Source organism: Chelon labrosus (genome assembly GCF_963514085.1).
Source record: "Chelon labrosus genome assembly, chromosome: 7".
Taxonomy (NCBI): domain Eukaryota; kingdom Metazoa; phylum Chordata; class Actinopteri; order Mugiliformes; family Mugilidae; genus Chelon; species Chelon labrosus.
The window spans coordinates 7,492,488-7,636,666 of NC_140343.1; the positions used below are offsets into that span (position 1 = coordinate 7,492,488).

Consider the following 144,179-nt stretch of genomic DNA (forward strand, 5'->3'; position numbering starts at 1 on the left):
ATCAGAGAATGGACATGGGTCTTCTGAGGGTGTCCTGTGGTGTCTGGCAACAAAATGTTGTCAGTGGGGGGGCTCTGGGTCCTATGGGTTGAGGGGAGGGGCCTCATTGGGGCCTCAAAGCATTGCATTGTCACAAGATGGCCAATGCTATTTCCTTCTCCTGTTTGTGGTTTTAATGTTGTGGCTGTTTTGTGGCTGTTTTCTTTGCTTCTTCTTGTTTTTTATGCATGCTCAGTTTACCAACGCGTCCCAGCCATCTGGGTGGTATATTTAATGTGCCAGAAATTAAAGCATTCGTGCCCCTAGCCTATTTCTGAATAAGTGCTGTCTGTGTAAATGCCAAAAAGAAGACTCTGCTCTCAGGAGAGTGTGTTTTTCCTGAGATGAGTACCAAAGAATGAGCAGCACTGTTTTCTGAATGTGGCAAAGAAATGAAATGGTGGTGGTGTCACTGGAGGTCATAAGCAAGTTTCGTTTAATTCTAAATTATTATACCTTTTCTGTCAGCAATTGTCGGAGCTGATGCTGGAATTCCTACTGCAGAGAACCAGCCTGAATGTTGTCATTCTGATTCTGCATCTAGATACTGGAGAATTAAAAAAAATAGACTTTTTTTTCTTGTATGGTTTTCTCCTTTTTGCTGTTTTTACTAACTGTGTATGTCTTTGCGATACTGCTCATAGTGTGACAAACCATACAAGAATCAAATGTAAAAGTGGATCAGAGATTTAATGTCTTTAATGACAACTAAAGCAGTGTCTTTAAGTGAACAGCAGATGGCGCCAATAACATGAGCATTTCTGGCTGTTGTTTTTGGAGACAAGTAACCCAATTTCTTCCACATCCCTTGCAATTACCAATGCTAGATGACATTTTGGATGTGTCGCTATTAAAATACGTTTAAAAACTTATGATCTAATCAGACATTTAGTATATAATAGACCTTGGTTTTCTCCATATCTTCCAGCAAAGCGCAACTGCTTCAAATGCTTGTTATATTCAAGATTGTAAATTTAAAAGGTGAGAAATGACTAAAGCACGTTCAGTTTGAAAAAGGTGAATGTGTCATTAAAGTTGAAAAATGGAAAATTGTGAAATTCATTGTGGTTTTAGTGGGCAAATGAGGACTGACCTCAGTAAAATGGACTAACACTGCCTTTTTTTCCCGCACCAAGAAAGACTAGAACCATGTATCAGAAGTTGAAGTGAAGATGTCTTTGCATATACAGACTTATTATTTTCAGGATGTTGAAAACTTCAGGATTATTGAAGTACCAAAGTTATTTGTACATGTAATTTATTCTGGAAAATGTAATAATTTGCATGATAAACATGTATATGCAATCTTCTATCAGTGCAGCAGAATTTGTACGCGATAAGGGAAAACAATCCACAGTGTGTATCTGTACTGCAGTTAAGGACATGTTGACCTTCACTGCCAAACGAACCTAAACTCATAGCCCCTTGTGCCACATTACTATTCTCTACAGGTTGTGTGCATGTCGTCATCTGTGCACTGCCGGTGTTGGTATCAGCGCGCACGTTGCTCTGCCTGTTAGTTACTCCTCTCCTCGGATACCCCTCATCCTCGCCTCCTTCCTTCTGTTTTCCAGTGACCCATCTTTGTCCTCGGTTCGCTCTTCTTCCCTCTCATCCTTCGGTCCGTCTGAGGTGAGAGCAGGGGATCCATGGAGAGAGCTGTAAATGGCTGAGGACCTGTGCACCGGCTGGTTTCGTATCGTTGCAGGTACAATAGGTAAAACACCTTTTGTTTTTTTTGGCATCACAGCACCTGGCTTTGTTTAATGTCAGCCATTCACCTTCCCTTTTTATTTTGACCTTACTGTTTTGAGATTGCCATGATACGTGGATGTTTGTGTTTGTACGCTGTGGTTACATGTGCGCTATGCCGTACTGTTTGCCCTTTCATATCATACATCAGCAAACTGTCTGATACTGTCACTGAGTGAGAGAGAGAGGGAGAAAGAAATGCACTAGAAACTGGAAGGACAGGACAGGCTAGTGCACTAACGTTCATGCCGTTCAAGCACACACTCTGCATTTCGCTGAAGCTGCATTCACTGACACATTCACTCTTGCTGTCCTCTACTCTCCATACATAATCTATGTTGTAGTTATACATTTGACTCCGAGCCTCTTAGAGGTCAGAGGAGTATAACCAAAGTGACCAAAGACAATTAAATGGGTCTCGAGCCCACGAAATCACTGTACGTGACTGCTAATCTGCAAGGCTAGCCATACATCATTGTCAGTTTTCTTTAAGTGATGACAAAGACACGTTACTCTGAATTTGTATGTTTTAAGCATCTGCTTCCAGTTCAGGGGATATTATTAATGTCACATGACTTGCATCACATGACATACTGAAAATAACCACTGCAAAAATAGCTTTGGTTTTGGATTATTTTTAGTATTTCAGTGGGGTAAAATGCTACTCATAATTATTTGTTTGTGAGCTTGTGAGTAATGGAAATGGCCTTGCTTTTATATAGCGCTTTTCTACCTATTGGTACTCAAAGCGCTTTACAGTCAGAGACACATCTACCCATTCGCTCACACAAGCACACACACATTCACACACCAGTGCCACGCACTGGGAGCAACTGGGGGTTCAGTGTCTTGCTCAAGGACACTTCGACATGTGGCACATTCCGGGGATCGAACCGCTAACCCTCTGGTTCGTGGACAACCCGCTCTACCTACTGAGCCACAGTCGCCCCCAACTGTCCTGTAAGCAACCAGCCAACTTAAAAACCATTAATAGTAGCAGTACCAGTACAGTGGACAATTATACAGGCATCTTATGAAAGATTTGAAAAGTCTGGATTGGAACATGTAATGTTTGTTTATACTTAACATTCTCTGCAGATGTTTTCTGTGCAGCTGTGAATAAACCGATCAACCACAACATTAAAACCACTGACAGGAGAAGTGAATAACACTGACCATCTTGTGACAATTCAGTATTCTGCTGGGAAACTCTGGCATTCATGTGGATGTTACTTAGACATGTAGCACCCACCTAGACCAAATCAAGCACCGCCACCCGATAGCAGTGACACTCCTTGACGGCAGCAGCCATCCCTAGCAGGAAGAACAACTTAAAAAACATGAAGCCCAAGGTGTTGACCTGGCCTCCAAATTCACTAGATCCCAAACTGATCAAGTATCTGTGTGATGATCCACAGAGGCCCCTCCCCTCAACCCACAGGACCCAAAGCCCCCCACTAACAACATTCTGTTTCTCTGATGAGTCGCAACTGTTTTGGAGGCACAAGGGAGACCTACACAATATTAGGAAGGTGGTCATAATGTTATGCCTGATCGGTGTATATTGTTCTGACCAGGAAAACATCCAAACATGTTTTTTTTTTAAAAGAACATTTCCATTTAGTGATTTTAATCCAAACTATTTGGATGATCGACGCATGTCCTCAAGAAACCCAACAGGTTGCCTTTGTTTCAGCTTTGTTTTTCAATTGTGTATTTTTCTCTGTAGTGAATAACAACGCGTATGTATTTGCTCAGGTTGCTTAAAACCGAGCCCATGGCATAAGGCTTTATTTAGTAACCCCCCTCCCCTCTCTCTTACTCTTCTCTACACTCCGCTAGGTGGCATGATGGCACTCATCAGCTGCATAATCATTCAACACAGCCCTTAATTTTTTAAATAAATGGAGGCATAGCAGGCAAAACATACATGTATACTATATTTATGGTATTGAAGTATGATGAGCAAGGATCTCCAATATTCACACCTCCTCCTGGCACAGTGCTCAATAGCTGTCATTATTTGCAGTGAACACTAGATGGCAGTGCAGGAGAAGAGCTGTTTGTCCCACAGAAAAGACAAATGAGCCTGGGTGAAACAAGAGGAAGACAGAAAATGAATGGAAATAGAAATGTGAAAAAAAACAAAAAAAAAACAGAAGAGGAGTTAGATGTGAATACAAAAGAAGGGGAGGGAGCAGAAATAATCAAAAAGGGGAAACGGCAGGGGTGTCACCAAATGCAGCTGTAGAACAAGTTGGGAGATGAGATGAGGGGGATGTAAATTAAAGCTAGGGGCCTGATTGAAGGGTGGGGACCCGCTCTCTGGGGGCATCTGTTGTTTTTAAAAAACGGAGGAGCTCGGCATGAGCGACAGAAGGATGAAAGGAGGGAGGAGGCAGAATCAGAAGCGTGAAGACAGGCTGATAAAAATAACACAAAAAAGGGGAAATCGGCAAAGAAAAGGAAAGACATTTTGAGAGCTAGAAAGAGATTTGAAGAGGGGGAGACGGTGTCACAGGGTCTTAAGCATGACTTGAGAGGTTACAGGTGCCGGGCTGGCTCTGTTTCTAGCTGGACAAATGGATGGATTGATGGAAAAACAACACGTATCTGTGCCTCTGGAGGAAATCGGTCACTATTGACTATAGGATTTCACACACAATATGTAAAGCACATGTATGTAGTGTCCTCTGTGTCAACCCACAAACAACACAGGTTCTGCCTACTGCTGAGACTGACTATTTGGTCGACAATTTACTAGAATTTTCTTATATTATTTTTCATTTGATTGTCACAGCTGTAAGTGGTTGTTTATCTGAAAATATTTAAGGAATTGCACAAGAAAAGTAAGAGAACCAGAACTAAAGAGTAGCTCTTTTTATGTGTGCATGCAGATTTCTCCCAATTTTGATCAAGTTTATTTTTAAACAAATTTTAAATTTTACCTCTGCTCTTAAACCACTACTACAGCCAACAATAAATAAAGAAAATATATTGTACAACAGACACAAATCGCTTATTATTTTCACTCCCAGATTTTTATATTTCTCAGTTTTTTTTTTTTTTTTTAATTTCTCATTACACTTACTCTCAGTCTCCTAATGCTCTGTAGATTGGCCACATAAACATCCACCCCCCTCCCTCTACCTCCACTCTTTCATAGAAAGTCAATCAGCGCGCCCACATGAGCGCAGGCACACGCCCCTCTCTGGAGACTGCTCTGTCACCGGACCTTCCTGCTCGCCGGTCGCAGCTGTAGCCTGCGTCGCCTTTGACGTCACGCCGATCGATCCCGGGCCCGGTGCGGTGGGAAGGCACAGAGACAGAAAAAGGCAGCTGAGCGAAACAGACTGGCAGAGAGAGGGTGAGGGCAGGGTGGGAGGGAACCGAGCAGGAGGAGGAGAGAAGGAGAGGGCAGAGCGAAAGCATACAGATATTCGGTGGAAGGCGGGACACGGGGGGCAGGCACACACAAGCAGTTACTACAGAAATAGTCACTGAGCAGGACAGAGCAGGGCAAATATTTTTTGGAGAGGTGTGTTGTTATAGCGTTCACGTGTGTGTGTGCGCTTAACATGGCATGTCAACTTGCCTCACACCTACGCATTATTCTCTCTGCGACCAAATAATTCATTTCATTCACCAGTGAGTGGGCTCGGTGTACTGCATTGACATAAGGTAGGATGAAGGGGAGGGGTGTGAGTGTGTGTGTGTGTGTGTGTGTGTGTATTTACCACATTTGTGTGTCTTCTGTATTTACTCTGCGCGTGTCTATTTGATTTTTCAGCGCCTCTATTTGGATATGTAAACATGTATGTGTGTTTAATGTATGCACACTGTTATTTGTCAAGCAAGAGAGGTTTCTAATGGAGCGTTCTCTTGGGCCATAGTGTCAGGAGATTCAGCCTGTGAGCCATGTGACTCCGCAAAGAGCTGCAGGGATTGGCTGAGGCCATCTGTGACTTCAGCATACTGCCTCTGTCCCTCCTCAACAGTACCACCCCCCTCCCAAACACGCATACACGCTCCCTCTCTCTTGGTCTCTCCACCTCCCTTCTCTCTCTCTCTCTCTCTCTCTGTCTCCCTACCCTCTTTTATTTTTTTTCCTCCGGTTAGCTTTTTCCCCACCTCTCAGCATCCTCCGCTGTGTGTAGGTTAGAGCCGCAGTAGGAGCAGGAGCAGGAGCAGGAGCAGGAGCAGTAGCAGCATCCATGGCTTAAGCCCGAGCTCTGATCGACAGCTAGCCTGGCCCCTACCCCTCCTCTATCCTCTCTCTCTCTTTTTCTATCTCTCTCTGTATCTCTCTTTCCCTCCTGGGCTATCTGACAGGCGACGTCTGGGGGTGCTTTAGGCTCACAGTTAGCCAGGGCGTTAGCCACAAGCACACAGCTGCTCTGCTGCCCATTAATTCTACTGTATATCTGTAACCGGGAGCTTCTTCTCTTCTCCCCCCTCCCAACGCCTCCTGTTTTCATTTCAGGCTCCTTGGAGATAGAGGAATGCAAATCTGCAACCATGATGGAAGGTAAGATGATTTTTTTTATTGCAACGCTGTCTCCGTTTTCTTTTGTATTTCAGGGTAATCCTCCTTAATGTCCTTGTCCTGCAGTGCTACATCTGCTGGCAAGCATGTATGTTTGTGTGTGTGCGTCTTTGAAGAGGTTCAAATGTCATAAGCTGCACTGCTATTTTGAGTGCATGCGTTTTGGTGACTGTTATTCTTAGGAAAAGGGCACAGCCACTGAATGTCTACCACAGAGGCACAATGGCGAGGCTAATTGAAGCGTGTGTACCTTTGTGAGTGTGCGTGCATTTGTCTCAGCACCCCCCCCAACCCCCTTTTTCCCGCTTCCCATCGTAAAGGATTATTTGGATTTATTGTGCAGGACGGCTTATGTGCCCAGCTGGGTCACTTGTATAAATTCTCTTTGTATGGTGTGCTCTGATGCACATGCACACGTTCACCGCGCTGTATGACTTTGCTGTGTGCTCACACCACATTGCTGTTTAACCCAGCACCCGCATGTGGATTGCGTGTCTATTTGGGGGAGTGCGTGCGCACGTTTGTACCCAACCATAGTTGAACAGATCCAACTCTGTGGGGTTGAACGTAGTGATTAAAAAATAGGATTGCCAATTGTTTTAGTATCATGTCCCTTTAATTGATGACATCATCAGGGGAAGGCCAGCTCTGCAGCTGGCACACCAAACCCTCCATCCATCTGTTTCATAAGATGGCTTTTATTTCCTATCCTGTATGTTGTCGTTTATGCTCTCAAAAGAACCTGACTATCGTTTGAATCAACCTTGAATTATGTAAGATTTGAGAGGCAATGTTTTGGGGCAGCACATGTAGAAAAATGTGAATCATAGCTGCATATACTGTATAGGTGAAAAAAATAATCATTATATTGTGGAGTGTATCTTGGAGAAGACGATGGCTAAGCCAATTGATTCCAGAGGATTTAGTACTTTACCTCAATGCCAGTGTTTCTGCTGCCAGTGAAGACATTTATTAGCATGTTGTCTGGCTGTGTGTGCTGTCTGTCACTGTTTGGGCATGAGTGGATAGTGTTGCTGTGTAGAAGCACATGTGCAGAATTTCAGGGATATGTTTCCACTAATTTTGACTTAATACTGAGTTGTGTTTCTCAGCTACATGTAATTCCCAATCCTTGACCCCTTTTTTCTGTTTTGGATATACATAGTTTACAGAAGTGGCACCAAATACATTGTGTGTAATGAATGGTAGTGTAGATCTGTTGGACTTACGATCAGATTTACTTTTGCTGAATGTGTGTCGGTTTGATTTTCTTTGATTACCAGAACTCTATGTGCAGTCAGTATACCTTAGATCTAAAACAGACCGGCTGAAACAAAATGTGCTTCACTTGAATGTTTGGTAGTGGTGTATTGCCATCATTAAAGGCCAAGGCTAAACCAGACCTCATAGCATGGAGCAGATTGTAAAGACAGCTATCATCACCAGCATCTCTGATTGCCACAGATGTCATCATACACATGATGAACTGCTCAGTAGGATGTGATTTCAAAGGCTACACCCTTTCTGTCCTGCAAGCATTGGTGCTGAGCTGTGTCACCCTCACATCGTACAATAGAGTCTAATAAGTTCATGCTGTCTGTGCTGTAATATACATTCAGTTGCCAGTTAATTAGGTACAACCTTCATGAACGTGATAGTACATTAAGATCAGCTCAGTCTTCCAAAAATATCTCATGATACCATCTTATGCTCAGTGTTGGACCACAATACAAAATCAAAGCACAGTTGTGAATTTTACATCTAGAAAATAATAAGCTAACTTATTATTCCTCCTCCCCTGCATGTGCAGTGTCCTGTCACCGGCTGCATGTCTCACGAGCCAAGCTGTTGGGTAACAGTTGCAAAAGGGGAAAAAGAAAATGGACCATCTGCAAAGCACTTCCCTCCCATTAGCATGGCTAGCACAGGCTTAACGTGGACTGTGCGAGGGCAGGATTACAGTCAGGTGTTAAAATTGGATGCTAATCCTTGTTAGCTCTGCTTTTTAAAGCCCGATGCCATGGCGAGCTTGATTGACCCTGAGTAACACACTGGGTAGAAAAGGTGGGGTGGTTACTCAATAGTAAATCACAGTGGAAGGAAATTGTTTAATAGCTTGTGCTCATATTAACCATGGGAACCGCCTTCCTTTAGACACAGTAGGATAGAAGGAATGGATGTTGTGGAGCAGCTGTGCAACAATGACAAAATAATGCTACCTCTAGAAAATAATTGTTCTTTTTCAACTTGGGATTCTTAATAATAAAACTGGAGATCGAGGGTATCAGCTGTATGAAGAAAGCTCAAATATCCTCAATGCGATAGTGAAGTTTTATACATTAAAATTCCTTGTAAGAACAGATGCCCGTGGTTTCATCTAGCTGTAAAGTGACATAATACCTTGGAAAGCCAGTTGGATAATTACCAGGAAATTTGCTGTGACTATTCTTGTTCTACGGAGGATCAAATCAAACACTTTTACTGACGGTTTGACCTTTCGTCTAGTGCTAACACAAAGTCAACACTTCCACTTTTTGATATTCAAAGGACATCAGAATTGAATAGCTGACATTTTCCCATGCTCTCTAGAGCCCAAACAGTTTACATTGTGGAAACATAATCCTCCATCGCCCCAGGCTATTTTCTACAATTTGCAAACCATGTATCATACTGGTAGATTGTTATACAAATTGCTGGTTGTGTTAATGACCCCATGGTATTTCCTGTGGCACCATCCTAAGGAAAAAGTAAAGATCGTAGTCACAGCACTGATGAGGCCCTAAGATAAGCAGTAGGTTGTCAGAATGTTTTTGACAGTGATAATGATTTTTGTGGATTGTAATGAACAGTGTAGCCTGTCATGGACACTAGCTGTGGTTCAGACACATAGTCTTTTAATCCTGGTTACTAACAGTAGGAATTAGACTCAAATAGGAGGGGGGCAGTATTTAAAGCTTCCCTGGCTGAAACTTGGATAAACCATTGACTGGAATGTTGCAGAACAGATGGCCATATGCTGGGCTCTGCTTTATTCCTTCAATGGCCTGATATTATCTGATCAAAATCACATCGGTAAGATTATATTGGTTTTGCTATAATACAGTTAAACCAAACTAAGTTTGTGTCAGCTCAAGGCATACAAGCTTGTTGGGTCATAGCCACTGACTTGTCAGAAGGATCTCAGCATAAAACATCACAGTTGAGTTGTAATGAAAGCATCATGACATTGCTGCTGACAGCCTTGGGGATTAAGCAGTGTGTGGGTGTTGTTTTTCCGGGTCTAATGGCTGCACTTGGGCTGCAGCTTAACATTAACCCTCCATTATTATCTACATTCTCACAACAGGCTTCTATTGATAATGAACGTCAGACGTGTTGACAGAGGTTTTTCAGATTGTTAGCTATTCATGTGAGAACAGCATCATACTGACTTCTTGGAGCAGATTACATTTTCTATCACAACTATTTTGAGGCCTAAAGGCATCAACAGAAATATTAAGGATTGAAGCTTCTTAGCCAAGTGGAATTAGGTGTCTGCCACACAAAGTTACTCGAACACAATTGATACAATTACTTTAGTGCAGTGCCTTCGCTGTCACGCTTCGTCACAGCACCTGTTAGTGGGCGAGATACAATAGGCAGTAAGCGAATATTTTGTCCTCAAAGTTGATGTGTTAGAAGCAGGAAAACTGGGCAAGCGTGAGGGTTTGAGCGAGTTTGACAAGGGCCAAAATGTGATGGCTATACGACTGGGTTGTGATTATCTCCAACACTGCAGCTCTTGTGGAGCGTCCCTGGTCTGTAGTGTCAGTATCTATCAAAAGTGGTCCAAGGAAGGAACAGTGGTGAACCGGCGACAAGGTCATGGTTGGCCAAGGCTCTTTGATGCATGTGGGGAGTGAAGGCTGGCCCGTATGGTCCGATCCAACAGACGAGCTCCTGTAGCTCATATTGCTGAAGAAATTAATGCTGACTCTGATTGAAAGTTGTTGAATATGCAGTGCATCACAGTTTGCATAACCGCAGACCAGTCAGGGTGCCCATGCCGACCTCTGTCCTGTCCTGTATATCAGTGGATGGCTGGGTGCGTGTGCGTCACTCACTTGGGGGAACACATGACACCAGGATGAACTATGGGAAGAAGGCAAGCCTGCGGAGGCTGTGTGATACTTAGGGCAATGTTCTGCTGGGAAACCTTGGGTCCTGCCATTCATGTGGATGTTACTTGGACACGTATCACCTACCTAAGCGTTGTTGCAGACCATGTACACGCTTTCATGGAAACAGTATTCCCTGAATGTTGTGGCCTCTTTCAGCAGGATAATGCACCCTGGCACAAAGCAAAAATGGTTCAGGAATGGTTTGAGTAGCACAACAACAAGTTTGAGGTGTTAACTTGGCCTCCGAATTCCTTAGATCGCAATCCATTCGAGCATCTGTGGGACGTGCTGAACAAACAAGTCCATTCTATGGAGGCCCCACCTCGTAACCTACAGGACTTACAGGATATGCTGCTAACATCTTGGTGACAGATACCACTGCACGCCTTTAGGGGTATGAAACCAAGTACCTTACAAACATCAAGAATTCCTTCCTTTCTCTTCGTTCCTTTCCTCTCGATCATTGCAGGTCATTCTCTATCACAGCCATAGTTTCTGTCCATATTTCTCCTGGTATCACTTCAATCTTCCATAGACCAAACCGTGATCACACAGGCTCCTTAAATGGCACATAAAGGCTTCATACATACTTGCATACAGGCGTTGCAAGTTAAGATTATTGCAATTTAAAGAGGAAAAAAAATGGGCCATTGTTCACGGGTGGGGTGTGGGACAATATTTGCAATTCAGGAACTTGTAGTTCCTTCTTGGTGATTAGTAGGACATTTTATATATGCAGGTCCACCAAGATATAAAATACCGGAGACAGAAGCAGATAACGTGATAAGAGCAATCTCGCTAGGCCTGTTGATAACTAAGAAAGTCGTATGTACTGAGTAAACGGCTTTCCTCTGAACACACCTATAAGCACCCATGAGCCCATGTTTATGCAAGACGCTGTGTCACAATTGAAATATGTACAGAGGATGGGGAGGTGACAGGCTACCACTGACGTCAGGTGGTAAGTCTGAGTCACTGGCTTTTCCTAATAATAACACACGTGTGTGCAAGGATGCTAACATGACTGTTACGATAAAACAAATGCTGGCATATGCATGTGCAGTTGTTGTTTTTTGTGTGTGCTTTTTCCCCACAAAGTGTGGCAGACACAGAGGAAAGCTCATCGTTGAAGGTGTCACAGTAGAATAGGTCCATTGTGGCTGTGCTCGACAATAAGTTTGACAGAGACCCAAATGAACTTTCCCACAACAAAGACATGCAGGGGCTGAGATTCGGGAGGAGGAGGAGCTGAAGGGGGAAGCAGTCAAAATGAATCCGCTTGTCCCTGTTCACGCTCCTCATAACACCACATGCATTCATAGGCACATCATCTTCACAACAGCCAGTCCAGAATCTATCATGTTCTCCATGCAGGCACACCCAATCTCTCTCTCTCTCTCTCTCTCTGTCCCTCTCACACACACACACACACTCACACACTCACACACTCAGACAAGCTTATATAATGATGCCCAAGATCCAGAGCCAGATAAACAGACATGTTTGTGTAATCCAGTGGCAGCTGGGGAAGATGAGGTTCTCTTACAGCGTAATCAAAATGTTTCCTTGAATGACGTATCAGATGTAAAAAAAAAAAAAAAAAAAAATGTGTTGATCAGAAATATCATCAGACTAAAACTGCTTTTATTTGTACATTAGGCAAAATCAAGCTTTAGCACTCAAAGATAAAAATTTAGCTGACAGTTTTCCATGAATAAATGATGTTTTCCTTGCAGTAGTTGCTTCTCACCTCCCCGTCAGTGCTGCACTAGTTCATTTAAATCGAGTCGTTGCACATGGCACATTACAAACTAACAGGATGGAGCGCAGACTGTTAACCAACACACTTCTGATGCCGTTTTCAGCCTGACAGGGCCCACACACAGATTAGAGGAACCTGCTGTCAAAACAGTAGGTGATTTGCTTTCATAGGTGTGCGGTCTAATTTAATCAGTGCTTCTATTTTTGTCATAGACACCCGCGTAGCGTTGTATCTGTTGCAGCGCGAATGCCATCTTGTGACGGCGTCGCGGGTGTGTTTGTGTCGTAGTTTTTGACGAGGAAGGGACCTCGAGAAACCGCTGGTGAATCCATCAACAAGCAGAGTTGAGGCAAGAGCTAATAAATGCAGTTCAGTGTCCCCTGATGGTCTTTAGTCAGCTGTGTTGCTGGTGGGACAAAGTTTGCTGAATGGAAGGATATGCTGTTTGTTTTGGTGTTTTGTTATCTGTGCAAAAGGTTGTCGCGCTATAGGGTTTTATCAGATATAAGTCCTTTTGAATCCTTTACTGAATCTCGTTAAGTTTAGCTTTTATCATCCACTAGTGCCTAAGGGAGAGATATAGATATAATCTGCTGGGATCCACTGGTGTTGATCCAGAAATGCTGCAGTTTTTCAACATTACCGCAAAGTTCGTTGATATTGATTTTTCTGAAAAACGGAGACAGCTGACATTACTTTTCCATTTGACTTTTTACAAATGACTCGATACGATTAATAGAGGTCCTGCTTCACTACGATGATGTTAACAAGCTCAAAATATGTATGTGATGCATACAGACTTTACCTCTACAGACTCTGCTTCCATATCATTCATGTCAGTGCTGCTCCATCCACATCATTGCACCTTATCTTTTATCTTTCCTATGTACATAATGTGTTTTTACTAATATTTCTTGTACATTTGTACATATGCAAATCTAAATTTTTTGCTTATACCATTTTATTTTATTTTTTTCACAAGTTCTTTTTATTGTTTTTTAAGCAAAAAAAATAATACACAGATAAATTAAGGAATTAAGAGAAATAAAAACACGCATATTACAAGATCATAGCAAGACAACTGCTATGAGGTACCATAGTTCCATTTTGGCCGCCTGATCTGTGGGCTTTACTAACTGTTGGGATGCCAAGGGCAGCATTGGAACCGTCAAGGGTCAGTTAAAACATTAGGTCTTTGAAAATAGGCAAGCAATGGTCCCCATATCCTATAGAACTTTTGTTCTGACCTACGAATAGAGTAGCGTATTTTCTCTAGCCTTAGGCAAGACATGAGATCCTGCAACCACTGGGAGGGTGTGGGAAGGGAAAACCTAGGGGAAGCGCCAAAAAGGGCTAAGAGTGGATGAGGTTCTATGACAGTGTCTAGGGTCAGTGAGAGGTATTTAATTTATTTGATCTATTTATGTTTTATTTATTTATTTATTTTAACTCTTACACCTATTTTTCTTTTTACTAGTGATTTTCAAAAGGGTTTTTTATGTGCAACTGAGCTACTGTGACCAAGCAGTTTCTCTCAATAAATTCTAGTCTGTATCTAATAAACTCCTTTGTGACCCGAACACCACGGATTACAAGGTCTCCCTGTATCTCCCCCGCAGACCCGAAATGCTGCTTTCATAATAGTGTATATTTTAAAGCAGTTGAACAGGGAGCAATCCACAAGACTCTATTAGGGGAGAGATGCTAACAGAAAGAAGCTGACACAAGCTGAGAGAGAGAGAATGCTGAGATTATGCTTTGACGCAATTTCCAGGAAGGAGCAGGTAAACAAAATGAGGGGTGGTCGAGATGGGGGAGGAGATCAGCTAACACAAATGTCCAAGTAGGACAGAACATGAAAACAGACGAGGTACACAGAGAGCAGTAATCTGTGTCAGAGCCTCGGAGGGGGAGCGGCGGACAAATGGATACAGAGGGAGGGAGGGAGGACGCCAGGCTTGTCATGAAAGACCGTTATTTTGGTTGAGTCACTCACAACATTCACGGCATTCTGCAAATCTGACAAGCTCCCGTGGCGGAACGGAGATTTAGAAATTAAAAGGAAAAGGGATGCCCCGTACATCTTTTACATTTTTTTCATTTAAGCTTTTGTCTATTTAGATCCCAGCCTTGTTTCAAGATGGCAGCTTCACTCGTCTCCTCGTTTCTGTCATCACTCCATCTTCCCACAACTAAGTCACGGTTCATTTTTGGACGCACCATTAAGCCCATGCCAGCTGATACATGTCCTTAATAAACCCTTTCATTGTGATTTAATGCCCCTAATTTAGTGATGACTTTTTTTTTAACTCAAACACATTAGCGCTTTAACAGTGGCAGCCATAACTCTCGTGGCATTTCTCTCTGCATCTGCTCCCTTGAAACATCCTTCACTTCTTTCTTCCCCAGGTGTCTCTCATTGCGCCTCTCGTCGTGCAAATGGTTCTCTAGTGCATTCCTGCATGCTCTTTCATGTTATTGAAGACAGAGGGAATAGGCATGGTGGCAGGGAACCCCTCGGGGAACTTGGATTTATTTGCCGATACAATATTAATGTGCTTCTCTGCGTAATGTATTCATCTCCCAGGCTGACTCTTAGTGCCTGGCTCGATCTCTTAACTTTGCTTAATTAATAAATCAACATGAAATCTTATTGCAGCTGAACTGATTGAATTTGTGAGGCTTTCTCTTCCCCGTTTGTGACATCCGCGCACATTATTTTTACTCGTGCGCTGAAGAGATTTGTTGTTGTGTCTCTCGGAGTACCCACTTACCCTCTGCTTGCGTCACCCACTGCAATTAGTGATTTCCTTAGTTTCCCACAATGCCTTTCAACAAGCCAGAGGGAAGTGACATGCACTTGTTCGGTATTGTGTAGTAACGGGGGCAGATTAAATGAAAGCTGATGTCGTATAAAGCATGATGCAGTGTACTTTTGCTTTATTTATAATTATGCTGATGTTTTTGTTTTTATTTTGCATCTTCAACATTGTTGTTTGCCCAACTACCTGCAGGACTTAAATATATGGGGTAAAAAACTCACCATGAAACACTGCAGACAATAGTTTTTTGATGTTCCTTTGTAGGCTTCAGTTTTCATGTCCCTGCTTCCTCCTTCCATTTTATACATTTCTCCTTTCGGCGCTGGCTTTATTATTAGAAAAAGTGCTGTGAAAAAGTTTTTTTTTTTGTTTTGTTTTCGTCCATCTACGTGTGACAAATCCCATCTATGCCGTAACTGTGGACTTGTCTGGGTCCAGCGCTGCATGTGTGTGGCTACAAGCCAGACCAGTGCAAACAGATGTCAGTTTCAATCAGCTGAGGGTGCACTAGCGCAGTGACGCAGGGACACGGCTACAGGAAGAGATTAGCAGCGTTTAGATTGTTACTACACGGGTGAGGGGTGTTGTGATGAGGGAGCGATTGAAAGGTTGGGGCGGGGATGTAGGGATTGAGGGTAAGAGAAGTATAATTCGCGAGGGGGATAAATGTAGTGTTTGAAGGATGTGATTAAAATGAGGAAAAACTGCGTGTGTAGCAGTGTCTCACCAGCTGTGTATGACATGTTTTCAGGCTTGTTCTGTTTGCTCGGTATGTTTCTGTTTGTGTACCATGACTGTTTCCTCTGTGTACATTAGGCTTTCGGCCTGGTTTACATCCAGGCTTGTGCTAAAGAGAAGGGGGGGAACTGCATAGCCACTTCATTCATTCTTGCAGGCAAGGGTATTTTTACTACAACTTACATACACCAATCAGGCATAACATTATGACCTTCCTAATATTGTGTAGGTCTCCCTTGTGTCTCCAAAACAGTTGTGACTCATCAGGGCATGGGCCTTCTGAAGTGTCCTGTGGCGTCTGGCTCCAGGATGTTGAAGTGGGGGCCTTTGGGTCCTATGGGTTGAGGGGAGAGGCCTCTAAGGGCACACTTGATCAGTTTGAGATCTAGCGAATTTGGAGACCAGGTCAACATCTTGTGCTGTTCTTCATGTTTTCTGAGGGTGTTCTGTGGTGTCTGGCAACAGGATGTTGTTAGTGGGGGTCCTCTGTGGATCATCCCACAGATACTTCATCAGTTTGGGATCTAGTGAATTTTGAGGCCAGGTCAACACCTTGTGTTATTTTGAGTTGTTCCTAAACTGTTTTTGTGTGTGTCTGTGTCAGGCTGCATCCTGCTGGGGATGCTGCCATCAAGGAGTGTCATTGCTATTGCGTGCCTGGTCTGGTCTAGGTGGGTGCTACATGTCTAAGTATCCACATGAATGTCGAGTCCAAAAGTTTCCCAGCAGAACATTGTGTTGTCACCAGATGGTCAATGTTATTTACTTCCCCTGTCAGTGGTTTTAATGTTGTGGCTGATCTGTGTATGTGCACCTCTTTTTGTGATAACTGGTTGATTAAATGTTTATGCAAACCTGAGGCTCATGTTGCCGCCCTATAAAATGAAGGAGTCATTGTTGTTGGCACTTAAGATATCAGTATGCATCCCTTAGTCCTCTGTCTCTATGCTTTTATCTAAGAATACTAAGCAGCTATCCTCAGTGCGCGTAGGAGGGAGGGAGCAGTTGTGAGTGACAAAGTTTGCTGTGCCTGAATCTGCACTGCCTCAGACACAACAAATGCTACTAGTCAGACAGTCGGAGACCTCAGTGTTGCTGATCTGAATCAGTGTCGCTACGTTTTTATTCCCCAGTATTGTATAACATTGTTAAACGATTTCCTGTCAACATATTTGTCTCGGTCTATATCAGACAATGCTAACTTATTGCAGTACATCCGTATTTGAGTAATTCGTGGCTGATAATTCACAGGTAACTTCAGCACATAAACATTAACAATATGTTACCCGGTAGCGTAGACAGTAATGCAACCAGATGCGATCCACCAGAGAATAGAGTGCAGATCATTTTCATGTATAATAGAAGGTAGTAGTCAGAACTGAATTGAGATGGTACCTTTGAAGTTGTGACTGCAAAACTTTGGAGCTCTCTCCCGGTGGACTTGACTCTGTAAACACTGTGTATACCTGTAAAAAGCAGCTCAAGTATTCTTACACTTGCCTTTGAGGATGGTCCTTTTAATCTATTTTTATCCTTTTTTGTTCATTTCACTGTGAAGCATTTTGTGATATCTGATCTAAAAGTACAATATAAATACCTCAATTTAAACATTTATGTGTAAAATCGTTGTATTGCAACAAAAAAAAAAAGGAAATTGCTTGTATTTCTTCAACTATGTGCATCATTTTTGGTGTTATGAAAAGCATAATGGATTTGTATGAGGAACAACAGCACTTACTGAAGATGTCTTGGCGTGCCTTTTAATGAAAAGCTTGGACACTTCAGTATGATTAGTTTGTTGTGGGTTTATGTCTAACAAGATGAAAAACGCCTACCAAATCTACACAGGAGATTACACATTAAAAAAAAATAATAATTAAAAAAAACAGTTGTTACTGTATGTGCACATATTAACGTCTCCATGCTGGTGGCTGGAGGCATTATATCTTTCGCGATGGTCCATCAGTCCACCCTTCCAATTCAATTGGATTGGAGAAATTTATTCAAATATGACACAAAAGTTCACTTGGATTCAAAGATGGACTGATTTTGTAGGTGTGATGCTAAGATCTCGGCATGACCTCCCAAAACACATTTTTGCCCATAACTCATTTGTGATGGTGATTTGGCACAAACGTGCACACAAGAGTAATATTGCTTCAATAATGAGAATGTTTCTTTTCACGACAGGTGCGTTCATACAACAGCCTAGACACTGCTCTCCTGAGAGAATACGCATAAGTCAATTTAATGTAAGTTTCATTATGGACCGGGTCCATTATCACTGAATACTTCTACGAACAACAGACTTTGTGCCCTAAAAGGTGTGCATGTTTGCGTTTGTGTGTGCGCAAAATCATAAATGATGCTGGAGAGATGGTCCTTCTGCCAGTCATTGCCCCAGCTGCTATCAGATGAATGACTCACAGCAGATAGGGTTTCATTAGCAGACATCAGGCCAGTCCACAGAATAGAGGAGCCATTGATTTTTTTACCATATCAGCAGGGAGAGAGACAGAAGGGGAGAGAAAGAGGAGGAAGGGACTCTTGGGATTTAGAGGTACAGGGGGAACTGCAGCTGAGAGAAAACTGCTCATCACAGAAACTAAAGCACACGGCACAAAGCACCTGTCATCTGTAGTCGTCTGTAGTCCCACTGTAACACGCTGGTGAACAGTACTGAAAGAAGCGTTGGCTGTGCGCTGCTCTGGATCTGTGTCTGTAATGAAAGATGGCCGCAGAGGATTTTTGATATTTTGTTTGTCTCTGAGTCACTCAGCCAAATTGTTAAAATCCACCAGCAGAGGCTAGGTCTTATTTACTTTTTCTGAGAGCTATGCATCTAAACACCTATGTTCATTCCAAATGTATTTAACGTAGAGTTTTTTGAATTGTCGTAGTGGTAATTGTGGACTTCCTTCACATTTAGCCCCTTGACCTTTTCTGCAGCCTGATGATGACTTTAATTACTTTATTTTGGTGTGATTTATGAGAATTAGACTTCAGGCAAGGTCATAAACAAAAGAAAGATTGCTGCAGTCAGCCACAGCAAAAAGGCTCTGACCCATTTAGGCATGGACACAGGACCTCATTGGACCTGAGATCATTTTGGTCTTGTTGGTTTCAGAATGGGGCCACTGTGGACTCGGCCTGTTACCACGCGTCCCCTGGCTCTTGAGTCAGATTGGGATCTGGGCGTTTTGGACTCATTGTCGTGTTACTGGAGTTGTTTCTGGGCAGTTTTTGAGGTGTTGCGAAGGCATTGCTGCTGCAGTCATGGAGTGCTGTTGCCATGGAGCGGTGTGCTTGGTGTGTTTGGTCAGCAACCGTGTTTAAGTGAGTGGTTTCGTGTCAACTTAATGTCCACATGAATGTCACAAGAAAAGGTTTCCCAGCACAACGAAGTGGTTCTATTGTTGCGGCTAATCAGTAGGACTGGATATCGCTGCTGATTTCCTGTTAGCAATCAATTCGATGCCAATTTACAAGGTCCCAACTCCATTCGGTGTCAAATAATTTAGAGATATTTCGCTTCTAAGACAATTTTACTTGGTTATGAAAATGATTTTCTCAAAATTGTTGTCATAGGTTTCAGATATTTGTGGTATTTCCACAATATTTTGACAGATCTAGATAAATGTGTGGTCTAGCTGGGTTTGTTTGAAGCTGTTGCATCTGCTGAAGAACAATCATAAGTGAGGAGGTGATCATGCAGTGTGGTTTAGTGACGTCTGCTTGTTTATTTAGTGTGATCTCGGCCTGCAGTTGTATTTTTTTTTTAATTTCACTATAGTAAATGCCGTTTTGGAGTAGTGACAGATTGAACAAATCCTGGAAAGGAATAAAAAGACTGATTGATTTATACGCACTTCAGTTTATACAGCACTGGCCTTGATACCTTGCCTTACTTGCTGAGGCTATAAACATCAAAGCAGCCTGGCCAAACAACACAACACCATCATTTTTTTTCTTTCTTTGACTGATATTCACTGAAGATAAGAGAGGGCAATGAATGGATGCAGAAAGTTTAAAATTCTTAGCAGTGTTTGTCGTTGCAAAAGACTCATCACTCCTCTCAACTTTGAACATTTTCTCTGAGAGATTCAGTGCCTCATTGACCTTATTGTTCGCAGAGTACTGAGTAAGATTCATTCTATAGCATTTAACATCCTTTCAAAAACAAATGGGCCATGCAGACCAACTAGCTGGCCAGAGTCCAATTTGTCTAAATTAAAAGGCAGATTGGAGGAAAAGGAAGTTACTCCCCTGCACTTTCCCCCTAATGATAACTACAATCTTCAGTTTCTGACAGCAACGCAGGGAAAGGAGTCGTTTCCAGTCTTATTCCTTTTAAATCTAGATTAGCCTGTCTAACCAGACCTTCTAAACATCACCACCATGTGGTATTTGTGAAGGTTGTTTGAGGAGCATTAAACACAAATACTGAGTCTTTGACACACTCCTACACCAATGCTAAGGGACTTTCTCCCAGAATCACAAGGTTGTGTTCTGCTCTTCATTTTGTCCTCCTGCTAGTCACGAGGCTCTCCGCAAAGACTTTTTATTCGCTAGCATTTGGGAACGAATGTGGAAATTGTTGTCAGCACCTTTCTGAAGTGTTTTTGTTCACGTCAGGTATTCTCCTAACGTCTTACAGCAGCACCAGCGTCTGTTTGGCGGCCTCTGTCTTTAAGGAACATGGTAATTTTGAAAACCTTTACAAATTTTCTCCCCGGTGTTTTTGCCACTGTTGGTAAATGGGATGTAAGTGAATGAATTCATAGCACAATCGTAGCGTACTGCACTGTAATAAACCAACCAGTCAACATATATCATCTGGGTATGATTGTTGGCCGATGTACTAGCTATGGATATCCTGAAACTGATACATTATTAATATGTAGGCCTGTATGTAGTTGGGTGTGCGTGCATATGTAATGTTATTATTAAGTATGAACAGCCAAATGTACTAATACTTGTTTTGACAAACTGTGGTATTGATGCAGCCCTAATTCTGACAGTATACCATTCCCTGTATGTGTAAACTGAAGTGTGCAACTATGTCTCTCAATGTCTGGGCGTCATTGATCCATCATTGAAGTCCCCCAAACCTTATTTGAGCCAAGGATAAAGGTGGTAGTGGGTTTAATCCAGCTCCAACCATCTCCATTTACACTGGCTCATAGAGAGGATAGAGTTCTACATGGTATATGCTCAGCCTCGTGTATCTGTATGAATGCAACTGCTTGAGGAGTCACACTATTACCATTTTCCATTACTTCTGAGCTGCATTCGTTGAAGGACTCTCCTGCAATGGCCCCTTTAGTTGTTGTAGGATTATCAGCTGGTTGCATAACATGGAGTCACTAGCAACAGCGTCTCTTTATTCGTACCTTTGTGCAGCTTACACAACCCATGTACCCAGCGTGTTGAACAAATACATCGTGATAAAGGACACAGAGACCAAGTCGTTCACAGTTGTTAAAGATTTATGAAAGCGATTGTTTTCTTCAGCCTATTTTCTTTCTTTTTGTTAATTCATATTTTTATAAATGGCAGAAGAAAGATGGAGGGGCAAACACAAACAGTTCATGAGTCATCATCATCTGATGCCTGTGCATGTTTTTTTTTGTTTTTGTGCACAACCAGACTGAGTCAGCAAGATGACCCATGTTCCTAGCTGGTGGTTGTGTTATTTACTGTGTTGAAGATTACATCTCATACACACACTGCATTCAGAGATAGACAGTAGATGCAGCAGTGTGTATGTGTAGCCTTGGTCAACTTGTGGATTGTGTAAGGTTTTCCATAACAGCGGTTTGCTGGGCGTTATGGTGACACTGGAAATGATGGTGTGTTCCCTCAAAGTGGTTCCAGATCTTGCGGTTCATCACGGTTTCTCCCCTCTCTCTTTCTGCCTCTCAGTCTCCTTTATCACCCTCTCTTTCACTCCTCCGCCACTCTTTTTAGATACTGACCGCGCTCTACCTTTTTGTGACCTTTATTTGAGGACTCTGTGTTTTAAAAAGGACCCGTAAGAGGTTTTTTTTTTTTTTTTTTTTTTTTTTTTTTAACTTTTTATTTATCTACATGAACATAGAACATGAGATCATCATGGATGGTACAGTTAAAATCAAAATATTCAATTACACATACATATATACATACATACGCATACATCATAGTCAAATGTCACACTATTCAAGGTGCATATTCAATCCATTTTTCCCAGCGTTCCATACACTTCTCCAACTGAAGCCTTAAAACAAAAGTAAGTCTCTCCATACAGTAAATTTCGTGAATAATCCCGTGCCACTGGATCAATGTTGGAGGATCTAGTTGCAACCACTTTCTGGTTATGGCTTTCCTACAACTGGCCAGAAGAATCTTCAACAAGTACCTGTCCTTATGCAAGACTGTTTTTGGAATTTTACCGAGATATAAAATAACAAAAGAAAAATCTAAATCCACCCCTATTATTTTATTTATCTCGGTTGACACCTCCTTCCAAAATAACTGGATTTTCGGACAGGCCCAAAAAACATGAACATGGTTAGCCATAGGGGTTCCACATTGTCTCCAACAAAAGCCTCGACTCTGTGTGCCTGTTCGTAGTGCTGTTAATTTAGGAGTTATGAAAAATCTCACTACATTCTTCCAGCCGAACTCTCTTAGAGATCTCGAATTTGCAGTGGTCGCTTGTGTCTCACATATTTCTATCCAGGTCTCTTCTGATATTTTTGTTTCTGACTCCCTCTCCCATTTTTGTTTAATGGATAACGTAGAGTGATTCTTAGAAGCTTGTATACTTCCGTATATTCTTGAGACCAACTTTTTATTATCTTTCTTTTTATATGCCTCATGAAATATAGAAATTAAATTGTATTCCTTCTCCTCCTTGATTTGTAATTTTTTATTGTAGTAGTCTCTGACTTGCAGGTATCTATGAAAGTCCTGCTTCTCCAGTCCAAATGTGGCTGAAATTGACTCATAACTCTGAAATTTACTGTTTGAGATGAGGGAACAAAAGGACGTGATCCCTCTCCTAACCCACTGTTTAAAGCCCCCGTCCAATCTAGCAGGTTCAAATTCTGGATCATATGCTATCCAATTCAAGACTCTAACCTGTTTCTCTATTTGTAACTTCCTCAAGACCTTAAACCATAGTTTCAGAGTGAATACAGTCCATTGATTCAAATCGTTATAATATTTTTCTGCTTGGTTTTTGTTTCCTATTATAGACTGTATTGGAATTTTTAACTGTGTAGTTTCCAAGCATTTCCATTTAGATTCATAATTTGGAGAGCACCAGGATACCAAGGGTTTCAACTGTGCAGCATAATAATAATCCTGTAAACATGGTAAAGCTCTCCCTCCCTTCTCTTTTTTTAGCTGCAGAGTCTTGAACTGAACCCTAGGTCTTCTACTGTTCCAAATGAACCTTGAGATCCAGGCATTCCACTCATCAAATTGTTTTTGGGGTACCTCTAGAGGCAGAGACTGGAAGAGATAAAGAAGCCGTGGCAACACGTTCATTTTAATAATTTCTATTCTATTACTCATATCCAATGGGAGGAGGGTCCATCTAGAAATATCAGATTTGATCTCTTTATTAGTGGGGCCGTAGTTATTTTCAAAAAGTTTTGACATATCTTTAGTAAGATTTATTCCTAAATATTTTATTTTGGACGAGTCCCATTTAAAATTGTATTTCCCTTTAATATCTGGGTGGGGAATATAGTTAAATGTAAGGGTTTGGGTTTTTTGGATATTAAGCTTATACCCAGAGTATAAATTATATTTTTTTAGCAGGGACATCAATTTAGGGATGCTTGAGTCTGGACTTGTAATAAAAAGCAGAACATCATCCGCAAACATACAAATCTTATGTTCTTCTCCTCTAATCATAGTCCCCTTTATCCCGGAGTCCTCTCTAATTGCTTGAGCGAGGGGCTCAATAAACAATGCGAATAGGGTCGGACTCAGGGGACAGCCTTGGCGTGTCCCTCTTTCCAAATGAATAGCTTGCGACAGGTGTCCATTCACCCTGATCGTGGCCGCTGGAGAAAAGTATAGCGCTCTAATACATTTAATAAAACCATCTTTGAAGCCAAATCTTGCAAGTACCCTGTATAAATATTCCCACCCCACCGAGTCAAATGCCTTTTCAGCATCTAGGCTGACTAACATTGCACTGATATTTTCTGATGTAATATGACTCACCACCTGTAGTGTTCTCCTTAAATTATCCTGTGTCTGTCTGTTTAATACAAAGCCTGTTTGGTCCAAATCAACCAGCTCAGGGACAATGGACTCCAGTCTCCTAGATAGGATTGAAGCAAATAGTTTATAGTCTACATTTAAGACTGATATTGGTCTGTATGAGCTGCATTCATTTTTATCTTTTCCTTCTTTCAGGATGATAGAGATAACTGCTTCCTTCCATGATTGGGGGGCTTCTCCTGTTCTCAGTGTATGGTTGAAACAATTAAGCAGAACAGGTGTTATCTGTTGTTTAAATGTTTTATACCACTCAGACGGGTAGCCGTCCGAACCTGGAGCCTTATTAGCTTTCAATCTCGAAATGGCTTTGTTCAGTTCTTCTGCTGTTATCTCAGCCATAATTTCTTTATTTTGTTGTTCTCCTATAGATGGTAAATCTAACGAACTTAGGAAAGTATCTATTGTTGTAATATCTACCATGGCCGGTTGGTTATATAGTTCTTTATAATATAGTACGAAAGCATGTTGAATGTCCTCTGATTCACTGCAAACCTTTTGTGTCTTGGGGTTTCTAATCTTATAAATCATATTTTTCCCACGTTGTTTTCGAATCCTCCAGGAAAGTAATTTCATTGCCCTATGCCCTGTCTCATAATACTTTTGTTTGGTAAATTTAAGTTGTTTTTCAATTTCCTCATCATATATGCCATTTATATCCTGTTTAATTTTGTTTATTTTAATTAATATTTGTGGATCTCTTTGTTCCATGTGTCTAGTTTCTAATGACTTCATTTCCGCCTGTAGTTCCACAAGTCTTCTCTGTTTTTCCTTTTTACGAAAAGCTGTGAGGGCAATAATTTTGCCTCGAACAACAGCCTTTGCTGCGTCCCATAAAGTATTTGGAGACACCTCCCCATTATCATTATTTTGTAAATATGTTTCAAATTCCTGTTCAATCTGTTTCTGCACTGTTTTGTCATTTAAAATGCTCGTATTGAGTCTCCAAAGTGTATTTTTCCGTTGCTTAGTTAGGTGCAGGGTTAGATACACCCCTGAGTGATCAGATACATCTCTAATCCCTATTTTACAATCCCTGACTCTGTGCCAGTCTGATTTATACATAAACAAATAATCAATTCGTGAATATACAGAGTGACATGGGGAATAATATGTGAATTGTTTTTCTCCTGGATGAGACTCTCTCCACACGTCAATCAGACCCAGCTCTGTAAGCATCCTCTGGACTAGAATGGCATTAGGACTTTTCTTTTGGCGCTGATTAGATGTATCTAATTTTGGTTGCAGTTGGACATTAAGATCACCACCACAAATTAGAATTCCTTGTGTTTCCAAGACTATCAATTCAAATAATTTTTTGAAAAACATTTTTTTGCTTCCTGGGGGGGCATACACATTAAGTAGAGTTACTTCTTCATTGTCTAATTTACCCTTTACTAAAACAAATCTCCCTTCCTTGTCTTTCACTTCTGAAATAAATTCAAAATTTACTGCATTAGGGATCAGTATAGCCACTCCCCTCCTACGGGCTGATTTATGAGATGAGTAATAGGTATTTTGAAATCCCAGTTTTTTAAATTTTTCATGTTCTAAAGAGGACAGGTGAGTCTCTTGCCAAAAAACTACCTGTAGCTTTTCTCGTTTCATTTTAGCTATAATTTTACTCCTTTTGATCGGGTTATGCAGCCCATTGACATTTAGTGTGACTATCTTATATTCCTGATGATGCATATACTCTTTTCAACCTGTGTACAACTGTGTAACATTACCCATGATATCCCGAACAAGAACAGTGAACCAAAAAACAGAAAAACAAGAACCAAAGACTTCCAAGTCCGAAGTTCAAATGAAACCTCAAATTGAGAGGAAATCCTCGTGTCCGTCGAGGGCCTCTCATCAGTATCAGAAGAGATACTGTGCAACGGTGACATTCTTTCTGAGTCAGTTTCTCCAAAACCGGTATAAAGTTCCATCTTGTCAAGTGCAGTAAATAATAATATGTATTCTCTTTGTAAATCGGCAGAGAGTTGAGAAACACAGGAATTATCTTCTCAGGTAAAAGGATGTAATGAAAACTTTTAGCAAAGAAAAATCTAATTCCTTAGTAGATTGAAAATTAAATTGTAAAAGCATTTTCTTTTGGGTATAAAAATTCAAAATAAGTGAGTTTGGGTGATTTCTTAAGGTCTCCTCATGTAAGTAAACAAAATTTAAAGGCTCAGAAGCCCAAATGTTGTCATCTTAGGTGTACTATAGTTCAAATTTAGGTAGATTTAAGTAGAAACGGCAAAACGTAGTATTTAACTCTTAAATATAAGGTTCAGCTTAAACAAATCTGGGTAATTATAGTATTACCTCACCTGGTAAACTGACTAATGATAAGTCATCCACTTTACACGGGGGCTAATAACACTTTTGTTTTGAAGCCCAGTGTAATTTAAAAGGGGGGTCCAAACGAAGAGGTTGGACCCGGATCATCACAGGATGATATTTCAATTAACAGTCACTGGGCTCAACTTCTGTACAGGCACATGGCTCCAGTCACTCACCCCGCAATGTGTGAATATGTTTACCCTCAGGTGTTTTCACTCGCCAGCAGCAGTTGCTCCAGGAGGAACACGCTGAAAGCTCCGTAGTCTCTCTTTTATCCGACCTTGGTCCACTACCTGTCTGCTGCGATCTGCACCTGCCCTCTCCCACGTCGCCCATCTCCGCTGCTTCAGCGCTGTAGAGTCAGGCTCCTTGACGTTCTCCATAGGGAATCCTCTCCTCTTCAGGTCTTTAGCCGCCTCTGCTGCGCTCACGTAGATCTGTGTGCCGCTGTCGAAAAACACCTTCAACTTGGCTGGATGTGGCGTTTGGAAGCGGATCCCTTTGGCTTTAAGCTCTCTCAGTATCCCCACATATGCCTTTCTTTTCTTCAATATTTCGGGGGGGTAATCTTGATCAAAATAGATCCTTTTCCCCTCGTAACGAACATCTTTCTTTCTCCACGCCGTACGCAGTACCTGTTCTTTCACTCTGAATTCGAGGAAGCAAATCACCAATGATCTCGGCGGTGCGTCTGGGGGAGGCTTTGGGGCGAGCGCCCGGTGGCAGCGCTGTATTCCGAGGTCCATGTCCGCGGCCGGCGGGCCGACTTCTGATTTTATTAGCTTCGTTATAAACTCCGACACATTGGACCCCTCTGATTCCTCCGGTACTCCGTAAATACGGAGATTGTTGCGGCGCGAGCGTGCTTCTAGCTCGGTTAGCTTAGCCTGCAGGGCCTCTTGGTTCTCTAGCGCCTGGGTGAGAGCCTCCTTCGCTGCCATGTCCCAGTCTTCAATGTCGGATATGCGCTGTTCGGCCTCGCCCACTCTTGCTATGGTAGCTTGTAGCTCACCTGTAGCTTCTTCGAGTTTTCGGTTGATTTCTCCTCTAAACTCGTTCAACTCCTTCTTCATGTCGTTACGAAAGGAAAGTCGAAATTCACTCATTTCACTTTTAACATCAGCCCTGAGCGCACGAATCTCGTTGTAGATGGCCTGCATGACGGGGTTAGCTTCTTCCTCGTCAGCGCCGCCATTGTTCTCATAGCTTTCCTCGTCTCCGTAGTATTTTTCTTCGACAGTCTCTCCTCTATCACGTCTTGAGCCCTGTTTACTTTTAGTCTTTTTTTGCTTATCCCCTTCCATGCTAACTTTCTGTGCAATTTTTAAATTCTAATGTTCTTCAAAGGGGATAAATATCCAACCGGTTGGGAGCGGGGTGTTTAGGCTGCCATTCGCTTCAGCGTCACCACCGGAAGTCCTCCCGTAAGAGGTTTTAAATACGCTTCTTGTCTTAATGGACCGTAGACAGGACATTCCTTTACCAACCAAAATCTGGCCAAACCTATAATCTGGGTGTGAACATGGGGAGGGGTGGAGTCAGCTGCCTTAACCAGAATGAACTGAGATTAGATTGTTGGGAGGAAATAAGGCAAATGTAATCCACAGGAATTTGGGCCAGCTTTTTAGGATCCAATCTCAGTGAAAGGGAATAAGAGATAGAAGAGAAGATGGTTTGCTGTTGATCTCCCGTTTTAACATAACCGTAAAGTATACAGGGCCGACACAACTCCTCTATGTTATATTCTTCTTTCTGTCACTCCCTCCCTCCCCCTTTTTGCCCTCATTTTCATAATTGTTTTTTTTTTTCCTGCAAACAAAGTAATTTCCTGTTCTCCCCTCGGAGGCATGTGGAAGGAGGACGTGACCAGACTGCATCTGAGCTGCTGATAAATATCAACTTTCTGTCAAACCTCATCTGTACAAGACCACACACACACAGGGAGTAATTCTGTGTGCAGCCCTGCTAACAGCTCATGTGGAAACGTCATGTTCTGTGCAGACTCTTAATCTGACTGGTGATCTGCTGTAGTTGTCTCTACCTGTGTCCCTCTTGCTCACAGGTCACATACACTGAAATTCACATGTCTTTTCCACGAGAAAATAGGTCAAATGTGCAGACATGTCATATAGCCGGCATTGTAACATAAAGACGCTTGACTGGTTGCTGGTAGAGCAGAAACTAGTCTCCAATGGATAGTGGTTACTCTGTTGAGCCTATACTGTACTTATACTATTTTTCCTGTAAGGCAACTGGAGAACTTGAACTCTAGCTTTCATTTGCTATTCTTGAGACCATTTTGTAAATGCAGGGTTTTTGTTTGTAATTTGTATCATCCAAGGGAAGCACAGCGGTCTAGTGGTTTGCACCGATTCCTCTTGGCGAGAAGTTTCTGGCTTTGAACCGTAGACTGTAGAAAACATGGACGACGTATTCATTGGTCAAGATGATGCTGGGATTTCAGGGATACAGGTGGCGTCGTCTGGCGAGTTTGGAGCCAGAGACTGCGGGTTAGTGTTAGGATTATGGTTGGGGCGTCACTAGACTCACTCACAATTTTGTTTGATTGAAACTGTGTTGTTCTCAACCTCCAGCAGTTACAAAGAAATGTTGGACTGTACGCTGTAATTATTTATCTTTTTCCAACTCACACGGTCCTACGGGAAGCGGTTGTCATGGCAGCCGTTAGTCATCATGATCATATCCTGTTGCTGTAGCGTAACTAAAACAGAAAGATGAAAACTTGATCTTACATCTGCATTATATTAACTACCCAAAATAACAGAAACCATCTTTGCTCTACTTGCATTGGCTTAATTTTTGAGGAGCTGTCATGGCGTCCACTCTATATACACTCTGTGGTTTGAACCCATCAGCTGTCTGGAGCCTTCTTTGCAGAGGTTGCATGTTCTCCAGGTACTTCGGCTTCCTCCCACAGTCCAAAGACATTGGTGATTGGTTATTTTAAATTGACTGTGTGTGTGCATATATGGTTGTTTGTCTCTTTGTGTTAGCCCCGTGATAAACTGGCAACCTGTCCAGGACGTACTCTGCCTATCGGGGTGTCTGGGATGGGCTCCAGCCTCCTCCCCACGACCCTCTCGTGGACAAGTGATTATGGAAAATGAATGAATGTATTATCCAAGGTAAAACCAAGAAAATCCCAGATGGGATTGGTACTGTTACCCGGGTGAATTCGTCAGGCAGAGACTTTTTCCTACAGAGACTTTATCCAACTTGTTTGTTTGTTTACGGGTCAACAGTTGAGTTTGCTTTTAGTGCAATTGGTGGGCAATACAAATGCAGTTGGGGTTCCGTCTACCACAGATTTGTTTAACCAGTTATTTAAACTAATCATTCAATTAGCTATATCTGTTACAACCAAAATACATAAACACATGTCCTCTTTGTTTTTAACCACCATCTAATCAACAAATGAATTCTTCCCCTACAACAAGTCAAACTGTCCGTACACAAAGGGAAGTAAGATAAACAGGAACTGAAGGAGTGCGTCTCTAGAGACTGTGAGAAGTGCCCATACTTAAGTTTCCAGTGTATCTGGTCTTTGCAGAGTATTGAAGAAGCGCTGACCTATGAGGAGCTGACTCTCTCTCTGACGAATGGGCTTATCTTCCTGACAGGCCTTGTGGGAGGAGAGGCAGTTTATAAATTACTCCCTGCCATAATTTTTAGTAGAAGAAAGAGAAAAGAGCATCTTGCCTGATTTAACTGCAGTATTCATTGCTTTTTAGCATTCAGTATACAATGTTTGAATAATCCCTTAACTGAATGACCAGCTGCAGTTTTTGCAACCGTTTAAGGGATGGAATGAAAAGATTGGTTGCTCGAGGCGCTGGCTCACGGAAAAGGGATTTAGCACTGAGAAGAATGCACTTGCACACACTGTATCAAACCTAGATATAAAGATCTGCTGAGGACAATAAAGGTAAACTTCACTGGGTTTAATTGAGAGCGGAACCAGAACGTCTATAGCATGACATGCTGCTTCACTGTTGTAAAATATGTGCTTGATTTTACAAGTGGCAGGTTTTACCGTCAGAGAGATCAAGGTGGGAAAATAACACTCACTACCTTTGCAATATCCTAATTGTCACTTGGACAGTCATCAAAGGACAGAAGCCTAGTGGATCAATAAGACTGCACCCATGCACCTCTGGTTTTCTTCTGTCCAACCACACAGTTTTATCTGTGGCACTGTAGCACGGTGCTGCTGTCAGACAACAGGTTTCATGATGGCAAGGGATGACCACATAATTTGTATGAATCAGAATCGGCTTTATTTGTCCATGTATGCAAACGCATGTAAGGAATTTGACTCACAATGCTCTCAGTGTACTTGAATGGGTTTAATAGGTAAGACAGTGTATATGATGATGGTATGTACACAATCTAGTGACTTTGGAGGCCAGGTCAACACCATGTGCTGTTTTTCATGTTTTTGGGGTTGTTTATTTGTGTGTGTGTGTGTGAGTTAAAAGATGATCAGGACAGAGAAATTGAACTGCTGTAATCTGCCATGGAAGTAAGCGATTTGCTGTTGGAGTGGGGTATGGCAGTTAACTGTTCATCAGAGTGATGGCCTGAGGGAAGAAGCTGTTCCTGTGTCTTGTTGTTTTGGTATATAGTGTTCTGTTGCTCCTACCAGAGGGGAGGAGTTGAAACTGGTTACTCATCTGTATTTAGTTTATCATAGGGAGGAAAAACACTGACATAAAACCTAAAAAAAACTATACTGCACCTACAAACATCCCATATCGGTGACTATAGATCACTCAATCTTGAGGAGTTTGAGCAATAAAAAATTGCCAGTTTCCAGCTTTGGATCTCATTTCCAGTTCAGGTTTAGCTTTGTGGTATTTTGTTCTCTCTGCACAGATTAACAAGGGCTTTGCGTGCTAAACAGGCTAATGGAAATTCTTGATTCTGAAAAAGATGATTCCTGTGTCCCTGTGGCCTTTTTACCCATGCCAGAATTTCTTCCCAAACACGAAACGCATCACCCGCAAAGGCCACTGTCTGTGTCTTTGAGATTTGTTGGTCTTAATCATTAATGGCCAATCTGTTCAGTAAAATTGTAAAACTGATTCATCAGTGACTCATGTCAAATGTGGGCTTGAGTTGGCTGTCTGCGTTGGGGCGTGTGTGTGTGTTTTCTCACCACAGAGCCTCTGTCCTTCGTCCTCATCGGCCTCTCAATACAATGGACAGTCCGAACTCAGCGCAAACACAGATAACGCATTTAAAAAAAATAAAATCCTTCCTTTTATAATGGATTGTACTTCATTTTACATCTGCTGCCTTATGGCTAAACTAAAGATACTGCACTGCAAGCAACTGCTGTAATAATAGTGATAATGATAACCAGTGTTTTGGGGGGTTTTGTTGAGTTTGATGAATAGTAAATGCCTCTAGAGAGAAATTCTTCATATCGCTAACCTTTGCCTACTCACTGGTTTCATATGATAAGCAATGTTTAAGATCAGTTACAGGTAAAGACACAGTTTGCATGTCACCTTCTTGGCATCGCTCTCTACCATGAGTACCTTGTTTTGTTAAGATGCTCAGTCTCCTGTAGCTAATCCTGACAAACGTGTATGGGTTTGAAACATTGATCACAAGTCAATAAACACATAGAGGATGCATGCTGATCAGCGGCAGGATGTAGCTACTGTGTTATGATGCTACTATGATTATTGTACAAATACTCATATCATTGTCATTTGCACTGTTGTTGTAACTTCTTGGTTTACAACATTTAATGTACACTCTTTGTATATTAATTTGGTTGATTTTATTAGGTTTTCTGTTTGCATTCTCCGGTCTGTGTTGTATTTGCCTCATTTTGCAGCTGTGTGCATCTCCTCACAATCCCTTCATTGTAAATGATATTGTTAACTTCACCCCAAAAACTACATTCAGGAGCCTTGATCAATATTTGATTGTAACTGAGCCAGACTGGAGCACTGAGAACTCCTCATCGTGTCTATCTCGAGGCTCAGATAATGAGAGGAGAGATAAAACAAAATAAAAAAAGAGGTCCTCTCTGGGTCGACCTAGAGCAGAGAGGTGCATTTAAATTGAATTTGCTACGTCCTCTAAGGTCAGCAGACATATTGAGAAAAGTTTCTGGCTGCAGCAGGAGGAGCTTGTTTACCTTCCTAATGAACTAATTACTTTTATATAGCCTTGGTTTTTGCATGCGGGTAAACACTGCATCAGTTTTGTCCTACCACATAAACAATTTGCCTCTCAGGCCGGTACTGTAATCATGAAATCACATTTTAGACATTAGCAGTGAGTTTGTCTTAGGTTTATGTATATGTATGTATTTCTTTGATTGCATTTCCTGTTACAGAGTTCCAGTATATTAGTGTAATTGTCAAAAACAGAATCATGACAGTTTATGAGTGTAAAGACAACAAACCAGCTCCCAGTTTGGCTTCGGGGGGACAGATACCCTCTCTACTTTCAAGGTCGGGCTTAAGACTTATAGTTAGACCACAGTTCTGCTGCAATCGGCCTAGGCAGCTGGGGGACGATGCGCTGAGCACATGTCCTCTACTCTCTTCTCTCTCGCACCATGCTCCTATCCTCTAATTTCTTTTCTCTGGCACCGAGCTCCTGTCCTCTAATTTGTTATCTTATTTCTTCTCTATAATTAGTCATACAATTATGTCCTATTACTGTATAGCATGTTAACTGCTGTGCCCGCCCCAACTTCTTGTGAGTGTCTCTGGCCTGGAGTTGTGTGTCTCTGACCTGTGGAGTTCCATACTACATCTGTTGTCGTGGTCTTATCAACTCCTCCTTCTCCCTAAATGACCAACTCTCCGACCTGCCTATCATACCACTTATATTCTCAAACTGTCATGTAACATCATCAGCTACTGTATATCTTGAATCTCTATCGCCATCAGATTCTACATGTATGTATCTATGACAGATGTATGTTTATCTCGTTCCTACTATAGAATATAGAAATATAGAAAGCCTTTATTGTCATTATACACAGTACAATGAGATTGAAAGCAGCTCCTTAAAAGTGCACCCAGCGCATTTTTTCATTTTTTATTTTTTTTTTTTAGACTAGAAATAGACTATCCTCTCTTTTTTTCTGTCTCTACCTGGTTTTAGGCAGATGGGTCCCTCCATATGAGCTGGGTTCTGTTCAAGGTTTCTTCCTGTTAAAGTTTTTCCTTGCCACTGTCGTCTTCAGGCTTGCTCTGGAGGTCTCAGGCTGGACTTCAGACTGGGTTTTGTAAAGCGTCTTGAGACAATTTGTATTGTTATTGACGCTATATAAATAAAATTCAATTGAACTGATTTGAAATCCACTCAACTGTTGAGGTTTATCAAATTTTATTTTTATTGTGTCTATCTAAAAGCTAAAACAACGAAGCCACTTGTAATGGAAAATTCTGTATCACACATTCCTTACGCACGTGGCCTTGAACGCCAGACGATATCAGACTAGTTGCCGTCACATGTGCCATCAATGTCCAACCAAAGGCTTTGAAACGACTCTTAAAGTCATTGCTGTCCAATTATCTTTCAGAGGCTGTTCCTCAGGTTGTTGTCATGCAGCCTTGAGTCTCTCATCTTAGCGGCAACCAGTTGGTACTTGTCGAGCCATTTTAGTACCTTAATTCTTTCAGAAAAGGGGATTTGCGTTAGTGAGTTCAAATGTGTCTCTAAATACACAAAACTATTTATCCCTATCACTCTTTTGCCATTTTATAATACCGTTCTGCGGGGTGTTTTTTTTTTTTTTTTTAATGAAAGCTTGAGAAATGACTAACAGCAGGCCCATTTAGCGAGCACACAGCATGTTGTTGTTGTTGCTGTTAGAGGCCATAGATTTGGTGAAAAGAAATAAATGCGACAGATGGCTTTACATTTTCCCGGCGTCAGTGAAACGTCTGCTGCTGCTCTAGCCGAGCTGATTGTCGAACATCACTCCGCAGCTCCGTGTCCCAGGTAACCGAGGCCACGAAATGCAACATGTGCAGAAAGAGGGGAAAGGAGGATATTTCTCTCTCCTTGCTGTTTTATCCTCCTGCTGGTAATGAGGTTCTGGTAGGCGGCTACACATGACATTTCTGGTACTGTCAGATTAATGTGGATGAAAGAAGAAGTGAGAATATCTACCCCCGAGCCCCCCCGTTGGCAGCTGTGGTGATGTGTTTTGATAGGACGACATGACTGAAATAGCTGGGGACCCGTCTTTACCGGAAGGTCTGAGGCCTAGCGGGGGTTTTGACAACAGTAGTGTGGCTGCAGCCGTACATACAGAAATTTTGTGTGTAGACAGTTGAAAGGGCTTGCATGAGAAATCACTGCCTAGCAACTGCAGGTCACCCCCAAATCGTAGTTATGCAGTTTAGGAGCTTCAGGCTACTTTTCAGTATGCATATGCATTAAGAGAAATCTGCACCGTAAATGTCAAAACAGTGCACTATAAGTGTTTTAAAAATAGCTTACAAGTCACCTTTGTGCTTGCTCTGGGGGTTTCAGGGTGGTTTCTTTAAGGCATCTTGAGACAAGTTGTTATTGACACCATATAAATAAAACTGAATTGATTTGCTACTGTTTTAAAAGATGTTAAACTTTCCCAGCGTGTCTCTTTAGCGGAAGTCTCCAGTCACACATTGACGTTTCATTCATTCACTGAGTGACGTTATCCTGAAGACATGACCGTGCATTTGCTTCCTTTACTGAGAATGTACAGAACCATTTGTCTGTGACACGGGCAGGATGCACCAGCTTTAAGCACCGGCTGGAGGCGGAGAGGGCGCTTGGTTCCCATATCGGCCTCTCTGCTCCGTGAAAGTCTGTGTCGATAAATGGACAGAGCGGTTTAAAATACATCTTCCCCTTGTGTCTTTGTGCCGAAAATCTATGTTAAGAGCTACTTTGTCGGCTCTGCAGCGGGGTCATTTGACACACGGGCCTTGGCGGATGCTATTTGGAGCCTGGGGATGAGAACCATAAGTGCTGCTTGTTTATGTAGATGGAGGGAGTGGACAAAGACTGGTAATAAATAGCCAAAGTCTTCATTAGTGGCAGAATACACTAGACTAGACTACTTTGACTTTTTCCCCCATTAAAAATATCATGCAACTCCATTACTTCTGCAATATTTACGTTAAATTTTGTCATTCTTATCTATACTAGACCAAATTCTGACATCCACCAGCTTCTTGAAACAGTTAACCCTTTGGCCAATCATTTAGCAAGCAAACATACAGAATATTCACATCTTCTTTCCTGATATACAATTATTTACCATCTAATTACAAAAAAAAACTGCAGGATCATTAATGTTGGAAATACTTATGAGTTGATTCTTTCTGTCGTAAACCGTTGCTGACAGATAAATCTGTTAAATAATATGCTAGAGACTGAATGGATACAGAGTGCGTGCACAGATGGATGCATCAGCACCGTCCTCATTCTCAAACATCTTTTGTTCGTCTCTGCACCAACTGCCAGAACGCTGCTACACGGTATCTGGCCCTGACCCACTTTCCTTAAAGGTGGGTGACGTCACTCGGTGAAACATTTCTTTCTGTTTTTTTGTTTTTCTTGCGGGTGCATTCATGCGTTCGAAACAAACGTGCACCACCCAATTCCTAGCGCGTTTGTCTACATGGACTGCAGACGTTACACTTGATAGCTCGCAGAGCAGCCACCTGGACAGTACAGTCGAACGCTAATTTTAGCGTCCACAGGCTCAAACTGAAACTGACACCACCTCTTTGTCTTTTCTCTGCCGCGCTGACACAGGCCCACTCACCCAAACACGCACACATACACACTGGCATGGAAAAATACATGAGGCTGAGGGGATTTGGGTGCCGTGGCAATTTCTGGAGGTTGTCCTATGCCATGTCCCCTTAGTTTGCTATTTGTGATCCCAGGTAATGAGGAAGCAAATCCACGGACAGCCTCTCTCCTCTTAGACTCTTCCTCCATCTTTGTTTTTGAGATTGGAAGGTCAGAAAAGTGGCAGATTCAATCCTGAGATGAGCACAGGAAAAAGTAGGTGGGGGAAGTTGCAGCAAATGATCTGTCCCTTCCTGTGCACGCTATTTTTGCACTGCCTCATTTGCACAAATCTGAAATTAGTTGTTATCACACTACATCAACTCAGCCTTAAGATTTCTTCATATTTAAAGGTGCATCCTTTAAATATGAAGCGTAACCTTTGTTGATAAATATATTTCCAGTCTTTTCTGCTTTGCCCGTTTTCAATATACACCCGAGTGTGGAGACTCCTCAGATTCAGACGTTCAGCTCCAAGCGAGTCTGCAAAAACGGTACATGAAATAAAATGGAGGCTGCATTCACATCGCTCATGGTCACGTGTCTGCTCGTGGTCTCGGAGCACTTTTCTTTCCTTAGAGTACTTGGAGCGCTGTGAGGTCATTGTAGCTTATGCGTCGGTTTCGATCAGCGTCTTTCCTCACCTGTCTGCTCCACCTCCTGCTTCTCAGGGCCAAGAGGATGAGTCACTAAAAAAAAAAAAAAAAAACGAGCCCTTTAAGCCCGTTTGCACTATGCCTATCCACATTTTTGTGTGTCTACTGCATGTCAGTCTTACTGCCTCCCTGTCTCGCTGCATGCTATGCTTCTCACATAGCATGCAGCTGTCTGTTTTTGTTGGGGTTTTTTTTTTTTTTTTTTTTTTGGAGGGGGTGCTTGTTTTCGTCCCGTGCCACTAATTACCTGTCTCCTTGTCTGCTAACCTCGCTGCCTGCCTGCCTGTCAGTCGATCCACATGCTTCTCCTCGTGCGTAGTCGACAGCTTGGCTCAATACACAGCAGCCCAACACACACCGTCTTCACACTGTAATCCTCTCATGCCACCTGAGCATGCTTTGACATGCTTGTCACACTGGCTTAGAAACTCAAACTTATTTTGTTTTTCATCCTTTTTTTTAGCGAGACATATACATAATATAGGTACTTAAACAAACGAAAGCTTAAGGAATTTATTTAATGCCCCGATTGGTAAGTTCCAATTCAAAAGATTTATTTTTTTTACTTCTCAATGGCGTATTATCGTCCTTTCTACTTACTATGCACAGCAGCACAGGTCTCCCATTCAGAGTTTGGAGTGGCCTCGACTGGTCTGCTCTGCTGCAGCTGGCAGCACAAGCTGTGTGTGTGTGTGTGTGTGTGTGTGTGTGTTTGGCTGGCTAGTTGGCTGATAGAGCCTCTCCATCTCTTCCCCCTTTGGAGCAGCTTGTTAAACTGCCTCTGCTCTTCCTGTTCATAAGTAGAGCTATCCTGTGAGAGTAATTCTGTCCGTGTGTGTCCATGTGTGATTTGGATTTTTCTGAATTTGCGTGGGGTTATTTTGTTCCCGGAGCATGGCGTACCTTCCAGTTTATTTCTCTGACTCTGTTGGCTCGTGTAGCTGAGGCTAATGCATCAGACCCCCGCCCCCCTTTTTTTGCAGAAGGAGACAAATAATCCCACAGGAAATCATACAACGGGGCACGTGCAATCACAGCCATCAGTTTAAATCTGCATTTGCTTCAGTTTCTTGTCTCTTTTAGATTAAAAAAGGAAGCTTTAACTCAAGTTTATTAAATCTAAAAACAATATGGATTCTTGAAATTTGCTGTGGGAAGTTGTACTTGATGGAAACTGAGCTCTATTTCTATGCCTCCTTACTGTTGACAGCTGTGGTTGGAGGCATTATGTGTTCAGGTTTTCCGCCACAGTCTTGTGAACGAAATATATCCAGAACTCTAATGTGATGAAATTTTTAAATTTATTGAGACGGTAACATGCAGCTTCCAGGTTTAAATCGTCATGGTGGAAGCTTGTAATTAGCGCTCTCACTGCAGCGTTTCATGACGGCTCAATCTTTTATTGAAGGCTCTATAAGTGACAGCCACTTCCTGTAGGTTGAAGGGTGGATCTCACAGAGCTATAATAATCGCACGCTGTTCTCGGCGAGTTTGTTTTCACTTCTGGAGACTCTTTCTAAAGTTGGCGTCCTGCTTCTCTAAGGTTAGCCTCTCAGCTCAAGATTCTTAACTCCTTCTTTGAGAGATCAGACCAGAAAGTAATTCCCAGTCTAATGCTAGAAGAAGAAATTAAATATCTTTGTGTTACCCAGAACGTCTCAGTGCGCTGTTGCTCTTCAGATGTCACTGAGTTTTTTAGGTTTGGCAGTGTCCTGTTTGGCTTCACGTCCTTTGGCTTTTCCCAGAATCAAATTACTGTGTCTTGAGAAGAACTAATTACGTTAGCACTAGTACTAGCATCCCCCTGAACGGAAGCCATCAAGTCATTAAACAGTGTGTACCGCACGCTCTGTCATTTCCCACTCTGTTAATTAACCCACGCCATATGCATTCATGTACAGTATTTTTTTCACATTTATGTCATCCAATTAGATGCAGGTCCTTCTGTGCTCTAAACATGAGATAGTCATTAAGTTTTGTTTTTTTTGTTGTTTTTAGATATTTGTTGAATTGTGTGAGTATATGCAGCGGGAATTCAGTTTACTGGATGTATGCATGCTGTTTGCCAATGCAAACCTGGTTGTTGTCAGCCTGCCTGTATTTGTTTCTGTTCTTTTAGTCTTAAACTGTTCATTATATTACAAAGGAAACCTATAGAAGGCGGGAAAGTAAATTAAAGTTCACAAAAACATGTGAACTAATCGAAAAAGGAGAATTGGAGTGAAATCCTGCAGATATAAATCTCACGTAGTGCAGTGAGGAGCTGCCATGTGCACACTGACACATCCAGAGGCACACACACACACATAATACTCTCTCATTTGCACAGCTGTAAATCTGTCAGCTCTTGCTCGGGGGCAATGGGGGGTTTACAGCAGAGAGAAACCCTAAAGAAGGAATTACGAGAAGAGGGCCCCAAAAGGGGTGAGAAATGCAGAAAGGTATTTTAAAGACTTAAGCCAGGACATGGCTGGACAGCTATATAGAAGCACTTTTTTTTTTTTATTTTTTTTTTTTTACAGCTGTAGAGAAATCTGATTCACCAAAGACTTCTAGTTGAGACTTCAGGCTCGGCTTGATGTCAGACTGACACATGTTCACAGTCGAGTCGATTCATGAGACAACGTGAGGCTCCGCGGTGCAGAAGAACCAGCTGAGGAGAACTCACCGTCACTCTCTGCGCCTTTGTAGCCCAGCTGTTGAAAGAACAATTAAAGCTCCCCTCGTTACGCTACATGCTGAGCGAGCACACTGCTTCCTCATGTCAAAGCCTCCAGCCAGAGATTGAAAGATAAAATCTCAAGTCTTTATCAAAAATGAAACCTTCAGTGCTGTGGGAAAAGAAGTAACTCTGTCTCAGTTAATGAGAAGAGGCATCTGTTTTTTTGCATTTCTGAGGTACAACAGATAGCAAACAGCACATACAGCACGCACTAACATTCACCCACGCAAACAGTTTGATAGTCGCAAAGGTCACCTTGCAAAAGTAAAACGTTTTAGGTAATTTATTGTTGTAAATGTGAGCATGCTGAAGTGTTAAAATCACCTTCCTGAACTGAAAATATGAAACCTCCTGTCATAACTGGGACATTTTCCTGTCAGTGGAATGTGAATGTGAACACGTCTTCATTCTCCGTGTGTATGCTTAAGCCTTGACAGTGATTATCAATAGGATGCCAGGCTGCATATGTTCAGATCAATTGGAGAGTATTTCTGGGCGTCCAGAAGGTCTTCTTGAATTGATTTTCCGTTGTGGATGCGGACATGCTGATGTAAAAATAGTGCAGTGAAGAAATGTGTAAAAATCAGACTGTAAACACTTCCAAGTACACTTTTCATGTGGTGCACTTAACCGTAGTTTGCTACTGTATTTGCATGTTTTTCTGCTCTTATTAGCTGGTTAAAGTACCGTAGAATATAGTGTGTATTTATAGACGTCAGTAATTTTTATATTAATACGTTAAGGTGATGGCGTTTGTTCTTTAATTCATGATCGGAGTTGGTGGTGTTGAATTTGAGCACCAGACACAGATCAAGGACAGTGACATGATATCTTATCTGTGTGTACGCACGTACGTACGTGTGTGTGTGTGGGCAAGTGGTAGCATCAAGTTCCTGATCTGAGGCTCAGTCTGTGTCTGCATGTGGAATGAGGAAGAGATAGGCTTGTCTTGACGTCGTGTGATGGGTTCACAACCATGCAAAGACGAGGAAGAATGAGAGTAAAGAAATTACCAGAGAAGACATGGAGGGGGACAACTGGGCTTTCATTTTGGGTAAGAAAGAGGAGGGGGCGCTTTGGGATTAGTTGGTCCGACATAATTGTACCAAGGATTTGATTAAATTAAACATTTCAGAACAAGTAGAGAGCTGATTGCGATTGAACTTTCTTTAAGGTAAAAGGTCAAAAGGACAAGTTTATTCTTTTTAAAATGAGGCTTTACAGCAGAAATGGACTATTCCACTTAGTGTGTTTGAAGGATTCCTGGAAAATAAAGCGATGCAGAAAGGAGTTGGTAGATTAAATGATTTACAGCGCTATGAGTTGACTTCTATTAATCATTCAGTCAAAGTACACACTGATGGTGCAGCAGAGCTTGAACTTGTTGTTGAGAAAAGTGAAAAGCAAGAACACACAGAGATAAGAAATTTCAGTTTTTCAGGCCTGAATAAGTTAGACATTTTGCATCATTATGTTTTTGAAAGCTTGCAGCCTGATTACTTCTGTTTGTGTTGCTTTTATTATGCGGCTACTCCTGACTGGATATGCAAACTATCTGCTTTGTTCACACAACCGAATTTAGTGCCTCCCTTTCCAGCGTAATGCATTCATGCACCTGAACAATGCAGTCATCATTTGTCTTGCATTAGAGCAGCAGGCGATCAGTGACGATCTCAACTTTTCCATATTAAAGGAAAAGATTAAAGTGGCAATTGAATGGCTATTGAGTACATTAGAAATCTAACGTGCTCTCCTCGGTGTTCAAGAGACGACCAAACTGTCCTTGTCGAAAAGTTTTTTTGTTTTTTTTTTGCAGATCTAATGACATTTCCTCTCTAAAAAGTTGCCTTGGGTATTGGAAGGTTGTCAGTCCATCTGCAATAACCCTGAACACATTTCTAGTCAGCGCTTGCCTTCACAGTGCTGCATCCAGTCACTCAATAATGCATTTAAGAAAACATTGCCTTTTATCTCCTGGATGATTCATGTCAGAGAGGTGACCCCACCTAGCCTTTAACCCACCCACAGACCCCACCTTTTTAGTCATGCCTTTTGGTGCCTCTTCTTGCAGTAATTCACCCCGTGTCCTCTTCTCTCTTGTCAGGATTGAAAAAACGTACCAGGAAGGCCTTTGGGATACGGAAGAAAGAGAAGGACAATGACTCCACGTGAGTGCTCTTTGTTTTGCGCGATCGGAGCTCCTAGCATATTAGCCGTACCACTGCTGGAACTATTTGCAGTGACGCTGTGCAGCCTGGCTTAAAGCTCAGAAAAAAATGAATTCATAACAGCAGATCATGTCTATGCATTTCAACGGATCAAAATGAAAGGATTACAATAAGTATGAGCAATTACAGGATTAGTATTAAGTGCAGGTCTTGTCAAATGCAGAAAATGCTACACGGCTACTTCCAATAACCGCGTACAGTTCTGTGTCTGTCGGTCAATTAGTAGCCACAGTGGTACAGTCTGTAGTCCAGTGTATTGTGCCAGTATAATTAGTTTATTCCATGTTACGATGGATTTTCAAATGAATGAGATTACTAAAAAATAAACAGTAATATTTAAATTAGCATTTGGTCAACCGCATTAATCTTTGTAAGACTTTGCACTGGACACTTAGTCATACTGTAAAAAGGTTTGTCTGCTGGGATGTCGGTGGGTGTGTGATGTTTGAGTGAATAAGTGTGTGAGCGAAATTACTAAAACGTTTCCCTTGATTAGCCCTCATTTTCAAAATGAAGAGCTTACGTGTTAAATCGTGTTTTCTCCTCTTATTGTTTCTCACAGGGGGTCGCCAGACAGAGACGGGGGTGTAAGTAATGGAAAATGTTTACTACGTACAAGCCGTCCTATTCATTTGTAAATTAGTTTTTCGGTGTAATCACGAGTTACTGGAGGAAATTTAATCTGATGAATGTGAGGTATATTATTTCTTTTCTGTTCTGTTTTTTTTTTTTTTTTTTTACTTGGCAGGAACCCCAAGAGGTTGACTCGGTACTGAAATCAGCTCCTTAGAGTAGACTATCCTCTAGAGTAGTGTAGTGTGTAGATTTTAGACTGTTAACTCTTCTGTTCATCTATGAGCTGCTAGTGTTTTGGCGTTCCAGCTATCTTTTCATTAGCAGGCTCTCTGAAGACACTTTGGTGGGGAAAAAATGGCAACAGGCCACCCTCTGAGACATTTATAGTGGTGTGAAGGAACCAATGCCTTCAGATATTGTGCAGCTCCATTGGAGTGTTTGCAGCGTAATAATCATCATCTCTTTTATGAGATCATCAGCAACCAGGCAGAGATTCATGCTTGTTTGCAAAACGAAATGTTTTGCAAATGTCAGTAGATTTGATCAGCGTAGGAGTCGACATTAACAAAAAGGAAGGAGAACTTTTGCGACCTTTAAATTTAAGATGAATGCTTGTAGGAGAGTATTAGCTACAACATACAGTAGTTGTGCTATGGTTGTTTAGAAGTAGTGCAGTCGTGCATAACATGCTATACCAAGTGTTTGGTGGGATTTTAACCGGTCTATATGCTCTGTCTCAGAAGAAGTCAAACGGGACCGCTAATGGCTTCTATGGAGAAATTGACTGGGACCGATATGTAAGTAAATGTTTGAGTTTAGCTTTTTACTCTACCTCAGAACAGCACTCACCTCGAAAACTTAAAGTGCTGTTGACAAAATTGTGGATGCAGGTGTTTATAGACTGTAAATAAGTCTGGGGTTCATTAAAGTGAGATTTAAAGAATAAAGATTCATTCACTGTGTGTTTCAGAACTCGCCTGAGGTGGACGACGAGGGCTACAGCATCAGACCTGAAGAGGAGTCGGAGGAAGGAGATATCCTCAGCTTCATTTGTCATTATATTTCTCTGCCATGTTACTTTGGCTCACTGAAAATGAATGGCTCCAATTGTTTGTGCAGGTTTTTAAATTAATCCACACTGATAGATTGTTTCATGTGCAAATTAATGAGTAATGGCATGCGACTATAAAACACCACTTGACAAACAGTGCTGATGAAGTGTCAGCAGTTTAACAGTTTAAATCTAATATTTAACAGTGTTAAAGGAGAATGAGTCAGTGATGCACCAGATGTGAACATGAAGTTTATGAGAAAAGTCCCATTAATTTTTTTAATTCTGGACATATCACTCGAATCTCCTAGCCGTCAGCTCCCATTGTCTTGTTTTGTTATTTGACTATTTGCGATTGGTGTTTGGATTTGGTCCCTGGGTCGTGATTAATTTCAAGACAATAGCACTTAAAAATAAAATGGTTTCAACAACAAGGAAGGATCATTTTAATTAGCTGAAGACATAGTTGGCTGATTAGGAAGTGGTGCTTGATCGTATGTTTAAATCACATGATTGCCTTTAAAATATTAAGTCAAAAACAATAATAATATTTGAGGAAAGGACTTTTTTTTGCTTTCCTTGACGTTGTGCTCCCACCTCCCATCAAAAAACCCCACTTCTTCTCTTCGGACGAGTCTGAGGGGGAGGAAGACCACAGGAAAAAATTCAAAATCAAGATCAAGCCGCTACCGGCGGATCGCGTCGTGGCGGTGCCCTCGGTCGACGAGCTGAAAGCCTCCATAGGCAACATAGCTCTGTCCCCATCTCCAATGGTGAGTACCTCTGTCTGACGTCACTGTCCTCTCACTGCTGGCTTGATTTTGATGGACGGCTGTGTTGTTCGTGATGTGCATATGCAGAGTTCTCCTCTTCTTTGCCCTATTTTAACTGGTATCAACTTGCTTTGAGCTGATGTTTTTCTGTGCACTGGTGCAGCTTCACATGTTTTCTTGTGTGTGCTAATACTGAGCTCCACTGCTTCTTTACAACGTATATTATTTCCCAGTTCATTTTAACAGTTAACGGGTTTCTATTCAACAGCAGCACTAGTTTATTCTAATGAGTCAGTTTTCAACAATGTGTAGCGTTCAAAATAATCTCAACTCTATATAGTGAAATTGTGATTCTTGTTTTACTTGTGGTCAGTGGTGTCAGGGACCTCCAGTGTTTAACACAAGGCAGATGTCCCACAACAACTGTGTAGTGCTGCCCCGACAGCAGGGTGTGAAGATCTCGTTTGAAGTGAAGCAGCTCAGTTGTCCAGAGTCCAGATTCAAGCACGCATTCCCTTTAGACCGCCTGTAATTTGAAGTGCGACTCCGAAGAAGGCATCGTCCCTTCCTGTCCCGTTCTAGCTGCGACCCATACATAATCCCTGTGTTTTCCAGCGAGGACACTTAGCTTGGGTGTCCGTATTGAATAATTCAGGTAGGAAAGTGGGCACAATGAGCCCGTGTGTCGGTCTGCCGTACATTGAGATTGCTTGCAGTCATTTGAGCTTCAGGCCTTGGTAATTTAATCCAGGTCCAGTGTGTTCACCCACCGACTATGTTAACCCAATCAGATGTGAAGGCTTTTTCATGCTTGTGTAGAAAGCATAGTGTGCTGCAGATGCATACGGTTGAGATAAAGGAAATGAATCCACATATGATTATTATCTGATTATATGTTTGCTATTTTCAGCTGCTTAAATCTGACGGTTTGTTGCTTTTATTAGTATTTTTGTGAAGATTATCAGTCATGGTATATTTAAAACAGGGCAACTGGACGTGTTGGAGGTTTCGCCACTCACCTATGATGTCTTTTCTGTTCTCGCTGACTGTGAGGTTTTTATTTTAGAACGTCTGTGTGTGGTGCCCACCTGAAACTAACAGGACTAAGGCCCGTTAAGGATCCAATACTCACTTGAGTTAGAGGATGTTATTCAAATGAACCACAGCGGTAGCTTCTTTGCACAGTTAATGGTTCTCTAATGAGCCATCCATGTAAAATTAGATACCCCTTCTTTAAACAGGGAGGTGGACTGAAACAGTTTCTTTCCCTGATAATATTTTACCCCAATTCACACCTGAAGAGTTTCTGAGAACCATTAACTGAAAGCAAAGGCGAGGTCCCCCCCCCATCAGGTTGATATGAATAACCTCTAACTCGGATAAGTATTGGATCTTTAACAGACGTGAGTTTCAGGTGGGCACCGCACACAGATGTAGAAGCCACTTGGATGTGTGATGAAACCTTTTAGCCTCATTTCAGATGCACCTATCGGGCATAACATTATGACCACCTTCCTAATATTGTGTAGGTCTCCCTTGTGCCTCCAAAACAGTTGTGACTCATCAGAGAATGGACATGGGTCTTCTGAGGGTGTCCTGTGGTGTCTGGATACAGATTGTTGTTAGTGGGGGGGCCTTTGGGTCTCATGCTTTGAGGGTAGGGGCCTCTGTGGATCAGACTTGTTCCAGTGCATCCCACAGATACTTGATCAGTTTGGGATCTTGTGGATTTGGAGGCCAGGTCAACACCTTGTGCTGTATTTTTTGAGTTGTTCCTGAACCGTTTTTGTGTGTGTGCCTGTGTCAGGCTGCATCCTGCTGGGGATGACGCCCACACGAATGCCAGGTCCAAAAGTTAACTCAGAATGATCCGATCGTTAACCAGTGCGCTGGGATGTCCTCCTGATTGTTGTGATTGGAAAACTGCCAGCTTCACCTCCACCAGTTGAAATTAACATCACGTTTGCCTGCTCTGAACTTTTCCTTCGCATATAAATTATGCGAGTCACACACGGTCATCCCAGTCCCTGGTAACCATGGCGATGGACTGACAATAAAATGGTTTGCTGAAAAGAGAAAGATGGGGCAAATGTTAACAGGCCTCCAAAAGCAAACACTGAGGAAAAATTTGAGAAAAGCAAAATAAAACAGTCTTATCTAGCTGACGTTTATCTCCTGACTACAATAGTCATGACTATTGTAGAAAACAAGAATCAAACTTGACAACAGCCCATTTAAACATCATTTACATCCCTTAGACTAAATCCTGAGAGTCTAAATTATAAAGCTCTCGACATTTCTGCACCGCATCTGCAAAACCTTGACACGCTGCTTCCCCAGCGTGTGACAAGTGATACTGTGTGTTATGTATTCTGAGCGCATGGGCTTAATTTCCATGGTAATATTTGATATAGTCTGCATGAATTATTCATGTGTACACAAGCTTGGGAGAAGGACACACTGATGCAGGTTAACAGCTTATTTCACATAAAACCTCAGCCGGGATGCGTTGTTCACATCGTGTTAGGAGGAGGTGGACACGCAGGACTGAAGGATTGACTGAATGCAGTCGAGACCCGTCGCCCTACAGCACATTTATTTGTCTTTCACTGTCCACATTGTACACAAATGCTTTGCCTTGCCAGTGGTTGTCCTCTAACAATTCCTCTCCTGTCTTCCTTTTTGTTTTATCTCCCTCTTAACGCTTGTTCTTTTGCTCAATCAAATGATGCTAACCTCTGTAGAGGAGTCCGGTAAGCCTTTGCTTTGTTAATATTTTCTTTGCCTAGTGACTCTTTCGTCTTGTAATATTACTACTTATTCATAAATGCCTTTACTGTGTTTTATGTGTTGCTGAAAATAGACCAACTTATGAAGCAAGAAATTAAGCCAGCGTGTGGTAACTTCAAGCTTTATTACTGGTCCTGTATTTCAGAGGGCAAATAAGTGACTGCATGCTGGTTGATTTGTTTGCTTAGGTACTTAGAGTTGACTAAAGTATATTTAATCTGATTTTAATTAGTTTTAGATTCTTGAATTGCCAGTCCTAAGACCAAACAAGCCAACAAGCTGCAGAGGAGGCGAGGAAAGGGTCTCTTTTAAGTTAAAATGTCAAAAAGCTGTTGTCACTCCACATTTTACGAACAATTTTGACGAATTATGTTTCATATTTCCTAACTCTGCAGTCAGTTCTACATTGATTTACAGCCAGCTAAATATTTGATATGAGCTGCCAATTTTGCAGCACGTTCCTTTATCATTAAGAGCAAAGCTAAATGTGTAAACAAAAAAAATAAAAAATTAATATATGGCACCCTTACATTAAAGATCTGTGTTAGTCCCTCATAGAGGCTATAAAGGTCACAGTCTGAGTCACAACACTTCCTGTAGTTCTTCCTGTTTACACAGAGCAGAGCAACGATTGGCTGTGAGAAACGGCACCAAGCTGCAGCCTTCGCCGGTGCATCCAATTAAATGAACCCACTCCACCAGCGTGTCCCACCCACTGTTGCATCACTTTAATCACTCACGGCTCACTGCACAACTGGAACAAGCGCAAGAGTGAGGGATGCAGGGAGAGAAGCCTGATGCGAGGTGGCCATGACGCAGGCAGATGGGGGAGATTTCGCTGGAAATTATAGAGCCCGAGAGGGCGGATGGCAGGCTGAAAGAGTAAAAAAAATAAACAAACGGAAACTCGAAAGGATTAGGTGGCAAAAATCACAGTTTTTAACAGAATAATGATCAGGAAGTGGATGGAAGCAAATGAGGCGAGGGAGTGCGGGAAGTGATTGAAGCAGTTCTGCGGGATAATTTTGGATTACGTCCAGTCACAGTGGGTTCACTGATCATATTAGAGGTTCAGGCAAATATGAAGGCCTTGAATTTGCTGCGCTTTATTTTTCTTCACCATCAGCTGCAGTCGGTGATGCATAAATACAAACACACAAATCAGTCTGAATAAGTCATCCACAGCTGTCTCCTAAAACCCTCTTGCGTTATTAGACCAGACTTGCTCAGCTATTATTGAGCTATTTATGTACATACACAAAAAAATGAAAACCCAGAAAGCTATTGAAGCTATTTCTCTTATATTGTTTTTATATATATTTTAAGTTTTCATCCACATCCCTTAATCCGACCAGCCAGGTCAAACGTTCTTCTCTTGATGCAAATGATGTCTGTTTTACTGATTTGTCACTTTCTGACCAGGTATCTCTTCTCTCTTCCTTTTTGCCGGTCACAGAGACGTAGCCCGGTAAGTGTCCTTTCCTTCTGTCTCCCCCCGGGGGTTATTCTAAATGTACGTCACATGGCTTCTCGTGCTCCGTCTGCTCCTCACCTCGTCCTTTGGGTCCGTTGAATGACTGAAAATACATCGGTGGGATCAGCGGCTGAAGGGATGGGTCAGAGCTGTTGATTAATTTGTTTCGACGTGAATTTAAAAAAACACAAAAATCAAAGGAATATAAATATATATTCTTCCAGATTCTCAGGCTCCGTCGTGTGCTCGAGTACTTGTTTTTCAACTTGAACAGCTTCATGCTTGGTCTCTCTACAGGGAGGAAATTTGCACTTTTGACAGCTGGACCCTTTGATGTCTTACTTCAGTCGCTCCCCATCGTGTCTTCTCATCTACTCCTGTCTCTTCCCATCCTCTCCTTCTCTCCCTTTATCTGCCCTCTGCCTCCCTTGGCCTCTTGTGTTCTGCATGGTGAATTCATACATGCGCTCGCTAACACTCGGGCGATGAGGTTGAGGATCACAGCTGGAAAGGCAACCGTGTCTGTGCTGCTGCCTCTTCAGTCTGCGTCAAAACTCATGCTCTTTCAAGTTTTTGACACTTCATCTGTCTCACACCTTATCTGTTACCGGGGGGGCTACTCACGACTTCAAAGGCATGTTCTCAAAGCTTATTCAATATATCTTGCTCTAATACCACTAACCACTGCTCGCTCGCTGCAGGCAGTAAGTTTTCTAATATGATACTAACGTTATTGTAGTTGTGCAACAAATAATGAGTTTTGTGGTGAATTCTAATAGCTTTACATTCTTTCATTCAATCAATCAGTGTCTCTAATGATCATCTGAAAAAAAATAATATTTGTGAGACTGTTTCTATATACACCGATCAGTCATAACATTATGACCTAATAGGGTGTCCTGTGGTGTTTGGCAAGAGGATGAATCAGAATCAGAATACTTTATTAATCCTTCAAGGAAATTGTTTTGTTGCTGTTGCTCCCATAAAGTGACAGTTGCTAGTTAACAGAGCAAATACAATAGAATAAAAGTAATACAAAAATATATAAAAAATGTTGTTGGCCTTTAGGTCCTATGGTTTGAGGGGAGGGGCCTCCGTGGATCATCCCACAGATACTTAATCAGTTTGGGATCTAGTGAATTTGGAGGCCAGGTCAACACCTTGTGTTGTTCCTCAAGCGTTTTTGTGTGCGTGCCTGTGTCAGGCTGCATCCTGCTGGGGATGGCTGCTGCCATCAAGGAGTGTCATTGCTATGGGGTGGGGGTGGCCTGGTCTGGTCTAGGTGGGTGCTACATGTCTAAGTAACATCCACACGAATGAATGCCAGGTCCAAAAGTTTCCCAGCAGAACACTGACTTGTCACAAGATGGTCGATGTTATTTACTTCTCCTGTCGGTGGTTTTAATGTTGTGGCTGATTGGTGTATGTTGTGTGTGTATATTAGAAATGCCCACTCTTGTGTAGCTTGTCGTTACACAAGAGTAACTGTAGTCTCATCAGATTAAGTCAACCCAAGGCTGAGTTTCATCCTCTGACCTTCACCGTTGCACAACCCACATCATTGTGCTGTGTAAACCACACAGTGTTTTCAGTTTCACAAACAGGATAATCCAGTTAAGAGCATTGACATTTTACATATTTCAATTGACTTGCAGCTCTTGTACATAGACGTAGTGATGACGGTAATCGTTATTGAGTTTTTATATTTTGCCGTCATTTCTCTTGTTTCAGGGTTTGAAAAGGAACACATCCAGTAAGTATCAGTCCTGTTTCACTTAGTAGTAAATTAGGAGAATATGAAGTCAAGATTCAGAAAGGTTTCATTTGTTCTTCCAGGTGAAGAGATTGCCAGACCGAGACGCGTCGTTCCTACTGTACCCACAGTGGCCCCCACACCAGCTCCAGCTCCAGCTCCAGCTCCACAGCCCCCCAGGTATGTCTCTCATTGTCTCTGTCCAGGCTGAGGGCTAGCCACTGTCCCTGGATATAAGGGTGCTATTTTTGTCCATGAGAAAGAAATAGAAATGTTGCTGCAGAGCTTACAAATGAGGCCTTCTTGCATCTTATAAAGTTCTTCCATCCCATTAAAAAAACATATGTTTTGTCATGGTCCAATAAACTAGGAATTAAATTTTTGTCTGTTATGGAGTTAACTATAATAACTATTTGTCCTTCATTGCATGTAATGTTGCCCTCTTTCTTTGTGTAAAGGAGTTTTGCATGGGTTGTGTCCAAAAAGTTTGTTACAGTAGTTAATCTTTAAAAGGTCTTCACTTCAAGTCTTGATATTACCAAGGCAGAGCATGCTGACCTTTGTCTTCTCAGTAAAATTTAGAAGATATTTTCAAAAAGATATTTTGACACACGAGGCTTCACTGAATCTGCAGAGCTATCACTTCATCTACACTATACTGTCTGCACCTAGAACTTTATCGCTAGTTCTTCATGATTGGATGCTTAAAAGCAGCAGTTGGTAGCTTTAGAAATAATCCATGTTATGTGTTGTCTTGTGTTTTGTTTGACTGCTAGGGTTTTAATTGTCCTCTTGCTTCTGCGTTTGTTACGTTGATGGCATCGGTTTTCTGTCAGTGTAACGGTTATTGTGCAGATGTGCCACAAGACGGGTTTGGATTTTTCTCTCTGCAGCTGAGCGTAAACTTTAGCAGCTGCTTGCACTTAAATCACTTTATCTGCGAATGGCAAAATTAAGGCAAAGTGCAGGTTGTGCAGGTTCTCCTATCGCTCTCTGATGCTACTTAGGCTACATCCAGAGTGCATTAATCTGGACACATTATGCAGTTGCTTTAATTTGCATATCTTAATCAACATTTTAAGATTCGATCTAAAAACTAAAAGACAGAAGGTGTGGCGAGATGGTGCATCTTCTAGCCGCTTCCTTAAACGACTGCACTACCGCTAACATCCTCGTCTCCTTTAATGTGTCCGTCTGTCGCAGCAGTCAACAAGCACCGGTCCCTGAAGACACCACAGCCTTATTTGGGCCTCCTTTGGAAACAGCCTTTGGAGAACAGAAAACTGAAGGTAAACGTCCTCTTTTGCCAGTCTGTGTCTGTTTGCGTCGTTGTCTCTATAGGCTTTTAGAATATTTTTGTGTTTGACAGTTGTTACTAGCGTTGTTTTGTTGTCAAATTATGTTACAGATATAATAGAAAGGCACACACATACGCACACATTGTCTTTTTAAGCTGCCAGCTAAGCCCTTCTTGGCTGTCATAGCAGATACCCTCTCTCTGTCTTTCTCCCTTCGTTCCTCTCACCTATTCTCTGACACACTGTTCTTTACTCAGGCTCATTGTGCAGATGCGCACGCAGTCCATCTGTCTTTGCTGAGGTTAAAGTTGAACTCGGCACACCGAGGTCGTTGCGCCCATGTGCACAGCGAAGCCCGTTAATATGGAGATTCTGCTGTCACTTGCTCTCATCCAGCCCTGTAGGATTTAGTGATGCGGGCTGCGGAGGAGCTCTTGGCTGTTACGCAAGCGCCGTGTCAGGCATAACTAACATCAGCTCGACACAAATTCCCTTTATACATTCATCCAGACAAGTAGAACAGTTCTGCGTCTGACGCTGGCAACTGATGATATTACTTGCTTTCTCTTTCACTGTGGTTTTTATCTTGAGTAATGGGTGTTGGGGTATGTGATATATAGATAAACTCCTGTCCACACCATGGTATATGTAATGCTACTTTCAATTGCCACTATAAACAACCTGGTAAAATGAATGCAGTCAAATAAAATGGATTACACCAAATCTATAAAGATTATAATATTCATTACTTGCTGAAGACTGTCGTTTCCCTCCTCAGTTATATCAGACGGTTTATCAGATGAGTTAAGGCTCTTTTAGAGAGCACTGCAGGACGTAGATGGCGTAATCTACATAGCAAACGCCAGTGCGAGACATTTATACTTGTGTGCTCGTCAGTCTGGCTCGCTCTGTAACAACACCACCCACTGTGGTATCAAATTGACGCAGAAGCATAAACTACGCATAAGTGACATCCACACGAATGCCATGTCCAAAAGTTACAGCGGTACTGAAATTGAGTCTGGAAACCTCTGTTGACAATAATGAATTATGCTGATCTGTGTTTGCTTTCCTTCAATGCGTAAAGAATCCCAAACCCTCTAGTGTTTTGCTATCAATGCCCTTCACACGGCCTCTTCTGTCCCCTCCTGAACTTAGTGGTTCTGTCTGAGTCTGATGTGTGGGGGCCTCCTCTGTCGGAGCCCGAATCCTCTTTGACAAGATCCTTCCCCACCGGCAGTAAGTGTTACAAATTCTCTGCATATTGCGCCGACGTACTCCCGTCTCCCCGGAATGACCGCTCAGTCCCATCAGCTCACCTCATGAACTCCCTCATCATCCAACTAACAGACAGACCTGCAAGCTGACCCCGATCCGACAACCGTGTGGCCACAATGCTACCCCTGTCTTTTATGTAACCCATTTCATTTCACGAGCCGTTTCACAAGCACATGAGTCAGTGTTGCTTGTAGTTTATTAAATGGCCGAGGGTCAATACCTGGCTCTCGATCTGCACTGAACCCTTGCATTTGTCTTGGTGGTGACTGAATGTGATCTGTTGCATGGTGGACAGTTTGGATGATTCATCTTCAAGTTGGTACGGGCGTATACCTTGCACGGTATGCAGCCCACCATGTTTTGCAGTGAAATAGTCACTGTAAATATATCCAGTATTTACCTGTCCTATCTAACAGACTGTTCTTACAATATCATTGCAGCTCCACCTCCACTTCCACCCAAGAATGTCCCAACTTCTCCCCCAGCGACATCCCCTCTGTCTGCAGGGGAAGCTGGTAAGGGGCCTCACAAGAAAACTAGATTTAAATTTGACTTTCTTTCTCTAACTTGACGTCCTCTGTGTGGTGTTTGATTGCTCCTTGGTCATCTCTGTTTCAGAAGCGTCGACAGAAGCCAGGAAGCCCTCAATAGCTGACCTGGACAACATTTTCGGCCCGGAGCAGGACGCCTCAGTTGTCGAGGACACAGGAGACTCGTGGGTGTGCTTCAGTCAAGAGTCTCCCGACCGGCCCGCTCTACCAACGGACGCCTCACGTCCGCTCCCTTCCTCCCCGCCTCCGCCTGAGGAACCAGCACCTCCATTACCGGCCTCTCCTCCTCCACCTGAATCTCCCGCCCCACCCTTGCCTACATCACCACCTCCTTCAGAAGACCCGGCACCACCTCCCCCTAAAGAAGACCCTGCTCCCCCTTTACCAACCTCCCCACCTCCCTCTGAGGAACCCGCTGCTCCTCCAGTCCGTTCAGGCCCTCCCACACCTGTCGAGCAAAATCCTTGCACGCTCGCCACTTCTCCGCCTCCTGCCCCAAAAGAGCTTGCATCACCTCCTGCAACCTCCCCTCCTCCTCCTGATTCGCCAGCCGCTGTCCCACCAGCCCCTGCCCCCAAAGCAGGCACACCTCCGGCGGTGACTCCCCCTGCTGAGGCACCTGCAGCTCCCTCCATCCCACCGCCCCTTGTCCTCGCTCAAGAAGAGCAGCCCAAGAACACAGACTCCTCCCATCCCAAAGAGGACGGAGGTGAAACCGTCACCTCACCCAAAGATGCTAGCCAGGGGAGTCGGAGCACGCCTCCGCCACCTCCTCCTCCAACATATCGTGCAGTGGTTTCATCACCTGGTCCCACATCTGGGACTAACAGCGGTGAGTAGTTTATGATTCTAACAGGAATATGATTCATAGATGTCAAGTTAAATTAAGATAAAATATACTATGTGACCTAAAAAAAAAATACTGAACCACTACTAAAGATGAATAACAATGTCAGTAGCTTCCATACAAACAAAACCAGAAGAGTTTACAAGGGGATTGTTTTGCCTGCAGTGCATCCACTCCAAATTTGCTTTCAGTTGATTGCACCACCTTTGTTATTAAACTGAACAGCGATTGTGCATTTTTTTATTTCCTGGAAAAGTGTTCATGTGCAGCATTGTGCCACAGAATGTTTTATGTTCACAGGGGTTCTTGTTGTTCTTGTTTTCAATCGTGTGCACAGTTGGGTTAATTGCAAAAAAAAAAAGGTTTTGAACACAAGGCATAACACGCAAACTTAAAGGGGAACTACTGTTTTTTTTTTTGTTTTTTTTTTTACAAGCTGGACCTTATTTCTAGCATAGAATACCATCGTTTACTCACCAGTATGACTTTTGTTCCATTTGCACTTGTTCAGGAGATAATTAGATCAGCGTATATCCATATAGCGGGAGTGGTCAGGGCATCGTTACGTGTTATCATCATCCGGGGTCTGTAGATTGACCTACAGACCCTGGATGATGTCTTCTGACCTGGACGATGTCGTCTCTGAGCGGCGCACGCACCCGCTACGGTCAGCTTGTTTACCTGTAATTTGCTACTGCTAATTTTTTGCAACATGGCTGAATATTTTTCCGATTCTGAGGTTGTGGATGAACCATAGCAGTAGCAAATTACAGGTAAACAAGCTGACCGTCGCGAGTCAGAAGACGTCATCCGGGGTCTGTAGGTCAATCTACAGACCCTATATGATAACACGTAACGTCGGACTTAGCGAGGAATAGCACTAGCGTATCATATCAAAATATTGGCGAAATGTTTTGCTGCAGATAATGTGTTATTTAGAGGCTGTGTTTCGATGCCCTGACCACTTCCGCTATATGGATATACGCTGATCTAATTATCTCCTGAACAAGTGCAAATGAAACAAAAGTGATACTGGTGAGTAAACGATGGTATTTTATGCTAGAAATCAGGTCCAGGTTGTAAAAAAACAGTAATTCCCCTTTAAGTGTATGACCTGAAAGTTGAGCGCAAACTTAAACAACGCTTTTTAGAAATCATTTTGTGTGCATTATTTTCAGTGGTTAAAGATACTCAAGGGAGAGGTAGTTAAAGTTGGAGGTTTCAGCTCTTAATCATCTATAAGAGTTTGTGACAGAAACTCATTATGGGCCGTTAAAGTGAAAAATGGATTTCCCCTAACCAGTACACTTAAGTAAGTGCTTACTGTGCTACTGTTTTTTTTTGTTTTTTTTTTTTTATATATATATAAAACAGTAAATTAAGTGTCTTTAAGTAAGACTAAAGATGTTGTCTGTTAATTCTCGCTGCTACGCATTTACACTTTCCAGTAGTTTTATTGATTTCAGTATTTCTGTGTGTTTCTGTTTTCCTCTGCAGGTTCGTCCTCACCGGTACGACCTGGCACTCCTTCGTCGGTCAGCCCCACCCCGCCTCCACCTCCACCTCGCCCGCCTTCGCGACCCAAACTTCCTCCAGGGAAACCCAGTGTTGGAGATGCGGTAAAATCTGCCAGAATAATTGTTTATATTGTAATTTAATTGTTGCCACAGTCATCAGGCCTGATAATCAATTTACACAAACACTGCTGCTTCTTTGCCTTCACTCTCCTCCTTCTCTTCTCTTATCGCTTCAGAATCGCCCATTCAGCCCGCCGATCCACTCAGCTAGCCCCCCTCCCATCGCCCCGTTGGCGCGGGCCGAGAGCACCTCCTCCATCTCCTCCACCAACTCCCTGAGTGCCGCCACCACCCCTACTGTCGGCAAGGAGCTGTCCGTGTCTGTGTCAGGTGTGTGAACCATCATCAGCTGACCGGCCAGCAGTCGGAATTTCACTACTGAAATTAAACGTTTATTTATTTCACGAGCTGGCCCTGTCCTTCCTTGTGCTCAGAGTTTGTGTGCAATGACTCATACATTTATTTATTCATTTTATCATTAATTTCTTTATGGAAATAGAGGCCGTCTCTTAGTGATAACAATCAACTAATACAGTCATTGTTTTGCGGCATCTTATTAGCATGCACGCTCATCCAGGTGCACTATCTCCATAATTTTACAATCATTTTGTTTCTTAATTCCTTAATTGCTTGAGATCTTTTTGACACATCCCCATTAAACTGGACGTAAATATTGTGTCTGGTTTTGGTTGGCACGCGCAGACAAATTCGTTTTCACGCTCGCACACACGCAGCACGCGAGTGGGAGGTGAGAATGTGAAGCGGGGTGTTAATTTTCAGCCGCAAACGCTCTCCGCAGAAATCCTTTAATGAATTAGTGGCACAACAGCAAATTTAACTCGATCTAACTTTAGAGTCGGCGTTGAAGGACCCCACGGTGCAGCGTTATGAGTGCATAATGGAAAATCTCAGCAGACTGTAACATGGCTGAGTCATAGTAGATAATATAAAAATAAATAAATACACACACTCTGGAGGCAGTTATGTAAAAGGAGAATATGGTCCCTGATTGGAGGATACTTTCTCCAGACGGACTGAATAATTGACTTGATCTAGACTGTAACATGAAGAAATGATTGTGTAGAGACTTTACAAAGCCTGTAACTCATTTATTATTCATTCATGGTTTTTGTTTATAGACCAAAAAGCTGTTAGACTTGATTTCAAGCAAAAAGTCACAGAAATGTTCAATCTCCCTCCTTTCCAGGGCCTCTGCTTTCAGTTTTGGACGTTATCATGTTTGAATCTGAGTTGTCTCTCTTCTGTTTATTCTTAGGATTTCATTTTGAGTGCATGTCAGTACGTGTTATCTGCATTTCTCCTTGGTTTGATTTACTTTCTGTTTCTTTTTTTGTTTTGTTTTTTTGCTGTTTGTCTTTTTATTTTTTTCCTTTTGGCTTGTCAGAAGATGATGCTTATGTAGACAAACTGCCCACCTTTGAGAGACACTTTGATTCATTTGCAGGTATGGTAAGCAAGCTCCCCTCTGAGAGAGGACAGGGGACGGGGTTTTTGGGGGAAGGGGGTGAGAGTGCTCTTTTGTGACTCATCTGTTTGATGCTCTTTACCCAGAGTGCTCTTGACATAGAAGGGTAAAGGCCATCGCTGAGTGTTTTTTTTGGAGCCTTTTCAATGGATACAAGTGGAAATGTGTAGGTATTCAAACAGTGAGAACAGCTATGTTCTTTCATATTCTCGGTTTTAAGCCTCTTTTGATAAAAAAACTAAAACAAAACACGTCTCAAATAATGAGATATTTAAAAATGATCTGTATCATTGTTCAAATACCTACTAATTTCTTACATGTCAGATGTAGGGACATACCACACATTCATTTTTTTTTCCTAATGTGGCAGCATTTTCCATTTGTCTTCATTGTTTTGCTCGTGCCAGCTCATACCATCCCACACATTTCCCGGACATTTAATACCGACGGTGGTCTCTTTCTCTCTCTCTCCTATCTGCACATCTCTCTCACTCGTTCCTTCATTTTCTCGCTCGTTCTCTTGAATATCAGGAGTAAAATCTGCCATAAAAAAAAAAAAATGAAAGCTGTGGTGACTCAAAAAGCTGCATCTATTGCATAACATTCTAAAACTGTGTAAGAAAAAAAGAAATAAGTGTTTTCCCGTTCATCCATCTGCCCGTGCTCGTGAGACTTTTTCCTCTCTGTTTTATGACTGTGCACCGGTGACTGTCTCGCCATGTCGCCATGGCAACCTCCCGTCTCTCCTCTCCACGACACACACGCTGTTGGTTGCAGAGTGCGTCGCGGTGCAGTGCAGTCGCTCCCGGATACCTTTACTCTCCGTCTGCACCGCAAGAGTGTATTTGAGTGTTTGTGTGCTCTGCGTTTAATGAGCATGTCTGAAGAGCTCCTTATCTGTGGGCCCTTGAGATCCATATTGTCTGTTTTTCTCTTGCACACACACACATGGTCACGCACACTGTCAGGCGAGAGCTACCGCTGAGAGTCGTTTGAAGTCTGGCATGAGAATTAGGACGAATTAGACAGGCAGCAGCTGTTTGGTATTCATGCCGTCCTCGTCTGTACGACCGGAGTGCACGACGTAGCCTCAGGTTCAACCGGCCCCCACCGGCTTTAAAGCCTCCGTCTACTCCCACACTCGACCCCTGACGCCCACCTTTCACACCTGTCACTCACACATTTTGCAGCCATAGAGACGCGCACCGCCAAGACCTCGCCCTCCCAATCTTTAAACACCTGCCTCTTTTGTTCTCTTCACGAAGCAATGCGCTGCTCTCATCGCTCCATCACCCGGCACTTTATTGGTCTAGTGACTCACTCGACAGCACACCTTTGCTCACGGGACCCTACACCGTAGTATGGACTTAAACAAGCCTTAAAGCAATCAAGAAGAATCACTGCTGTGAGTTAAATCTACACATTTGACTGTAGAAGAGTCATAATGTTGTTGTAGTAGAGGTTATTTTTAGTAGTTTTGCTCAGAGTTAAAGGAAGCACCTAACATGTCAATTGTGATCTCCAGTATCCTACATAATCCACTGGTTCCCAGACTTTTTTTGAGCATGTGTTCCCTCAAAACAAAGCAGCTTCTCAGCCTGGTCCATTATGACATCTTTAATTTTATCATTAAAGATCTCATACATCTTAATTTATATCAAGACCTGATCAGTTCTGCAGTATTGACTCAAATTGCTGTGTTTGAGTAGCTTACAGAGACCTGACATTAAACTGTTTTTCCTGACTTCTCGCCATTATTTAGTGAGAAGTCAGGAAAATAAGGCAAAATATGATATGATGACATATTTTTTTAGCTTCTGCACGTAACAAAGTGGTTGTACTCCAATGAGAAGCAAATGTACAAGGTAGAAGAGAGGGACAGGACCTGCCGTGGCCTAGACTCTGGTGGGTTGATGTGGAGATGGGGAGGAGGAGGAGGAGGAACAGGACTGTACGACAGACGGTCAGAAAAGACAGAGTGACAGAATTGCAATGAACTGAACTGTGACTTGGGACCGAGTGGCTCTGAGAACGCTGGCGAACAGATCCTTGGACACAAGTAGTGATGCTGATATTGAAAACCAAGTGATTCTGTAAGCGATGAAGTGAATGGAGCAGCAGAAATAGGCCAAATTGATCGTGGAGGGGTAGAGACAGAATGTCAGGACGTATCATACTGAACTTTTAGCCAAGCTTCATTTATTCAGGACAGTTTTAGTCTCTGCGTCCTTACAAAACCTCCGTCCCCTGAATGTGGAACTCTGCACCTGTCTGTGTCCCCTCTACTCTTAGTCTCAGGGGTTCCCTCTACTGGCCGTCCACAAACATAGCAGTCATCCTCCATCTTTTTTTTTTTCCTCTTTTTTTTTTTTTTTAAGAATTTCAATTTTTAAAGTGAAAGTCTGGAGGAAAATGTGACGGCACAATAAGAAAAGGAAAGAAAAGCACTTAGAGGACGCATAAAATTTGAACACTAATATTGCCATAATTTCAGACATCAGCTGGTGTTTTTCTAATGTTGCACTCTGGCTGCTTTACCTGAAACTGGCGCCAAAATGTCGCCCTCAGACTCTATCTCCTTGCACATTGAGTTGTACCACTGCCAACATCCAGCAGCAGCACACGCCCGATCCTCTCTCTCCGTCTCTCTCTACCTGAATCCAGCCTCTCCTCACGCAAGCAAGCAAGCAAGCATCCACAAAGAAACATCCCGTGTCACCCATCTTGTGTTCTGTCCCGGCGGTGTCTCTGTTCCTCTTCATCCCCCGGGCTCCACCTTCACTTCACTGTGACGTGTGATAGACCTGCCATGTGAGACTCACGCTACTGTCCTTCTCTCCCCCCTCCTCTACCACTCCCACCCCCACCCCCACCCCCCACCCTTTCATCCCTCTACCTCCTCCTCCGTCCTTCTCTCCTGACCCCCCCCCCCCCCCCCCCCCCCCACCCCCCCTTCGACCCCACACAGAGAATGACCAGCCATCCCTTGTATGGTTTGACAGAGGGAAGTTTTATTTAACCTTTGAAGGTAAGTTTTCTCTGCACCGGGGTAGCGTGCACACACACAGACTCGAGGCTCATTTGTGCAAGCTTCGCCCCTCCTCTGCCCCGCCCCTTCCTCCTTCCCTCCCCTCTCCTCCTCCTTCATCTTTCATCCTCCCTCCATCACCCTAACCTACGCCATGCTAACTCCTGGCTGAGCCTTCCTTCATATGCAGTCAAATACGCACTGATATCTTCTTCTAGCTTCTCTTCCTGACATTGTTCATTCTCACTTTGTCTGCACTGATCGCCTCTCATTCCCTGATGAGTCATCAGTCTTCGTGTGCTTTACTAATGAGTTTGCCGTCAGTTTTATTTGTTTTCTTTGGGGTTTCTGGTATGATCTTCTGGGTTCTCTGATCTGCTCTGATCGTGTCAGAATAACTTAACAGCATGTCTGGAATAAGCATGCTCATCTCTCTCAGTCTTTCTCTTCCTCTGTCTTTCCTTTGTAATCCAGCTGTGTGATTCGGTTTAAAACAAATATCAGTGGGTAACTGATTGTATAGAAATGCATCAGTTTTAGGGAGATATTTGAAGTAGCTGTCTTTTAAATCTACAATTTCGCAGTCTGTGAGCGGAGAGAAATGGGTTTCTTCTTCACACCTTACTAACATCAGTGTTTGTCCTCATTTTAAATTGCTCCAAAGTTTGTGTTCATTTCACCGGTGAAGTTTATCGTTCTTCATTTCATCCACACACTGTTAGGAAGAGTGTAGAGTCTTGGTTTTAGGGGTTGAAATGTACCGATCAGGCATAACATTATGACCATCCTTGTGCCTCCAAAACAGTCCTGACTCAGTAGACATGGGCCTTCTGAGGGTGTCCTGTGGTGTCTGGCAACAGAATGTTGTTAGTGGGGGGCCTTTGGGTACTATGGGTTGAAGGGAGGGGCCTCTGTGGATCATCCCACAGATACTTGATCAGTTTGGCATCTAGTGAATTTGGAGGCCAGGTCAACACCTTGTGCTGTTAAAGCGTTTTTGTGTGTGTGCCTGTGTCAGGCTGCATCCTGCTGGGGATGGCTGCTGCCATCAAGGAGTGTCATTGCTATGGGGTGGGGGTGCCTGGTCTGGTCTAGGTGGGTGCTACATGTCTAAGTAACATCCACAAGAATGAATGCCAGGTCCAAAAGTTTCCCAGCAGAACACTGAATTGTCACAAGATGGTCAATGTTATTTACGTCTCCTCTCAGTGGTCATAATGTTCTGGCTGATCGGCATATATTAATCTATTGACCTCTGTTTGTGACTTTGACCCAAACAAAAAAAAAAAGGATGTTTAACTTGCTGACATTGGAGTCTTTGTCCCATTAAGACAAGTTTAATGTGTGTTTGTGCGTCTGTATGTGTGGTTCCGTCACTTCTAGGCTGTTCCCGAGGCCCCAGTCCTCTGACGATGGGGGCCCAGGACACTCTTCCTGTGGCCGCTGCGTTCACAGAGACGGTCAACGCCTTCTTCAAAGGAGCTGACCCAAACAAGTAGGTGTTCACACATTCACGCAGTGTGTCAATGTTATTACTTATTACACTTATTATCCTGACCAGGATCACAAAATATGTCTTTTGATTGTGACTGATGGTAAGAAAGTGTGTGTATACAGCAGTGCTTAAGAGTATACTTACTTAACCTGCAACAAATTACCATCTAAAAGCAGTACCTGGAGTCAAACATTCATTCATGCAGTAGTGACAGATGGCAGGCCTTCATTCAGTATAATGACTATAGCACTGTTGAGCTAACTGTTGGGTTTATGTTGTCGATCTAGTATGTTTCTATTCATGCCAGTGCTTTCAAGTTGTAATAATGTGTTACAAAGCCTTTAAGACAGTGATGCAGACCATATGAGGAACTAATTGAATTCAGATTTATTACGAAAGGAAATGCAAAGAGCAAAACTGTATTAGTGCGCTCCGTGTCTGTCTCCAGCCTTTTCATTTAATTATTTACTCTCCGACCTCTTCCCCTCAGGTGCGTTGTGAAGATCATAGGTGAGATGGTTTTGTCGTTTCCGGCGGGAATCACTCGGCACTTTGCCAATAACCAGTCCCCCGCCGTGCTAACCTTCAGCATAACAAACTACAGCCGACTGGAGCATGTGCTGCCTAACCCCCAGCTGCTCTGCTGGTAATGACACCACCGTGAACTCACCGAATAGCACACGCACTGTTTTCACCCAGTGGAGGGATATTATTTCAACAGTTTTTGAGATTACACCACAGATCTTGGTTATCTAACTTCAGGATTCTCCTTAAATGTTTAACATGTTCTCATTTAACTAAACTTCATTAAAACCAAGTCAGACATGTTTCACATATGGAGCATGCACCCACAACATCATGTGTTCAACATGACTAAGCAGCAAGGTCTTCTTAAATCATCTTCTTGTTCTGAATTTACCTTTAGCACATCAGTGTGTTAAATGTGTTCAAGAAAAAAAAAGATTATATGTGTTTATTTTTGGAACATGGATGTGAAGTGGTAAAACTTTAAGATAGTGGCTCATGAAGGGTTTGTTACCCTGTAAGGCATGTTAATTGCATCAGTCATTGATGATGAGTAAACTCAGAGTGAGATCATCAGCAACAATACTGACTGCATATAGAGTCATCATGAGGTCACCTGGCTTTTCAGAAAAGATGTCAGCTTCTTTTATTTGCTATCCTTTTTCTCAGTCGTGCCCATAAAAAAACACTGAATACTCAAAAGTGACACAAGCTAAATAAATAGACATGCTAACTGTTAATCAGAGTAAAGCCTGACCTCTTGTGGTTCATTGTTGAAATGTAAATGCAGATGTTTAAATATTTTATTCTGTATTTTTATCATTTATAATTACATTTACAGAATATCAGAGAATAAATTTCCCAGGTTAGAAAAAAATCACCAGAAAAATCTGAAATGTTTTTATTTTAACCGTGTTTTTTCCCCCCCACCAGCGACACCACCACACAACCTAAGGCCGATTCCAAGGACTTCTGGGTGAACATGCCAAACCTGATATCGCATTTAAAGAAGGTGGCAGAGCAGAAACCGCAGGCGACGTACTATAACGTGGACATGCTCAAGTATCAGGTAAGCTCTGTTTTGTGGCTTTAATTACAGAAATCTTTCACCGTGCGCCGAGTCTTAGCTAATCCGCTGAACGTCTGTGTTGGGATGCACCCACGGGCAGGTGTCGGTGCAGGGCCTCCAGTCGATTCCTCTCAACCTGGCGGTGAGCTGGAGGTGTGAGCCCACCAGCACTGACCTGAGGATAGACTACAAATACAACGGAGAGGCCATGTCGACGCCGATGGCTCTGAACAATGTCCAGTTCCTTGTCCCCGTCGATGGAGGCGTTTCAAAACTGCAGGCTGTCTTACCTCCTGCTGCATGGTAACGTATCCACAGCAAATAAACTAGCCATTTATTGTGTTTAGAGCACTAAATATGACTAGTTTTTTTTCACTACCAAGCATCGGCTCTTAAAGCTGTAGTGGCGTCCTTCACTGGGTTTCTGTCTTCTTTTTTACAGGAATGCAGAGCAGCAAAGAATCCACTGGAAAATCCCTGATATCTCACAGAAATCTGAAAACGGAGGTACTGGAGTTTAATAACTTTGAATTTTGAAAATATAAATGTGAGGAATGCTCGTGACTATAGATGATGGGCTCATCATTTCGCTCAAGGACAGTTTTGTTGAACGCCGACAATGATTTAGCTTGGTGGATCAACTAAAAGAAACTTAAATTCCTCTTCACACTGTGGAAGTTGTGTCAGTCTTAAGCTTAAGTTGTCAGTCGTCAAAGAAGGAAGTAACATCTGCTACCACAGAATAAAGATACGAGCAGTGCGTATGAGGCTCACCTGATGTCAAGGACACCACACTGAACAATGAGTTCTCTTTAAGACAGAATAGACTCTCTGATCAGTTTAAAGCTGCTTCTTATGGACATGATGTCTTGTAAATGTTATCCTTTATTGTGCCTCCTACAAAGAAAAGTGCTAATGAATCTCATACTGTGTAGATACAGTGACGTCTGTGTCTATTTCTATTGACGTTTCTAAATGTGTTCTATATAAATATACATAACTCTGTCTCTTGCTAACGCCTTTCTGAATTCACTCTCTTCCCTCAGGTGTGGGATCATTGTTAGCACGCTTCCAGCTAACAGAAGGTCCCAGTAAACCGGCTCCACTGGCTGTGCAGTTCACCAGTGAGGGCAGCACCCTGTCAGGGTGTGACATTGAACTGGCTGGGCCAGGCTACCGCTTCTCTCTCATCAAGAAGAGGTTTGCCGCAGGTCAGTCTCGTGTCAAAGCTTTGCCAACTCTTCCAGTAATTCAAACCTTTCTAAAGCCGCACTTGTGCTTAAATACTTTGTTTTTTACCGTATGAAATTAATCACAAACAATTACGAGTCACCCTAGCTTGATGTAAAACTTTAAAAAGTTGAAAAACCTATATTTATATCAAACAGATGATTTGAACATGATGATTTGCATTATATATTTTTAATGAAGTCAGTTCAACCACCCGTTTATATCGGGTTAATTTCAGAAAGCTCAAGCTCATAAGAACATTTGAAATTATAGATAACTGTACAGCATTACCTTTCACTTATCTTCAAATCTGTGTTTTTTTTTTTTTATAAATAATAACGTGCACTGTTCAATCATTGAGGTATTTTTGCAGTTCTGACTGTAGTGCATGGAGAAATATCCTGCAATGTTATGGTGAACACATTTTAGTCCTCTAGATTCTTGCATCTGAACATTAAGAAAATTCCATTTAGATTTAGATCGTAATGATTCAGTGAAAAGCTATTTGGGAGTACAGACGTCTCCAGTATATATTACAGCTTTGCTTCTACAGTTTGAAATTAAATCATGTATAATTATGGAGCTTGTTCTTAATGTTTGTGAAGTTAACAATAGATCTATAAAACACGTCAATGAGGTCTTTCTTTCTTTCTCTCAGGAAAATACTTGGCCGACAACTGACCCATGTTACCGAGAGCATCGCTGTTGAACTAAACGACTGCAGTGGGCCGAGGAGGACAGAGGACAGACCGACAAGCAGGCAGACCCTCCATTAACCTTTTCTGAACCCAGACGACAGGTCCGCAGCCTACCCAGCAGTATTGTATAACTTCTACTATAGCATCGTGGAGCTGTTTTAGGTCATGTAATTATCGTATTTGTATTCATTTCATATAACATCTGTATTGCTGCAGTTAAGACACCTGGGTTCTCCTCTAAGGTCTGTGCCTCTGTTTCCATCCTCCTCTGGTGTGGTGTTTTTGTTTTGTTTGTTTTTTTAAGTTTCACTGCAGCTGCCTGACCGATGGACGGGAAGAGTATAAGACAGATTTTATTTCTTTGTCCTCAGCGCAGAAAAGTTATATCCTCGAATAAGATCTTTACGGTCAAACGTTCACCTCAACTCCTAACACGTCTAAAGTTAAGACTAGGAAACGTTGAAGCAGGGCCAAGACAGTATATATACTAAGTTTTACACCTTAATTTGCACATAATAAACACACACCTATGAGTAAGCCTTCTGTCAGGGTCCAGGTTTAAATCCTGAGATGGCTGCACTCACCGTTTTGCACTGACGGGCGTCCAGAACTCCTTCACGTCAACCATCATCGCCACAGAAACAATTAGTTTGTTGATGATGATCAAATCAGAATCAAGTACAAAACTACATGTCCAAGCATTGCCTACTGGTACTACAGGGTCACATGACTTTGCATCCTGTTTTAATATTAATTAATCACTGGATCTGTTATTTTATTTCCCTAAACTATACACACACACACACACACACAGATGGAGATTTATTATTATTATTTTGTACGTTAGGCAGCTGCAATGATGAGTCAGTTCACTGGTTGCAAAATAAGAAAAACACGTTTTCCCGTCAGAACAAAAAGAAGTGTACAAAGTGTCATTTTAAATCAATAATATGTATCTTAAAGGGCGTTTGGTGTTTTCCTCGTATTGTCAGATAGCCTTTCTGTTGTCCCCCCCGGGGGACGGCGGTGTTTAGACTCCAGAGTACACGACAGCATTCTATTTTTATTTATTGATGACGACGATTTGTTGTATAAAACATGTGATTCTGTATATGAATAGAATTTGAATGGTATCACGCGACTCAGAACCCTTAAAGGTATAAATATTTGAATTCTCTCTCTCTCTTCTTTTTTTTTTTTGTTATCTGTGTAGTTAAGTAACCCGTGTACAGTATAAGGTATAATTTTTTGAATTTATTTCAGATATAATTTTTTAACTCAAGTGCAACAGAAGAATTGAGCTATATATGGGTTGGGGGGGTAATTTAAAGAAAAAAAAAAAAAGATAAATATCTTCCTGGATGCTGTGTTATGCTTTGTGAAAGCAGTGTTAATGTAGAGTTAGCTTTACCATGGGCAAGGTTCACACGATAGAGAATTTGACATTTTTGGGACATGCAAAATCTCTCTTACGTCTGTTAGCTTAGCTTAGCTTAAGGAGTGGAAGTGTCTAGCTTAGGAGCAACACAAAAACTAGTTTAACACAAGGTGGATGTTAGTCGTGCTAGCATTAGCGCTTTTTAGGTGCTAATTTGTCCAGACTAAAACATTGTCACAAAAAATGTAAAATATCTCGCCCACCACCTGCGCATCCAATTTTTCCCCAATTTTGATTCACCAGACACTCGGAAAAACCACAAACCATGCTTTGTGTGAAGTTGTAATTAGCTTATTTTAGCATGCTAACATGCTAAATGAATAACACGATAAGCATAACCAACGACGTTCTCGTTAGCTGCAGCTACACTTTGTGTTAAGTTGTAATTTGCAAATTTTAACATGCTAACACGCTAAATGGATAACATGATGAGCAGTTCCTATGATTGTTATTTTAGCATTATTAGCCGTTAGCATTTAGCTCAAACTAAGATCCTCGCCACAGTATGGCCTCAAATAGATGCTAGCAGCTATAGACTTTTAAGTCTTGTTTTCTTTAGGAAGAGCAAAGCTAGTCGTTTCCCTCCGGTTACAGCCTTTATGCTAAGCTAAGCTAACTTCATACTTAACATGCATTCAATTGAGTCTTGACAAGAGAGTGCGTATTTCCCAAAATGTCAAACTATTCCTTTAAATAAAACGACTACAAAAACAATCAGTTTTTCTCAACGGCGGTTATGAAGTTTGGTGACTAGTGAACCGTTACTGGAACAGGATTCGTTTACCGGGACCAGCTTGTTTCTTTAATTCAAACCTCATTGTGACAAATCGGAAAGAAAACACTGATCCAGCGTTCTCATCTCCTTCGTCTCTACCTTCAGTTACTCCTCAGCTGCGACTGTGGGGTCACCAGTCGAGCTTGCTACCTGTTTCTTACCTGTTCCCGTTCACCTCACCGGTACCTAACCCCCTCCCCCTCTGAATATATCACGAACGCACCCCCGATCATCCAGCCAGCCAGCGCTTGAATCCATGGCTTTATTTTGCATAATCGTAATGGTCTCTGTGAGATGACATGATTTGAATGAGGTCGTGAAGCAAGGTTAAGTTGACCAAAATGCTTTTTTTTGTTTGTTTGTTTTGTATTTTACGTGTGTGTACCCCGGACAGTCAGTCCTTCTGTTAAGGAGAATAAGCTGAATATTTTTAAAATGGATAAAAATGAAAAAATATTATATTGTTTAATGTGAAGAAAAAAAAAACAAAAAAAAACACTGTGCTGATGATGTTGAACTTCCTGAATGCTCTGACACTCAACGTAAAGAACAAAAAGTGTGTTTGAAGTGTAGCGGAAAAATCTCTGTACTGTACTGTATGTCGGCATTCTGCTAAATGTAACCAATCATAGACCTTTCAGAGCTGTCGTACAATTATCTTTAGGACAAAAAGACACTTGATAATAATCACATCAGTACTCCTATTCAGCGATGTAGTACTTTGGATTCGACATAACCTTCAAATGTATGTAGTTGATTCAGATCTGGCCTGCGCAGCTGGAATGGAAATCTCATTCTTGGCAAGGGTTGGGATGTTTCACGTGCAGAGCCGATCTGTGAGAACGCTGAAGTTGCATTTTGTTGAATTGAAGCAGTGACGGATGATTGGTGCCATTTAGCTCCTGGTTGTTCATCCGTTTGGTAACATTTTCCTCCGGTCAGGACGGGACGTCGTTACCTTCTGGGTGAACGTTAAAGCTAACCAGTGCAACAGTCACTACAGCATTATCTACAGAGGCCCACCATTCACATGTCCCATCATGCATCTGTTTTAAATTGCCACCACACTACAGGTTACATGTCTTTCAGCTTGAAAGGCAAAAACAAAACAACTCCAGTCGTTTGGCTGCTGGGATGTAGTTGCACCTTTTAATAAAAAAGAAAAAAAAGGAACAAAACTTGTATTTTCCAGATCTTCATCTCTGTGGTGAATTTGTCCTGCAGTAATTCATTATTGCATGCAGAGCATGCAGTAAAAGGTGGGGCATCTATGATGATAGGTAGTACTGAAATGACGTGTTGTGCTGAGTGTTACCTTGTACTAATGTTGAGAAGAGAGCAGGGAGTGTGTTTATGTGTGCTTTAAGCCACAATGCTTTTTGGTTCTGTACCGTTAACCTCAAACACATGTGCAAGCTGTTTGTACAGTACATAACAATGCTAAGATGAACCAAGAAACTTAGTTTGCTTCTTTCCAAAACCAATAAAAGTTATAACTGGATGCCTGCTTGTACTTTTCTTTATGTTGTATGTGTAATTTTGTGAAACTACTCCTGTGTTTCAGACATGTAGGTAGCTACAGTAGACATTACGGTATAAGTCCACCGTTTAGATCCAGACCTAAATATCTATAAATGAAGCCATGCAAGTCTTAAATCATGGGATGCATTGCTATAAAAGTAATCCTGCTGACTTTGATGATCCCCAGTTTTCATTTGCTGACTTAAACCAAAATTAGCACAAACCCATTCATGGTTTCCAGGTGATGAATAACAACAGTTTTGGTCATCCTCTGGCTTTGCCACAGTAAGGTTCATATTGTGGTGAAATGCATACAATTTGCTGCAGACATGTACACCGATCAGCCACAACATTATGACATTGATCATCTTGTGACAATTCAGTGTTCTGTTGGCAAACATTTGGACTTCGCATTCGTGTGGATGTTACTTAGACATGTAGCACCCACCTAGACCAGACCAGGTACCTCCACCCCAAAGCAGCCATCCCTAGCAGGATGTAGCCTGACACAGGCACACACACACAAAACACTATAGGAACAACTCAAAAAAACATGAAGAACAGCACAAGGTGTTGACCTGGCCTCCAAATTCACTAGATCCCAAACTGATCAATTATCTGTGGGATGATCCACAGAGGCCCCTCCCCTCAAAGGCCATGTCCGTTCTCTGATGAGCCACAACTGTTTTGGAGGCACAAGGGAGACCTACACAATATTAGGAAGGTGGTCATAATGTTATGCTTGATCAGTGTGCACCTGCATAAGTGCTTTGGTTTACGGTGGAGTATCTGTAAAACTTTTCCACCGGCCTCAGCTGCAGTTGGTGCAGCATTAGCATGATAGCATGCTGGCATGACATTTAGTCCTGTTTTGGTTTTAAAAATGATGATTCACAGTCAGGAAGAGACAAGAAATGCGGCGAGAGAGAGGAAAATCTGCAAAGTTTTCCAGCCAGATGGGGACTGGTCAGTGGTTTCCAACCCCGTGGCTCCTTAATATGAGATACCTACTTATGAATTAATACTGCAGCGTTCATGTGTGTACGGTGTTCAGTCAAAGAGTGATTTCTTCTTTCATCTGGACTCACACAAGTTTATTTGTCCAGTGCTCGATGTCTAGGTCTTTTAAAGTTCAGAAAAAACAACACCTCGCTGAATGTAAACCCTGTGCAAGAACCTTTAATTGACAAAAATAGCGAAATGACAGAATACAGCTCAAGTTAAAAAATAAAATAAATCACAGCAAAGCCTGAAGATTGAACGCACCTGCAACCCTGTGGATCCGAGCTACATACATGTGCAGAGTCCTGCAACTTTTAATACAATCTCTACTTATAATTATATATATCTATATTTATACATATTTATGGTTGCATATATCTTCCAGCTCAGGTATAGAAACATGTTCACAGATGCTCTACTGGTCCACATTCACATCTACAAACAGAAAGTGATCGTACTGTTAGACTTCAGCATATGATTCAGATTTCTTCAGATTTGGTTTTCTTAGTAAGGCATGGCCGTGTAGGGAGCACAGTCACTTCGGTCACTACTTTGAACGCGAGAGGGCCGCCCTCAGCACAGGAAGGTGAGGTCGCTCTTCCTGCAGCCCACCTGGCAGCACAAGGTGGTCAGCACGTTATTAATGTCCCGCTTGGTCATCTCGGAGCCCGGGCTGCTGAGGCTCTCCAGGCTGCTGTGCTCCCCCGTGGGCAGACCTGGAAAAAGGACAGCACAATGAATGAACGTGGGATAAGAAGACTTATTCTAATGAGTTTATCGCTGCAGAATCCGTCTCTTGGCACTATTAGTGTCACATAAATCCGGTGCAATATGTCAAATACCGTTCAGGTCGGAGTCTGCAAACCCTAACGTTAATGTGACTGCCATTAAATCCTTTCTGTTTCCCTTTAGCATGATTGATTAAGCGTCTTTTGACAGCTGTTTCCAAGTGTGTAACTGATGAACGGCTGTTTTTAAATCAATCCTGCCCAATTTACGTCCCCGGCTCCCTTTAAACAAGGAAACCAAATGGCCGAGCTGATTAACCCCGTGCCATTTGTCTTCTACAGTGTCACTTTGCTCTTTCTAATCAGCGCCACTGATAAGCCTAACCCTAACCGAGTTTGTTTCGCGTGCGTGACGGGACAGTACGGCAAAAGAGAGAGGGGCTGCCCCTTGGAACGGCTTTTAATCGTGGGCCGTCTGCGTGAACACCCACCGCAGCCGGATAATTAAGGGTATGGAAGCAACAAAGGCGGTGGAGAAACTCGAGGCACTGGAGGCTTTAAAATATAACCTTTTAGCGTGCTGCCTGATTTAAATTTGATTTAAGTGACCCCAAAAAAACTGTGGCCGAGGCAGAACTCAGCAGTGCTAACCGTCGCAATTAACAGAAGCGCTGAAAACCTGGGAGAACTGCATTTAAATACAATTGGACATCCAATTTTCAAAAGATTTGCACAACGAAGAAACATACACCAACTGAGCTATTCACCTGTTTAACTGAGTGCCAGTAATTCTACTTCTGAAAAGCGTGGAGATTTGCACAGGATCACACAACGCTGGCTGGAAATGTATGCACTCCGTAGAATTATTTTGCAGAGATTGCTGCATTAAATTGTACAGATGTTCCCAATAAAGTGCTCAGTGGGTGCACACCTATAAGTGCATTAGCCTTAACAGCATTAAACCTACTTAAAGGAAATCATTCAGTATGTCAAGGTGCATTAATTCCCTGAGATCAAGGTCTCATTTGGAAGAAATATCTGTGAAAATGTCTTCTCACCATCCATGTCTGGCTCGCTGAGGACTCTCCTCCAGCGGGAGCCTCCGCAGGTGTACACCACGGCCCTCAGGAACTCCCGGCCGCACAGCTTCACCGCCTTCACGTCTGCTCTCACCTGGCCCACGCACACCACTGCACACAGGAGCAGACAGGGCAAAACCACCAGAGCGCGCATGCTGGATGTCTGACTGTCTTTTGTTTTGGTTTTTTATTTGCTCTTCCGAACCCGCTGCAGCTGTTTTCCGTGGTACTTTCCTGTCGGCTGTCTTCTCTTTGAGTCTTCTTTCAGGACAGTGAACCAGTCATTGACCAACAGCTTGCATCTCCCTGTGTTATATAGTGTGCATGTTTCAGTTCATCAGTGCTGAGGATCTCTCCACCTCCCTCCAACCGGGCCTTAGCCCATCCCAGTGACACACACACACACACACACACACTTCTTAGGCTTCCGGTTTCCATATTCAGCCATCTAAGAGAGAGCTACGTCCATAAGCCTTTTACAACCCCCAGCTGACAATCACATTAGATGAGGTGCGGCCTCCTCAGCCTCCTCGGCCTCCCCCTGATTACCTGATTTAAGGCCGTGATTGCGCCGACCTCCGCTGCTCCGCACGGCTAATTAAGGGATGCAAAGTGATTCCCCCCGCGGTCAAACAGATGTTTGGTCTGTTTACGACACTCTGATGGCCAGGCTGTCTGTCGCTTTACTGCAGTCGGGGCCGTGCGAGAGGGGAAAAAGTCAATGTTGACAGTCCATCATGGAGTCATTACGGTGCTGCTGATGATGCAATGCGATACTCGGCAATGAAATCTCCGTTCGATCATTGACATTGGAGGTCCCACTCAGGATGTCTGTGAAATTATATTATGTTTTGCTGGAGATGATGTACAGATGTACAGTTGTCCCTATGGAGGGAGGTAGAGAGATAACTACAAATAACAAGGTTATTTTCACTAAAAACCATACCATGGTATACCATGAATCCTTTACAGCTATAAATGCACATTAGTATACACCAATCTGGTATAACACTATGACCATCTTCCTAATATTGTGTAGGTCCACCTTGTGCCTCCAAAACAGTTGCGACTCGTCAGAGAATGGACATGGGCCTTCTGAGGGTGTCCTGTGGTGTCTGGCAACAGAAAGTTGTTAGTGGGGGGCCTTTGGGTTCTATGAGTTGAGGGGAGGGGTCTCTGTGGATCATCCCACAGATACTTGATCAGTTTGGGATCTAGTGAATTTGAAGGCCAGGTCAACACCTTGTGCTGTTGTGTGTCTGCGTCAGGCTGCATCCTGCTGCTGCCATCAAGGAGTGTCATTGCTATGGGGTGGGGGAGCCTGGTCTGGTCTGGGTGGGTGGCAAGTACGGTTTTTACCTCTGCGGGACGTAGACGCCGTAACCTACGTACGTAGCCTGCACTGGTGCGAGCCATTCATACTTGTGCGCTCATCAGTCTGGCTCACTCTGTAACCACGCCACCCAAACGCTCGTTGGTGCTGCGTCTTTTTTGACAGCTGGGTTCATTTTTGTTTCTACTTCTGGCTTCACTTTCAACAATGGCGACGGAAACGACTAAATTTGGCCGAAGACGAGTTGCGCAAATGCTTGTACCTTTGAACCTCCTCTGTCAATCTTTCTTCGGTGTGTTCCATCCTTATTGATCCGAAACAGTCAATTCCAGCCAGAAATGCTAAAACGGAAACACGCTACTATCAAGCGGACCAGTCACAGCTCTTGCTGTCTGCGCCGCTGTGATGTGTAGTTACATTTCTGAGGAGGTGCACATCAGGCCACGGCGTCAAATTGACGCAGAAGCATAAACCGTGCATGAGTAACATTCAGAATCAAGCTAGTAAGTGGCTTTTAGGCGATAGGTGTGTTAGCCATAAATCAGCACACAGGGATTGCCTTCTATTTCTATCACTAGAATCCTGATCTGACTCTAAAATGCGTATTTATCCAACAATTATTTATTAAAGCAAAAACTAAATGGCCACAGGGGGTGTCACACATTTCAGTAGCCATTAATGTTTTCCTTAGGTCGTTTCGTTAATCTAAGAAAAGCTGAAGCACGGTAGTGACCACGGCTCCGTCTGTGTAGAAGTGATGAGTTGTGTGTATTCGTGGTTGCAATCAGAGCAACTGCTTCTTTTGCTGTAATGAACCGGTCTAACGTCACTGATTACTGACACACTGACCCTAAACAACACAGATTTACCAAGGTGAGTGGAGTAGACAATGACGTAAGAAGGTCCCTAAAATAAACTCTTTTGCCATTGTGCATTTGTTACGGTTTTTCCTATTTTTTTGCATCGTGTACTTTTTTGAGTGTCTTTTGGACCAAATCTTTTGTATCTGACTTGAAAAAAATGAAATAAACTCTAACTGGAATCCTCAGCTGAAACGTGGAGCCAAACTGGGCACGTACATTTGAATTCAAACAGGTTTTTGCCCACAAGTGTGGCAGACGTGTTCCGTACCAGCCCACTGAGCAGCAGCTGCAGCGAAACAGAACATGTTCCCCTCCCATCATTGTGGGAGGTAATTATCTTCTATCAAATTATAAAGCTCCTACATGTTTTCCAGTGCAGCATACCAAACGGTGAAAAGCAAACATGTCATCTGAGAATCAGAGAATCGGTGGAAAGTCAAAATCTGAAGGTAACGTGGTAAAATGTGGGTCAGGATTTTTGCGCCGCATTTCCGAGAAACCTCAAGTTGAGTGACAGACAAAGCTCCATGTTGAGGATAAAGCCAAACAGGAGAATCAGAGATAAAATCTGTCATAATGGGATTGTTCATGTCTCACGGAGACATTCAGTCGCCCTTCTCTCTCTGGGAACTGATTTTTAAAAAAGACAGCGCTGGATTAATGGATGAAGCAAACCTAATTGGTTCAAGGGGACAGCAGTGAGCGCGTCTTCGGCGGTCTATCTCAAACCATCAGAGCGGACGATGTCCTCCACAGCCTTCACCTGTAAGAGGAAAAACACCACTGTGTCTGCCGCGTGAGCCGACCGTCAGGTGCATGTGTATCATCGACTTTCTGGAAATAATGGTTTAAAATTGCTGAAATAAAAACGCCAGAGAGCCGGGAGTTAATGCATTAACAAAGACGGTGGTATAATGTCAACAAAAGGCAAAGCCAAAGGTTACAGGTGATGGTATAGCAAAATCAATAAATGTTTTTACCAAACGTAATATTTGAACCAGCACTGACTGACAGAGCACTTTTCTGAAAAGGGGAAAATGCAAAGTGAACAATGAAAGTGAAGCAGTTTTGTAATTTGTGATGATTTGTTCTAAAAAGTAGGTTGTCTTCAAAATGAACAGAGATTTGTTGCACATAAATATTAATGAGGCCTTCATTTAAGGGTCCATTACTTTCCCTGATCAGGACACACAGCAGGGACTATCCTCTTCACGTTGAACATACACAGTTTTGAATTTTGCTGCTTACATTTGCTAGGATTTAATAAAAATTGTTCATTTTTTCCCATTTCAGCTGTGTTTACATTAAACTTTTCAAGTCCAAGAGGTTTTTTATTGTTATTTCAGCCATAGCAGGTGCAATACACAGTGAAATGAGAAGATGTTCCTCCAGGACCATGGCGCTACATGAAGAGACAGGACTAAGTACAAGACAAGAGACATAAAGTGTGAGTGTGACAATACGAAACGGTGCAAACGGTACGAATGGTGCAGACAGACAGTGCCAACAGTGCAAGAACGAGAGACGGTGCAAAGACAAACCATGCAATACAGACAGGGTGAAAAACTTGGGAGACAATGCAACTATAAAAAGACATTACACAGAACGGAGAGCAACGCCGACTAATAAGCAGAGCGTGAGTTAGGCTGGCTGTAAACATCTGACCGATTAGCAAAGTGTGTGCAAAGGGTTGCCAGGTTCTGAGTATATTATTGTGGTTGTGAGTGAGTGTGTCTATTGTGTATGTTCAGTTTTGACTTATCGGAGGTTTAGATTTCTGCGTCAAATTGAGGCGGAAATCTACGGCGACAATGCAGACCGTACGCAGACCGTACGCAAACACTAGCACCAGAGCTGAGGTGCGCCTCCCCCGCTGCGGTGACGCAGACCACTCCATCTCGCAATTTTCGAATTGATTGTTTTGGATCAGTAAAGATGGAACACATCGAGGAAAGGTTACCTGAGGAGGTTCGGAGATGCAAACATTTGTATTACTCGTCTTCGAAACAAAAAGACAGTGCCGACTAGCGCTTGGGTAGGTTACGTACGCAGGTTACAAACGTAGGTTACGTGCGTAGACTACATATGTAGGTTACGTACGCAGGTTACATACGTAGGTTACATACGTAGGTTACGTGCCGCCTGTGTCCCACAGTACTCTAAATGAGTCTTTAGGCCTCAATGTCTCCTTTGCGTTTCTGCATGGAGCAAGAGGTAAAGTCGTTCATTCATTCATTTTCTGTAACCACTTGTCCGCTGGACGGTCACGGGGGGGGGGGGGGGGGGGGGCTTGAGCCTATCCGAGCTGTCAAAGGTAACATCATAAAATGTATATTATAAATGTATAAATGCACATGTCAGTGTAAAACAAACGCATTTACTCTCACTGAGGTCAGAGTGACCTCAAACGCCACTGTTCTGCCCTTTTTAAAACTAATAAAGGACTAATTATTGATCTCTGCATGTGGTACCTGAAAGCTTTTTCTTTCACTTATGTAACGGATAATGAACACCTGCGTTTTGCAAGATGCAGCGAACCCACGCAGCAGACAGACAGACTAGATCAATTTAAAAACCGCAGGCTGAAGCGCAGTACCACTCAAAAAAGATAATAAAAAAAAAAAGACACTGACGTCAAATTTAAAAAAAGCACTGTTTTTTATCATCCGCCCGTCCTGCTGTGACACTTTAAAATGACTGGACGGATCATTTCTCCAACAGAGAACGGGCGGGCATGGCATGCTGTCTGGCAAAAACACCATTTTTTGAGAACTTTTACAAGACAGGTGTGTAAATAAATAGTGAGGAAGTGGAGTAATATCAATACCAAATGGCTCATTAAATCAGTTTTCAGGCCATTGCACCTTTTAGTTCTTCTCCACTGCATCCACCTTTCCCTTTCACAATAAATGGTTTTAGCTCCGTAAGGTCTGAAATGCGGAATTCGCCGAACGTGATTGTACAAAAGCAGATTTTAATGCAATTTGTTAACTCTTATTTGAGTATTTAAATGTTGAGGAAATCAGCAGACCAATCCCAGTGAAATAGAAATGCATTTTAGGGTTTTAGTTCTTATTGTGAGGGCGCAAAGAGTCTAGAGGAGCATCTTTATTGAGCAACGTGCATGCTGGTGCAACATGTCATGTCTTTAGGGAGGTACTTGTCTGAAACGATGCTCATACTTCTAATTTAAACACCGGAATAAAGTCAAAATCTACAAAATCTACACCTACCCTTTGCCCTCTTTAACTCTAACAAGTAAAAGTTTTTAATTAACATTATTAATTCAGGCTTGGGGTCTTACTTCTGTTTCGTCAGGTCAAGTGAACATATCCAAATGTCCTAAAGTGACTGCTTGCAACTATTCACAAACCGACAATGACTTTCATCATCATCGTCATCAGTTAATACAAACATTTTAATTGATTTTTTTTTTTGTCACTGTAATGAACTCATCATTTCAGCTAGAGAGCACTGCGTGTTGGTTGGTTTCCAGATGATGCCGTATTCCACTGATCACTACGGTTGAGCCAGAGAAAACAGAGGCAAATCCGGCTGTCTAAATAAACTGTCGTCAATAATATTCAGGTGGAGAGGCAGCAGATCCGTTTGAGGCTAATATTTGACAAGACCTCTCGCTACCGGTATACACGCGAGGCCAGTTCCACCACAAAGTGAGATCAACTAAGTAGGTTACGCAGCCGTCTCTTCGCTTGCTTGACTCATGGCTTTCTGGAAATGCTCGCTCTGGAGCGCGTCAACATGAAAAAGAAAATCACATCAAAACCTGCAAAGACTGCACTTAGCAGTCAGATCAGATCAGATGGTCAAAGGGAGCATACAATAAAATAATAAGGGTATCAGATTTTTTTTTTTTTTTTTTTTTACATGTACAAGTTCCAGGATTTCTATTTTTCATTTTAAAACAGAGTTTGCAACAAAAGCCACTAATGACGACTGTACATGTGCATTTTAAGTAAATTATAACAGGATTCCTAGCAGTGTCTATGCTCTTATTCTATAAATGCAGCTCTGAATAATAGAAAGTAAGAATGTAAAAACAAGCAAACAAACACAGTTATCTTTCACTAAACAAATAATCCATTACTTGCATCATTTTAATCACATTTACCTATTTTATTTTTCCCCTCTTTTATTACTAAATAATATTTTTTTAAATCTCCAGTGTGCACAGTCCTTTAAACTCTGTGCTCTTGCAGCCCTGCAAATTTTCCCACTGTGGAATAGATAAATTATCATCTTAAATCTGCATTAGACTTAGATAAACTTTCATCCACAAGGGAAATTGCTTGGTCACAGCAGCTTAATTGCACATAAAAAAAAGAAAAACACTCCTAAGAACCACCGATAAAAGAAAGATTAAATAAAATAAAAATAAGTAAAATAAAATAAAAATAGTATAAGCAAAAATGCACAAATTAGCACATGGACAAATGTGCAAGAAATAGAGACGGAAGAATATATATTATATACACAGGGATGATAGTAAGAATCTTATCTATGTTATAGATTCAGATTCAGATTCAGAAAACTGGCACTTTATATCAAAAGCCATCGAAGAAAAAAAAATGCACTTGTTTATTATGTCGTTTATATTTTACTCATGGTTCAAATTAATTTTTCAGGTTTAAGTTTAAACTCCTCCACCGCTGCTGGATCACCCTCAGCGAATTGCGCATGTTCTCCCCCAGCCCGCTAGGTGGCGGTGTGATGCAACGCTCCGACACTGTGTGTGCAGACGAAGAAAAGCAGCATGGCGTAACTGTAGCAGCAGCCACCTTCAATATTTCTGCAGTTTGTCAAGTCAGAAAAAAAATGCCACTTTTTGTTTATTCACTCCTGTAATCTTTCCGGACAAACCAAGACACGAGTTATCGGTCGCTAGGTGAGTGTTGCTCACATGTTCTTCATTCGTGCTAACCTTAACTAGCTACCCTGCTAGCTGACCTGTGTCCCTGTAGTGCTGCTGCTGCAGACACTGTGGACATTTATCAGAAACATTCAATAAATAAAAATAAAACTTAATTATTAAGGAGGTGTTGTGTTCTTTAACATTTACCGTCCTAAATCTTAGCCACCTCCTTTAAACAATTTGGTTCAGTGATTAGACGATTTATTTAAGTATAAGTTATAATATCCTTTATTATGAACACAGCCCAGTACATGTAAATGTATTTAGTCCTGCTCCTGGAAAAGTAGTATTTACACAAGCTAATTTACACAAGCATGTAAAGAGTATTTAAAAGATGAAGCATAATAATGCCCATCACAGTTGTTTAATATTATGTTTGTTCATTTAAGATCTGCTCATATTTCAGTTGCCCAGTGAAAGCTATGGATAATCTATTATCAGGTTACTTATGTCAAGTAATTTTAACAGATTTGTGTAATATTTTCTCAGAAACCTCATCACATCTCGACCGACCATGGAGCATGTAACGCATCGGGTTTGGCGGAGAGTCTTTAACCGCTTCCCCAGGACCCTGATTCTTCCAGCGAGGAGCCATTCTGGCTGTGCCGAGCAAACGCCCTCCGCTCCCTCGGCGCGAGCCAAGCCCACGCTCCCGGTGTCCCGTCTCTACCAGCCTTCAAGCCTGCGGGACATGGGACAGGGCAGCCGGCTCTCTGGGGAGATGACGTGCAAGAGCCAGAGGCTGATGCAGCAGGCCGGGCTCATCCATCCATCCAACCCAGGGTGCTACTACTACCTCCCTGCCACTGTCCGCTCCATGGAGAAGCTGGTGAGTTAAACTATTTTTTTATCAGGACAATATATGTCAGCGACCCTTCACAGGACAGGCGGTTACAGAAGATGAATGAATGAATGATTGAGGATATATGTCAGGTAAGTTGCCATTAGTAATTAGTTTAAATACCTTTTAGTAGTCTAATAAATAAATGTGCCCAGCAGTATTGTGAGAAACGAATAAATAAAGTGGAATTTTGTTTTATTTTATTGTTTAAATAGTGCTATTTCTTCAGTCATGTCCTGAGATTTTCAGTTTGGTTGGGAGAAATAACTGTCATCTTTAACCAACAGGTGAGAGTGATCGATCAGGAGATGCAGGCGATCGGCGGGCAGAAACTTGACATGCCCAGTTTGTGCTCAGCTGATCTCTGGAAGTCAACCGATCGCTGGGACCTGATGGGAAATGAGCTGTTTCGTCTGAAAGACCGCCATGGAGCCGACTACTGTCTTGGTCCCACTCACGAGGAGGCGGTGACGACTCTTGTCGCTCACCAGACCACCGTCTCCTACAGACAGTTCCCCCTGCTTCTCTACCAAGTACGCGTTCATTCAGCTACCTCAACCTGTTTGTATTTTTATTAGCATCTGTTGTAATGCAAAATTCTTTGCATGATGATTTTTTTTTTTCCAGATCACCCGCAAATTCCGAGATGAGCCGAAACCAAAGTTCGGTCTTCTTCGAGGGAGGGAGTTTTACATGAAGGACATGTACTCCTTTGATGTGAGTGAAGAAGCTGCGTATCAGACCTATGAATCTGTGTGCCAGGCGTATACGCGGCTCTTCGCCCGGTTGGGCCTGCCCTGCGTTCAAGTGCAGGCGGACACGGGAAACATCGGCGGTACGCTCTCCCATGAGTTCCAGTTGCCGGCAGACATTGGAGAGGACAGGCTGCTGGTGTGTGGGAACTGCTCCTTCTCTGCTAACGTAGAGACCGTCTCAACAGACAGAACTGACTGTCCACAGTGCAAAACCGGCACACTGGTGGAGTCGAAGGGTATAGAAGTGGGTCACACCTTTTACTTGGGTAAAAAGTACTCCCAAGTATTCAATGCTACCTTCAGCAACGCCCAGAGCAAGCTGGCTGTTGCCGAGATGGGCTGCTATGGTCTTGGGGTTACCCGCATTCTTGCCGCAGCCATCGAGGTGATGTCAACGGAAGAGGCGATCCGCTGGCCGGGTCTTATTGCCCCTTACCAGGTTTGTATTTTACCCCCTAAGAAGGGTAGCAAGACGGACGAAGCAACAGGCCTAGCAGAAGAACTGGTTCATGCTCTGGGAGAGACTCTGCCCCGTATGAGAGGTGAAGTCGTCTTTGATGACCGTACACAGATGACCATTGGAAAGAGGCTGAAGGACGCCAGCAGACTGGGCTATCCTTATGTTATTGTAGTTGGACAGGGAGCTCTAGAGGAAACGCCCAAGTTTGAGGTGATCTGTCAGCAAACAGGTGAGACGGTGTTTCTCAGTAAAGATGGACTGCTAGATCTACTGGGAAGAGTGGAAACTATATGACTCTAAATGTGGAAATAAATACATTTTGTTCTGTGTGTGAGGTGGCGGGAAAATATCAGATACTGTTAATTTGAATGAATTTGTTGAAACTGTGTTTTTATAATGGACCTGGGATATTGAAATACATTTGGTTAACATTGTTTTTCAGTCGTTCATGTGCTAACATAAATAAAAATGTGAGTCCACAGAGCTGAACTGAAATTATTATGGATGCTTAACACTGGAATCTGTACCCTACTACTCATATACCACAAATCAATTCTGGTATTTGGTGGAAAATAAAACAAATTCCAGCTATGGAAGAAATATTCTGATTGTTGAAATACAGATGCAACAAAATACAAAAGTTGTCATGTTAATTAATAAGTCAATATTGATAATAAAGGCTCATTGACCAAAGACAGGAGTGGGACTTAAGTTTTAAATTTTGAAGTATTTATACAGTTTAACAAAAGAAGCATTGTAAAGATCTGGGTAACATTGCTTTCAGTTGTCTAAATCAGTCAATCAATAAACAGAATCACTTAAATCATAAAATAATGTAAACACAATCGTTAACCATAAGCTCCATCTCAGAAAACATCACTGAATCCGCAAAATCAATCTAATAATATAACTTTAATATTTGTACTGCGTGGTTTAACTCATTGACTGTTGACGCGGTGGCGGAACCCAATGTATCGGAACAGAGTTTCCGCACGGATCTGTATTATCATGGTACCGCTCATGCACATGTGTAAACAAGGCAACTTCTAGAACCAGTAGCGTTTTACAGCTTAAGTCCCGCCGACATTAAACTATTAAAACACTTTATATACGGGTTTAAAACAGCAAAACGTCATTTAAAGATATTAAATAAAATATAACAATGGCGTCCCCGGCGGTGCAAAATGACAGCGACGACGATATGGACGAGTTCATGGAAAAATTCAAGACCCAGAGATATAAAAACGCCTTCAGTGAACAAAACTGGGAGGAGGTACGATAACCTGTAGAAACTGTCAGCATGAGACACAGAGTTGTTTCTACTTGATAGGGCTGTTTTAAAGCCCTTGTTGTTGTTAGCTAGCATGCTAACTTGATGTTCTGCGGTGCTGTTTCTGTCCATTACACAGGAGTTCAATAAAGTGCCCATGTTCATGAAATCAGCTCCAGATGAGATTGACCCAAAGCAATACCCAGAGCTGTCTTGTCTCCAGTCCATTATCCACGATGAAGACCGGCCTCCAGAGGGTGAGCGGACCACAGATTTGACTCTGCTGCTTCATAAATCATAAAGTTATTGCATGAATTTGGCGATGAAGTGGTTATTGGGGGGTGTTTGGGGGGTGTGGCTTTAACACATTGAGGTTTAACTCAGTCCTCAGTCAAAACTGTGTTGTAAATGTGAGAAACCGATTCTTCTCCAGAGCAAGCGAGGAGCCTGAAAGATGAGGGAAATGCATTTTTCAAAGAGAAGAACTACCAAAAGGCCGTACTGTCCTACACAGCAGGTTTGAAGAAGAAATGTGGAGACCAGGAGCTCAACACTGTTCTTCTCACCAACCGAGCGGCTTCACACTTCTACCTGGGTAAAAACATCCCCAGTGTTTGGGTTTAAATGCTGTTAAAAAGCTTGTTAGGGCGCCTGCACATTGCTCTCGTCAAACATGTTCATTCTCACAAAGAATCATGCTGAGGCTTTTGTAAGACAATACGTGTGGTTTTCTGTCGCACAGGTAACATGCGATCTGCGCTGAATGATGCTGCAGCTGCAAAGAAGATCAAGCCAGACCACCTTAAAGCCTTGATAAGAGGTGTGTAATATACAGGTTTATAGAGGGTTTTATTCACGTCACCCACTCTTCTGAGAATGCACAACAACCAGTGGATAACATGGTGCCACTCAGAGATTACAATAATGACAAAAATAGTTACTGTGAATCTCTTGTTTATCTTGTTCTGCAGGTGCTCAGTGCTGTATAGAGCTGCGTAACTTTTCAGAGGCCATGCAGTGGTGTGACGAGGGCCTCAAGGTCCATCCGACTGACGAGAAGCTGCGGGAGCTGAGAGCAGCAGCAGACAAACACAAAGTAATTAATGACTTCTGTTAATTCTGAGTGAAGTGTTTTAAAGGAAGCCTGTATCTAAGTGAATCTTCCTGTGTTTTTAATGCCTCAGAGGGCAGCAGAAAGAGACGCCAGGAAAGCCAAGGCCAAAGAGAAAAAGTTGCACGGTGAGAAAGAAGCTCTTCTTGCTGCTATAAAGGTGGGTGTCATGTTAACTTTCATAAGCAATGAACCTGTGGAACTGTCTATACATATTTGTTTTTGAAAATCGCTAGTCCCCCTCTGAAGAATCGCTCCTCCTCTGAGGTTTATGTGTCTGTGATCCTGGGAGCTATGTTGTCTGGGTTATCCTGAGGCAAATTGGTCTCAAGTGAGGGGCCGAACAAAAACGATTTACAGACCTTAATGAAACGGCCCAAAGAGAGCTGCAGGACCTCTCCCCAGAATAAGGAAACCGGGGCCCCCTCCTTGAGCCAAAACTGGGAGGGGAGGTCGCCAGCGAGCGTGTGGTGGCCGGGTTTTTCTCAGTGGGGACTGGCAGTGCTCAGCCCGAAGAAGCAACACGAGGATAGCTCCCCGTGGACCCACCACCTGCAGAAGAAGGCATCAGGGTCTGGTGCGATGTAAACTAGGCAGCAGGCGAAGGCGAGGACCTGAGCGTGCCGATACCTGGCAACATCCGGAGGGAGCTCCGAGTAGAGCTGCTGCTCCTTCACATCAAAAGGGGTCAGCTGAGGTAGTTCGGCCATCTTGTTTGGATACCTCCCTTTGGAGATTTACCAGGCACAGCCAGTCGCTAAGAGACCCCGGGGTAGACCTAGAACTTGCTGGAGAGATTATATATCCTGTCTGGCTGTCCTGAGCGCCTCGGGATCCCACATGAATAGCTGTGGGATATCTAGAGTTCCTTACTTAGCCTGTTGCCGCCACGACCCGACTTCAGATAAGTGGATGGAAAATGAATGTAAGAATGAATGACAAAACTTAAATAGTCTGTTGAATATGACACTAGTTCCATCTCTGATCTCATCTCAGTGTCTGTGAAGTATCCAGCCAATTATCAGATATATTTTTTGGTCCCCCTTCGCAGGATCGAGGCATCAAGCTTCAGACTGTAAATTCTCGTCAGCGTGGTTCAGACAGCGAGGATGAGGATGAAGGCTCTTCCACAGCAATAGCACAGCTCAGCCTGGACGGCCTCAGCTCTAAGGAAGTCACCGGGGCTCAGGTCTTCCTGGACGAACAGGGCACTCTGCATTGGCCTGTTCTCTTCCTCTATCCCGAACATCAACAGAGTGATTTCATCTCGGCCTTCTGCGAGAACCACTGGTAAACTACTTCTGCTTTCTGGCTCCAGCCGTGACTATACTTTCATACATTTTATTTCCTAGGGTTTAAAATCAATATAGAACTGTCGTGGTTGTTGCTTGTGTAGAAGGTTCTGGACATTTTGGCAAGAAGCTGTTGCCAGCTGGATCCAATGGAAAGTTAAGACGACAGTGGTCATCTACAACTTTAAACCTTTACAAAGCTATAGTCTCTGGTCCTCAGAAGAATTCGGAGACTCTGCCCTGAAAACCAAGTTGTATTCTGGACTTGGGCTTTAGCTGAGATCTAGCCACCTACCAGACAGGAGATTAGTTCTGTAGTTCCTGAACAGGACTAGTCTGAAAACAAGAACCAAACCAGATCTCTGTTGGTTAAAAATAAACTGTATTGGGGCAACTTATACCTGAATTTATGTGGAAAAGATTCCAGGGACTGATTATTACCTTTGTCATCTATAAATGAAAATAAAAACAGGAAGAAACATCTTCCAGAGGCCATTTTCAAAATTCCCATTTTGACCAACCAACACTCCAAACCCCTGAAATATTCAGCTCATTCTCACAGAAATCTTGGTTTAATTTCCTCAGTCGTAGTCAGTAAAACACTAATATGTAGTACATCTGATTAAAATCACTCCTGTTTATTGTTCAGTTTCATAGACCACCTGGTGGCCATGTTTGGAGAACTTCCACCTTGGGACGCAGACAGAAAATACCTCCCACAAAATCTGCAGGTTTGTATGTTGAGATTCACTGTGCCACTAAGCCAAACAAATCCAAATAAAGTAATTTATTGTAGGATTGACATTGTTTTGTTTGTGATCTTAAACTTGCAGAAAAATGATAGAATTAGCCGAACAGAATTGGTGTTGTTTGGTTGCCATGAGAGTTGGCATAAACAAGCTGCATAATTCATACCTGCAGTTGTTCCCATGGTATTATCTTTGTCCAGCCTTCCTTTGTGTTGTGTGGGTTGTGGTCTTACTGCACAGTTATATCAGTCCTTTGCTCATTTCTTTGTGAGGCCAGCTGTTCCAGGTCATGTTAAACACTCCCAGCATAATGCAACCACTTCTCCAGTTGATCCAATACTCAGGAAGAATTCATGGAACAAATGTTTCTATCCATTGTCTGCCATTGTGATAGGATTTCATTCTAAGCCCCAAACAAGATGCTGATGAATAGCCAAAAACATGCACGTGTTCAGTGACGATAACCACTCAAGAGACAATGTTTGACCGTCTTTTGTAGCTGTACTTTGAAGATGAGGAGAGGGAGATGCTCTACCAAGTTGACCCAGAGACATCACTTTTAAAAGCATTGCAGCATAAAAGGTATATTTGTTGTTTTGATTCATTTTGATGAATTCTTGAAGAATAACTGATATTCATATTATAAACTGAAACAGGAATATCATATTAATATGATAATACTAATGCTTCAATGATGTGAATACGTGAATTTAAACAGTTTTTTCAAAAATATAGTCTAATTATTGAAAACCAAAGAAGCTACTTTTGAAATATTTTCCTGCTGTCAGCTAATGCCTCTTTATTAAGCAACAATCAGGAATGTTTTAATTAAATGACCTTAAATCACGTCATTGGTCGCCTTAATTAAGGAGGATGACATTTTTTTTCATCCCACTCATTGTCATTTAATATTACCGTATGTTAACTTCCTTATTGCTCTTTTCCTGATTGGCTTGTCTTGTTTTGTCAACAGGTTTTTCGTGAAGGCAGGCACTCCTAGTTTCATTGTGTTGGTAAATGGCTCGTCGTTCTGCAAGCAGTTTTTATCGGGAAAGAAAGTGCATAAATTATAAAAACAAACAACCTTTTTGATACACAAAATCCTAAAGAACAAGACTTCTTGCTGCATCACAGGAAACGCCAATGTACGTCAATATAAAGCATGAGATTTCTTAAACTGTTTTACTTTGAATTGTTTCTTTCTGTACAGATGTAAATCTTAATGGTGAAGTAAATGACCAGTCAATTAATGTCGCAAATGCAAGCAAACGTGAAAAGAAATAAAACAAGACAGCAAAAGCCTTGCTATCAGATATTTTATTGCTGAGTCACGACAACTCCTGACTGGCTCACACAACAGGCTGAGGCACATTTGCATTCATCATCACTGGAGCATCATCACTGTAAGCAGTTAGAGACTGCACAGTAATAACAGCGGGTTCTTTGTTGCGACTCTTTAACTCCCGATGCATCTGACACCAGGAGCACCATTGGCAGAAACAGGAAATGGCGACGTCCTCACAGAGAGAGCAGTGAGGAGAACCACAGGAAAACATTTATTTACTTCTTCTTTTCTTTTTATTAAGTAATTCAGTGTACATCTGTGCCTCACACGTCGTACCTTGATACCATATTTGTGTCGCATGGTCGCCCTTAAAGACAAGACTGCAGGAGGAACACATAAAGATATTCCACAGATTGTTCCCGCACAAGAGCTCATTATGTCACATAAGGGGAGACAGTTGTTCTCTCCAAGTTACGTGAAACTTTGCAGGCAAGGCAAGGGTAGCACCAGATACCTAAGCAACCTGAAAAAATAGGTTGTAAAGTCTCTTGTGTGTCTGTAAGGCACTGGATTCAAAAATACTAATTTGTCAAACTTGTGATTTTTACAAGTGCTTGCATCCTCAAAGCAGTTGCAGAGACCACTGCTCCAGTCTACTGGTTGAGAGTGTGCTGCCATTGGATGTTGACCTTCAGTCAGTGAGGAATTCAACAAATATTTAGCAAAAATAATAGCACCGCGGAAAGCCCGTATACTGGAACACGACATGGAGAACTTTATACGGTGTAGAATATCTCTGCAACGAATGATCTGATTCAGACCTTGTTGCCAATCTTGATCTTAAGAGAACAGGATAAGGCTCTCCTCCAGCTATCTTAAAAAAAGAGTATTTTTACACAGAGCTTAAAATGACAAACTGAAAGAAAGTTCTGCTCAGAGTTTGCTTTTGCAGAAAACTGCATGTGTTTTTAAACATAAAATAATACTCTGAGCTCTTTCTAAAAATCCAGTATTTTGATTTAATTAAATATATTTGAGTCTGTTTTTCAGTTTCTGTTATAAAAGCGAGAGCATCATCTCCATTCAGTTCACACCACAGGGAAATAAACCAGCAGAATATCTCAATATAAAGTTAAGGAAGTTGTTCTTGTTTAAATAAAGTGCAGATTTTTTTTAAAAAAATGTATATATCATATATATATATACACACATTTCTTTTATTTATTTATTTTTTTATGCAGCAATAACTGAGCTTTTCCACTATGACAGACAAATGTTTGTAACTACTGAGATGAACTGAAAGGTCTTACCTGGACACCTTCTTTGCACCTCCGACTCCCAATGAATGAAAAGATAAGCTTTGCATCGGCAGTGTTATCTCGTCTATGACGTGCCACTCATCGCAAACAATGCTGCACAACCTGAAAATATGGCCTCAGAGAAATTAATTAAGAGCGGATGCTAGAATTTGAATGTCCTTTGTTCTCTAATTAATGCATCCAACATAAAACTGAAAAGTTAAAAGTTACGGTTTCTTAATTATATAGTGTCAGATATAGCCTCTGCGCTAAGGAAGTCGCCTTCCTTTGTGTTGTGTGGGTTGTGGTCTTACCGCACAGTTGTATCAGACCTTGGCTCATTTCTTTGTGAGGCCAGCTGTTCCAGGTTACATTGAACACTTCCAGCATAATTCAACCACTTCGCCAATTGATCCAGTGCTCAAGAAGAATTCATGGAACAAATGTTTCTATCCACTGTCTGCCATTGTGATGGGACTTAAATTCTAAACCCCAACAGACGCTGATGAATAGCCGACTGATCAGCTGTACAAAACCATGCACGTGTTTAGTGACGATAACCAGTCAGAGACAATGTTTGACCGTCTTTTGTAGCTGTACTTTGAAGATGAGGAGAAGGAGATGCTCTACCAAGTTGACCCAGAGACATCACTTTTAAAAGCATTGCAGGATAAAAGGTATATGTGTTGTTTTGATTCATTTTGATGAATTCTTTAAGAATAACTGATATTCATATTATAAACTGAAACAGGAATATCATATTAATATGATAATACTAATGTTTCGATGATGTGAATACGTGAATTTAAACATTTTTTAAAAAAAAATATAGTAAAATTATTGAAAACCAAAGAAGCTACTTTTGGAATATTTTGCTGCTGTAAGCTAATGGCTCTTTATTGAGCAACAATCAGGAATGTTTTAATTAAATGACCTTAAATCACCTCATTGGTCGCCTTGATTAAGGAGGATGACATTTTTTGCATCCCACTCATTGTCATTTTCATATTTCCGTATGTTAACTTCCTTATTTCTCATGTTTTGATTGGCTTGTCTTGTTCTATCAACAGGTTTTTCGTGAAGGCAGGCACTCCCAGTTTCATTGTGTTGGTAAATGGCTCGTCGTTTTGCAAGCAGTTTTTATCGGAAAAGAAAGTGCATCAATTACAAAAACAACAACCTTTTTGATACACGAAATCCTAAATAACAAGACTTCTTGCTGCATCACAGCAAACACCAATGTACGTCAATATAAAGCATGAGATTTTTGGATTATTTTACTTTGAATTGTTTCTTTCTGTACAGATGTAAATCTTAATGGAGAAGTAAATGACCAGCCAAAAGTATGATCCTAATTAATGTCACAAATGCAAGCAAACGTGAAAAGAAATTTAAAAAAGAGACAGCAAAAGCCTCGCTATCTGATATTTTCTTTCATATCTACAGTGCCGCTTAGAAGATTTTTTTTTCTGCGTAAAAATAACTGAAAACAGATTTCACACCTGAAAGTAGACAAAGAAAATCCATTCAAACAAATGAAGCAAAAATATTATATATTTCTATGTGTTTATTCAGGAAAATGAGTGAATCTCTAGGATTACAAGTTAATTTCAAGGCCTGTCTGTTGAAAAGTCTTTCCAATCAATGCAATAATACTCCGATTCCATTCAGTGCCCTGTTCTGTTTGAAATAAATAAAGGATTCGTCACAGTCTGGTCTTTACAACACATGTTTGGGCCAGGTGTATGATAGCGCAGACTGGAGCTTTTAACCCCAACATTTGAAGGCAGCATTAAATACTTGTGAGACCCTTCCTAAACATACTAGTACATTAAAAGCAATCTGATACCTATATCAGCTTTGTTATCCATTTAAAAACATAAATTCACAAGTAAACTTATTCTTCAGCGCCTCCGTCACACACTGCTAAAAGAAGTGAAAGTGGGAGTCTCTCTGATACATTGTTTAATTTCTGTCCTTGACTGCAAGTGAATGTGAAAGTTAAGCAGTAAACGAGCTTGACCAGATTGGTAGGTACACTTCCTGTTACACTGGCATACTTCTCTCTAGTACAAAGAAAAGAAAAGCCAATCGGGCATGAGTTTCCTGCAGCTATTTTTAGGTTCTTTGATCTTTGGGATCTCGGTACATTTTTCTGCGTGGGTTTTCTCCGGTTATCCTCCGGTATTCCTTTCTAAGGTGGTCATACTGGGAATGGTTGTCTGTGTCTTTGTGTTGGCCTTGATTGACCGTTAACTCCAGGGTATACCCCATGGTATGATGGCCCCAATGACAGATGGATGTTTAATTGTTACAGACACAATATGTTGGTGGCTGTGCTATTTATAATAGATAATAATGACCAATAGATTTGCAATACGTTCTAATTGTTTGGGCTTTCCTACCATGATTAATGGCTAATTAACCAATTCATGTGCTCACTTCCAGCAGTAGGACTCCGCAGTGTCAAATTCTTCTTTGTGAGTTATGTGGCTCTATATGTACATTTCAGCATTGCAGATTATGTTAATGATGAAATCTCACCTACAGTTGAATAGGTGAGATTCATCCGTCTGAAATTAGTGTCTGCAGATTTGGAGATGCCTACAATAAGAATACAAAGATGAGGCCCATTGGCAATGATTTCATCATATTTTATTTATTGGTGAAATAAAATATTTTCAAATATTTGTAGTAATTTGATTTTTTTTTTTTTTTTTTTTTTGCTTTAACAGGAAAACTAAGGCAATCAAATCATAATTAAAACAGTGAAAGAGACTAAAAGTTTCCTTACAACAGATATTGATTTAGACCTCAAACCCTGATATTTGATTTTGTATTCCTATAACTCACATTGATTGTAATTACACGTAGTTTTCATCACACTCTGATACCAATGCATATACATCTGATGAATACATGGATAGACCAAAACGAACAGCAGGGCGTTCCGAACAAAGTCATATTTCCACAAGTCTCATTTGTGAGTCATGATAACTCCTGACTGGTTCACAAAACCAGACTGAGGCGGCATTGTATTCACCATCACCATTGGAGCAGGCTGCACATTGTATACAGCTTGAGTCTGCATAGTAATGACAGTGGGTGTGTTGTCGCTGCGATGCTTTAACTCCCGATACATCTGACACCAGGAGCACACATGACAGAAACAGGAAATGGCGACGTCCTCACAGAGAGAGCCCTGAGGAGAACCACAGGAAAACATTGATTTACTTCTTCTTTTCTTTTTCTTAAGTAATTCAGTGTACATCAGTGCCTCACACGTCTTACCCTGATACCATATTTGTGTCGCATGGCCGCCCTTACAGACAAGACCGCAGGAGGAACACACATAGGCACTCCAAACAGTGCTCCTACGAAAGCGCCCAGTATGTCATATAAGGGGAGGCAGGTGTTCTCTCCAAATTTTTTTGAAACACCGCAGGCCATGCAAGGGTAGCACCAGAAACCATAGCAGCCTGAAAAATACAACAAGGTGTAAAGTCTCTTGTGTTTCTGTAAGGCATTGGATTCAAAAATACTAATTTGTCAAACTTGTGATTCTTACAAGATTTTGCATCCTCAAAGCAGTCGCAGAGACCACTGTTCCACTCTACTAGTTGAGATTGTGGTGCCATTGGATGTTGACCTTCAGTCAGTGAAGAATTAAAAAAATATTTAGCAAAAATAATAGCACCACGGAAAGCCCGTATACTGGAACACGATATGGAGAACTTTATACAGTGTAGCATATCTCTGCAACAAATTATCTGATTCAGACCTTGTTGCCAAACTTGTTCCTAAGAGAACAAGTTAAGGCTCTCCTCCAGCTATCTTAAAAACGAAAGTATTTTTACACAGAGCTTAAAATGACAAACTGAAAAAATGAAAGTTCTGCTCAGAGTTTGCTTTTGCAGTAAACTACAATTCCAATAAAATACAGTATTTTGATTTAATTAAATATATTTGAGTCTGTTTTTCAGTTTCTGTAAGAAAAGCGAGAGCATCATCTCCATAGTCTGAGTAGCGAGTACATAGTCTGTATATATATATATATACACATAATTTTATTTATTTTTTTTAACGGTATAACTAAACTTTTTCACCATGACAGACAAATGCTTATTTATCTAACTGAGATAAACGATAAACTGATAGGTCTTACCTGGACACCTTCTTTGCACCTCAGACTTCCAAAGAATGAAAAGATAAGCTTTGCATCAGCAGTAGTATCTTTTCTGTGACGTGCCACTCATCGCCAACAATGCTGCCCAACCTGATAGTATGGGCTCGGAGAAATTAAAACTAAAAGTGAACGCAGGAATTTGAATGTCCTTAATTAATGCATCCAACATAAAATTGAAAGGTTAAAAGTTATGGTTTCTTAATTATATAGTGTCAGCTATTAAAAGGAAAACGTTCACATTTTTAATGTGTTTGATTGCAAGACAGTTATTCTGATTTCACTGTTCTTCCATTGGTCAGAAAGAGGAAAAAAATTGTAAATCAGCAAAAAGCTGCTCATTGGAGCTTTTTTGATTCTTTTTATTTAGTATTTTCAGTTTAAGGGGAGACAAGCTGTCAAGGAAAAAAACGACAACAAATACATAGGGGTCTCCTCTGTTGATAATAATGTTGTATATAATGACCAGTATATTTAATTGTTAATGTGTAGCATTCTCTATTGTTTTGATAAAAGCAGTCCATTTCCCATTTCTCCCATTTCCTGGAAAAGGTTGCTCCGAAGGTAGTTAGTATAGGTAAATAGTAGGGCTACTCCCAATCAAATATCAATGAGCTGGACATTAAACAAACACCTCAACTCCATCAGAAGACTTTCAAAAGACAGAACAGATCAGTGAGAAGCACTAGCGGAACGAATCAGAGACGGGCCGGGGGCGGGGCACATGACCGGGCCCTTTAAACCCAAATAATAAAGCTCATCATAACGTCATTTTACAACGTACACATGTTAAAGCTATACTCTACGATCTGGAATATGGTAGTTGTCCGATCTTCACAATATGGATAGCAAAAAGAACAAAAAAAAAAAATCATTCATTCTATCAACCGTAAACCTGCATAGAAATTGACCAATGGGAGCCATGAGGATGGCTCCCATCCAATCCCCTCGTCTCCCCTGCTCCTCGTCATCCAGCCTCGTCCCCTCCCGCTCCCTCTCTGTAAACTCTGAGCGGCTCGATTAGCTTAGCGATTTTACCCAAAATACACTTGGAGACAATATCGGCGATCCACTTGTAAATTTGCACGTCGTAAAGTGAAATGTGAGAGTGAAAATAACGCCAGTCATACAGCACAACATTTTATTTAATATTGTACACCTACTACATCACTAAAGTCAGTCATGTAACGTTTTTTGGCAACCATGACTCATCCTGACTGGAGCAACCTATATAAGCCCACATAGAGGCAGCAAAGTTGATAGTGATACTATGAAAGCATTGCTCTTATGAGCGAAGCACTTTCGGGCCCAAGCCGCGGGAGAGGCCCACCTTCCCCAGCACGGAGGCGAGAAAGGGGCCCGGGCCGATTCCGCAAGGTTCCCGCCCCCGGCCCGGCCCCCTCCGGCACCCGGGCCGGGGGCGTGCCGCCCTCCTGAAGCCCCGCCCCTGGTGAGAAGCCACAACCCCCTCTCAGTATGACATTTTTCTGTTTTCCTATCTGCACTACCTGGCAGTCACCACCTGGATTTAACTAAGCAAATAGGTACGAGCCTCCTATTGGATAATTACTGCATGGGTGATTATCTTTCAGCTGGCAACAAGTTATTTAACCCCAACTGATGTAATGAGTAGCTTTTCATTTCTTAACACAACCGTGTTGTAAGACACATCCTGTGGTCGTAGAGAAGATGTTAGTCTGTTTGAGGAGGGTCAAATCATTGGCATGCATCAAGCAGAGAAAACATCTAAGGAGATTGAAGAAACTACTGAAATTGGGTTAAGAACTGTCCAACGCATTATTAAAAACTGGAAGGATAGTGGGGAACCATCGTCTTCAAAGAAGAAATGTGGTCAGAAAAAATCTTGATTGATTGTGATCGGTGATCACTTGAACTTTTGGTGAAATCAAACTGAAGAAAAACAACAGTAGAACTCAGAACTATGTTTAATAGTGAAAGTAAAAGCATTACCATATGTACAATGAGAAGGGAACTCAAGGGATTGGGACTGAACAGCTGTGTAGCCTTAAGAAAAACACTAATCAGTGAGGCCAACCGGAAAAAAATACTTCAGTTTGCTAGGGAGCATAAAGATTAGACTCTGGAGCAATGGAAGAAGGTCATGTGGTCTGATGAGTCCAGATTTACCCTGTTCCAGAGTGATGGGGGCATCAGGGTAAGAAGAAAGGCAGATGAAGTGAATTACATTGATTGTAATTACATGTGCTTTTCATCACACTCTGATACCAATGCATATACATCTGATGAATACATAGACCAAAACAAACAGCGGGGCATTCCGAACAAAATCAAATTTCCACAAATCTCATTGGTGAGTCATGATAACTCCTGACTGGGTCACAAAACCAGGCTGAGGCGGCATTGCATTCACCATCATCACTGGAGCAGGCTGCACGTTGTAAACAGCTTGAGTCTGCATAGTAATGACAGCGGGTTCTTTGCTGCGATGCTTTAACTCCCGATGCATCTGACACCAGGAGCACCACTGGCAGAAACAGGAAATGGCGATGTCCTTACAGAGAGAGCCCTGAGGAGAACCACAGGAAAACATTGATTTACTTTTTCTTTTCTGTTTCTTAAGTAATTCAGTGTACATCAGTGCCTCACTCGTCGTACCTTGATATCATATTTGTGTCGCATGGCCGCCCTTAAAGACAAGACTGCAGGAGGAACACACACAGGTATTCCAAACAGTGCTCCTACGAAAGCGCCCAGTATGTCATATAAGGGGAGACAGGTGTTCTCTCCAAATTTTTTGGAAACAGTGCAGGCCATGCAAGGGTAGCACCAGAAACCATAGCAACCTGGAAAATACAACAAGGTGTAAAGTCTCTTGTGTGTCTGTAAGGCACTGGATTCAAAAATACTAATTTGTCAAAGTTGTGATTCTTACAAGTGCTTGCATCCTCAAAGCAGTCGCAGAGACCACTGTTCCACTCTACTGGTTGAGACTGTGCTGCCATTGGATGTTGACCTTCAGTCAGTGAGGAATTAAAAAAATATTTAGCAAAATAATAGCACCACGGAAAGCCCGTATACTGGAACACGATATGGAGAACTTTATACAGTGTAGCATATCTCTGCAACAAATTATCTGATTCAGACCTTGTTGCCAAACTTGTTCCTAAGAGAACAAGTTAAGGCTCTCCTCCAGCTATCTTAAAAACGAAAGTATTTTTACACAGAGCTTAAAATGACATACTGAAAGAAAGTTCTGCTCAGAGTTTGCTTTTGCAGAAATCTACAATTCTCTATTTAAACGTAGGGTCTCTAAACATAAAATAATACTCTGAGCTCTTTCTAAAAATCCATTATTTTGATTTAAATAAATATATCTGAGTCTGTTTTTCAGTTTACTGTTATAAAAGCGAGAGCATCATCTCCATAGTCTGAGTAGCTAGTACATAGTCTGTATATATATATATAACTTTTTCACTATGACAGACAAATGCTTATTTAACTACTGAGATAAACGATAAACTGAAAGGTCTTACCTGGACACCTTCTTTGCACCTCAAACTTCCAAAGAATGAAAAGATGAGCTTTGCATCAGCAGTGGTATCTCTTCTGTAACGTGCCACTTATCGCCAACAATGCTGCCCAACCTGAAAGTATGGGCTCGGAGAAATTAAAACTAAAAGTGAACGCAGGAATTTGAATGTCCTATGTTCTCTAATTAATGCATCCAACATAAAATTGAAAGGTTAAAAGTTGTGGTTTCTTAATTATATAGTGTCAGATATTAAAAGGAAAACATTCACCTTTTTAATGTGTTTGATTTCAGTACAGTTATTCTGATTTCATTGTTCTTCCATTGGTCAGAAAGAGGAAAAAAATTGTAAATCAGCAAAAAGCTGCTCATTGGAGCTTTTTTGATTCTTTTTATTTAGTATTTTCAATTTAAGGGGAGACAAGCTGTCAAGGAAAAAAACGACAACAAATACATAGGGGTCTCCTCTGTTGATAATAATGTGGTATATAATGACCAGTATATTTAATTGTTAATGTGTAGCATTCTCTATTGTTTTGATAAAAGCAGTCCATTTCCCATTTCTCCCATTTCCTGGAAAAGATCGTTCCTCTAGATCTGAGAGAGAAAGTCATCTTTTCCATTGAACTACCTTATCTACTACTTTTCCTTTAACAATTGAAATACTCCTAGATTTACCTGGCTTTACTTTGGAGCTGAGTTTTACTGGAAGTATATCACAACTAGAAGGTAGTTAGTATAGGTAAATAGAAGGGCATACTCCCAATCAAATATCAATGAGCTGGACATTAAACAAACACCTCAACTCCATCAGATGACTTTCAAAAGACAGAACAGATCAGTGAGAAGCCACAACCCCCTCTCAGTATGACATTTTTCTGTTTTTCTATCTACACTGCCTGGCAGTCACCACCTGGATTTAACTAATCAAATAGGTACGAGCCTCCTATTGGATAATTACTGCATGGGTAATTATCTTTCAGCTGGCAACAAGTTATTTAACCCCAACTGATGCAATGACACAACCGTGTTGAAAGACACATCCTGTGGTCATAGAGAAGATGTTAGTCTGTTTGAGAAGGGTCAAATCATTGGCATGCATCAAGCAGAGAAAACATCTAAGGAGATTGAAGAAACTACTGAAATTGGGTTAAGAACTGTCCAACGCATTGTTAAAAACTGGAAGGATAGTGGGAAACCATCGTCTTTGAGAAAGAAATGTGGTCAGAAAAAATCTTGATTGATCGTGATCGGTGACCACTTAAACTTTTGGTGAAATCAAATTGAAGAAAAACAACAGTAGAACTCAGAGCTATGTTTAATAGTGAAAGTAAGAGCATTTCCACACGTACAGTGAAAAGGGAACTCAAGGGATTGGGACTGAACAGCTGTGTAGCCTTAAGAAAACCACTAATCAGTGAGGCTAACCGGAAAAAAGGCTTCAGTTTGCTAGGGAGCGAAAAGATTGGACTCTGGAGCAATGGAAGAAGGTCATGTTGTCTGATGAGTCCAGATTTACCCTGTTCCAGAGTGATGGGGGCATCAGGGTAAGAAGAGAGGCAGATGAAGTGATGCACCCATCATGCCTAGTGCCTACTGTACAAGCCTGTTGGGGCAGTGCTATGATCTGGGGTTGCTGCAGTTGCTCAGGTCTAGGTTCAGCAACATTATGTGTCCAAAGAATAAGGTCAGCTAACTACCTGGATATGCTGAATGACCAGGTTATTTCATCAGTGGACTTTTTCCTTCCCTGATGGTACGGGCATATTCCAAGATGACAATGCCAGGATTCATGGGGCTCAAATTGTGAAAGAGTGGTTCGGGGAGCATTTCATTTCATTTCATTTATTTGGCACATAAAATACAATAAAAGTACAACAACAATACAAAATACATTAACAATACGTAATTGAAGAAGGTAAGAGCATAAAGGCATGCCAGGGAAACCCCAAAAACCCTCAAGAGGGTTCCCCAAAAGAACATTTAAATTTTAATTAAAGAAAAGCAATCAAACATAGAACAGGCGACAAAACAATAACTAACAGAAAAAGGAGAAAAAATATGAGAAAAGAGAAAAAAAATTGTATAAAATAATGGTGATGATTATTCATAGAGAAGTAAGTTTTTGACAGAATTTTTAAATGACCTTGGAGGAAGTTTAGTCATGTGAGGAGGAAGTGAATTCCATATCCTGGAACCTCTGGATGCTATACTAAATTGTGATGATGCTGAACGTGATTGCGGGGGGCGAAGCTCGAAAGCTGTTCGGGTAGGATAATTATGGAACTGATTATTAGCTATAAAAAATGTGTTAAATAAAGGAGGAAGTATTTTATTTAATGAACCATATACAAATTGAACAATTTGGATGAACCATATTTTCATATGAGACATTATTTTCACACATGGACTGGCCACCACAGAGTCCAGACCATAACCCCATTGAGAATCTTTGGGATGTGCTGGAGAAGACTTTGTGCAGTGGTCAGTGGTCTGATGTGTTGTGCGCAATCGAGCCGGCTCTAAGAGCTGATGCTTGGCAGTGAATCAGAAGAGCCGATTCCTGTCGAGTGAGAGCTGGCTCCCCGCCATTTTCTTTTTCTTTTTCCACTTTTCAATACTGCTTGCGTGAGGACAGGGGCAGAACTTTGTTTTGATGGGCACGCCATGTCACATGTGAGGACTTAGGATCATACCATTATGTGAAAGCAGAAAGTGGGACAGATGCTGTGGCTGACTGAGTAACAAATTAAATCACATAATAGTTAATGCCATCTTTCATAACACTCACAGGGTTAGGTTTAGGGTTTGGGTTAAACTGAACTACATAAAGAGCAGTTCGGGAGCCGAAAGAACCGGCTGTTCTGTGGGAGCCATGGCAAAAGACACGACTCTCAGAAAAGAGCCGAACTTCCCATCACTAATGTTCACAACAGTAGTGGCGTTTTTCTTGCGATATTTCTGCTCGCAATGCATCTGACACCAGGAGCACAGGAAGTGGCAATGTCCTTACGGAGAGAACCCTGACGAGAGATATTTTCTAATTACCGTAATTTCCGGACTATAAGCCGCTACTTTTTTCACACGCTTTGAACCTTGCAGCCTAAACAATGATGCGGCTAATTTATAGATTTTTATGGGCTAACGGCCTCCAGGGGGCGTTCTAGCGGGAAGTGCAAAAGCGACACTGACAGGTGGAAGAGATAATGCGCTGAAGAAGATGCTTGATTGACTGTGTTTTAAACTTTTAAACAGTCATTTTGCGCATCATGCACACACCCTCATCATGGAAAACGCACTAAGAAAAGCATATGATGCAGCTTTTAAGTTAAAGGTAATCGATCTGGCTGTCGAAGAAGGAAATAGAGCTGCTGCAAATAAGTTTGGCATCAATGAATCGGTGGTGAGACGTTGGAGACGGCAGCGTGTTACTGCAGTGTCGAAAATAAAAGCATTTATTTAATTAAAAATGAAAAAAATCTTTGTGTGTACCATCTTTCTGTGTAAATATCTCATGTTACAACATGGACACCTGCGGCTTATAGACAAGTGCGGCTTATATATGTACAATTATTATTATTTTTTTTAATTAGTTGGTGCCGCTTATATCCAGGTGCGCTCAATAGTTTTTTTTTTTTAAATTACGGTATGTATTATTTTCACTATTCCTCTGTTGTTAATATTTTAAATAAGGCCCAAAGATTTCATTTTTTTTTTTTTTATTGGTGAAGTAAAATATTTTCAAATATAATTTGTAATAATTTGATTATTTTTTTGCTTTAACAGGAAAACTAAGACACTCAAATCATTATTAAAACAGGAAAAGGGTCTAAAAGTCTCCTTATAACAGATCTCAATTTGGAGCTCAAACCCAGATATTAGACTTGTTATTCTTATGACATTGATTGTAATTACACGTACTTTCCATCACACTCTGATACCAATACATATACATCTGATAAATACATAGATGAATACAAAGATACACCATTTTCGGAACAAAATCAAATTTCCACAAGTGTCATTGCTGAGTCACGACAACTGACTGGCTCACAAAACCAGGCAGTGGCGGATTTGCATTCACCATCATCATTGGAGCAGGCTGCATGTTGTAAATAGTTTGAGATTGTACATTAATGACAGCGGCTGTTTTGTTGCGACTCTTTAACTCCCGATGCATCTGACACCAGGAGCACCACTGGCAGAAACAGGAAACGGCAATGTCCTTACAGAGAGAGCCCTGAGGAGAACCACAGGAAAACATTGATTTACTTCTTCTTTTCTTTTTCTTAAGTAATTCAGTGTACATCAGTGCCTCACACGTCGTACCTTGATACCATATTTGTGTCGCATGGCCGCCCTTAAAGACAAGACTGCAGGAGGAACACATATAGGTATTCCACACATTGCTCCCACACAAGAGCTCATTATGTCACATAAGGGGAGACAGTTGTTCTCTCCAAATCGTCCTGAAACAGTGCAGGCAAGGCAAGGGTAGCACCAGAAACCATAGCAACCTGAAAAATACAACAAGGTGTAAAGTCTCTTGTGTGTCTGTAAGGCACTGGATTCAAAAATACTAATTTGTCAAAGTTGTGATTCTTACAAGTGGCTGCATCCTCAAAGCAGTCGCAGAGACCACTGCTCCACTCTACTGGTTGAGACTGTGCTGCCATTGGATGTTGACCTTCAGTCAGTGAGGAATGACTCTGTGAAATCAGAGTGAACCAGGAAAAGATTTAGCAAAATAATAGCGCCACGGAAAGCTCGTATACTGGAACATGATATGGAGATCTTTATACGGTGTAGTATATCTCTGCGAAAAATGACCTTGTTGCCAAACTTGTTCTTAAGAGAACAAGTTAACTTAGAACACAAACGTTCATAACAGTTAAGTTGAAGTAATGTTCGTACAATGTGAGGATGATGATGTAAAATTGACATTTTCCTGTTTAGATTCTTGCTCAAGGAAGTGCACTTCAGTCGTACAGTGGCGTCACAAGCCTGAATCTTGTTGCTATAACCAGGAAACATTTGTTTCGTTTTACTGTAGATGCTCAGAGTCCCTTAGGTTTATCCTATAAGGATTTACTTCACTATAACAACAACAGCACTGTATTGCTCTATGAACTCCCTTAGCTGTTAGATCACACAGTATGTTCCTAAAACAGTCTATGTATTTTTTATTTTATTATTATTTTTTTTTAACAAAAGCGAACATTAATAATTTTAGAGTGCACTCGCGGCATTTTATTAGTGAACGTTCCCAGAAAAAAAGTTTTATTTAACAGCTGAGATTTAAAAAAAAGGGAGCAGTCCTGACTCTGTTGTAATAGTAATACTTTAAAAAAAATAACTAACTAAATAAAATTGAACGTAATAATGAGTTTTCCTCCAGTTATCTTAAAAGACATTTTTACACAGAGCTTAAAATGACAAACTGAAAGACAATTCTGCTCATAGTTACAAACTACAATTCTCTATTTAAACGTAGGGTCTCTAAACATAAAATAATACTCTGAGCTCTTTATAAAAATTCAGTATTTTGATTTAATTAAATATATCTGAGTCTGTTTTTCAGTTTCTGTTACAAAAGCGAGAGCATCATCTCCATGCGGTTTACCCCACAGGGAAATAAACCAGCAGAATATGGCAATACAAAGTTAAGGAAGTAGTCCTGGTGAGAGTACATAGTCTGTTTTAAATAAAGTGAATATTCAGAATTTTGGTCTACAAAACCCCCCTTTTCCTATATTTTTTATGGTATAATTGAACTTTTCCACTATGACAGAAAAATGTTCAGTTAACTACTGAGATGAACTGAAAGGTCTTACCTGGACACCTTCTTTGCACCTCAGACTCCGAATGAATGAAAGGATAAGCTTTAGATCAGGAGTGGCAGCTTGTCTGTGACAGGCGACTCCATGCAAACAACGCTGCACAACCTGAAACTATGGGCTTGGAGAAATGAAACTAAAAGCGAACGCTAGGATTTCAATGTCCATTGTGGTCTAATTAATGCATCCAAATGAGTTGATTTGAATAAATGAACAGAAGTGCACACTTGCCATGTCTTAAAAGGTTAAAAGTTATGGTTTCTTAATTATGTAGTGTCAGATATTAAAAGGAAAACATTCACCTTTTTTTAATGTGTTTGATTGCAGGACAGTTATTCCAGTTTCATTGTTCTTCCATTGGTCGGAAAGAGGAAACAAAAAAATCAAGTAAAAAGCTCAACAGGAAGTCTGGGATATTTTTCTTTTTCTTTTCTTCTGAAGCTCTTGAGGAATCTCAGTTCTGACCTTACACTGAGAGATAACAGACCAGGACAGTGCCACGCTCTATTTACTGAAGCCGGTTTTATTTTATGCAGACTCAAAAACCACGCAGAGTTTAACTTAGTTACTTAAAGCTGTTATGCGGGGAACACTGACTGACTTCGGCTCCCTCCAGTGGTAATATTAATAAGAACAGTGTTAGACATTCAGTTCTGTCAGATTTTTGTTAATGATTAGAAAGAAAGAGAGATTCAGCTATGCATTCAGGAATATTTATCCTTATATGCATATTTTTCAGTGATCAAGGAATAAAACTGCATGTGTTGAAACTGTACTCTGTGTAGTTTGCTGTGATGCTTGTAGGGTGTTATCCTGGATTCAGCCCCTGATGACAACAATCAAAATAAAAGTCAACAGGTTTTGTCTGTATGAGCCAGCTTCTGACATTTGATGACAGTTGAGGCTGTTCTCCTGTCACTCTACAGTAGCAACACAAGCTGGCTACAAATATCTGATCACTGACAGAGGCACGGAAGTTTAAACAGGAATTTCCGCTTTGTGGCTGTATGACTCTGCCAGTTAGTCGCAGGTTGCAGATTATATCGACCTAATAAAGATTTTGTAATAATTTGATGTATAAATGTGCCATAAATGTGTTTTTGCCAGATTCAAATCACTTCATCATTGAGTCCAAAAACGCCTGGGACAAGTCTGAAGATATTCCCTCAAGGTGTTTTGAAGGTTACATTCACGAGTTGAACTGTGGCCAATCATGTGCTGTGTGACCATAGCCCTTTGATCTCCAACATCTAGTGGATCTAGTGGACATTTTAGATATCTACTGTGAGTACGTACTGTACTGCCACCTCAGAAACACAAAACATATTTAAAATTGGTAAAATATACCACTGCATGCCAAACATCTCCTCAGTCTTCATTTTTATTCCGTTTGAGTAGGTAGGTTGTAATACGTGATTTGGTTCTCTAACTGCGGTCACACTAAACATGACCATTAGCCCTGCACTCTGAAGAAACCATGCAATGAATGCCAGGAGGTCCACCTTAGGGTTCTCCATGCTATTGCCAGACCAGCCTCCCCATGTCTACCTGATCACATCAAAGGGTCGTGCCTTGCTTGCCAACTCTGAGCAAGGAGGTAAAGTGTATCTCAAAGTGGTGCCGATTATCATTAGCCACGGGAGTGAGACATTGCAGACCTACGCAGTCCTTGATGATAGGGCTGAGAGCACAATACTACTGCCTTCTGCTGCTCAACACTTAGGTCTCAGGGGTGCAGCAGAGTCTCTTACTCTGCGGACAATGTGCCAAGATGTGGCTTGTCTTTCTGGTGCTTCAGTTGAATTCTACGTGGCCCCCCCGATGCAGCCTTCAGAAAGGTACCTGGTCAAGGGTGCCTTCACAGCAGGTCCTTTGGCCTTGTCAAAGCAATCCTTGTTATGATGAGGTCTATGGTGGCCCCAAAGCAATCAATGCCACATTTGGAGCTCTGTACAACTTTGATAGGAGCCCAGCTGTGCTCTCTCATTTATTAAGAACTCATCCTTTCTTTGGACTGACTCCACCACAACCTTGACCTGGCTGACATCAGACTCTTGTAGATTTAAGGTCTTTGTAGGGACCCAAGTCTCTGAGATCCAGGATCTGATAGCCCTGCACACTTGGCTGAGCTGGCAGTTTCGAGCTTCCAGTTCCTCTATGGTTCACCTGACGAATGGACATCATTTCCTGTCTATACAGAGCCAGAAGAGCTCATGCATGATGGCTTCTGTAACCTCACACAGATGAGCCCAGCATTGCAGATACTGGATGCTATCCAGTTCAACAACTGGACAGACTTGGTCAAAGCCACCCAGCAGTTCCTTCATGGGGCAGGGTGGGAGACAGGCCATTAAGCATCATCAGAGGGCTTGCTCTGAATGTAGGAAGTGGTATGATGACAGACTTATTCTTGCCCAGCTGCGGCTCCTCAAGCTTCCCTTTTTTTTGGCAGGAGTGGACTGTTTTGACTCATATGTCATCAAAATTGAACCTACTAACCAGTCTTGATACAGATGCCTTCCTCTTGGCATTGAGGCGTTCGCTCGCAGAGGCACCCCTTTGGAGAGCTTGTCTGTTCAGGGAACAAACTTTGGAGGTGCAGAGAGGGAGTTCAAGGAGGCGTTCGTTGCAGTAGAGCCACAGTTACAGGAGAGACTGGCTAAGCAATGGATCAAGTTTCAGTTCAACCCACTGGCAACTCTCCATTTCGGTGGGGCATGGGAGTGTGAGATACAGTCTGTTAAGAAAGCTCTGCAGGTTGTTATTGGCACTCAGTCTTTCCAAGAAGAAGTGCTGCTTACAGTCTTGATTGAAGTTTAATGCATCCTTAATGCCAAACCACTAGGGTACAGACATCGGACATCGCAGATCCAGATCCTGTAACACCAAATATGTTGTTGATGGGGTGGCAGGATGCCTCCCTGCTGCATATGTTTTATGCTTTGGGCATACTCACCAGGAGACGGCGGCGCCATTGTCAAATGATGGTGGACCACTTCTGGGTGCAATTTCTCAGAATCTACTTGCCATCTCTTCAAGTCGACCAGAAAGTGGCAGCAGGACACTGATGATCTCCTGAAGGACACTGTCATGATGATTGTTGATCCTCAGCTACCACGTGCTCATTCTATTCTGGATGAAGTGGTGCCAGCAATATTTACCAAGTCCATGATATTAACAACATCATATGTTTATTGGTTAAATATTTTCAAATATCATTTGTAATAATTAGATTATTTTTTTGCTTTAACAGGAAAACTAAGACACTCAAGTTATTATTAAAACAGGAAAAGAGACTAAAAGGCACCTTACAACAGATCTTACATTGACTGTTATTACACTTTTCATCACATACCAATGCATATACATATGATAAATACATAGATAAATACATAGATAGACCAAAACAAACAGCAGGGTTTTTGGAACAAAATCAAATTTCCACAAGTCTCAGTACTGATGACTCATGACAACTCCTGATTGGCTCACAAAACCAGGCAGTGTCGGATTTGCATTCACCATCATCATTGGAGCAGGCTGCACGTTGAAAATAGTTTGAGACTGCATATTAATGACAGTGGGTGTTTTGTTGCGATTCTTTAACTCCCGATGCATCTGACACCAAGAGCACCACTGGCAGAAACAGGAAACTGCAATATCGCTGCAGAGAGAGCCCTGAGGAGAACCACAGGAAAACATTGATTTACTTTTTCTTTTCTTTTTTAATAATTAGTAATTCAGTGTGCATCAGTGTCTCATTTGTTGTACCTTGATACCATATTTGTATCGCATGGCCACCCTTACAGACAGGACTGCAGGAGGAACACACATAGGCACTCCAAAGAGTGCTGCTGAAGCAGAGCTAGGTATGTCACATAAAGGGAGACAACTGTCCTCTCCAAATCGTCCTGAAACAGTGCAGGCAAGGCAATTGTAGCACCAGAAACCATAGCAGCCTGAAAAACATAGCAAGGAGTAAAGTCTCTTGTGTGTCTACAAGGCACTGGATTCAAATTTGTTGTGATTCATGTGATTCTTACAAGTGCCTGCATCCTCAAAGCAGTCTAAAAGACCACTGCTCCAGTCTGCTGGTTGAGATTGTGCTGCCATTGGATGCTGACCTTCAGTCGATGGGGAATTACCCTGTGAAATCAGAGCGAACCAGGAAAAGATTTAGCAAAATAATAACACCACGGAAAGCTTGTGTCTGGAACATGATGTGGAGAACTTTATACGGTGTAGTATATCTCTGCAACAAATGATCCGATTAGGACCTTGTTGCCAAACTTGTCCTCAAGAGAACAAGTTAAAGGGGAACTACTGTTTATTCCAACCTGGACCTTATTTCTGGCATAAAATACAATTGTTTACTCACCCTTATAACTTTTGAGTAATTTGTAGTCAATCAGGAGATATTTAGATCTGCGTATATCCATATAGTGGGAGTGACTGGGGCACCGAAACGCACTGTCTCGTGCTCCCGTTGACGGTCGCTTGTTTACCTGTAATTTGCTACTGCTATGGTTCGTTCACAACCTCAGAATCTGAAAAATATTCAGCCATGTTGCAAAAAACTAGCAGTAGCAAATTACAGGTAAACAAGCCAACCGTCGCGGGTGCGTGCGCCACTCAGAGATGACGTCATGCAGGTCAGAAGACATCATCCGGGGTCTGTAGGTCAATCTACAGATCCCGGATGATGATAACAGGTAACTCCGGACTCACCGGGGAATAGCACTAGCCTACAATAACAAAATATTGTATTTTGTGGCAGATAATGCGTTATTTAGAAGCTGCATTTGGTGCCCCAGTCATTCCCACTATATGGATATACGCAGATCTAAATATCTCCCGAACGACTGCAGATTATACAGAAGTTATATGGGTGAGTAAACGATCGTATTTTATGCAAGAAATAACGTCCTTAATAACAGTTAAGTTGAATTAATGATGGTACAATATGATGATGATGATGTTAAATTGACATTTTCCTGTTTAGTTGGATGCCTTGCTCAAGGAAGGGCACTCCAGCCATACAGTAAATAGGGTCACAAGTCTGAATCTTGCAAACCACTAGTCCACGAGCTAGTTATGTGTAAATCATAAACAATTTACAAGGAAATGAAATAACTTAAATGGCTCCAGCTTTCACCTTCACCTGTGAGCGCCTTGCTTGGATTTGGATCAGGTTTGCATTGTTTTGCAAGTCAAACAGTGCATACCTGATACACGCAAACTCCAGGTCGACTGGGCTACAGTAAAGAAATCACAAAATACCAACATAAAATTGTAATTGCAAGCCTCAAGCACACTGTCACAGAAATAGCACGCCATGCAATGTACACTATTAAAAATTCTGGTTAATTTAGAAAGAATGTATCATATGTATCGTAAGTGCTCAGAGTCCCTTGGGTTTATCCTATAGTGATTTAATTCACTCCAACAACAACAGCACTGTATTACACTATGAACTCACTTATCTGTTAAATCACACAGTATGTTCCTTAAACAGTGTGTGTATTTTTTTTTTAATACAAGTGAACATCTGTCATTTTAGAGTGCACAAACTCCCACCTGCTGCATTTTATTAGTGAACTTTCCCAAATGAAGTTTTATTTAACAGCTGAGATAAAGAAGGAAGCAGTCCTGACTATGTTGTAATAGTAATACTTAAATAAAATACTTAAAATAAATAAAAATGAATAAATAAATAAAACTGGACGAAATAATGAGTTGTCCTCCAGTTATCGTAACATTTTTTTTTTTTTTTTACACAGCTTAAAATGACAAACTGAATGAAAGTTCAAAGTTTGCTTTTGCAGAAAACTACAAATTTCTATTTGCACGTAGGGTCTCTGAACATAAAACAATACTCTGAGCTCTTTCTAAAAATCCAGTATTTTGATTAAATTAAATATATTTGAGTCTGTTTTTCAGTTTCTGTTTTCAGATGAACTGAAAGGTCTTACCTGGACACCTTCTTGGCACCTCAGACTCCCAATGAACTTAAGGATAAGCCTTGGATCAGGAGTGGCAACTCAACGCAAATGATGCTGCACAACCTGAAACTATGGTCTTGGTGAAATGAAACTAAAAGTGAACGCTAGAATTTGAATGTCCTTTTGTTATCTAATTAATGCATCCAAATGAGTTGATTTGAATAAACAAACAGAAGTGCACACTTGCCATGTCTTAAAAGATTAAAAGTTATGGTTTCTTAATTATGTAGTGTCAGATATTAAAAGGGAAACGTTCACCTTTTTTTTATGTGTTTGATTGCAGAACAGTTATTCCAGTTTCATTGTTCTTCCATTGGTCAGAAAGAGGGAAACAAAATCAAGTGTAAATCAGTAAAAAGCTCAACAGGAAGTCATGGATATTTTTCTTTATCTTTTATTCTGTAGCACTTGAGGAATCACAGTCTTGGCTTTATACTGAGAGATAACAGACCAGACAGTGTCATGCTCTAGTTACTCAAGCCGGTTTTATTTTATGCAGACTCAAAAACCACAGAGTTTAACTTAGTTGCTGTTATGTGTTCCCCAGCTGTTATGTGGGGAACACTGACTGACTTTGGCTCCCTCCAGTGGTAATATTAATAAGAACAGTGTGTTAGACATTCAGAAAACGATGAACGCTGTTTAAATCCTGTAGTGATGCTGCAGTTCTGTCAGATTTTTGCGGTTAATGATTCAAAAGAAAGAGAGATTCAGCTATGCATTCAGGTATATTTATCCTTACATGTATATTTTTCAGTGATCAAGGAATAAAACTGTGATGCTTGCAGGGTGTCATCCTGGATTCAGCCCCTGATGACAACAACCATTTGGCATTTCGTCTGTGTGAGCCAGCTTCTGACATTTGATGACAGTTGAGGCTGTTCTCCTGTCACGCTACAGTAGCAACACGAGCTGGCTACAAATATCTGATCACTGACAGAGGCATGAGGGCGTCATGCAAAGTGGAGGGTTCTCAACACACGGAAGATTAAACAGGAATTTTCACTTTGTGGCTGTATGACTCGGCCAGTTAGTCGCAGGTTGCAGATTACATTGACCTAATAAAGGTTTTGTCTTGTAGACAACTGTTTGAAATTTGGTAATAATTTGATGTATAAATGTGGCATAAACGTGTTTTACCAGATTCAAATCACTTCATCATTGAGTCCAAAAACATCTGGGCCAAGTTTGAAGATTTTCCCTCAAAATGTTTTTTACACAAGTTGTGGCTGATCATGTGTTGTGTGACCATAACTCTTTGAGCACCAACATCTGATGGATCTAATGGACATTTTAGATATCATATCACAAGTACGAGAGGGATGCATGCATCTACTGTGAGTACGTAATGAACTGATAACCCAGAAACACAAAACATATTAAAAACATTTATTCAACATCAAAACTTTCTTCAAAAGAGGATGCACTTTTCATTCGTATAGTTTAAAATATCAGGTAATAATGCGGGAGGAAGTAGGAAGGTTGTAGTATGTGATCTGGACCTCTGTTTTCTTGCTGCAAAATATATTTTTTAAATTTTTTATACTTTTATCATCAGTAAAGTTCAGGTCATTGCAATTGCTGGACACATTTCGTACATTGCCTACAGGTAAAGGTGATATACTAGAACAACACCACAAGGAAAACGATCAATCATCTCTTCACCAATAGATATAATGTATAGATAAAGTAACTTCCCTGCGACCCTTAACAGGAATAACCGGGTATAGAAAATGAATGAATGAATAAAGTAACTTCACACATGGCCTCAGAAACTCATCCTCCCTTCTTGAAAATAAAGTACTTACAGTCCCAAATATGTTTTCACAAGTCTGTCTGTGTAAAACATATGAGTAACTATTCCACAATATATTAGTTAGCTGGCAAACGATCAGTTTAGAATGACTGTCTCTGACATAATCTGTTTTTTTCAGTACTCAAACCAGTAGGGGGCCACAGAGAGCTGACAAACTACTCTGCCTGGCCAAAAAAAAAACAAGTCACCACCTGGATTTAAGTAAGCAAATAGGTAGGAGCCTCCTATTGGATAATTACTGCATGGGCAATTATCTTTCAGCTGGCAACAAGTTATTTAACCTCAACTGATGCAATGAGTAGCTTCTTAAACAACCATGTTGAAAGACACATCCTGTGGTTGTGGAAACGATGTTCGTTTTCTGTTTGAGAAGGGTCAAATCACTGGCATGCATCAACATCTAAGGAGACGGAAGAAACTACTAAAACTGGGTTAAGAACTGTCCAACGCGTTATTAAAAACTGGAAGGATAGTGGGGAACCATTGTCTTTGAGGAAGAAATGTGGTTGGAAAACAACAGTAGAACTCAGGGCTATGTTTAATAGTGAACGTAAAAGCATCTCCACATGTACAATGAGAAGGGAACTCAAGGGATTGGGACTAAACAGCTGTGTAGCCTTAAGAAAACCACTAATCAGTGAGGCTAACTGAAAAAAAAAAAAAAGGCTTCAGTTGCTAGGGAGCATAAAGATTGGACTCTGGAGCAATGGAAGAAGGTCATGTGGTGTGATGAGTCCAGATTTACCCTGTCCCAGAGTGATGGGGGCATCAGGGTAAGAAGAAAGGCAGATTAAGTGATGTACCCATCATGCCTAGTGCCTACTGTACAAGCCTGTGGGGGCAGTGCTATGATCTGGGGTTGCTGCAGTTGGTCAGGTCTAGGTTCAGCAACATCATGTGCCCAAAGAATGAGGTCAGCTGACTAAAAATGAATGCAAATCTGGATGGACATTGTAGAAGCTTATCATGTGCATAACTCTTTAAAGTAGTAATTTCAGCAACACTCAGTTCAAAGTGAAGGGAAGCTATCCCATTGGGAAAGAAAGAGAAATAGGAGAAAAGATATCAAGACAGTTTTAAGTGAAGTGGATAATGATTAATATTAATACTAAAATGCTAGTCTTGCCTTAACTATGGGGGAGAGATATTAATAAATAACTTCCAGTAGTGGTTTCAAGACTCTATAATTTCTATTTTCCCAGAAACTGTGATATATGTTGATTTATGAATCCAAATTATTTGACTGAGATTGTCCATTTTTTCCAAAAATCTTTGCCATAACAATGATTTATAAAATAAGGTCTTATGATTAAAATAAAACAAATATTTTTTTCTCAGACTGAATATTTTTTATTTGATTATTGCATCACAATAAAAAAATTTCCCTTCTGGATTAATACAGTTCAGTTCAGGTTTTAAAATCCTTCAGAAAGCCATGCAGTGAACTGTATGACACAGTGTTGTTTGTATTTATTATACATATTTTGTCATTTCTATTCCAACCTACAGCATACATGTAAATCTAAACCAGTAACAGACGGGTGAGGTCTGCAGTACAATAATGGGACTAGTGTCCTGGAAGCGGATGCAGAATTCTGCCTTACATTCAAAAGTAGTAGTGTTAGTGTGTTAGTAGCATAGACTGTATAAAGATCCTCAAAAGTGAAGCCAAAGCAAGTAGAGCTCCCCCTGGTGGCTGGCTGTAGTATAGGTCACAAGCTCCACCCCCTCCATGTTAGTGGATGGGACTTGAGCCAAACTAAAAAACAAGTCAAATATTTTTATTTCAAGGATGGTTTCTGTTATTTTAGGCAGTCAATATAAAGTTGATGAATGTTCAATGGCTCCGCCCGTGTCCTCGGATAATAGCGACACGTTTTCCATATTTATACAGTCTTTGATTAGTAGTAATTCACTTTTATTAGAACACATAAGTCTAGAATAAATCAGATAATTCATCATAATTCTCAGGATTGGTATGAGCGTGTGATGAGCTGGACATCACCACAGACAACTAATCTCAATTCCATCAGATTACTTTCAAAATACATAGCAGATCAATGAGATGACACAAAGCTCCCTCTCAGTATGACATTTTTCAGTTTTTCGATCTATTTTTGCACAAAGCCAGCAGGGGGTGGATATCCTGCAGCCACGTTCATTGGTGCAGGCTGCATGTTCACAACATTAGTGGGGTTTTTCTTGCGAAACTTCAGCTCGCGATGCATCTGACACCAGGAGCACCACACGCACACACAGGCTGTGGCGATGTCCTTACAGAGAGAACCCTAGAAGAGAGAGAACTTCTAATTATATACTATCTTCGCTATTCCTCAATTGGCAATGAAAACTTCACAACAACAAGCCTTTAATTTCTACATGGGATAAGGAATTAGAGCGCATCAGTTTTACTCAAGTTATACCTTGATACCAAATCTGTGTCTAATGCCGGTCCTCAGAGCCAGTCCAGCAGGAGGTACAAACAGGGGTATCCCGAAGGCTGAGATCACTGCAGGGGTGCAAATGTCGCATAATGGGAGACAGCGGTTCTCTCCAAACTTCCCTGCAACCGTGCAAGCGAGGCACGGGCAGCACCAGAAACCATAGCAGCCTGAAAAACAAGCAGTTTGACGTGGAAATACATAGCATTAGTGGCCTTTTATGTCTGAGAGGTGCACAAAATGAAACGTTTTAGAATTAAAAGAAAGACTGAAAGTCATTGGTTCTTACATGAACTTGTGTCTTCACAACAGCCGAAGAGGCCTGTGTTCCAGTCTGTCAACGCCTGCACTGCCATTGGCTACTGGAGGTTAGTCACAGACCAAAGAACCTGTTAACACATAGAAATTAGAGAGTATGACTTTGTCCAGTCTAAAAAACAAATATTTTTTTATATGAAAATAGTAAAATAATAATAATAATAAACTATAAATATACTGCAATGTAGTTAAAAATACATAAATGTATAATATTTTCACATTTCTTTATATGGCAAATCTTGGTTAATTTCCCATCTAGTACCAAATCCCTTAAACCAGGGGTGTCAAACTTATTTTAGTTTATGGCCACATACAGCCTAAATCTCATGCAGGCCGGACCAGTAAGATAACAGCATAATAACCTATAAGTCAGGGGTCTTCAACGTTTTCCAAGCCAAGGACCCCCAAACTGATGAAGAGATGGAGCGGGGACCCCCTACTTATGTATGTGTATTTAAAGACATTTAAATTTATGGAAAAAAGTTTCACAACCCCCCTGCAATACCTCCGCAGACCCCCTAGGGGTCACTGATCCCCTGTTGAAGACCTCTGATATAAGTAAGGACAACTCCAGATTTTTTCGATTTTTTTTTAGTGCAAAAAAGAACAAGTAAATTAGGAGAATGTTGACATTTAATAAACTATCCTTAAAAAAAATGAAATTTCTTAAGAAATATAAGCGCATTGTGGGCACATTGCTGTCTGCTGTTTAGTCCTGGGTCTCAGTGTTGTGTTCCGTCCACTTCTCTTGCTAAAACAGTGGTCAAATTAGGGATAGCTGTTATTTTCATTTAAAAATTGCAGTCTTCTGTATGATTTTTGCACTTTGCAAATTTATGCTGTGGGCCAGATTAGACCCTCTGGTGGACCACTTTAGGCACACACTCCATATGTTTGTAGAGTTTGTAACGACCTGGCCACTCCAGTGGAACAAGAGCTTCCACTAGAGGGGAATGTTATGTTAAATGTCGCTCCACAACAAATGAGCAAACCTGAAATTCTTTACCCCTGAGTGTGTAGAGTTGTAGAGGAGGAAAACATGGCAGAACAATTGAGCTAAGAGAGTGAATGTGGCTAGAGATGGAAAGCCTGGTTGGAAATGTCTTGTACTAGCGAAGTACACGCACATTTTTTTTTGCTGTTGCTCTTCTTGTTTTGTTGTTCGCTGTTTCATATTGTATTGCATCTTGTCTAGGTGTAAGGTTTTGAGTCTAATAAATATGATATGAAAACTGTGCATGATTAGTTTCTCCACACAGATTAAAATACAGACGTATTGTGCAATGCTCCCTCTAAGTAAACAATTAACAGAAACAAAGTCATTTAAATTGGGTAGCAGTTGGCTATGGGTTTTTAATTAGATTGGTTTTGTAATAGTCTTGGTGGAGCCAATGATCCTGCCATAATAGTCAGCTGTGCAGGGTGTGTCAAAGAGAAATCTGTCACAGCTAAGTTGGAACCATCGTTAAAAAAACAATAATTTGCAGATTTCAGCCATTCGATGCAATCTGATAACTCTATTTTTTGTTCCTGGTGCCTCTGAGCTCTCCATTAAACACTGCACACTGCAACAGTAAGTCTTTGTGCCAAACGAATTTGCATTTTGTTTTTGTTTTTTAAAAAAGACCTGTTTTTTATCCTGATTTCATGTTCTACAATATCCTCTTTCAGCTTTTCTTGTCAATTTGAATATCAAATTTCTTACCAGCAAATGAAAAAAATAAAATAAAATAAAACTTACCTGATTAATCTGGAAGTCTCGTTGTCCTTGCTGTCCCTCAGAAAACTCAAGCCTTCTGCGAGGAGTGGCATCACATGTGTTACTGCTCAGAATAATGCTGCAGAACCTGAACTTTTGCACAAAGAGAGCTTGAAACAACACGTTTATAAGGATCTGCAATATTCATGAAGGTGTGGCGAGCCTTGTTACTAGTTATGTTGTTACCAAGGTTAGTTAACATTTACTGTATCTGCCAGTGACTTAGTGGGAATGCCATTTTTATAATTATTATTATTTTATTACTTTGTCTCCTGCAGATCATGTAAAGTTTAGATTGTTGTACATATCCGTTACATGAATAAAGTGTTGATTTGTTTCCTGCATTTCACAAGACCGTACTGACAGACTTAAGACTGCACTCTTGAGCTCTTAAGTGCATTTTGAGTGTTACATGGAGCTGTAATTATTTCTTTTGTCCATGCCAAAGTTGCTAAGTCCTAATGTGACAAACTCCACAGAACTAATTTTTGTATGAGGCTTCAGCAATGACTGTTTTTACAACACTCTCACTGGGCCATCCTCTCTCGGCTGTAGCTGAACAGGATGTTGCTCTCTGCAGTGTTAAGCAATCTGTTTTGCCGGCACCATTTTTCACCCATGCATGCTGCACATGGGCTGGGCCCAAAGGTGCAGCCCATTGTCATGATCCAACACACTGACTCGCTGAAAGTGCGTGGCTTGTGGCTGACGCTTCGGGAACCACACCATCACTTCACTGTCTCTGAATGTGTTGATTGAGAGTGCATACAGGCCTCCTCTGTGCACTAACAGAAACGTTTTACCAGTTTTAAACAGAAAAGTAGCATTTTATGAATGAAAAACATTTATACTCCACCAAAATTAAGCTCTCTGAGAGTTGATCAACCTGTCCAACCTGGATGAGAGCTGTTTTTTTTTGTTATAGGGTTGGAATTAAAACAGGGCGGCACAGTGGCGTGGTGGTGGTTAGCGTTGATGACTCCACTGGCCGACTGGAGCCTTTCTGTGTGGGGTTTGCATGTTCTCCCTGTATCTGCGTGGGTCTTCTCCGGGTTAGGTTAATTGGTGATTCTAAATTATTAGTGTGAATGGTTGTCTGTCTCTCTGTGCTAGCTCTGCGATAGACTGGAGACCTGTCCAGGGTGTACCCCCCTCCCCACGGACCCTCCAGAGGACACGCGGTTGCAGAAAATGAATGAATGAATCATATCACCGCTGATCTGACCCAAGAAGGGGACTATACTTATTTTAACTTAAGTTTTTAGTATTTTAACTGAGTCTTTTACCTGTTTAGCTTACTTAACTACAGATCTCAGTTCACAGTTTGCAACTACCTGACCGTGAGCAAGAAGCTGAACTGTGGATTTCTCTATGTCTGAAAGAGTCAGGCATAGAGACATGCGTAGAGCCATGGACAGAGAATGGTCAAAACTGGTCAAAGATTTTCCTTCTGTTAGATCAAATCTGATAGAGCTGCAGATGAGCATTTTGTAGAACATGTTCCCAACTCGGATAATTATTGACACTATTTTTATCAGGTGGAGGTAAAAGTTTCAAATCTCTGGCTTGGTGATGGGTACAGAGAGGCTTATTGGTTTGCATTTTTGTCCGGCAGGCAACCGATGTTACCGGCTTTGCTGAAAGCAGTTTCCGTAAAGCTTATGTTCAAGATTTAAAATTTTCTAAATATGAAATATGAAAATATGAAAAATATATTTGCATATTTTGGAAACATTTGTTTGACTTCTGAAAAACCAAAGGCCTCTGTCATGACACATGTAAGCGTGTTTTAATATTCAAATATCGACCTGAATACCTTTGTGTAAACTCTGGGTGCAGGTTTTTGTCGAGAGCAGTCCCCACTAGCACATCCAGAGGAGACGTCGGCACAGAGAGAAGGAGGAAACTAATGTGAGTTCAGATCCTTTTGTGTTTAGTTTCTTTTAAAACGTTGTATTCCCACCTCTGCATACAGGTGTCTGCAGCGCTTCTTCTGTATTAAGATCTTGTTTTAATTCATTTGATTTGGCTTTTTCATTTATCAGAGAATTAGGTAATTTATGAATTGATCTTTGATGAGTCACAACTGATTTGGAGGCACAAAGAAGACCTACACAATAGTACTATGGTGGTCATAATGTTATGCCTGATCGGTGTATGTCTTCATGTAGCTCCATGTCACTATGTACCACACTGCTATGGTTGAAATGATAAATAATGATAACAATACAAACCTCTTTGACCTTTTTGATGTCAAACAGAGCTGCAGGTTTAATCAATATATTCAATGTGACAAAACAAATGTTCTTGATCCTAAATTATCTGTAACTTCACAGTGAGTTTCTGTTGATGTTTTTAAAAAGAGGCTCAAGACCCACCTTTTCAACCAAGCTTTTAATTGATTCTCTTAATATGTTTTTATGGTACGTTAGAAAGCATTTTATCTATATTGTTCCTTTCTATCCCATTTTACAGTTTTAGTCCCTCAGTTTTTAGCAATTTTTAGTTTTTAGCAGTTTTTATCAGACTTTTTATTATTTCCTTTTCTATTTTTATGTTTATTATATGTTATAACTACATGTTTTAATTTTATGAGCTGAAAATTATTTTATCCATATTGGTCGTTTTAGTCCTCGGTTTTTAGCCCCAGTGTTTCCTCATGGGGGCCGACAACACTGGGAGTTGCGGCTGGTCTACTGATGGGGGTGCTGTCCTGTGGGCGGCTCTGGCCCTGGTGACTGGAGGGCTCTGCACCTTGGTGTGGGGCCTCCTGTCTGCCCGGGTCGGGGCTGTCTCTATGGCGGTGCTCCCTACAGTCGTGGGCTGGAGGCCCTCTCGGTGTGGTCGGCTCCCAAAGGTGGCTTTCTCCTTGCGCCAGGTCTTGGTGCCCATGTCTCTTGTGGGTGTGTGGGTGGGGTGTGTGGGACATGACTGTGTGTGTGTGTGCGTGTGTGTGTGTTGGGGGGGGGGGTATGTTTGTGTCTCGTGTCTCTGTGTTTTTATGGGGGTGGGAGGGTTCGATTTTTTGTTCTGTTTTTGCTGTTTTTAGCCTCTGTGAGGCACTTTGTGTTGCTTTTAATAGGCATGAAAAGTGCCATATAAATAAATTTGATTTGATTTGATTTGATTTGGATATTCAAAGTAAAAGGAAATAATGTTTTTCAGTCGACACGTTTTCAGCTCAAACCATTTGCATGATCCAAGAAAAGCCATTGGCTAATTTTGCACCGATAGTTCTGGCTTGGCCATAGTTTCCTTATTGTTGTGTGATTCTTTTTCTTATAACTGGACAAACCTTGCACAACCTTGTTCTCTCTCAAAATGCGTTTCATTCAACAGAAACCAAACTGTTAAAATAACAGTCTCAATATCAACGCTTCGTCAAGGGGCAAAGATGCAGTGGAGTCTGTTTCTGCTCATTCTGATGGGTAAGTGCATCACGCTACCAGTCATTTCACCTCACTGCTTCTGGTGTTTATCACTAAAGCATAAACTGGATTCACAGTTTTCACAGTCAGGCTATGTATGTATACTTGACTGCATTCAAGGCTCCATTTAAATGAAGGGACATGGTGTGTCCCTTTTATGACCTAGGCACTTGTAATGCAGTTTGAATAATAACATTCCATATATGTTTGTTTTTTTTAGGGCAGTGTTCCTTCTTCACGTGTCAACTTTATGTGTACCATTTTATTAGTGAGCCTAAAAGCTGGTATGATGCCCAGACCTACTGTAAAGATCACTATACAGAATTGGCCAAAGTGCCCAAGATTAAATACATGGAGAGATTGCTTCAGTCTGGACATGATCATGAAGAAGCTTGGATTGTTCTGCACAAGATGTCAGAATACCCCGAACAAGACACCCAGTACTGTTATTATATCATGTTAAAGGAATCAAAAAAAAATGTATATAATAGTTGTAACAAACATAAACCCTTCTTCTGCTATTATGGTGAGTCTATCAGATTATTCTTGCATGATGATCATAATTATTCCTAAAACACGTGATTTCACAGTGACTGCTTTCTTTAATGGTAAAAGTATTTCTTATGATGTCACAAGCAAAACTGAAACTTAAATTACCTTAAAAATAGCAAAATAACAAATAATCGTTATAGGTTCTCAAATTTAATACAACACCCCGTGTTTGTTTGTGTCCAGACAAACTGGTCCTGATCAAAGAAGAGAAGACCTGGGAAGACGCCTTAGAGTACTGCAGGGTGAACTACCGTGACCTGGTCTCCATCACTGAACCGGATGAGCAGATCTGGGTCCAGCAGAGAGCCGAGATGGCCAGCACTTCCTACGTCTGGCTGGGACTGCGTTACAGCTGCCCTCTCGATTTGTGGTTCTGGGTCAGTGACAAGCTTGTGTGGTACGAGAACTGGGCCTCAGGGGGACACACTGATGAGGAGTGTGACGTGGCGGTGGCCATGGACAGAAGTGGACAGTGGTATAAAAGAAATGAAAATGACAAGCTTAAATTCTTCCGTTCATCATGGTAGACATTCAAACCACTCTCATTCACTTATACTATATATTTCTGCTCTTCAGCACAGTGTAGTAGTCCCAACTGAAAAATCCTGTTAAAATAATACAGTGATAACTTCTTCTTCTAGTAGCATTTTACCCATATTTATATGTTATATTATACATAGTTATATTTTTCTTGTTAACACACATCTTTAAAATGACAAATATATATATACATCAGAATGAACCAGTCTTTTTATACTGACTTCTTAAAGCTGAATTGAAGTTTTCTGTGAAAAATCACAGAAAAAATGGATATTGGAAGTTCATTTACATATTATTATACATTCTACAGGCTTACATCTATATTGTCATCTATAACTTTGTGGTGATTTCTTCATGGGTGTTGTTCTTAATTGCAGGAAACCTTATACTCAAAATGATTTATTCTATGTGTTTATCATGGTTTTGAATTTTTAGTGTTTTCTGTGACCCTGTTTGGTTTTCCTCCCTTGGTGTTTCTCATCTTGTTTTACTTCCTGTGTTTTCCCCACTTTGATTGTCAGACTGGTTTCTCCTTGTGTGCCCCACCCTCATTGGTCTCACCTGTCTCTTGTTATTCCATAAGCCCTTGTGTGTGTGTGAGGGTGTCTATATAACCCTGCCTTTCTCTTTGTCCTCTGTAATGCTGTCTGTGATGTTACCTCTGACCGTTAATTTCCTTGTGTTTCTGCTCTTACTGAGTTTCCTGTTTTGTTTTCGGTCCTCACCTGTTTTTGTAGTTGTGTTTCTTTTCGTGCAGCACCTTAAATTTTAGTTAGAAAGGTTTTCGTAAAATCAATTTGCTCCCTGGTTCTGCCTCCCTCTGTGTCCCACAGTTTGGTGGGTCCTACTTCACCACAAACGGCGACATTGTTGGGTGTTTTTTCTTGATGAGGTGACACCTATCAACAGTCATGAGAGCACCTGTGTCAGCTTTCTGGTGGAAATGACCAGTGCTTTTCCTAATTATTCCTGGAAGGTTTCCTGGGAAAAATAGTTGGTTAATAGTTCAGGATGCCCCAAAATGAACTGTCCATAGTAATTGATTTGTATATATATATTTTTTTTGGCTAAACAAAACTGTGTCGCCTTTATCTGAAGTTAAACAGTAGTGGAAATGGGACAAAGCAGCTGATGGTGGTTGTCTTCTATTAGTTTCTTATTAAGTGAATTATCTTTGTGATAATATAAAACATATTTTTGTTGTCACTTTTTCATTTATCACACATGATTTAATTGTTCATGACTTCAGCCTTAATCAAATCAAATCATTGCATTATGTTAACCTTTCATTATCTGGATCATATAGCACAATATATTAAAATACAGCTGCATTAAATACAAACGGTGTTGGGTTTTTAATGATCTTATTTAATGTGTCAGAGGTGTAAGGTGTTCTTCGTTCACCTGTACAGTGATGAAAATGCTGATTTATTTTTTATTTTCCCCCTTTTGAAATACTTAGCATTCTCTTTTCCAGGGCTACTAAAAGGGTCAGTTCACACAAATGAATGAAATTACTTTTAATTTATTTATTTATTTTTCCTAAAAAGATGTATCTATCAAATTTAGATTTTGTTCTATTTTATTTGTTTGTTTGTTTTTTTACTTGTTTTTTTATTTTAGGTAAAGGGAATTAAATTTTGTGATGATCAGCAACAAAAAAAATGCTTCAGAAAAATTCATCCATACATTATTTAGAACTACTTGGAGGGTTGCAGGGGGCTGGAGCCTGTGCCCCATCTCAGGAATTTTCATAATCGTAATCAGTTTTCAGAAATATTTCATGGGAATATTTTCTACCAGATCTACATCAAACTCTTCATGGTCATTCATTTTGTCCTCAAGTTGTCTGCTTTTTTAAAATGCACCAGGACCGATAGTCCTGTATGAGGTGTCAGAGGTGGCACCGAGCCTATATGTATCACCCTGAAAAGAGCACCTCAGTACCTATGTCTTTACTGAATCTGAACAATTTCAGTCTACTGAAGTGGTTTTAAAAGAGATTGTATGAAACATGGCAGTGACACGTCTCCACGTATTTATTGTCGTTATCACTATTGAAAGAGTGTTTTTAGGTATCGTCACTAAAATGCATCTCTCCACAGTCAAGCACTGAGATTTCAGTGATACTCAATTTCAAGTAAATGTTCTGCAAGGAAAAACGTATGCACAATTTCTTTAAAACAGAAGTCCTGCACTTGTTGGACTGTCTAAGTTTGGTTTGGACACTTGTTTATTGAACTAGTATGTACGTCTTTCCCTTGGACGCCCCCAGAGCCAAGAATTGCCGCTGTCTGTCATCTGTCTGTATATCAAGAGTGAGTGATGTACAACAGTCTTTTATTCACAACCACTGTATATGCCTCATGTACAGACTCACACTGCAATTCGTAACTTGTGATTTAATCATTTTCTTTGCAACAAACCGAAAAAACCAGGCAACATCTTTTTTTGGTCTACTCCTCCACCTACTGGTCAGCAGTGGTACAGCATCCATTCAGGGAGAGGTAGTGTGGAACCCTTTTGGCTCGTAGGCTACTAAAAACAGCTGACAAAATATTTTCCACTGTGCAAACTGCAAGTCTGAATAGCAGTATCCAAAGTTAACCATCAAGAAGATAAAACTTAGGAAGTATACCTTGTTACAGCACAGACAAAAATTTGTGACAGTTTCATTTAAATCTGTGAAATGGTGTGAAGACGTTACATTAATCACTGTGTGTTTGGTCTGCTTCATTCACGTGCCCGTACACCTGTTAAAGTCACATCTTTGCTTCGAGTATATGAGAATGATCGAGCCACTTGTTTCCTCTTTGCCAGTTGTTTAGGCACCACACTATCTCCAGGAGGTCCTCACTAGTTTCAGCCGCCCCGTCTTAATCAGAGCCCTGGATAACTCTGTGACCTCTGTCGTGTGTGTTCTGTAAAGTCACCTCAGCTCGGCCTTTACCAGGTCCTGGGGGTATCTCTCTCTTCAGCCTTGTGCACATCTCCAGCTGGGTGATGGCAGAGTCGGAGTCGGGGCCTTCCTGCATGTACAGAGTCAGGAGAGCCTGTAGGAGGCAGCGCAGCGCTGTGGTGTCTGTGCTCCCCGGTCTTTCTAACTCCACGGTCCGTTTGAAACATTCTGCAGCGTTCTCGTCTGCAGAAGGCTCTCCTGGAGCACGTCTACTGCCATGTAGTAGTAAACCTAAAAGTGGAGACACACTATAAATCTGATGCTATAAAAAAAAAAAAAGCAGAAATCATCTGCATTATACTTTATGCCGGGGTGCTCATTACGTGTTACATGACATGTGTTAGATGTTAGTGTGTCGCACATCCAAAACAAACAGCAAGACAAACGTTAATCTTTATTTATTTTTACTTTATATTTGCAACATACCCTCAGTTCAGCGGCATACATCCATAGCCACGCACAACTTCAACATTTTAAGACGACCGCCTTTCTTAAAGAGACAGCGCTATTTTTCTAAAGGTGCACCAATTTTTATTTTTAAAAATAAAAACAAAGATGGATAGAGCTTTTAACACGATCTATGACTTAGAATATATATATGTAGATCACTTTGACTTGGTCAAGTGTAAAAGTAGCTCGCAAGCCAAAACATTGTAGGCACCCCTCGATTTAAATGCATTTCTTTATATGGCAAATTTTAGTTAATTTCCCACTTAGTACCAAACACCTTAAAGCAGTGGTGTCAAACTCATTTTAGTTCGGAATACAGCCCAGTATTCCGAACACGTACAGCCCAGTTTGATCTCAAGCTGGCCGAACCAGTGAGATAATGGCTTAATAACCTATAAGTAACGACAACTCCAGATTTTTTCCATTTGTTTTAGTGCAAGAAGTAAATTAGGAAAATGTTTACATTTAATAAACTATCCCTCAAAAAAAAAAAAGTTCACTCCTGGGTCTCAGTGTTGTGTTCTGTCCACTTCTCTTACTAAAACAGTGGACAAATTAGGGATAACAGTTATTTTCATTGAAAAATTGCAGTCTTCTGTAATTTTCATAGCAAATTCATGCTGCGGGCCAGATTAGACCCTCTAGTCGGCCACTTTTGGCCCACAGGCCATATGTTTGACGCCTGTGCCTTAAAGAGTTTGTAACAACATGGCCAAAGATGAACAAGAGCTTCCGCTAGGGGGGACTGTTAAATGTTGTTCTACAACAAATGAGCAAACCTTAAATTCTTTACCCCTGAGTGTGAAGAGTTGTAGAGGAGGAAAACATGGCAGAACAATTGAGCTAAGAGAGTGAATGTGGCAAGAGATGGAAAGCCTGGTTGGAAATGTCTTGTACTAGGGAAGTACACGTACATTTTTTTTTTTTTAGCCGTTGCTCTTCTTGTTTTGTTGTTCACTGTTTCATATTGTATTGCATTTTGTCTCGGTGTAAGGTTTTGAGTCTAATAAATATGATATGCACCTGTACATGATTAGTTTCTCCACACAGATGAAAATACAGACGTATTGTGCAATGCTCCCTGTAAATAAACAATTAACAGAAACAAAGTCATTTAAATTGGGTAGCAGTTGGCTACGGGTTTTTAATTAGATTGGCTTTGTAATAGTCTTGGTGGAGCCAATGATCCTGCCATAATAGTCAGCTGTGCGTGTCACAGAGAAATCTGTCACAGCTAAGTTGAAAAGAAAACAATAATTTGCAGATTTCAGCCATTTGATGCAATATGATCACTCAGATTTTTCGTCACTGGTGCCACTGAGCTCTCCATTAAACACTGTACGCTGCAACAGTAAGCTCTGTCTTTGTGCCAAACGAATTTGCATTTTGTTTTGTTTTTTTTTAAAAAAAAGACCTTTTTTTTCTGATTTCATGGTCTACAACATCCTCTTTCAGCTTTTCTTCTCAATTTGAATATCAAATTTCTTACCAACGAATGGAAAAAATAACCTGCTGCAGAACCTGAACTTTTGCACAAAGAGAGCTTGAAACAACACGAAACGCTTTTTTTTTTATTTTTATTATTTTATTATTTTGTCTCCTTCAGATCATGTAAAGTTTAGATTGTTGTACATATCCTTTACATGAATAAAGTGTTGATTTGTTTCCTGCATTTCACAAGACCATACTGACAGACTTAAGACTGTACTCTGGAGCTCTTAAGTGCATTTTGAGTGTTACAGAGAGCTGTAATTATTTCTTCTGTCCATGCCAAAGTTGCTAAGTCCTAATGTGACAAACTCCACAGAACAAATTTTTGTATGAGGCTTCAGCAACGACTGTTTTTACAACACTCTCACTGGGCCATCCTCTCTTGGCTGTAGCTGAACAGGAGTTGCTCTCTGCAGTGTTAAGCAATCTGTTTTGCCGGCACCATTTTTCACCCATGCATGCTGCACATGGGCTGGGCCCAAAGGTGCAGCCCGTTGTCATGATCCAACACAGTGACTCACTGAAAGTGTGTGGATTGTGGCTGACGCTTCGGGAACCACACCAACACTTCACTGTCTCTGAATGTGTTGATTGAGAGTGCATGCAGGCCTCCTCTGTGCACTAACAGAAACGTTTCACCAGTTTTAAACAGAAAAGTAGCATTTTATGAATGAAAAACATTTATACTCCACCAAAATTAAGCTCTCTGAGAGTTGATCAACCTGTCCAACCTGGATGAGAGCTGTTTTTTTTGTTATAGGGTTGGAATTAAAACAGGGCGGCACAGTGGCGTGGTGGTTAGCACTGATCAATCCACCGTACGACTGGGGCCTTTCTGTGTGGAGTTTGCATGTTCTCCCTGTGTCTGCGTGGGTCTTCTCCGGGTCAGACTAATTGGTGATTCTAAATTGTGAGTGTGAATGGCTGTCTGTCTCTCTGTGTTAGTGACCTGTCCAGGGTGTACCCCTCTCCCCACGGACCCTCCAGAGGACAAACAGTTACAGAAAATGAATGAATGAATCATATCACCGCTGATCTGACCCAAGAAGGGCACTATACTTAAGTTTTTTAGTATTTTAACTGAGTCTTGTACCTGTTTAGCTTACTTAACTACGAATCTCAGTTTGCAGTTTACAACTACCTGACCGTGAGAAAGAAGCTGAACTGTGGATTTCTCTATGCCTGAAAGAGTCAGGCATAGAGACCTGCATAGAGCCATGGACAGAGAACGACAATATCAGGGGTTTTAAACTGGTCAAAGATTTTCCTTCTGTTAGATCAAATCTGATAGAGCTGCAGATGAGCATTTTGTAGAACATGTTCCCAACTAGGATAATTACTGACTTTATTAGGTGGAGGTAAACGTTTCAAATCTCTGGCTTGGTGATGGGCACAGAGAGGCTTATAGTTTCGCATTGTCCGGCACGCAACACATGTTACGGCTTTGCTGAAAGCACTTTCAGTAAAGCTTATATACAAGATTAGAATTTTTCTAAATATAATATGAAAAATATATTTCCATATTTTGGAAACATTTGTTTGACTTCTGAAAAACCAAAGGCCTCTATCGTGACACATGTAAGCGTGTTTTAATATTCAAATATTGACCTGAAAACCTCTGTGTAAACTCTGGGTGCAGGTTTTTGTCGAGCGCAGTCCCCACCCGCACATCCAGAGGAGACGTCGGCACAGAGAGAAGGAGGAAACTAATGTGAGTTCAGATCCTTTTGTGTTTAATTTCTTTTAAAACGTTTTATTCCCACCTCTGCATACAGGCGTCTGCGGCGCTTCTTCTTTATTAAGGTCTTGTTTTAAATGATTTGATTTGGCTTTTTCATTTATCAGAGAATTAGGTAATTTATGAATTGATTGTTGGGTGGCACAGTGGCGTGGTGGTTAGCACTGATGCCTCACAGCAAGAAGGTTCCAGGTTCCAGCCTGTCTGTCTGTGTGGGTTCTCTCTGGGTACTCCCACTCCTGCTTCCTCCCACCTTTTCTGTGGTTGTCTGTCTCTCTGTGTTAGCCCTGCGATAGACTGTACCCCGCCAGCTGGAATAAGCTCCAGACACCAGACAACCCCACCCCATAGCAATGGCAGCAGCCATATTCAGCAGGATGCAGGCTGACACAAAAGGTTTAGGAACAACTCAAAAAAACATGAAGAATAGCACAAGAACTTGACCTGGACAGGACCCAAAGGCCCCCCACTGACAACTTTCGTTTTCGACCTACACAATACTAGGAAGGTGGTCATAATGTTATGTCTGATCGGTGCATGTCTTCATGTAGCTCCATGAAGATGTCACTATGTACCACACCTGCTATATATGGTTGAAATTGATAAATAATAATAACAATACAAACCTATTTGACCTTTTTGATGTCAAACAGAGCCGCAGCTTTAATCAATATATTCAATGTGACAAAACAAATGTTCTTGATCCTAAATTATCTGTAACTTCACTGTGAGTAGATAGATTTTATTTTATTTATAAATAGGTTTTATTTGTCACATGCACAGTTACACATAGTACAATGCACAGTGAAATGTCTGTTGATCTAGATATTGAAAGTAAATGGAAATAATCTTATTTCTATTTCTTTTCAGTATTATATTAACTGGCATCTTTAACTTTACTGTACATCTTTCTCTAGTAGTATTAGTTTCAGTAACCATATGTTCTTTTATCTACAATCATAATCTGTTTATTATTATTATTATTATTATTATTATTATTATTTTGTATTTTCATTTATTTATGTTTTATTTACTTTTTTTTTGTCATTTATATTTTTGTTTTTATTACTGTATATATTTTATTTCTGTGAGCACCTTGGGTCAATTACATTGCGTTTAAGTGTGCTATATAAATAAACGTGACTTGACTTGACTTGTTCAGTCGACACGTTTTCAGCTCAAACCATTTGCATGATCCAAGAAAAGCCACTGGCTCCTGTGTTGCAGTAATTTTGCACCAGTAGTTCTGGCTTGACCGTAGTTTGCACATCGTTGTGTGATGGCTTTCCTTAAAACTGGACAAACCTTGCACAACCTTGTTCTATCTCAAAATGCGTTTCATTCAACAGAAACCAAACTGTTAAAATAACAGTCTCAAGGCTTCATCAAGTGGCAAAGATGCAGTGGAGTCTGTTTCTGCTCATTCTGATGGGTAAGTGCATCACGCTACCAGTCCTTCACCTCACTGCTTCTGTTGTTTATCACTGCATTCAAGGCTTCATTTAAATGAAGGGACGTGGCGTGTCCCTTTTACGACCCGGGCACTTGTAATGCAGTTTGAATAATAACATTCCATATATGTTTGTTTTTTTAGGGCAGTGTTCCTTTTTCACGTGTCAACTTTATGAGTACCACTTTATTAATAAGTCTGAAACCTGGTTTAATGCCCAGGCCTACTGTAAAAAACACTATACAGACCTGGCCACAGTGCCCAACAGGAGGTCCATGGAGAGATTGCTTCAATCTGAACAGAATCAGAAAGAAGCCTGGATTGGTCTGTACAAGAATCCAGAATACACCAGGAAGTGGCACTGGTCTCTGCCAGGGGTTGAGCTTAAAGATAATGAGCTACAGTGGCGTGAAGATGAGCCAGAAGAGAACTGTATGACGATGAACAGAGCTGACCCACTCTGGGGTCATACTCATCCTTGTGCTCATAAGCATGCATTTATCTGCTACAGTGGTGAGGCTGCAATGCTATTCTTTTATTTCTTTATGTTTTTGTTATCTCACCCCATTGTTTTTACTGAAAAATGCTTGTCTGCTCATTCCACAGAACAAAAGAAATGCAACAAATACTTCCATTTAATTCAGGATCAGAAAACGTGGCAGGAGGCCCAGAGCGTTTGCAGAGAAAAATATACCGATCTGGTCAGTGGGCTCAAACAGATTAAAGACCCAGAGTTCCAGAGTCTGATGATGAAAACTGTGAATGAACCCGTGTGGATCGGCTTGTTCAGAGACGCCTGGAGCTGGTCAGATGAGAGTAATTATGGTTACAGAAACCGGAAAAATGTTCCCAAAGAAGACACCAAGGACTGTTCTTTTGCCATGTTAGAGGAATCAGGAAAATGGGGATCTGATAATTGTGACCAAACTAAACCCTTCTTCTGCTATCATGGTGAGTCTATCAGATTATTCTAGCATGGTGATTTCACAGTGACTGCTTTCTTTAATGGTGAAATTAACGTTATTTCTTATGATGTCACAAGCAAAACTGCAACTCAAAATTTTGCCAAAATCCTTTTTGGAGGCGGATGTTCACCTTGTGTTTGTTTGTGTCCAGACAAACTGGTCCTGATCGAAGAAAAGAAGACCTGGAAAGACGCCTTAGAGTACTGCAGGGCGAACCACCATGACCTGGTCTCCATCACTGAACCGGATGAGCAGAAGAGGGTCCAGAAGAGAGCTGAGATGGCCAACACTTCCCCCGTCTGGCTGGGACTGCATTACAGCTGCCCTCTGGATTTGTGGTTCTGGGTCAGTGACAAGCTTGTGTGGTACGAGAACTGGGCCTCAGGGGAACACACTGACGAGGAGTGTGATGTGGCGGTGGCCATGGGCAGAAGTGGACAGTGGCATAAAAGAAATGAAAATGAAAAGCTTAATTTCTTCTGTTCATCATGGTAGACATTCAAACCACTCTCATTCACTTGTACTATATATTTCTGCTCTTCAGCACAGTGTAGTAATCCCAACTGAAAAACACTGTTAAAATAGTACAGTGATAACTTCTTCTTCTAGTAGCATTTTACCCATATCTAGAGTTATATTTTTTCTTGTTAATACAAATTTTTTAAAATGACAAATATATATATATATACACACACAGCAGAATGAACCAGTCTTTTTATACTGACTTCTTAAAGTTGAATAGTTACGTAGTAGATTAAAATGTATATTAGAAGTGAATTTACATATTATTATACATTCTACAGGCTTACATCTATATTGTCATCTATAACTTTGTGGTGATTTCTTCATGGGTGTTGTTCTTAATTTCAGGAAACCTTATACTCAAAATGATTTATTCTATGTGGTTCTGAATTTGAATGTTTTCTGTGACCCTGTTTGGTTTTCCTTCCTTGGCGTTTCTCGTCTTGTTTTACTTCCTGTGTTTTCCCCACTTTGATTGTCAGACTGGTTTCTCCTTGTGTGCCCCACCCTCATTGGTCTCACCTGTCTCTTGTTATTTCATCAGCCCTTGTGTGTGTGTGTGAGGGTGTATATATAACCCTGCCTTTCTCTTTGTCTTCTGTAACGCCGTCTGTGATGTTACCTCTGTTTGTGTGACCGTTAATTTCCTTGTGTTTCTCCTATTTCTGAGTGTTTGTTTTGTTTTCGGTCCTCACCTGTTTTTGTAGTTGTGTTTCCTTTCCTGCAGCACCTTAATATTTTTTTGTTAGAACACACTAAACAAAACTGTGTCGCCTTTATCTGAAGTTGAAGTTAAATTAAACAGTAGTGGAAATGGGACAAACCAGTTGATGGTGGTTGTCTTCTGTTCGTTTCTTATTAAGTGAATTATCTTTGTGATAATATAAAACATATTTTTGTTGTACTATTGTAAATGTCACTTTTTCATATATCACACATGATTTAATTGTTCATGACTTCAGCTGTAATCAAATCAGATCATTGCATTATGTTAATCTTTTGTTTTCTGGATCATATAGCACAATATATTAAAATACAGCTGCATTAAATAGAAACGGTGTTTGGGTTTTTAATGATCTTATTTAATGTGTCAGAGGTTTAAGGTGTTCTTCGTTCACCTGTACAGTGATGAAAATGCTGATTTTTTATTTTTTTTTATTTTCTCCCTTTTGAAATACTTGGCATCCTCTCTTTTCCAGGGCTACTAAAAGGGTCAGTTCACACAAATTAATGAAATTATTTTTATTTATTTTATATTTTTTTTATTAAAAATATGTATCTATCAAATTTAGATTTTGTTCTATAATTTTAATATATACATTTTAAATTATAATCTTTTAATTGTAGGTAAAGGGAATTAAATTAGGTTTCAGAATACATTGTTTATAACTACGTCGGGGGTTGCATAGGCGGAAGCCTGTGCCTCATCTCAGAGGTTTTCATAATCGTAATCAGTTTTCAGAAATATTCCATGGGAATATTTTCTACCAGATCTACATCAAACTCTTCATGGTCATTCATTTTGTCCTGAAGTTGTCCGCTTTTTTAAATGCACCAGGATTGAAATGCCTGTATGAGGTGTCAGAGGTGGCACTGGGCCTAAATGTATGAGCCTGAAAAGAGCACGCATCACCTCAGTGCCGGAGCAATTTCAGTCTACTGAAGTGGTTTTAAAAGAGATTGTATGAAACATGGCAGTGACACGTCTCCACAGATTTATTGTTACCACTGTTGAAAGAGTGTTTTGAGGTATCGTCACTAAAATGGACAGTGATGATGCATTCACAGTGATACTCAATTTCAAGTAAATGTTCTGCAAGGAAAAATGTATGCCCAATTTCTTTAAAACGGAAGTCCTGCACTTGTTGGACTGCCTAAGTTTGGTTTGGACACTTGTTTATGGAACTAGTATGTACGTCTTTCCCTTGGGTGCCCCCAGAACCAACAATTGCCACTGAATTGCCAGATTCACACTGCAATTCATAACTTGTGACTGAATCATTTTCTTTGCACCAAACTGAAATTTTCAAAAACCAGGCAACATCTTTTTTTTTTTTTTTTTGGTCTACACCTCCACCTACTGGTCATCAGTGGTACGGCATCCATTCAGGGAGAGGTAGTGTGGAACCCTTTTGGCTCGTACTAAAAGCAGCTGAGGAAATACTTTTCACTGTGCAAACTGCAAGTCTGAATATCAATATCCAAAGTTAACCATCAAGAAGATAAAAGCCAAAAACTTAGGAAGTATACCCTGTACACAGACACATTTTTGTGACGGTTTCATTTAAATCTATGAAATGGTGTGAAGACGTTACATTAATTACTGTGTGTTCTGTCTGCTTCATTCACGTGCCCGTACACCTGTTAAAGTCACATCTTTGCTTCAGTTATATGAGAATGATCGAGCCATTTGTTTCCTCTTTGCCAGTTGTTTAGGCACCACTATCTCCACGAGCGTCCTCACTAGGTTCCGTCCCATCTTAATCAGAGCCCTGGATAACTCTGTGACCTCTGCCGTGTGTGTTCTGTAAAGGCACCTCAGCTCGGCCTTTACCAGGTCCTGGGGGTATCTCTCTTCTGCCTTGTGCACCCACAGCTCCAGCTGGGTGACGGCAGAGTCGGGGTCAGGGCTGTCCTGCATGTACAGAGCCAGGAGAGCCTGTAGGAGGCAGCCCAGCGCTGTGGTGTCTGTGCTCCCCGGTCTTTCTAACTCCACGGCCCGTTTGAAACAGTCTGCAGCGTTCTGCTCCTCGCCTTTCATTAGGAGGCAGCGCCCTCTGAGAACATGCAGGTCCGGCAAGGTGTCGCCCAGTTCAAACTGTAGGGCGTGAGACAGACTCACCAGGGCGCTGTTCACTGCACTCTCATTCACCAGAAGGCTCTCCTGGAACGCGTCTACTCCCATGTAGTAGTAAACCTAAAAGTGGAGACACACTATAAATCTGATGCTATAAAAAACAAAACAGAAATCATCTGCAATATACTTTATGCCGTTACCTGTGCCATTTCTAGATGAGTCCGCAGACATGGACGTACACTGAGCACCTTGTCCAAGTCTTTTCTAGCCTCATTTAGGTTCTGTCGGTCTGGGATTCCACCATGATGATGCTTTGCCTTCTCCAGGTCTCTGACATACAGGACCATATTGATCTAAAAAGGAGCACATGCTTATAGTTGCCCATGATAGTCAAGTCGATCCATCTATTCTAAGAGGGTAGGGTACACCAACAAGCGTTTGACTGGACGTGTCTCGGCTGCGGTACCTTGGCACGGGTGCAGTAAGCCTGCCAGTTGAGCTCTGGATCTGGCAGCACGTTCAGGGCCATGTTGCAGATCCCCGTTGCCATCTCATGTTTGCCCAGAAGAGCAAAGACCCTGGCCAGAAGGTTCAGGGTGAATGCATCATCACTGGCCATGTTTATGGCCTGAGGACAAAGATAATTCTGTTACTGTGGCGCAAAAAAGGAGGTAACTACTGTATGGACTAACAGGCCTTCAACACATTACACTAAATAGAAACTTCTAAGTGCAACCAGCTCCTGCAGCAATGATTAGGAACTGGTAAAGTGATACTGATGACTATCTCCCTATGGCATTAGAAAATTATATAAGGTTTAGAAAATAATTGAGGCATTCACTTAAAAGTATAACAGTGAGAAAAAAAAGTTTTGCTTTGTGGATAATTTCTGGACGATAGCATAGAGTTATGCTCGGCGCTCGAGATAGGGATAACTTAAAAAAAGATTTCAAGGGAAAACCCTGGTTTGAAAGTCATTGGTTCTTACATGAATTTGTGTCTTCACAACAGCCGAAGAGGCCCGTGTTCCAGTCTGTCAAAGCCTGCACTGCCATTGGCTACTGGAGGTTAATCACAGAATCAAAGAACCTGTTAACACATAGAAATTAGAGAGTATGACTTTGGAGTCCAGTCTGAAAAGTATTTTTTTTCTTATATGAAAATAATAAAATAATAATAAACTATCAGTATATTGCAATGTAGTATTTGAATGCATTTAAATAATTTCTTTATATGGCAAATTTTAGTTAATTTCCCATCTAGTACCAAACCCGTTAAAGCAGGGGTGTCAAACTCATTTTAGTTTGGGGGCCACATACAGCCCAGTTTGATCTCAAGGGGGCAGAACCAGTGAGATAATGGCACAATAACCTATAAGTAACGACAACTCCAGATTTTTTTTCCATTTGTTTTAGTGCATGAAGTAAATTAGGAGAATGTTTACATTTAATAAACTATCCCTCAAAACATTTTTTAGTCCTGGGTCTCAGTGTTGTGTTCTGTCCACTTCTCTTACTAAAACAGTGGATAAATTAGGGATAGCAGTCATTTTCATTGAAAAATTGCAGTCTTCTATGTAATTTTCATACTTTGCAAATTCATGCTGTGGGCCAGATTAGACCCTCTAGTGGGCCACTTTAAGGCCTACAGGCCGTATGTTTGACGCCTGTGCCTTAAAGAGTTTGTAACAACATGGCCAAAGATGAACAAGAGCTTCCGCTAGGCTGTTGTGTTAAATGTCGTTCCACAACAAATGAGCAAACCTTAAATTCTTTAGCCCTGAGTGTGAAGAGTTGTAGAGGAGGAAAACATGGCAGAACGATACTCACACTTTGAGCTAAGAGAGTGAATGTGGCGAGAGATGGAAAGCCTGGTTGGAAATGTCTTGTACTAGCGAAGTACATGCACATTCTTCTGCCGTTGCTCTTCTTGTTTTGTTGTTCGCTGTTCCATATTGTATTGCATCTTGTCTGGGTGTAAGGTTTTGAGTCTAATAAATATGATATGAAACTGTGCATGATTCTAAATAGGCCATAGGTGTGCATGTGAGTGTGAATGGTTGTCTGTCTCTCTGTGTTAGCCCTGCGATAGACTGGCGACCTGTCCAGGCTGTACCCCTGCCTCTCGCCTGATGACAGCTGGGATAGTCTCCAGCAGACCCCGCGACCCTTAACAGGAATAAGCGGTTACAGAAGATGAATGAATGAGCTGTGCATGATTAGTTTCTCCACACAGATGAAAATACAGACGTATTGTGCAATGCTCCTGCTAAATACAACAATTAACAGAAACAAAGTCATTTAAATTGAGTAACAGTTGGCTGCAGGTTTTAATTCTGTTTTAATTTGGTTTTCTGATTGGTTTTGTAATAGTCTTGGTGGAACAATAATCCTGCCATAATAGTCAGCTGTGCGGGTGTGTCATGGAGAAATCTGTGAAATCTGTCACAGCTAATAATTTGCAGATTTCAGCCATTCGATGCAATCTGATAACTCGCTGTATTTTTCGTTCCTGGTGCCACTGAGCTCTCCATTAAACACTGTGAAGCTGAAAGGGTACGCTGCAACAGTAAGCTCTGTCTTTGTGCCAAATGAATTTGCATTTAAAAAGATTTCACGGTCAACAACATCCTCTTTCAGCCTTTCTTGTCAATTTGGATATCAAATTTCTTACCAGTGAATGGAAAAAACAATAAAATATATATATATCTTACCTGATTAATCTGGAAGTCTCGTTGTCCTTGTTGTCCCTCAGAAAGCTCAAGCCTTCTGTGAGGAGTGGCACTGGTCAGAATAATGCTGCAGAACCTGAACTTTTGCACAAAGAGAGTTTCCTGCATTTCACAAGACCGTACTGACAGACTCAAGACTGTACTCTGGAGCTCTTAAGTGCATTTTGAGTGTTACATGGAGCTGTAATTATTTCTTCTGTCCATGCCAAAATTGCTAAGTCCTAATGTGACAAACTCCACAGAACTAATTTTTGTATGAGGCTTCAGCAACGACTGTTTTTACAACACTCTCACTGGGCTATCCTCTCTTGGCTGTAGCTGAACAGGAGTTGCTCTCTGCAGTGTTAAGCAATCTGTTTTGCCGGCACCATTTTTCACCCATGTATGCTGCACATGGGCTGGGCCCAAAGGTGCAGCCCGTTGTCATGATCCAACAGAGTGACTCGCTGAAAGTGCATAGACTGTGGCTGACCCCTCGGCTCCACACCATCACTTCACTGTGAAGTGAGGAGCCATGAACAGGACACGACAATATCAGGGGTTTAAAACTGGTCAGAGATTTTCCTTCTGTTGGATCAAATCTGATAGAGCTGCAGATGGGCAATTTGTAGAACATGTTCTGAATTTGGATAATTACTGACTCAAATTTCTGGCTTGGTAATGGGTACAGAGAGGCTTATTGTTTTGCATTTTTGTCTGGCACGCAACAGATGTTCCAGATTTGCTGAAAGCACTTTCAGTAAAGGTTATGTTCAAGATTTTAATTACTCTGAAAATAATAGTGATAAATAATATATTTGCATATTTTGGAAACCTTTGTTTGACTTCCGAAAAACCATTTACAAAGGCGTCTTTCATGACACATGTTTTAATATTCAAATGTCGAACTGAAAACCTTTGTGTGAACTCTGGGTGCAGGTTTTTGTTGTGCGCAGTCCCCACCAGCACATCCAGAGGAGACGACAGCACAGAGAGAAGGAGGAAACTAAAGTGAGTGCAGATTCTTTTGTGTTTAATTTCTTTTAAAACGTTTTATTCCCACCTCTGCATACAGGTGTCTGCAGCGCTTCTTCTTTATTTAGGTCTTGTTTTAAATGATTTGATTTGGCTTTTTCATTTAGCACAGAATTAGGTAATTTATGAATTGATTGTCGAGCTGCACAGTGGAGTGGTGGTTAGCACTGATGGTTTAGGAACAACTCAAAAAAACATGAAGAGTAGCACAAGGTGTTGACCTGGCCTCCAAATTCCCAAAAGTAGTTGTGGGCTCACAGGACCCAACATTGTGTTTCCAGACACCACAGGACACCCTCAGGAGGCCCATGTCCATTCTCTGATGAGTCACAACTGTTTTGGAGGCACAAGGGAGACTTACACAATATTAGGGAGGTGGTCATAATGTTATGCCTGATCGGTGTATGTCTTCATGTAGCTCCATGGAGATGTCATTATGTACCACACCTGCTATATATGGTTGAAATGATAAATAATAATAACAATACAAACCTCTTTGACCTTTTTGATGTCAAACAGAGCTGCAGCTTTAATTAATGCAGCTACACCTTTAGGTAATTTATTCAATGTGACAAATTATCTCCCAAATTATCTAAAATAATTTTTTTTTCAGTCGACATGTTTTCAGCTCACACCGTTTGTATGATCCAAGAAAAGCCATTGGCTCCTGCGTTGCAGTAATTTTGCACCGATAGTTCTGGCTTGACCGTAGTATTCCTTATGGTTGTGTGATCGCTTTCCTTAAAACTGGACAAACCTTGCACAACCTTGTTCTATCTCAAAATGTGTTTCTTTCAACAGAAACTAAACTGTTAAAATAACAACCTCAATATCAACGCTTCATCAAGCGGCAAAGATGCAGTGTAGTCTGTTTCTGCTCATTCTGATGGGTAAGCGCATCACGCGACCAGTCCTTCACCTCACTGCTTCTGGTGTTTATCACTGCATTCAAGGCTCCATTTAAATGAAGGGACATGGCGTGTCCCTTTTACGACCCGGGCACCCGTAATGCAGTTTGAATAATAACATTCCATATATGTTTGTTTTTTTAGGGCAGTGTCCCTTCTTCACGTGTCAACTTTATGAGTACCACTTTATTAATAAGTCTGAAACCTGGAATAATGCCCAGGCCCACTGTAAAAACCACTATACAGACCTGGCCACAGTTCCCAACAGGAGCTCCATGGAGAGATTGCTTCAATCTGAACAGAATCATACAGAAGCCTGGATTGGTCTGAAGAAGATGTCAGGAAACCCCAGGTGGCACTGGTGTCTGACACGGGTTGAGCTTAATGATACTGAGCTACAGTGGTGTGACGATGAGCCAGAAGAGAACTGTATGACGATGGACAGCACTGACCCACTCTGGGGTCATACTCATCCTTGTGGCCAAAATTATGCATTTATCTGCTACAGTGGTGAGACTGCAATGCTATTCTTTTATTTCTTTCTTTGTTTTTTTATCAAACCCCATTGTTTTTACGGAAAAATGTTTGTTTGCTCATTCCACAGAACAAAATGAAAGCGGCAAAAACTTCCATTTAATTCAGATGAAGAAAACGTTGCACGAGGCCCAGAGCGTTTGCAGAGAAAATTACACCGACCTGGTCAGTGGGCTCGAACAGATTAAAGACCCAGAGATCCAGAGTCTGATGAAAACTGTGAATGAACCCGTGTGGATCGGCTTGTTCAGAGACACCTGGAGGTGGTCAGATGGGCGTAATTATGGTTACAGAAACTGGGAAAATGTTCCCAAAGAAGACACCAAGAACTGTTCTTTTGCCACGTTAAAGGAATCAGGAAAATGGGGACGTGATGTTTGTCACCAAACTAAACCCTTCTTCTGCTATCATGGTGAGTCTATCAGATCATTCTTGCATGGTGATTATAATTATTCATAAAACACGTGATTTCACAGTGACTGCTTTCTTTAATGGTGAAATTAATCTTATTTCTTTTGATGTCACAAGCAAAACTGCAACTCAAAATAACACATTTCCCAAAATCCATTCCGGAGGCGGATGTTCTCAAATTTAACACAACACCCCGTGTTTGTTTGTGTCCAGACAAACTGGTCCTGATCGAAGAAAAGAAAACCTGGGAAGACGCCTTAGAGTACTGCAGGGTGAACCACCGTGACCTGGTCTCCATCACTGAACCATACGAGCAGATCTGGGTCCAGAAGAGAGCCGAGATGGCCAACACTTCCCCCGTCTGGCTGGGACTGCGTTACAGCTGCCCTCTGGATTTGTGGTTCTGGGTCAGTGACAAGCTTGTGTGGTACGAGAACTGGGCCTCAGGGGAACACACTGACGAGGAGTGTGACGTGGCGGTGGCCATGGGCAGAAGTGGACGATGGTATAAAAGAAATGAAAATGACAAGCTTAAATTCTTCTGTTCATCATGGTAGACATTCAAACCACTCTCATTCACTTATACCATATATTTCTGCTCTTCAGCACAGTGTAGTAGTCCCAACTGAAAAATACTGTTAAAATAATACAGTGATAACTTCTTCTTCTAGTAGCATTTTACCCATATTTATATGTTATATTATACATGGTTATATTTTTCTTGTTAACACACATCTTTAAAATGACAAATATATATATATACAGCAGAATGAACCAGTCTTTTTATACTGACTTCTTAAAGCTGAATTGAAGTGTAAAAATCACAGAAAAAATGGATATTAGAAGTGCATTTACATATTATTATACATTCTACAGGCTTACATCTATATTGTCATCTATAACTTTGTGGTGATTTCTTCATGGGTGTTGTTCTTAATTTCAGGAAACCTTATACTCAAAATGATTTATTCTATGTGTTTATCATTGTTTTGAATTTTTAGTGTTTTCTGTGACCCTGTTTGGTTTTCCTCCCTTGGTGTTTCTCATCTTGTTTTATTTGCTGTGTTTTCCCCACTTTGATTGTCAGACTGGTTTCTCCTTGTGTGCCCCACCCTCATTGGTCTCACCTGTCTCTTGTTATTCCATAAGCCCTTGTGTGTGTGTGAGGGTGTCTATATAACCCTGCCTTTCTCTTTGTCCTCTGTAATGCTGTCTGTGATGTTACCTCTGTTTGTCTGACCGTTAATTTCCTTGTGTTTCTGCTCTTACTGAGTTTCCTGTTTTGTTTTCGGGCCTCACCTGTTTTTGTAGTTGTGTTTCTTTTCGTGCAGCACCTTAAATTTTAGTTAGAAAGGTTTTCGTAAAATCAATTTGCTCCCTGGTTCTGCCTCCCTCTGTGTCCCACAGTTGGGTGGGTCCTCCTTCACTACAAACAGCGACATTGTTGGGTGTTTTTTCTTGATGAGGTGACACCTATCAACAGTCATGAGAGCACCCGTGTCAGCTTTCTGGTGGAAATGACCAGTGCTTTTCCTAATTATTCCTGGAAGGTTTCCTGGGAAAAATTGTTGGTTAATAGTTCAGGATACCCCAAAATGAACTGTCCATAGTAATTGATTTGTATATGTTTTTTTTTTTTTGGCTAAACAAAACTGTGTCGCCTTTATCTGAAGTTAAAGTTAAATTAAACAGTAGTGGAAATGGGACAAAGCAGTTGATGGTGGTTGTATTAGTTTCTTATTAAGTGAATTATCTTTGTGATAATATAAAACATGTTTTTGTTGTCACTTTTGTCACTTTTTCATTGATCACACATGATTTAATTGTTCATGACTTCAGCCTTAATCAAATCAAATCATTGCATTATGTTAACCTTTCATTATCTGGATCATATAGCACAATATATTAAAATACAGCTGCATTAAATACAAACGGTGTTGGGTTTTTAATGATCTTATTTAATTTAGGGTGTTCATCGTTCATCTGTGCGGTCATGAAAATGCTGATTTATTTTTTATTTTCTCCCTTTTGAAATACTTAGCATCCTCTCTTTTCCAGGGCTACTAAAAGGGTCAGTTCACACAAATGAATGAAATTACTTTTATTTTATTTATTTATTTTTACTAAAAAGATGTATCTATCAAATTTAGATTTTGTTCTATTTTATTTGTTTTTTTTTATTTTTTTATTTTTTTATTTTAGGTAAAGGGAATTAAATTTTGTGATGATCAGCAACAAAAAAAATGCTTCAGAACAATTCATCCATACATTATTTAGAACTACTTGGAGGGTTGCAGGGGGCTGGAGCCTGTGCCCCATCTCAGGAATTTTCATAATCGTAATCAGTTTTCAGAAATATTCCATGGGAATATTTTCTACCAGATCTACATCAAACTCTTCATGGTCATTCATTTTGTCCACAAGTTGTCTGCTTTTTAAAATGCACCAGGACCGATAGTCCTGTATGAGGTGTCAGAGGTGGCACCGAGCCTATATGTATCACCCTGAAAAGAGCACCTCAGTACCTGTGTCTTTACTGAATCTGAACAATTTCAGTCTACTGAAGTGGTTTTAAAAGAGATTGTATGAAACATGGCAGTGACACGTCTCCACGTATTTATTGTCGTTATCACTATTGAAAGAGTGTTTTTAGGTATCGTCACTAAAATGCATCTCTCCACAGTCAAGCACTGAGATTTCAGTGATACTCAATTTCAAGTAAATGTTCTGCAAGGAAAAACGTATGCACAATTTCTTTAAAACAGAAGTCCTGCACTTGTTGGACTGTCTAAGTTTGGTTTGGACACTTGTTTATTGAACTAGTATGTATGTCTTTCCCTTGGACGCCCCCAGAGCCAAGAATTGCCGCTGTCTGTCATCTGTCTGTATATCAAGAGTGAGTGATGTACAACAGTCTTTTATTCACAACCACTGTATATGCCTCATGTACAGACTCACACTGCAATTCGTAACTTGTGATTTAATCATTTTCTTTGCAACAAACCGAAAAAACCAGGCAACATCTTTTTTTGGTCTACTCCTCCATCTACTGGTCAGCAGTGGTACAGCATCCATTCAGGGAGAGGTAGTGTGGAACCCTTTTGGCTCGTACTAAAAACAGCTGACAAAATATTTTCCACTGTGCAAACTGCAAGTCTGAATAGCAGTATCCAAAGTTAACCATCAAGAAGATAAAACTTAGGAAGTATACCTTGTTACAGCACAGACAAAAATTTGTGACAGTTTCATTTAAATCTGTGAAATGGTGTGAAGACGTTACATTAATCACTGTGTGTTTGGTCTGCTTCATTCACGTGCCCGTACACCTGTTAAAGTCACATCTTTGCTTCGAGTATATGAGAATGATCGAGCCACTTGTTTCCTCTTTGCCAGTTGTTTAGGCACCACACTATCTCCAGGAGGTCCTCACTAGGTTCAGCCGCCCCGTCTTAATCAGAGCCCTGGATAACTCTGTGACCTCTGTCGTGTGTGTTCTGTAAAGTCACCTCAGCTCGGCCTTTACCAGGTCCTAGGGGTATCTCTCTCTTCAGCCTTGTGCACATCTCCAGCTGGGTGACGGCAGAGTCGGAGTCGGGGCCTTCCTGCATGTACAGAGTCAGGAGAGCCTGTAGGAGGCAGCGCAGCGCTGTGGTGTCTGTGCTCCCCGGTCTTTCTAACTCCACGGTCCGTTTGAAACATTCTGCAGCGTTCTCGTCTGCAGAAGGCTCTCCTGGAGCACGTCTACTGCCATGTAGTAGTAAACCTAAAAGTGGAGACACACTATAAATCTGATGCTATACAAAAAAAAAAAAAAAAAACGAAATCATCTGCACTTTATGCCAGGGGTGCTCATTACGTCGATCGCGATGGTAGATCGCGAAGGTAGTGCGGGCAGATCGCGTGCCATTGAAAAAAACATGTTTTAGATGTTAGTGTGAAAGCCTGGTTGGAAATGTCTTGTACTAGGGAAGTACACGTACATTTTTTTTTTTGCCGTTGCTCTTCTTGTTTTGTTGTTCGCTGTTTCACATTGTATTGCATTTTGTCCCGGTGTAAGGTTTTGAGTCTAATAAATATGATATGAAACTGTGCATGATTAGTTTCTCCACACAGATGAGAATACAGACGTATTGTGCAATGCTCCCTCTAAGTAAACAATTAACAGAAACAAAGTCATTTAAATTGGGTAGCAGTTGACTACGGGTTTTTAATTAGACTGGCTTTGTAATAGTCTTGGTGGAACAATGATCCTGCCATAATAGTCAGCTGTGCAGGGTGTGTCACAGAGAAATCTGTCACAGCTAAGTTGGAACCATCGTTAAAAAAAAAAAACAATAATTTGCAGATTTCAGCCATTTGATGCAATATGATCACTCAGATTTTTCGTCACTGGTGCCACTGAGCTCTCCATTAAACACTGTACGCTGCAACAGTAAGCTCTGTCTTTGTGCCAAACGAATTTGCATTTTGTTTAGTTTTTTTTAAACAAAGACCTGTTTTTTTTTTTTTTTCTGATTTCATGGTCTACAACATCCTCTTTCAGCTTTTCTTCTCAATTTGAATATCAAATTTCTTACCAACGAATGGAAAAAATAACCTGCTGCAGAACCTGAACTTTTGCACAAAGAGAGCTTGAAACAACACGAAACGCTTTTTTATTATTATTATTATTTTATTACTTTGTCTCCTTCAGATCATGTAAAGTTTAGATTGTTGTACATATCCTTTACATGAATAAAGTGTTGATTTGTTTCCTGCATTTCACAAGACCATACTGACAGACTTAAGACTGCACTCTGGAGCTCTTAAGTGCATTTTGAGTGTTACAGAGAGCTGTAATTATTTCTTCTGTCCATGCCAAAGTTGCTAAGTCCTAATGTGACAAACTCAACAGAACTAATTTTTGTATGAGGCTTCAGCAACGACTGTTTTTACAACACTCTCACTGGGCCATCCTCTCTTGGCTGTAGCTGAACAGGAGTTGCTCTCTGCAGTGTTAAGCGATCTGTTTTGCCAGCACCATTTTTCACCTATGCATGCTGCACATGGGCTGGGCCCAAAGGTGCAGCCCGTTGTCATGATGAACCTGACCCCTCGGCACCACACCATCACTTTACTGTCTCTGAATGTGTTGATTGAGAGTACATGCAGGCCTCCTCTGTGCACAGAAAAGTTTTACCAGTTTTAAACAGAAAAGTAGCATTTTATGAATGAAAAACATTTATACTCCACCAAAATCAAGCTCTCTGAGAATTGATCAACCTCTCTAACCTGGATGAGAGCTGTTTTTTTTTGTTATGGGGTTGGAATCAAAACAGGGCAGCACAGTAGCGTGGTGGTCAGCGCTGATGAATCCACCGTCAGACTGGAGCCTTTCTGTGTGGCGTTTGTATGTTCTCCCTGTGTCTGCGTGGGTTCTCTCCAGGTTAGGTTAATTGGTGATTCTAAATTGTGACACCTGTAGCCCCTGATACCAACATGTGTGAAATGACAGTAAAACTCCTTGAATCCTTGAATCCTGATCCAAGAAGGGCACTTTACTTATTTTAAGTTTTTTAGTATTTTAACTGAGTCTTTTGCCTGTATAGCTTAGTTAACTAAGTCTGCACAGATCTCAGAGAGAAATGCAGTTTCATTCTGTCAGCGTTACAGTTGTTTGTATGTCAATATGACAGTAAAGCTTGATTTGATTTAATTTAATTGGATTGGATTTGAAGAACTATAAATAATTATTACGTCAGCCTATGTATTCATGTATAATTCATTGCAGCAGTGAATGTATTTATTCTAAACGTTACTAGATTCCATATCATCCTATTGTGTGCTCCTTATCTCAAGAAATAACTACTGAAACAGAAAAGGGTGGAAACTTATATGACAGACTATCAGTTAGCAGTTTCTAACTACCTGACCGTGAGCAGGAAGCTGAACTGTGGATTTGTGGCTCAGTGTTGAGGTGGTCAATGTGATCAGGAAAGGGTCAGGCATAGAGACCTAGAGCCATGGACAGGGGACGACAATATCAGGGGTTTTAAACTGGTCAGAGATTTTCCTTCTGTTGGATCAAATCTGATAGAGCTGCAGATGAGCATTTTGTAGAACATGTTCCCAATTTGGATAATTACTGACTCAGGTTTTATCAGGTGGAGGTAAAAGTTTCAAATCTCTGGCTTGGTGACAGAGAGGCTTATTGTTTTGCATTTTTGTCTGGCACGCAACAGATGTTCCGCTTTGCTGAAAGCACTTTCATCAAAGCTTACGTTCAAGATTTGAATTACTCTAAATATAATTATAATAAATAATATATTTGCATATTTTGGAAACATTTGTTTGACTTCCGAAAAACCATTTGCAAAGGCCTCTTTCATGACACATGTTGTAATATTCAAATATCGACCTGAAAACCTCTGTGTAAACTCTGGGTGCAGGTTTTTGTCGAGCGCAGTCCCCACCAGCACATCCAGAGGAGACGACAGCACAGAGAGAAGGAGGAAACTGTGAAAATGTGAGTTCAGATCCTTTTGTGTTTAATTTCTTTTAAAACGTTTTATTCCCAACTCTGCATACAGGCGTCTGCAGCGCTTCTTCTTTATTTAGGTCTTGTTTTAAATGATTGGATTTGGCTTTTTCATTTATCAGAGAATTAGCCGGCACTATATTGGCCGGCACAGTGGCGTGGTGGTTAGCACTGATGGTTTAGGAACAACTTGAAAAAAACATGAAGAATAGCATAAGGTGTTGACCTGGCCTCCGAATTCCCAAAAGTATTTGTGGGCTCACAGGACCCAACATTTTGTTTCCAGACACCACAGTACACCCTCAGAAGGCCCATGTCGATTCTTTGATGAGTCACAACTGTTTTGGAGGCACAAGAGAGACCTGCACAATATTAGGAAGGTGGTCATAATGTTATGCCTGATCGGTGTATGTCTTCATGGAGCTCCATGGAGATGTCACTATGTACCACACCTGCTATATATGGTTGAAATGATAAATAATAATAACAATACAAACCTCTTTGGCCTTTTTGATGTCAAACAGAGCTGCAGCTTTAATTAATGCGGCTACACCTTTAGGTAATTTATTCAATGTGACAGATTATCTCCCAAATTATCTAAAATATTTTTTTTTTTTCAGTCGACACGTTTTCAGCTCAAACCATATGCACGATCCAAGAAAAGCCATTGGCTCCTGTGTTGCAGTAATTTTGCACCGATAGTTCTGGCTTGACCGTAGTATTCCTTATGGTTGTGTGATCGCTTTCCTTAAAACTGGACAAACCTTGCACAACCTTGTTCTATCTCAAAATGCGTTTCATTCAACAGAAACCAAACTGTTAAAATAACAGTCTCAGAATCAACGCTTCATCAAGCAGCAAAGATGCAGTGGAGTCTGTTTCTGCTCATTCTGATGGGTAAGTGCATCACGCTACCAGTCCTTCACCTCACTGCTTCTGGTGTTTATCACTGCATTCAAGGCTCCATTTAAATGAAGGGACGTGGCGTGTCCCTTTTACGACCCGGGCACTCGTAATGCAGTTTGAATAATAACATTCCATATATGTTTGTTTTTTTAGGGCAGTGTTCCTTCTTCACGTGTCAACTTTATGAGTACCACTTTATTAATAAGTCTGAAACCTGGAATAATGCCCAGGCCCACTGTCAAAACCACTATACAGACCTGGCCACAGTGCCCAACATGAGCTCCA

The 144,179-nt window shown here is 41.2% G+C and overlaps 6 protein-coding genes across 6 annotated transcripts; 3 read left to right on the top strand and 3 right to left on the bottom strand.

The window, feature by feature from the left end:
• The first annotated feature begins 1,517 nt into the window (after positions 1-1,517).
• Positions 1,518-64,770, top strand: sgip1a (SH3GL interacting endocytic adaptor 1a). Its single transcript, XM_084548765.1, has 23 exons — positions 1,518-1,756; positions 6,275-6,319; positions 41,762-41,825; positions 42,448-42,472; positions 43,202-43,258; positions 43,432-43,495; positions 44,110-44,285; positions 48,532-48,543; positions 50,281-50,302; positions 50,386-50,482; positions 51,506-51,591; positions 52,759-52,839; positions 53,319-53,393; positions 53,497-54,261; positions 55,774-55,895; positions 56,030-56,183; positions 60,308-60,367; positions 61,751-61,862; positions 62,353-62,508; positions 63,321-63,456; positions 63,557-63,759; positions 63,899-63,963; positions 64,503-64,770. The coding sequence occupies exons 1-23, from the start codon at positions 1,705-1,707 to the stop codon at positions 64,760-64,762; spliced, it is 2,889 nt and encodes a 962-aa protein (XP_084404891.1). The 5' UTR covers positions 1,518-1,704; the 3' UTR covers positions 64,763-64,770.
• Positions 64,771-70,560: 5,790 nt separating this feature from the next.
• On the bottom strand, positions 70,561-72,081 carry insl5a (insulin-like 5a; the record flags this gene model as incomplete). The annotated part of the gene is made up of 2 exons (XM_084547639.1): positions 70,561-70,836; positions 71,907-72,081. 2 exons carry the CDS (start codon positions 72,079-72,081, stop codon positions 70,694-70,696), a joined length of 318 nt encoding a protein of 105 aa, XP_084403765.1. The 3' UTR covers positions 70,561-70,693.
• A 6,805-nt stretch (positions 72,082-78,886) lies between these two features.
• pars2 (prolyl-tRNA synthetase 2, mitochondrial) lies at positions 78,887-81,595 on the top strand. Its single transcript, XM_084547665.1, has 4 exons — positions 78,887-79,029; positions 79,546-79,885; positions 80,185-80,430; positions 80,525-81,595. The coding sequence occupies exons 2-4, from the start codon at positions 79,571-79,573 to the stop codon at positions 81,404-81,406; spliced, it is 1,443 nt and encodes a 480-aa protein (XP_084403791.1). The 5' UTR covers positions 78,887-79,029; positions 79,546-79,570; the 3' UTR covers positions 81,407-81,595.
• Positions 81,596-82,106: 511 nt separating this feature from the next.
• Positions 82,107-87,255, top strand: ttc4 (tetratricopeptide repeat domain 4). The gene is made up of 10 exons (XM_084547699.1): positions 82,107-82,385; positions 82,522-82,639; positions 82,816-82,977; positions 83,125-83,202; positions 83,354-83,478; positions 83,567-83,653; positions 84,545-84,783; positions 85,435-85,516; positions 86,034-86,116; positions 86,508-87,255. Exons 1-10 carry the CDS (start codon positions 82,275-82,277, stop codon positions 86,605-86,607), a joined length of 1,185 nt encoding a protein of 394 aa, XP_084403825.1. The 5' UTR covers positions 82,107-82,274; the 3' UTR covers positions 86,608-87,255.
• Positions 87,256-110,854: 23,599 nt separating this feature from the next.
• Positions 110,855-114,128, bottom strand: LOC311491027 (cornifelin-like). The gene is made up of 4 exons (XM_084548862.1): positions 113,964-114,128; positions 112,194-112,293; positions 111,887-112,074; positions 110,855-111,751 (listed from the first exon to the last, which is right to left on the bottom strand). Exons 2-4 carry the CDS (start codon positions 112,258-112,260, stop codon positions 111,575-111,577), a joined length of 432 nt encoding a protein of 143 aa, XP_084404988.1. The 5' UTR covers positions 112,261-112,293; positions 113,964-114,128; the 3' UTR covers positions 110,855-111,574.
• Positions 114,129-130,459: 16,331 nt separating this feature from the next.
• On the bottom strand, positions 130,460-131,545 carry LOC311491130 (tetratricopeptide repeat protein 22-like; the record flags this gene model as incomplete). The annotated part of the gene is made up of 3 exons (XM_084548992.1): positions 131,340-131,545; positions 131,074-131,226; positions 130,460-130,993 (listed from the first exon to the last, which is right to left on the bottom strand). The coding sequence occupies exons 1-3, from the start codon at positions 131,490-131,492 to the stop codon at positions 130,460-130,462; spliced, it is 840 nt and encodes a 279-aa protein (XP_084405118.1). The 5' UTR covers positions 131,493-131,545.
• Between the last annotated feature and the right edge of the window lie 12,634 nt (positions 131,546-144,179).

Bases quoted from the DNA above. Each gene is read 5' to 3' on its own strand.
- LOC311491027 (XM_084548862.1), bottom strand. From the start codon at position 112,260: ATGGCAGTGCAGGCGTTGACAGACTGGAACACAGGCCTCTTCGGCTGT. The intron at 112,075-112,193 runs GTAAGAACCAAT...CTTGTTTTTCAG, and splicing joins TTGTGAAGACACAAGTTCAT to GCTGCTATGGTTTCTGGTGC. The intron at 111,752-111,886 runs GTATAACTTGAG...TCTCTCTTCTAG, and splicing joins GACACAGATTTGGTATCAAG to GGTTCTCTCTGTAAGGACAT.
- sgip1a (XM_084548765.1), top strand. From the start codon at position 1,705: ATGGCTGAGGACCTGTGCACCGGCTGGTTTCGTATCGTTGCAGGTACA. The intron at 43,496-44,109 runs ATATCCTCAGCT...TTGTGCTCCCAC, and splicing joins AGAGGAGTCGGAGGAAGGAG to CTCCCATCAAAAAACCCCAC. The intron at 60,368-61,750 runs GTAAGTTTTCTC...CGTCACTTCTAG, and splicing joins GTTTTATTTAACCTTTGAAG to GCTGTTCCCGAGGCCCCAGT.
- ttc4 (XM_084547699.1), top strand. From the start codon at position 82,275: ATGGCGTCCCCGGCGGTGCAAAATGACAGCGACGACGATATGGACGAG. The intron at 83,203-83,353 runs GTGTGTAATATA...CTTGTTCTGCAG, and splicing joins CCTTAAAGCCTTGATAAGAG to GTGCTCAGTGCTGTATAGAG. The intron at 85,517-86,033 runs GTTTGTATGTTG...CGTCTTTTGTAG, and splicing joins ACCTCCCACAAAATCTGCAG to CTGTACTTTGAAGATGAGGA.
- pars2 (XM_084547665.1), top strand. From the start codon at position 79,571: ATGGAGCATGTAACGCATCGGGTTTGGCGGAGAGTCTTTAACCGCTTC. The intron at 79,886-80,184 runs GTGAGTTAAACT...TTTAACCAACAG, and splicing joins TCCGCTCCATGGAGAAGCTG to GTGAGAGTGATCGATCAGGA. The intron at 80,431-80,524 runs GTACGCGTTCAT...TTTTTTTTCCAG, and splicing joins TCCCCCTGCTTCTCTACCAA to ATCACCCGCAAATTCCGAGA.